The 121,268-nt window shown below is 39.5% G+C and overlaps 4 protein-coding genes across 13 annotated transcripts; 1 reads left to right on the top strand and 3 right to left on the bottom strand.

Moving 5' to 3' along the window:
- Positions 1-11,486: 11,486 nt before the first annotated feature.
- Positions 11,487-48,197, bottom strand: nutf2 (nuclear transport factor 2). 3 transcript variants are annotated; one of them, XM_052028014.1, is made up of 6 exons: positions 48,043-48,130; positions 47,274-47,457; positions 34,382-34,502; positions 32,757-32,828; positions 31,329-31,427; positions 11,487-15,572 (listed from the first exon to the last, which is right to left on the bottom strand). In XM_052028014.1, exons 3-6 carry the CDS (start codon positions 34,478-34,480, stop codon positions 15,459-15,461), a joined length of 384 nt encoding a protein of 127 aa, XP_051883974.1. In that variant the 5' UTR covers positions 34,481-34,502; positions 47,274-47,457; positions 48,043-48,130; the 3' UTR covers positions 11,487-15,458. The 3 variants fall into 3 exon arrangements, with proteins under 3 accessions (XP_051883974.1, XP_051883973.1, XP_051883975.1); XM_052028013.1 differs by lacking the exon at positions 47,274-47,457 and having other exon boundaries at positions 48,043-48,197; XM_052028015.1 differs by lacking the exons at positions 47,274-47,457; positions 48,043-48,130 and adding an exon at positions 40,097-40,115.
- Positions 48,198-49,737: 1,540 nt separating this feature from the next.
- LOC127577102 (uncharacterized) lies at positions 49,738-81,611 on the bottom strand. 8 transcript variants are annotated; one of them, XR_007957324.1, is made up of 5 exons: positions 81,113-81,611; positions 59,728-59,889; positions 58,611-58,692; positions 57,479-57,539; positions 49,738-50,083 (listed from the first exon to the last, which is right to left on the bottom strand). XR_007957324.1 is itself a non-coding variant. In XM_052027991.1 (5 exons), exon 5 carries the CDS (start codon positions 55,860-55,862, stop codon positions 54,252-54,254), a length of 1,611 nt encoding a protein of 536 aa, XP_051883951.1. In that variant the 5' UTR covers positions 55,863-57,291; positions 57,479-57,539; positions 58,611-58,692; positions 59,662-59,889; positions 81,113-81,611; the 3' UTR covers positions 51,634-54,251. The 8 variants fall into 8 exon arrangements, 6 of the variants coding, with proteins under 6 accessions (XP_051883951.1, XP_051883952.1, XP_051883949.1 ...); XR_007957325.1 differs by having other exon boundaries at positions 57,479-57,534; XM_052027991.1 differs by lacking the exon at positions 49,738-50,083 and adding an exon at positions 51,634-57,291 and having other exon boundaries at positions 59,662-59,889.
- Positions 73,096-76,112, bottom strand: thap11 (THAP domain containing 11). Its single transcript, XM_052028008.1, has one exon. It carries the CDS (start codon positions 75,858-75,860, stop codon positions 75,210-75,212), a length of 651 nt encoding a protein of 216 aa, XP_051883968.1. The 5' UTR covers positions 75,861-76,112; the 3' UTR covers positions 73,096-75,209.
- A 15,420-nt stretch (positions 81,612-97,031) lies between the features above and the next one.
- Positions 97,032-121,059, top strand: cenpt (centromere protein T). The gene is made up of 9 exons (XM_052027996.1): positions 97,032-97,054; positions 99,971-100,051; positions 102,348-102,475; positions 111,738-112,121; positions 114,416-114,958; positions 115,192-115,279; positions 118,613-118,768; positions 118,895-118,999; positions 119,706-121,059. Exons 2-9 carry the CDS (start codon positions 100,044-100,046, stop codon positions 119,827-119,829), a joined length of 1,536 nt encoding a protein of 511 aa, XP_051883956.1. The 5' UTR covers positions 97,032-97,054; positions 99,971-100,043; the 3' UTR covers positions 119,830-121,059.
- Positions 121,060-121,268: the final 209 nt, after the last annotated feature.

Below are 121,268 nucleotides of genomic sequence, written 5' to 3'. Positions count from 1 at the left end.
TGGGCTGACAGTTAAAACTAAGGGACATTTGAAATTGTTCTTGCATTGCGTTGGCCAAGTCCCACAGAAGTTTGTTTAGCAAAACAGAGGAAATGGAGATTGTGTATGTTCTGGTTATCATCCTCCAAAATTCTATAGATTCTGTGAATTAGAGGTTGCAAATGTGACCCTGCTATTTAAGAAAGGAGGAAGAGAGAAATGCTGGAATCTATAATGAAGGACATAGTAACTAAATACCTGGAAAAGGATAGGATTGAATAGATTTAACATGGATTTACGAAAGGCTGACCGACATATTGAAGTTCACTGAGGTTGTGACCAAAATAGACAAGAAGAAACCAGTTAATATGCTGTATTGGGATTTTTAGAAGGCTTTTGATGAGGTTCCACACAGGAGATTAGAGCACAGAGAGTTGGGGGTAATATACAAACATGGACTGAGAAGAGATAATCAGATAGAAAACAAAGAATGGGAATAAATAGAAAAAAAGTTTATTTCTTATAATAGTGAGAGATTGGGTACTGTTGATAACCTTGAGCACAATTCACTGAGAGCCAATATGCAGATGTATCAAGCAAATGGGACAGCAAATAACTTTGACCTTTATCACAAGAGGATTACTGCAACTATATAGATGCTAGGTGAGACCCAACTTGGAATTTCAGCCCACTTACAAAAAGGAGATACTTGTCATAGAGGAAGTGCAGCAAAGATTTACTGGACTGGTTCCAGGGATGGTGGGTTTACCTTAAGAGGAGGAATTACTCTAGGCTAGGCCTGTATTCTGTGGAGTTTAGAATTAACACAAAAAAAAAAGCAGGAATAGACCACCAGGTCCCTCAAGCCTGCCCCACCATTCAATATGATCATAGCTTATCTTTGCTGGCCTCAACTCATCTTCTGTGCAAGTTCCTCGATCTTTCAAATATTTATCTATGTCACTGTTAAATATATCTAATGATTGGGTAATTGATAATTGGTTTCTTATGTTACATGCACTGAGATACAGTAAAAAGCTTTTGTTTGCATGCCATCCAGACATATCATTTCCACACACAAGTACATTGAGGGAATACAAGGAGAAAAAAGAAACAGAACGTTGCAGAGAAAGTGCAGTGCAAGTCAACAAATAAAGTGAAAGGGCCATAATGAAGTAGATTGAGAGATCAAGAGTTCATCTTTATCATACAAGAGGTCTGTTAAAGACTCTTAAATCAGGGGATTATTCTGGCCTCTAACACCTCAACATCTACCCTGTCAAGCCCCCTTAGGTCTTTGTATGTTTGAATAAGGTCACCTCTCATTCTTCTGAACTCCAAGGAATACAGACTGAAACTGTCTCACCTCTCTTGATAGGACAACCCTATCATCCGGAATTAGCCTGGTGAATTTCCTTTGGACTGTCTCCAATGTTACTATATCCTTTTTTTTAAAAAAAGGTAAAGGGACCAAAACTGTGCACAGTATTCCAGGTGTAGCCTCACCAACACTCTGTATAATTGCAACACCACCTCCCTATTCTTAAACTACAAGCTCTTTACAATAAAAGCCAACATTCTGTTTGTCTTCTTAATTTCTTGTTAGACCTGCCTAATTTTTTTTAATATAAACATCTGGATCCCTCTAAACTTTACTCATTTGCAGCCTTTCTCCATTTAGATAACAATCTGCCTTTTGATTCTTCTTACCAAAGTGTATGATCTCACAGAGATCACATTAAAACTTACAACATAATTACAGGGATTTACAGGCTGGATGCAAGGAAAATGTTTCTCCTGATCAAGGAGTCTAGAACCAAGGATCAGTCTCCAAATAAAGGGCAAGTCATTTAAGACTGAGACAAATTTCTGGAATTCTTTACGTTGGAGGCTTGGTCATTGAGTTCATTCAAAACAATTTGATAAATTACTGGATGTTAAAGGAATCAAGGGATATAGGGATAGTGCAGGAAAATGGCATTGCAGTAGGAGATGAGTTGTGAACTTGATGAATGGTTGAGCAGACTCAGTGCCAAATGGCATACTCCAACTCCTGTTTCTTGTGTTCCTATAAAAAAAACTTTCTACTCAGATTCAGGATCTGGAATTCATTGCCCCTCAAGATGGTGGAAATGGAATCAAATTGAGGGGAAATAGGGCTATAGAGAAAAATAGCAGGGGAATAGGACTGGAAGGATTGTTTATTGGGAGTCAGTATAGACTTAAGGGGCCAAATGATCTCCTGTGTTGTATGATTCAATCATTGCATTTATCCTCTGCATAACCAAGTCCAGGTCTTGTATTAAGAACAGTCATCCCAATACTAACCCCTGGGAAACATGGGAATATACATCCCGCCAATCTGAAAATAATTTGCCATCTATTCAGTTACCAATTTCGTCTTCATTTCCCAACGGGCCTCAGTTTTGCTCGAGTCCATTATGACTTTCTTTCAAAAGTTTTTGTTGAAATTCTACATTCTAACTTCTGACATACAAGGTCCGGAGTACCTTGTAGGAACAGTCAAGATAGTTTTTTTTTATTGTTTTTGATCATAAAGTTAATGTATCTAATAGTGAAAACTCTTGGCACAGCATTTACCACATCAGCACCTCTCATGGAATGTACCTTTAGAAGTTTTCCTCTGATCCTTCAGCTCAAATGTTTTATTCTGCAAGTTCCTGCATGGCCTGTCAACAGGAGGGACAATAGAGAAGGAAGCAGTGTGAATTAAAGTTAAATCTGGCACTGAAAGAGAAATAAAGTGGGGGAAAAGGAAGATTGGCTTAGCAGAGGGTAAAAAAAGACAAAAGATACGAAACAAGAAATTTTAAAGTTACTAAATTTAAATGCAAAACATTTCTAAGAATGATTTGTTTTGTAACTCAGTAATTTTTGTGTCTTATTCCATACACTGTACTGCTGCCACAAAACAAATTTCACAACATCAGTGATAATAAACCTGATTCCAAATACATCAATTGCCAAGCACATCAAGAAAGAATTGTAAATGGAAATTTGTATCAAGTGACATTCTCAGATTTCCAGGGGTTCACATATTGAAATTGGGTCTGTGTTAGTTCCTGCAGTTATAGTGTTAGGATACAGATGAGATTTCACTTCTCTCTGAATTCATCCAGATCGAAAAGGAATGAAATAGATTGGTGAGGTTTGCCTCTACAAAAGTTGGGTTCTGTGGCAACAGAGGTGAGGGTAGGGGAAGCCACAACCATCAAGGCAGGAGGAGAGAGGTTCATTATTTCCTGCCCCTTACATTATTTTCAGCTTTCAGCATCAGTCAGAACAATCTGATGTCAGTGGGCAAGCACACACCCTCAAGGCCTGTAATACATTTTTCTTGTCGGGGGCAGAGTGCCCCAAGAGGCTGCAGGACAATGGAAGTTGTCCAAGCCAGGAAAATTAAATTCCCCACTTGTATAAGAAAATCTCCATTTCATTATGACTCCCTAGCTCGTAGCTGAGATCCTGAACAGAAAATTCATCAGTAGTCTCCATCTTAAAAATACTTAAGCAGATTCCTGTTTAGCTCTTGAGCATAATCTTGCTTAACAATTCAAGTAATAGATGATGAAAATAGATTTTTAAAAAAGCTGCAGTTGCCAGAAATCGGAAATAAAAAAATGGAAATGTTGCAAACACTGCAGGTCAGGCAGCATCTGTGGAAGTAGAAAGAGTTAACATTTCAAGTCTGGTATCTTTTATCAGAGTAAAAAAATCAGATTTATTAACATGCTGCAACCTTACTGCTGACACAATAGTGTCTACAGGACAGATGGACTGTCACCAAATTCTATTTACAATGAGTATCAATGCACTGTTACCTATACTTCCCTCCCCAAACCTACACTCATGGAGAGAGCTGCCTTTATTCACCACATTTTCATCTTGGATTGTATTTTCTCTTACTGTCCCAGATGGCATTCAAGCTGCAGCCTGGAACTCTGGTCTGCCATTGTCTATTTTCTGGAGACTTCCTGTCACTTCTCTAGCTCACCTGACCTGTGCTCCCAATGCATGAGGGACTCCTGGATCTCCTTGCTGCCCAGCACCATGACCCTTTCTAAAACAGAGTCCTTCAGTCAATGTCCATGATCACTGGTCCACAGCAATAATCTGTAACTATGGACCCAGTCTCAGGGTGAACATTTTTTTTTGCTGTCCAAATAGAAATTTGGACAGGTCTTTAAGTAAATCCAAAATTTTTGGTTGTGATATAATTTTAGCTCTATATTAATTGGTGTGCCAAATTTGGTGCAGCTGAATTACTTCCAAAGAGCAGGCCAATAAAACAACTCGTGTGACAGGGTGGCTAAAACAGGCATTCAAATCTGTTAATTTACTCACTGGGAAGTCTCAAATTCTTTGGATCTCAATTGTGTACTTGGTGCATTAGCTTTTCACAATTTGAAGAACTGTACAATTATGCATCTGATGTATTTGGTACACAGAGCTTGAAGAAAACCATTTTGCTATTACTACTGTGGGAAAGTCTAATGGGACAAGTACAACTGAGATTGTACAATGTTGTTTTCCATTGTACACAAGTTCACCATATTGGTATTAATGAGGAAAATTGAGTAATGATTGAAATGGTTATACAACCTTCTATACAGTCAAAAGGTTTCAATTACCTAGTGCAAGTTGACTACAGGCAACCCTTGCATTAAGGGGTGGGTTTGCATTCCCAGAAAATGGTCTGTATCATGATTTTCTGTAATGCAAAGCCATGTCACCTCCACATGCATCAAGAAACGCAAGGTGAAAAAAGTTTGAGATGATTATTTTTTGTCCCCCACATAAATTCCATGAAAGAATTTTATTCAATATTTAACATTTTTTGAATAGTGTTTTGTGAATTCTAAGGGCAAAGGTTCCATAACCTGAAGAGCTGTAAGGCAGGGGTTACTTGAATAGTTTTTTTTGGAATCTCCTGCAGTGGAAATCTGGTCCTTACACATCTGGTCCATACATACCCTCCACTCAGATGGTATCTATAAAATAATTCATAAGATAATCATCATCTGCATTGATAGCAGTTCATGAATACAAACGAAGAAAGCAACTAACATGCTTACTTTATGTAAATGGAAAAACATGATTTCTTTTAAATGAGTGCTCTCTAAAAACAAAATTACAATGCCATTTTTCAACAATCACAACTGTATAGTCTAAAATGCTAAATATTTTATAGATTATTCCAATTCTTCCCCCTGCCAGTGTTTGTCAGTAATTGAATAAACTAATGAAGACTAAAAATTTAAATACTTAATTTTAAAATTTAACTTAAAAATTAAAGACTAGATCCTTTATTAATTGGGAAGCTTAGATTATTTTTGCAGTACATAACCATTCCAAACTAAAGATCTGCCTTTGACTAACTAGGTCAATTCTATTTGTTTCTGTTTTGTCTGTGGTTTGCAACCTGTCCATGTAGTGTTTTGGTGTAGCTTATCCAAATGTGTCTACTTTTTATTGCTTGTTCTTGATCCAATATAATTTTTGTTTCTGAGAAGTGATCTTGGAAGAAAGGAATCCTATCCTCAGTATGCCATCTAGTGAGAAAAGATGAGCCATTGAAAAATAAAATCCATGCACTCTATATTAAAATTCAATTGAATGGTAGCACACAAATCCAATCACCCATTCCACCTATCAAATTATTATGATTAATTTGTACTATTAGTAAGGAAATTGGGCACTAGTGACTTTCATCAAGATGGTAATAAAAAATTGAAGAAATTGCTGATTTCTCTCCCCTCACTTTTCTTTCTTTTGTGGATTAATTGAGCCCTGATCATCACCATTGTATTCTCAAGATGCTGCCACTTCTGGTAAACCGGGTTCCGTTAACAACCTTGTGTGCAGTATTGGGAAGCGATCCCTAACAGATGATGTGGACTAACTGTTTGATGGACTGGGTTGCAAATTCTTTTTGCTTAAACCTGACAGCAGCCTTGAATTTCCAGGGCTGGGGAAGAGTTTAAAATCAGGATGTGTAATTTGGCCAAGATGTTAAATGCAACTTGTATCAGACCGCAGAACTGCCCCAGTAGTTGGACATAACTTCCGTTCTCAGGGTAGGCAGAAGATGCAATTCAGATGTTATCCATTCCTAAATCCAGTAACTTCTGAAAACTCTACTGGCAAACTTATCCCACATCAGATTCCACTTCCCATCATTTTTCTCACTAATCAAAGTTCCAACTTTTATTCCTGTGTTAACCATACCTTTCCTTTTGATTCATGATTGTACTCTTGCACAGTGCTTGCTTCTGACAGTTATTAAAGCTTGCCTGGATTGATATATCACACAATGTAATTATATTCAGTTCTTTAACAGGGAGCCTACTGAAGCAAAGTATCATACACACTTCTGCCTACAACCTCTGGAATTCCCACATCTAGGAAATGTTTATGCTCTCCAAATAAATGAAATAAGTTTTTCAATGTTGTTATTCCTGGTAAAGATCTCAAACTTTAATAGAGCCTGAACCACAATCAGGATGTGAGGCAATTTGACAGAGTGTGATAGATGGTTGCTCAGTTGGAGGAGTCCATTTAAAAAAATGTTTGAGGGGATTTCCAACCGTCTGCATTATCCCAAATACTCAAGCTAAATGGATAGCCACATCACTTGGAGGTTGTTAGAGGGTAAGAATGCAAATTTCTTTCCCTAAAATGATATTATTGAGCCAATTTTTAAAATTACTATCATTGTTACCAGCTCTTTGTTCCACATTTATTTGATTTAAACTTCTGGACTGCTGTGGTAGGATTTGAACTCGTCTCCCCATGATTAGGCCAATTGGATCACTAATTCAGTGACATAACCACAATGACCAAGTGCATTCCATTGTTTTAAATTGCAATGATGAATTTCCTATATATGGTAAAGGACTAAACCTTAATACACGAGATCATCAAGAGGAGATGCAGCAGACCTACCATCAAGAGATTTAAGAACATTTTGTGTTTGTTATAGTAAAACTTCACGAAAAAATTCTAGGGGTACCTTGTCAGAATATTCATTACTCTCAAAAAGTTGGATTTTAAGAAAAAGATTCTCTGCACATCCTATGTTACATGAGCCATAACCAAGGTCCAGACTATGGCTATTGACCAGCCTACAAACACCTCTTCTAAATGACTGTTCTTCATGAAAATGCTTTATGTTGGCAAGCTTATCAATTGTAAAGGGCCTCACACTGAAACCTGGTTTTAAAACTAATAGCTGCCACCTGTTTATTAATGTAGATGGCACCAAAGAGGAACCTTATCTGAATTTTCTAATTCCAAACCTGCGGACAATTGCTGCTAATTGTAGATTCATTACCACACTTCCAAATAATCATCCAGTTCATGTTGGGCTGGGGAAATCAAACCCCACATCTTCTTGATCCAAATGATAGAATTATCAACTCTATGCTTTGTTCAAAAAAAATAATTGCTGCAAGTAGGCAAATGCACTCAGTAGCCTTTTTTCTATGCTGTATGATTGTGGTTAATATATTAGAAAATTGAGATTGAAATACACAACTACAGTGCAAAAATGTATGCATTTCAATTTGATACCGTGACAGAATTGTAGACCCTTAGTTTTAAAAGGATTGACAATAGAGTCAATTTTCAAATAATCTCTTTTCAAAATGGCAATCAAATGAAATCACATTTGAAGCCACAAATGACCTCTTGTGCAACACTGCTTTGACTCCAATGGTATCATTTGAGGTCTGAACTCCAGTCAATCCTCTATATTTCCTGTTGCTTGGTGGAGGTATTATTCCTCCCCAGCACTTTAAGGTGATTGATTACCCGAATACTAGATGCTGATTTTTTTCGTACAAAATAAAAAACAGAAAATGCTTGAAATACTCTCAGGCTGCATCAGTGGGAAAAGAAACAGAGTTAAAGTATCAGATCAAAGACCCTTTATCTGTACCAGGAAGGATAGAAAAGCTTGTAAAGCTGCAGGAAGAAGGTAATGTCTCTGATAGGGTAAAACCAGGGTGACCCTGGAGTCACCCGTTTTCTTACCCTAGCTGTTGCTATGTTTTACATTATACTACCGTTCAATTGTACAGTAAAGACCTTTTCCCAGAATAAAACAGCTTTGCAAAATTACAAAGTTAAATTTTTAGTGAGTTCCAAAATTTTTAAAAGCAATTTAGCACATCTGAAACTGTGATTGTGCTTGACATTGTAAGAATGAGTTTAGGCCACAAAATAGTGTCAAAAGGAGAACCAAGCCAAAGCACATAAAATGGGCCATCCCTGCATGCCAAGAATACAGAGGCATGACACTCACATGTACAGCTACTATTCTCAGGCAACACAAGTAGTGCTGGGGGAACTCAGTGGGTCAGGGAACACCTGTGGAGGGAAATGGACAGTCAACATTTCAGGTCAAGACCAATCATCTGGACTGGGGAGATAGCCAGTATAAAAAGATTGGGGGGGGGGGGGTGGAGAAGAGGACAGAAGGGACGAAGCAAGACCGAGCAGGTGATAGGTAGATCCGGGGGGGGGGGGGGGGGGGGGGGGGGTCATAGGCAGGAATGATGTCAGAAGTTGGGATGTGATAGGCAGAAGTGACAAAGGGCTTAAGATGATGGAATCTGATAGGAGAAGATGGTTGAACATGGAATAAAGGGAGGGAGGTGGGGATGGAAACCAGTGGGAGGAGTGCGTGGGTGACTGGCAGATGGATCAGGAGAACAAGGAAAAAAATAGTTTGAGAAGTTTGAAAATTAGAGGAACACCACCTCATATTCCACCTAGGCAGTCTCCAACCTAGCAGCATCAACACAGAATTCTCAAACTTCCAGTAACTGGTCCCCTCTGTCCCTTTACCCCCATTTTTTTTGTTTAAAAGCCAAGCCCATAGCCAAAGCACACAAGCACAATCTTCTTTTCCTTCAGCTAACCCACACTCCCCCTCACTAGCACGACTCATATTTTAGCTGTGTACCTCCAATTGATGTCTGGATGTGAAGCCTTCGCTTCAAAAATGAATTATATTCAGTGGCACAGTTAATAGAGCCACCGCCTCAGTGCCAGCAACCCAGGTTCAATCCTGACTCCAGCTGTATTACAGCACAGAAACAGGACCTTCAGCACATCTAGTCCACGCCAACCTGATCTTCTGCCTAGTCCCATCTACCTGCACCCGGACCACATCCGTACAAACCCTCCTATCCATGTACCTATCCAAACATCTCTTGAATGTTACTATTGAACCCCTATCTACCACTTCTGCTGGCAGCTCGTTCCACACTTGCACCACCCTACAAGTGAAGTTGCACCTCAGATTCCCCTTATATATTTCACCTTTCACCCTAAACCCATGTCCTCTAGTTCTAGTCTCACCCGACCCCAGGGGAAAAGGCCTGCATGCATTCACCCTACCTATAACCCCTCAATTTTGTATACCTCTAAGATCTCCCCTCAGTCTCCTGCACTCCAGGGAATAAAGTCCTAACCTATCCAACCTTTCCCTATAACTCAGGTCCTCAAGTCCCAGCAACATCCTTGTAAATTTTCTCTGCACTCTTTCAAGCTTGATATCTTTCCTGTAGGTGACCAGAACTGCACACAATACTCTAAATTTGGCCTCACCAACTGTAATCTGTACTTAATGCCCTGATTTATGAAGGCTGAAGTGCCAAAAGCTCTCTTTACAAGCCTATCTACCTGTGATGCCACTTTCAAGGAACTATGGACCTGTAATCCCAGGTCCCTCTGTTCTACCGCACACCTCATAGCCCTACCATTCACTGTGCAAGTCCTACCCTGGTTTGTCCTCCCAAAGTGCAACATCTCACACTTGTCTGCATTAAATTCCATCTGCCATTTTTCAGTCCGTTTTGCTAGCTGGTCAAGATCACCCTGCAAGCTTTGATAGCCTTCCTTGCTGTCCACAACAACCCCAATCTTGGTATCATCCACAAATTTGCTGATCCAGTTTACCATATTATCCAAATCATTGATATAGATGATAAACAACAGCAGACCCAGGACTGATCCCTGCAGCACACCACTGGTCACAGGCCTCCAGTCAGAGAGAACCATCTACCACCACTCTGGCTTCTCCCGCTAAGCCAATGTTGTGTGGTCCATTTGAATTTTAGATATTCGCCCTTTTATCATGTAGGTTTCCTCCCATGGGGGAGGAGTCAAGGGAATGCAAGATTAATGCAGGATTAGTGTAAATGGGTGGTTGATAGTCAGCACAGACTCGCAGAGCTAAAGGGTCAGTTTCTGTGCTACACGCTTCTACTGCTCCATATTGGTAAAGGAATGCAACAGTTTTCTCAATAATTGATTATGGATTATAACCACAAAAGCACAAGATGTATACAATGAAAAGAAAAATTTGACTTACTCAGTAGTCCTGACAACATGGCGAAGATGGTGCAAGTATACTTCCTCATTCCCAGTAATGTCCCAACTATGTGTTTTCGCTAATACAATGAACGTTTCAGTACTTTAACTCGCTACATGCCACAAATTGTTCCAAAAGGCAAAGATTACAAACTTAAAGGCACCTGAACATCACAACCAAATTTTAAATATCATGACCATACTTTAGCTGTTGAACAGCTGAACATATAATACAGCCAAGTCAGACTCCTGCAACTCAGTTATAATAATTCAATCCACTTCACTTCTGGAATAAGCTTCAAGCTCCACAATCAACATTCAACAAACTTCATAGGAGGGTGTCAAGTCAAAGGACAAGATTTTCAGCATTTTCACAAGCAGCTTAATATTTATGCAATACTTAATACACACATTTACTGAGCAGGATCCTTATAGTGGGAAAGAAGTCATTAGAATTACTTGTGGGATGTCAGAAAGAGGTCCCCTTAATTGTCATCTTGTTTAAAAGGTAGAACCACTTCCTTTCTTATACAAGCATCCTACCCTATACAAAAATATTACAATTTTCATTTTTGTGTGAAGACAAAATAATTTTTTTTTGCTCTTGCGATTTTTCCTTTGTTAGTTTTCATAGACTCCATTCTAAAAGCATTGGGCACTGCCAGGCACTGTGATATATGGCTTGCCAGCAAGTTTTAAGAAGTTGTTTAAACAGTGAGCAGGGACCATTTCAGAAATTTAATCATGGTGCATCACAAATGTATTTTTGAGAGCACAAGACAAATCACATTACAATTCAAAGATTTTTAGTTGCCTGATGAATATTCCAAAAACCTCCATCTCAAAATTAAAACCATTAAAAGCTATTCTATGATTAAAACCTTGGTTATGGAATACTTTCATTATTTCCACATTTCAATTTATCCAAATGGGGCAAATAACCTTTTCCAAGACCAAGTGTGGATTATTTTAATATTTTCTTTAAAGCATAATGACTAAATGAGATATCTTCAAATACTGTGAACGTGCCTAAACAAACTGTAAATTACCTGCTACAATGCACTTGTTCCTTCTGGCTAATACAATAACATTAAGTACAATAGAAAGCTGTTTGATAAAGTTTATTGTAGGAATAAAATAATGGTATTACACCGCAAAGAAATGAACGTGTATCAGTTATTACCAAAAGCAGAGATTTCTTTCCTAAAATAGATCAAAAATCAGTTTCTGCATACACAAGTCCAATCAAGCATCACAGCTTCAGCAGCTTTAGGTGGCCCAAGATTTTGTTATATCTGGGACTGAAAGACCTTCAAGGTCTTGCATTTTTGTTGACATGGATGACCTATAAAAAGTCACACAACTAAGGAATAATGTCTCAATGGGGATCTAGAAGATTTAAAAATCAAGAATAGTATTTTCAAACAGCAAAATCTCTAAGGCAAACATAACATACCCTTAGTATGGCACAAAATAACAAATAAATATTGAACATACGTCCTTTGACACAAATTCACAGTACAGTAGTGTAAGCTGCACAATGGTGCTTTACACAGTTGCCAAGAATTCTGAAGGCAGCTTTGAGTTACATCCATGTGAAAGGCAATGTCAACTAATTATCCAAGTATCCATTCTTTCATATGTCTGCTTTTAATGTACCTATTACGATATTTCATACTTCTACTTTTTTCAGCAACTATAAAACATTCTAAGATACACTTTCAATGTATATAAATGTTATGATTGATAGTTTGCATTTTGTTAAACTTTATTCTATAGGTTATAATTACATAAATGCATCTTCAATTCATCATTCTGATTGGCAACTGGTTGGATCACATTTCAGTCAGTCATTTCATGCTTGCACATTGATTTCCAGCTGTTTTGCGCATAACTGCAACAGCATTTCCAAAAATTCAAGTAATCAGAAGTTACTTGTTCCATCATGATGGAGCACTCATCTTAATGTACAAATAGTACTTCAAATTCATAGGCCATATTCCAAATACTGATAATAGAAGCACTGAGGGTTGAGTCACCCGCAATCTTGTAATTGAGGCCTGCAGTAACACTCCAAAGTTTTTAAGTGAGACACTCGAATGTCAGCCTCAATTGTTGAAAAATTCTCAGCCAAATTGGAATGCACAATGTCAATGTCACATTGCAACAAGGAATTGGTCCTGCTTATTTCAACAATAATGTGAATGAACTTTCCATCAGCCTATCATGGAGTCATTTGAGTTCTGATCATAATGAAACAATGATCTTCATACCCTCTGGATTGAAGTAGACTGTGTGAACGTGGAAAAGATAATGCACAGAAAGCCAAGCAGATCCTTCCTTTTCATCACTGAGAATAAACGTCCTACAAACTAAATAAACGTCCTACAAACTAAAGAACTGTTCATAAAGACTGTTCTGAGTCAATTGCTAGAAATACTAGAAGACCAAATTATTTTAAGTGGTGATGCAGTGGTATTGCTTTATAACAGAATTTATATCCATAAAATATTCTTGCTAGTGTGAATATTTAAAAATAAAAGCAATGCCATGTTACATGTACAATGTGAAGTTCAACCACAAAAGAAGGTCTTGCATCAAAAATGTAAAAAGACACAAATATGCAAAACAAATTTCTCCTTTGGTAAATTAGTAACAATTATACAACTGCAACTGCCTTACAACAATAGGCAGCTTTTAAAATACTGCTTGGTGAAGTTCTGAGTTTGCTGCCCTCCAAACTCCCCTCAGCATGGGAACTTTATTATGCACATTCGTTCAAGGTAGAACTGAACTGGTTCAATTTAAAGCAAGGCAGAGAGACAAGTTTAAATTGCAACAGCCATAATACTTGATTGGAATAAAACATGTAGAAGATATCAAATTGGAATTAACTGACTTTATTTTGTTATATTTTAGAAGCTTTACATGCAATTAGAAAAAAGGGATGCTAAAGAATAATTTGTCCGGAAAATTTGATACCTTGAGAATTCTAGGTTCCGAATTACATTTGGGATAGTCTCTATATAATATTTCATTATGTAACACATCAAACCAAAATTAGGAAATCCTAACTTATAGCACATTTACTCTACATACATATTTGGATACTCTAACAGCATTTTCCAATCTATATTGTCTAGTTTCAAACAGATGCCTGCAAGTTCAGAAATCACCCCAAGTTTCACTGCTTACTGCTACAAACAAGAGGCTTCATACTTTGCAATACAACCGTCAGTATCACCATCAAATTGCACAAAGATTGAAGCTGTGAAAATTGTGCATGTTTACTATTTCTTCATTACTGGCAAGACTCAAAATTTAACTCTCCGATCACTTCTCAGCATTTAGCTACTAAAATTGCGCATTGCATCAAGTTTTGGAATAACCATACTGAAAAGGAATGGTGTTCACTTAACATCAGGGAATTAATTGTTGAAGTTGAAAGAAAAAGAAAATTGAGTCCGACACGAACCAGCATTCCCAAGACGAATAAATTCTCAGAGAAACCCCATTTTAACATCAATGAGAATTTTTTTTCCAAGTTGGTGAGATTACATATTTATGCAAGTAGCCTGACATTGATGAAGTTGAAATGCTTGTAATCCATGAGGACTGTATTTGCCTGGATTGCAATAACCCTCAACGCCCGTGTGGCCACTTTGGTGAGACACCTGTGGTAATCGTGGAACTGTATACCCAACATGCATCACTATGCCAAAAGTGAATCCGAAACCTAGTTTATGCAGATTAAACACATTAGGAGGAAAATCAGCATTCTTAATAAAAATGGCTGCACCAGCAAACATAATTCTTGAAGATAAATGTTAATTTTTAATTTTGTTCACAAATGCTTAGTGCATTTCCGTATCTCCAGTACCAACAGATATTGGCCTTCATGAATGGATCGATTCCATTTTCTTTTTACATTGTGATAAGTTTGCCCCAATCATCAATTTCAAAAAGGAAATGGATGATGCAGTAGCCTAATAGATACAGCACTATTTTTCCAGCTCTGTGGTCAGGAGGTTAAGTGTTAGGGTAGCATGGCATTTAAATTCATAACTGCGATGCATTCAGATGAAAAGCTGACATTCTCTATCCACTTCTAGCTCAACTGTCAAATAATCATAATGCAACAAACAGTTTACATGACGCAGCTCTTCAAACTGAAGGAAGTCACACCATTAGGATGAATGGAGAAAGGATCATTAAAATATAACCCCATGAGTGTCCACTGCAAGTCCAGTTAATGCTCCAAGCATTGGCTTGCTTTACTGAAACCAAAATTTGAAAAGTTAAGCAATGTGAATTTCAAGTTTAACTATAAACATTAGATAAAATTATAGATTGAAATCAATTTAAAGTTTACACATCATGCTGAATCTTGTGCGTTGCAGTTTTAAAATGTAATCTAAAACTTTTCTTATGACCTCAATTTGTCAAGGCAGCAGCTGAAACAAAGTTCAATCATGATAAAGAGTTTGAATAACAATGGTCACATTACTTTGTATTATAGCTTCCTCTTTTTAGACATGTGGCCTAAACCTTTACACCAGCACAAGTAATACCTAAAAATTTATTTTCTGATTGAATTAAATGGTCAAATACATTTTTTTTTAAAAAGAATGACAAACATTTTAAACCTGCCAGGAACCAAATGAAACCATTTCCAACTTAAGAAAAGTACATGGTTTATTGTATCACAAGTTAACAAAAGGTACGAACAAATCAAAAGGTTGGATAAGAAGTTGCTGTTACTTATTTTGATTCTTTGGATTGCTATAGCAACTTACCAGTACATAGGAAAGAAAAAAAATGAAGTGTGGTATGACTTATCTTCTAAGGCATGCTGGTACAACACACACTGGGGTACTGTCTTGTCCATGTTAGCTAAACCAACATCTTTCCAAACATCATGCACAAATAATTTAATTCAAACAAACTGTGATTAGAGACTACTCAGGTTGCAGATTTTACTGTTGTGTACACATTTGTGCATGATATTTAGAATCCAGTTATTGCAATAAATAGCAGACTAGAAGAGTGGATATAAGGACGTGCAGAAAGCAGAACTCTCAGCCAAAGTTATGCAGTGATAGCCTGAAGACATCGTTGGTGCAGACCCAAGCGTCATCAACGTTTTTCAGTAGAAATATCTGGTGGAATCCCATGACAGGATCATCATCAACCTAGAAGGGAACAAAACAAATTTAGATTCTGAAAATGAAAGCATTTTCTTTTGTTTTTTTTTCTGCATACAGAAAACATGGACAGCTGAAATGGTTAACGATAAAACCCCATATCTGCTTTAAAGTTCCTGGAAACTACCAGAAAACTTCAGAACATAGTTACCACCAATTCTAGGTGTTGATGCAAGGAAACAAAAAGTCTACTATTTATCTACGGGCCAAGCAATCTCTTAGTTACTATTCTCAAAGCTGGCACAAATGGGTTACTTGAGGAGGGGCTACTGACAGGACCAACTGGAAAAATCTGTTCTAAGCTCAACTCTTGCTTCAGCTGCACAGCATGAAAAAGCATGGTCGCTATGATTACAAAACCACAGCCCTCCACAATTGGCAGGCACCAGAAATATTATAGTGCTGTGGAAGATTAAAGCTCCATATAAACCTCGAACATTCCTGTCACCCACTACAGTTAAAACATGGAGATTTTGTAGCCAGAGAGTCTATTTTATCAGTGTTTAGTTTTAATTATTAATTTCATATTATTTAATTCTATATTATGGAATCCGCATGCAGCAGGGGACATCAAAATTGATATTAGGTCAAAGGGTTGCAGAATAGTTCTTTGACAAGAACGTAAATTTGCTCAACAGCTATTACCAGGACTGTAATCAAAGTTGGAGTTTATTAATAATTAGACTCATAAATACAAACAATTAAATCATTATTTTGGACGTGTGTTGAGGAAGCCTCAACATATTGTCTCCCAGTACTCAAAATGTCAGGCCAATGTTCAGTCAGCTTTTGATATATTGAAGCATCAACCCAGCAAAAGATCTCAGCATGAAAGCACTTAAATCAACCTTTCTTGCAGCTGGCTTTTACTACATGGCACTTAACCAAATGATTAGAACCGAGAATCACCAAAATACATTCAGACAGTACAAGCTTCTGTTCTTTTCAGTGTTGCTTACACTCCAATGGAGATTCCCTAGTTAACTGGCCGAGAGATACAATAGTGAACTGAAATGCAACTCACCTTACAGGGACATGACTTTCAAAAACAATATTGACAATATTAGAAATTATTCTTAGAATGCCAAAAGGGTATAATTTAAAAATATGGTGTCAATTTTCAAAACACATGAAAGTTATAGAAACTGTTGTTATGTTGCTGAAATCCAAGATTACACTAAAAATTACACATTTACAGATATATGATATAATCAGTACTGTATCCTCTAGTAGACCCCGAAATCTGTAGTGATGCTCTGTTAATGCTCTATGTCTTGTTCCAACTCATAACTGAATAAAATATTTTGTATATGTTCAGTTTCCAAAAATGCATTACAGCAAATGAATGATTCATGTATTCATTGCTGCAAACACAGCAGCCATTTTGCACACAGAATAATGCAATAAGGCAAGTGACCAGATGCAATGTTGGTTTAGGATCAATGTTGGCCAGAACAATGGGAAAAAACTGTACTGGCCAAAAACCTCAGAGCCATAATCTCTTGTGGTTCATGAGAACAGACAACCTCAATATCTCAGCAATGCTATTGAAGTGTATCACCAAAACAATAAAGAGAGAATTAAAGGCAGCAACCACATGACAAACACACTAAACTTAAAATAACCTGGTGGTGGCTGCTCTACATTTGATGTACAGTGGCATGCAAAAGTTTGGGCACCCCTGGTCAAAATTTCTGTTACTGTGAATAGCTGAGTAAAAGATGACCTGATTTCCAAAAGGCATAAAGTTAAAGATGACACATTTCTTTAATACTTAAAGCAAGATTACTTTTTTTATTTTCATCTTTTACAGTTTCAAAATAACAAAAAAAAGGAAAAGGGCCCGAAGCAAAAGTTTGGGCACCCTGCATGGTCAGTACTTTAGTAACACCTCCTTTGGCAAGTATCACAGCTTGTAAAACACTTTCTGTAGCCAGCTAAGAGTCTTTCAATTCTTGTTTGGGGGATTTTCGCCCATTCTTCCTTGCAAAAGGCTTCTAGTTCTGTGAGATTTTTGGGCCGTCTTGAATGCACTGCTCTTGAGGTCTATCCACAGATTTTCCATGATATTTAGGTCGGGGAACTGAGAGGGCCATGGCAAAACCTTCAGCTTGTGCCTCTTGAGGTAGTCCATTGTGGATTTTGAGGTCCGTTTAGGATCGTTATCCTGTTGTAGAAGCCATCCTCTTATCATCTTCAGCTTTTTTTTTTACAGACGGTGTGGTGTTTGCTTCTAGAATTTGCTGTATTTAATTGAATTCATTCTTCCCTCTACCAGTGAAATGTTCCCCGTGCCACTGGCTGCAACACAAGCCCAAAGCATGATCGATCCACCCCCATGCTTACCAGTTGGAGAGGTGTTCTTTTCATGAAATTCTGCACCCTTTTTTCTCCAAACATACCTTTGCTCATTGTGGTCAAAAAGTTCTATTTTAACTTCATCAGTCCACAGGACTTGTTTCCAAAATGCATCAGGCTCGTTTAGATGTTACTTTGCAAACTTCTGACACTGAATTTTGTGGTGAGGACACAGGAAAGGTTTTCTTCTGATGACTCTTCCATGAAGGTCATATTTGTGCAGGTGTCGCTGCACAGTAGAACAGTGCACCACCACTCCAGAGTCTGCTAAATCTTCCGAGGGTCTTTTGCAGTCAACCGGGGGTTTCGATTTGCCTTTCTAGCACTCCTACGAGCAGTTCTCTCGGAAAGTTTTCTTGGTCTTCCAGACCTCAACTTGACCTGTTAACTGCCATTTCTTAATTACATTATGAACTGAGGAAATGGCTAACTGAAAATGCTTTGCTACCTTCTTATAGCCTTCTCCTGCTTTGTGGACATCATTTATTTTAATTTTCAGAGTGCTAGGCAGCTGATTAGAGGAGCCCATGGTTGCTGATTGTTGGGACAAGGTTTGAGGAGTCAGGGTATTTATAAAGCTTTGAAATTTGCATCACCTGGCCTTTCCTAACGATGACTGTGAACAAGCCATAGCCCTAACAAGCTAATGAAGGTCTGAGACCTTGGTAAAAGTTATCTGAGAGGTCAAATCTCCTGGGGTGCTCGAACTTTTGCATGGTGCTCCTTTCCTTTTTTCACTCTAAAATTGTACAAAACAAAAATAATACACTGATCTTGCTTAAAGTGTTGAAAAGAATGTTTCATCTTTAACTTTATGACTTTTGGAGATCAGTTCACCTTCTACTCACTTAACTAGTCACAGTAACAGAAATTTTGACCGGGGTGCCCTAACTTTTGCATGCCACTGTATAATTTGAAGCCATAACAAAGCATTTAGATTCCAGAGGCAGTGCAAAAGACAAAGATAATCACTAGTATTTTCCAAACAGGATGAGCTGTCAGCAGCTTGTCCTACCTTATTTTATTGGTGTATGATGGGACATTTTTTTTTAATTCATCTGGACATACAGATCGCTGGCAAGGCAAGCATTTATCATCTGTTCCTAACTGTCTTTCTGATGAGACATGACTCCCAAAAAGCTGTTGGGTCAAGGGTTCCAGTTACAATGAAGTTTCAGTGACACATTTCTGAGTGAAGACAGTGTGCAACTTGGCTGGGAACCTGCGGATGGCAATGTTCCCATGCGCCTGCTGCTCTTGTCCTTCTAGATAGTGGAGGTTGCTGGCTTGGAGATGCTGACAGGGGCAGGCAAGTAATTGCAGTGCATTTTGCAGATCGTATACATTGCAGTCACGATAAAACAGCAGTGGAGGGAAAAAAAAGTGTTCAGGATGATGGAAGGGATGCCAGTTAAGTGGCGAGAATTCCATCACACTCCTAACTTGGAGTCAGGACTTGAGACTGCTAAACTTTGGGGGTGAAGATCTTCAGCCACAATGATTGTGACCATCTTCAAGAAAGGAGACAAGTCCGACTGATAACTACCGAGGGGTACCCCTGCTGTCTGTGACGTGGAAAGTCATTGCCAGGGTCCTTTGCAACCATCTCCTCCCAGTGGCCTAAAAATTGCTTCCTGAATTGTAATGTGGTACTTTTCCATCCATCTAGGAAGCATAGTGGATATGATTCTCACCACACACAACTCTAAGAAAAATGCAGGGAGCAGTACTCTACATGGTCTTTTTCCAACTTCAGAGCCTTTGACTTCATCAATTGGAAGAGACTGTGTGATGCCCTCCTAAAGTTCAGGTGCCCACAGGAATCAGTCTCCATTTTACATTTGCTCCATGATGACATATAAGCCATCATGGAGCAATGAGACTGCAACAGAGCCAATCCCAGTGAAGACTGGCTGTGTCACTGCCCCAAATCTTTACACAACCTTTCCTGCTGCAATGTTGTATCTCAGGTTCAAAATGTTTCCTGTAGGAATGGAGCTAAATAAGAAACTGTTGAACCTACAGTAACTACAGTCCAGAACAAGATGACCAGAACCTCAGTAGTCAAGTTGCAGTACACAGATGATACCCGTGTTTGCGCACACTTGGAGGTCAAGCTCCAGAGTATTGTCAACTGGATACCAAATCATCCACAAGACACAAGGTCTTTCATAACCATGCTCCTAGTGCACTACATTGCCCTCTGATAAAAAGGTTCACGATGGCACCCTGAAAAATACAAACCAACTCTATGAAGGCAGAAATCAATAATAAAATTCATCATTGCCTTCAATGCACCAGCACAGCCTTTAGTCAATTCAGAAGGTTATTTGAAGATCAAGACCTCTGAGATGGCACAGGACATACATGGTCTCACATTAATCTATCTCCTCTTACGTTTGAGACCTAACTACCTCTCACAAACACTCAAAGCACTGGAAAGATACCAAAGCATCTGCAAAATCCTCCAAAATCACTAGAAAAATAAGCAAATCAATGTGTCATCCCCCAGTACTAAAGCCCTAGTTACACTCAGTCAGCTACATTGGGAAGGCCATGTTATTTGCATGCCCACCTGACTCCTGAAACAGACCTTTTATTCAGAGCTCCATCAGGAGAAACGATAACTAGATGGAGAGAGCAAAAAAAATCTCAGATGTGCTCAATGACTTCTTGAAGAAATGCAACATTGCCACCAACTCCTCAGAATCTCTGGCCCATGATCAGTCTAAATGGAAGAACATTTAGGATATTATTGAGAATCAAGATGTATACCACCTCACAAACTATTCACCCATCTGCCTACCCCAAAAAGCACATCCTGGAAGAGTCAGCAGTCTATATTAGCCTCAGACACCTCAGAACCCACAAAACCAGAGTAGAAGCAAGTCATCTTCAATCCAGTGGCACAGTTCAAGGAGCCTTGCATAAGAATACCCAGTCCCTGGCCTGCTCTCGTGGTCACAGTATTGATGTGGCTGCTCTAGTCGAGTTTCTAATCCATGATAACCCTCAGAATGGTATGGAAATCAACAATGGTATTGCAAGGGTTGGTGGTTAGATTCTTTATTGTTGAAAATGGTCATTGCCTGTGTGGCACAAATGTTGGCTACATCTTTCTATATGTAGGTATTGGCTGCTTCATTTGCAGAGGAGCTGCAAATAGAAATTATCCAATCAGCAAACATCTTCACTTCTGACATGGAAGGAAGGTTGTAGATGAAGCAGCCATCGACTGTTCAGCCTACAACACTGCCCAGAAGAACTCCTGCAATGTTCTGGAACCACAATGATTGACCACCACAACCACCTTCCTTTCTCTGAGGAGTGACTCCATCAATGGAGTGCATTCTCCTGCTGACTTGAGTTTCACAAGGTTCTCTGATGCTACACTTAGTCAAAGGCTGCCTTGATGTCAAGGGCAGTCACTCTCACCTCATCTCTGGAATTCAGCTTGGATTAAGACCGTGATGGGGTCCGAACCCAAGTGATTCGGGTGAAACCTAAAGTGGTTATTGGTACACAAGTGCCACTTAATAATCCTAATGGCAACAGCCTCCAAGTCTTTGCTGATAATCAAGGGGAGACTGTTGGTTATTGGTCAAATTGAACTTGCCCTGCATTTGTGAACAGGACATGCTGGGCAATTTATCGCTACCATCAGGAAGATGCCAGTGTTTAAACCATACTGGGACAGCCAGGCAAGAGATTCACCATATTCTGGAGTGCCAGGATTTGTCTGGTCCCATAACTCTTGCTGTATCCAGTACTCTCAGTCATTTCCTTATGTCACACAAAGCAAATGAAACTAGTGAAGACTGCTTTCTGTGATGGTGGGGATCTTGGGTAAAGGCCGTTTACTAAAATGTGGCAGGTGTGCAGAGCACTGATCCAATTTGCTACTTCATGCAGTTTAGAATACATCTGGTCCTGTGCTATAAGCTTTAGCTTGGCTTCTCATTTTTAGACAAACCTAGAGCTGCTCCCAGCACACCCTTCTGCACTCTTCAATATAGTGCAGCTTACCATGTGCCATGCCATTTTTCTCTGACTGGAAGCACTGTAGTTATTAGATCTATTAATATCCATAAACTAAACCCAACTTAAGATGTGCTTACATTTATTGTACACTAACAAAATGGACAAACTCTGAAGTTCCTTTCTGCATTAATATGTAATCTGTCTCATATATGACACTTTTGCAAATACCTTTGAAATACTGTCTCGTCATATCAGATGGCATTTTCTATAAGCGTCATTTTATTTTACAACAAAATATGCAGTTTTAAAAGTTTCTGTTCCTTAAAAGCTGGACCAAATATTAATTTTGCAATTAGTGATCATGTACCTACTGCTCCTGCTTAACCCCCTTTAAGTTATATTAACCTGCTAATTTAAATCTAGTGTTTTTACCAAAATGTCTAAAATCTAACACACTTCACCCCTGCCTTGGTTAAATTCTTAAACCCAGTAAACACACCCGCTTACATTTTACCCCTTCCTCATCAGTACAATTGTCTACCTTGGATCAGCAATCCATTGGTTCAGACTAAAAGTGGACTGTAAACACAAGCAGAAATATAATCAATCAGCAATACTTGAATTTAATCATCCCAAATTCTTCTCTCCTCAATTGAAAATAAATAGTACTAAACGTGGTTGTATATCGTTAAGATGGCTTAAAGCACATCTCATGAACTACATTTAAAGACTACCACTAAATGTAAACAAATGCAACAATATTCCAAAAGCAAGAAAGAAATATTACCAGCTAGCAGTTCTTTGAATTACCAATTTAAAGATCAATATCTTCCTGACTGTGGTAGAATTACCTGCTCCTGAAGAGGAATAGCATATTTCTAGCCACTTTAACTATAAGGCAGGAACACAAAATAGCTCATAATATTAAGTGATACAACTTCTTAGCATTGTAATGAAGTATTAGCTAAGAATCATGCTCAAACTGAGACTTGTATTGGCAAATTTTGACACTTACTGGCCATACCCATCAATTAAGTGAACCTGACATCCAATCTCCATATTGCTGCAATTTCCACAGACCAGATGCGCACATATAGAGTATCTGAACTTTGAGGAAAATATACCCTCAATCTGGTGACCCTGAAGTGCAAGGACCAACAATTTTACTGAAACACCAACTCAACTAAACTTACCAATGTTTCATTCATTCTTCTAAAAGAAATTGATTTTATTAGTACAAACATCCCACATATTTTTAATACTTTCATCAATTCAGGTGGAAGTCAGATTTTTGAAATAAAAACAGTAAAGAGAGACAAAGCCTGTGGGGAAAGAGAAACAGGTTTAACATTTCAGATCAATGATCCTTCATCAGAAGTGAGACAACAAGTGTGTCCTAAGTTGCAAGAAAGATAAGATTGGAGGGAACCAAGAGAATGTCTTGCAATAAAGGTGAAGACCAAGATTGTCCAGGTGACAATCGCTTTCAGAGCCATAATGTTAAGAAGAGCTGATTTGCAGGAGGTAAATGAGGGCAATTGGAAAGAAACACAACAACTTTCTAGAATTGCAAGGTACAGAACAGGGCAGTTAATGGAATTTGAAATAAAAGAATGCTGGAAGTATTCAGCAGATCAGGCAGCATCTGCAGAATGTGTTAAACAGAGTTGATATTACAGGACCTTAGAAATGGCCAAACAGAAACAGAAAACAGACATCATGAGCAACAAATACAATACATTGGACTGGAAGAAATGCAAGTGACCTCGCCCCTCTCTTCCCACACTGAAGGAGCAGGTTGCCCTCTTCCTCACCTTTGACACCACCAGCCTCCACAATCAACAGATCATCCTCTAATTTCCACTACCTTCACCCAAGACAGATCTTCTCTTCCTCTTTCAGCATTCTGAAAGGATACAAGGTCACCTACTTCGAACATTAACTCAGTTTTCTCTCTTCACATATGCCTCTTGATCGAATGAGCATTTCCAGGATTTTCTTTTATTTCATATTTTTAAGTAACTGTTTTGTTCTGCATCTCACAATACCACAATATTTTTTTCTGTAACCGTCCTCGTTCGCGTCCCTTTAGTTACACTCCTCCAGATGGATCAGCTCTGAATAACACGAAAAGCAATACCTAGACAACCTTGGTCTCCAGCTTATCAAAGACATTCCCGTGGTTGTCTCCACCTCTCTCACTCTCTGCAACTTACAACATGCTTGTTTTCCCACCTGTTAATTAACTCTATTTTACGTGCTCTGCAGATGCTAGCTGATGAGTGTTTCAAGCATTCCTTTTTATTTCAAATTTCCATCAACTGCTTTGTTCTGTATCCAGCAGGTTGTGTGTTTCTCCAATTGCCCTGTCATCTCCTCCAGTTCTGATGAAAGGTCATTGATCCGACACATTAACGCTGTTCTTCTCTCCAGACACTACCCGACCTGATCAGCACTGGTATTGGTACTGGTTTATTATTGTCACTTGTACCGAGGTACAGTGAAAAACGTGTCTTGCATACTGATTGTACAGGTCAACTCATTACACAGTGCAGTTACATTGGGTTAGTACAGAGTGCATTGATGTAGTACCGTAAAAACAACAGCAGTAAAGTGTCACAGCTACAGAGAAAGTGCAGTGCAATAAGGTGCAAGGTCACAACAAGGTAGATCGTGAGGTCATAGTCCATCTCGTCGTATAAGGGAACTGTTCAATAGTCTTATCGCAGTGGGGTAGAAGCTGTCCTTAAGTCTGGTGGCATCTCCAGCATTTTCTATTTTGAAATCAAATTTCCAGCACCTGCAACTTACTGTTTTTCCACAGTCAGGTGTTTTTTCCCCTCTGGTCACAAATGATTTGAGTGTACTTCCTGTCACATACAACTAAAATCCCAAATTATAGCTTTTGCTTTAGCAACAAGAGACTTAACCTTGTACAATATCTTTCATTCTCACATTCAGCATCCACCACCTCCAAAAACACAGGCATACATTTATAACTTAAACATTTGCAATATCTCAAAAATTTAGACAGTGTAAATAGAGCAAAACTATGGCATCTAGAGAATAGGTTAATAATAAGTGGTCATAGATTTTAAAAGAAAATGTCTGGACAGATTATTTCTTCCTACTCACTGCCCTTCCCTCTCCCCAAAGAGCAGCAATTTTACACATGGACAGCTTCATGTGGTTGAAGAAATTACACAGCTAAGGACAAAAACACGACTGGTCTTTGAAAGACTCAACAAGCTGCAGTCCAAATGACCTCCTTTCGTGCTTTGATTATGGATAACTTAAATTCAAATTTGCAGCTTCTCAAAAAAAATTCAAAAATCTTGTCATGACTAAGGTATTACCCTGCCACAGAGGCATTTGTTCCAGTCCAGACAATATAGGTTACATCACGTCTACTGGAACATCTGTCCTGAAGGCCTGGCCAATATTTGGATTTCAAACAACATCACTAAGAGGAGATTATCTTAAAATTCCCAGTGATGCTTGTGGGAGTTTGTGTTCAAATTGCCAAAAACTATTCTACATTTGGCTACAAGGTACCTTGGAAGGCCCTAGGCTCGTGAAAGGCAAACTGCAAGTTCCCTCTTATCAGCCATTCTTAGTCTGAGACCACCAAAAGAAATTACAAACTCTCTTCTCTAACCAAAAAGTTATTTAAAAACTACAATCATTACTTAATGCATGTCCTGGATGAACCATCTCCAAATCAATCTTGTCAATTGCCATTCTTAAAGTAGACCACATGATAATACAATTTCTTGCCCACTGAAAGAAGATTCAAAGAGGGAGAAAGGGGCACCACTTACACCTTCCATACACAAAGAATTTTAATGCAAGCTGACAGTATATTTGAATTCCCATATACCATAAATTAACTTGCACTGCAAGCTACGAAATGACAGGTTATGAATGTCAATAAAAGATGAAACCTCGTCCACAACCACCACAACAAAGCCCATTCACTAACATAATAGATTTTCATGCAACTCTACAGAATTGCAAATCATCAACTGCTAACTGAGCTTTTAAGTAACGTGAACAGAGGAACGCAAGACCCACTGATAAACCAAAGCTCACTTATCTTGTGCATCCCCTCTTTTGGTTTCCAAGCATTGCTCACCCTGCTGTTGGTGAACTCGGTGCCAAATGGCTGCTGAGTTAATCAGAATGCTCAGTTCTGGGATTTTTTTTTCCCCCAGACCCAGAGTATACAGTTAACACACCACATATCAAATCACCCAATTCCAGAAACATGAGAACGCCCAGCTTAAAATGATAATTTTATTAATAAAATTACATCTTAAAATCAAGTGTGACATTTGTTGTGGGTCAGCTGGTAACTATCAGACTCAGATGGTTCAGGTTTCAAGTTCAACACCCGTAAGGTGGACTCAAAAATCTGGACTGATGCTCCAATGAAGTGTGGATGGAATGCTATGCTTGGGGTTGCCGCCTTCTGTGGAAACTATACCCTGAGTAATTTGACAGGAATGGCAAAAAAAAGTCAAGTCTGACCAAAAGGGGGGGCCTGAAATACATGACCATTTGATTATGAACCCAATACTATTATACCTGCATTGATATTCTCTCAAATGGACACGAAACATTCCACAGCACACTTTGCAGTATTATCCCTGGCGTTCTGGCCAATTTTCTCCCTCAAATATTAAAAAACGATTAGCTGGTCAATATCATACTGCTGTCTATGGGTGATTGTCTGCCATGTTTCCTATATTATAATCATGACGACAAAGCAATTTGGGATGTCTGGAAAGACATAAAGGCACTGTACAAACACGTATTTCGTTTTTCAATGATTATATAACAGATTTTTTTCTCATTTCTGATAGGAATTCACAGGGATACATCAGCTTGATGAGAAAACACAGATCTAGTCAGCTTGTCCACAGCCCCTTAAGGTCAAAGCAAATGCATCAGGTTGCTCAGCAAAATTGCTGAGCAGCTGGTAGGAATACAGGTTGACACTGAATTGGTTGATTTGAGACAGGAGTTCCATAAAGTGGCTTCTAATCACCTGGTACTGATCAGACAATCATGTTCTGCTCTAACAGGCTCCTTGATAAAAGGATCAACTGTGACAGTTTTAAAGCCATTAGCTTGAGGAGGGATGAGTGACAATCTAATTGGAACAATTATGAATATTGGGTTAGATCTAAAAGGTACACAACCATTTTGTCATATACATGACATTTACAAGGCCTTTGCTTTGTATATATATATTTTTAAAAACTGGCATCCATTCATTCAAAATAGAACTAATGTTGACACTAAATGGCTGTTTGATACATTTGCCATTCATATTTAATACTTCAGTGTTTCCACAGTAATAGTTCCTATGGACAAAAAAAAGTCTAGGTTGTTAAGCCAGTTATAGAAAGCATCAACAAACTATTTACATGCCTTAAAAGGTCAAAGGAAATTTTGGTCATGAGCAAATTGCAGTGTTAACTACAATATGCTCAAGTCTTCTTGGGCTTACATATATATATATACACACACATACACACACCCTTCAACCTTGCATACAAAAAATAGCTCCATTCACAAAATGACTGTCACTGACTCAAATGCAAAACTCCTTCATCTGCATTCATGCAATGTAACTGGATTTTCAAGCACAACAAATTAAGTTGATCTGAGCCAAATATTTTCTTGTCACAATTCTATAAATGTAATCTCACCAAGATCTATATATTATTTTATTATATTCTTATAGCAAATGCTTTAACTGGTGGAAATGAATGAAATTTCAGTGTGGAAACTCCTAAAGTTCAGAGGAAAATTGCCTATGATTATAATCATTTACATACATTTTAAGTTGAATAAAATACTACTGCAGATTGGGAAATTACATGGATGCAACTTTATCATCAAAATATGCACAACATTTCTAGTTATATCCAAGAAAGAAGTTGTTAGTATTATCTGATAATAAATAGTAGTAAATCTTTCACACTGGTTAGTAATACTTGTGGTCAGTTTTTTATCAAAACAGTACATGCCTGCAAAGTCTTCTCATATTCCATAAAATCCTGCTGTAGTGCACCCATAATAGTTTATTCAAGGATCAATTTAGTTCAATTTAACATAACCCCATGTAGTTAGCAACAAACAACTAACAGTCAGCAATCATACAAACAAGCACTACATAAATGGAACATGAATTTTTTCTTGTTGCAATGATATTATGTTGGCACAAAGTTTACAAATTCAAAGATTTATGTTCAGCTCTCTGTAGATTTGAATTATATTCAGTTTTATTAACACTGGGGCAAGCTAAATTTTTAGAAATCAGTTCAACATTTAACAGCAAAATACACACGAACATGCTGAAATTTCCTGCAAGTGCCACAAACGTGCAAAACTGCAAAAATTAATGCTTACTGGGAGAGAGGAAAGACTGACTGAGGAAAAAGAGCTTCTCATTTACTAAAAGTTGTGAAGTGCTAGCCTGAAGACCTCATTCGTACACACCCAGGTATTACTAAGACATTTCAATAAAAATGTTTGTTGAAAGCCTATAACTTGGTCGTCATCTGCCTGAGCAAAAAATGAAATAATAAATGGTTACCAAGTTTGATTTCAGATTCCTACGTTTTCAAATCTCATTATCAATATCAACATTTCATTTAGCCTTCTATAAACAAGTATTTTAAATCTGTTAATAGATACAAGAGCAAAACCTTCACAGCAGCTTTACAAGACCAAAGTTTATATCTAACTCCATAGATCAGGTGCTCACTGAACTGCAACAAATTATCCAAATTACAATATGAACACAAAACTGACAAGTTAAAAATGAATGTTCTCCTCCTGTGTTTTGCACCTTGGCGTGTGAATATGAAAAAGATATTAAATTTCTCCAAATCATTAGTTAGCTCACAGCTGCAGAAGTGTACAACTTATGGAAATTCAGTCATAAGACATATTACTGGCATGAAAAAGCAGTGATCATTCACTGGAATTATAAAAAGAGTGGGAAAGTTTGATTATGAAGAAAAGCTTGAAACATTGAGATTTGTTTTCCAAGCAGAGATAGATTAGGAGTTCCAGGTTTCAAATGATGTATGCTATCAAATCTTTGACCATGAACAATTCTTTCAACTAATTAGGAAGTCAAAAACAAGGACATGGTACTATTAAAATAAATTTACATTTTATACTTGGATGGTTTACTATGAACTTCTACTGGGACAGTTTGGAACTTGGTTTGAAGGATAGAACTGTTCAATATCCCTTTGGTTACTAGGGGAAATCAAGGCAAATGGGATACACAGATGCTGGAGCTAAAGATCAGCTGTGATCTCGCTGAATAGAAAAGAGAGTACAAGCTAAATGGCTACTCCTACTCCCATTTATGTTCTTTTATAATAGAAAATGCAAAAGAATACAGAAAGCTCAGGAAAAGGATTAATGCAGAACATACCAGTTAGAATGGTAGAGGAGTCACCAAATATTCTGTACAGTTTTTGTTCTGAAAGGTTATGTCCAGATATAGCTTTGATCTCAGAAGACCATGGCATAAAACTTGACAGCACATCAAATACAGTGTAAAAATAAACCAAAATTCTCACTATAAAAAGGTGACGCCAAAAAAAATCTGTTCAAACTTCAAGCGCAATTTTCCTTAACTCAAGAAAATTACAAAATATTTCAGAAACTTTGTAGGACAAGGCCTGTTGTCTTTGCAACCTTCTGGGTGACAGACTGTCAATTACCTTTACAGAAAATATGCAATGATGTTTTAAGGGATCAAACGTTATTGCAGGGTTGACGTGACGGAAATACTTATAAGTGGCATGGCAATGGTAAAATAACCAAGTAGAAGTGCAAGAGGAAATGGGACAAAATGCAAAAAGGTGTGTGCAATCACAAGAAAGTGAAGGTTTCAATGAAATAATTAATTTAAAATCTGAACTAGTTTTGAGTTATGAACATTAAAAGTTGCACAATTCGACACTACCCTTTGTTAAAAAAAATTACAAAAATACCTGACCTTGCTGACCACTAAAAAAAACTGAAGCAAGGAAAAACCAAAAAGGTCATAGTCACTTTAATTTGTGACAGGTACTTACTCCAATCCAATAGGCTTTGGAATGATCCCTTCTTACAGTAACCCAATTAATTCATTTGTTTCTTTTTCCAAATTAGCCTATTCTAGGACCTTGCCTTCAGTTACATGCCAACATTCGATCTACATATTTCATTTCTAAGCCTTTTGTAAGGTACATTTTTCAGCACTAACTTTCATATTTTGAAAATAGCAAACAAACTATTCAATGTCTTGCCACTAGTATAATACTAATGAAACAGAGAACACGGACCACAAAAGTCCAAAGCAATCCAAGTTGCAAACCTAGAATAAACAACTTCAAAGCTCAGGCTAGCATATTTTTTTCCTAACCTTCTAATTTGGATAATTAAGCCAAATAGAATCTCACAAAAGCTGATTCTACTACATTCATGCTATATTATATGTATAGGTCTCAGTGTTCACTGTTATCAGGTTTGTTTTAAAATTTCACAAAGCTATTAGCTCCTTCAGGCTTTACTTTTCTGAAAATTCATATTCAATTATGAAGAAAAACTTCTTAAACACTTCATTTCCTTTACTTCTGCATGGCACCTTCCTTGCTTGTGCAGAATTACAGAGGGCGTCACATGTGTAAGTGCTGCAATTTGAGTTGTGTTCTTACACCAGACATCAGAACAGATTGTTGAAATCTGCAGGTGTACTAAATACTAGACTGGTGTCAATTTCTGAGATCACATTTCCTCAAAGTAAAAGTTCTAAATTTGCAGTATTAGAAGCTGAAACTGGTTGCCCACTAGGAACAGCACTCAAAATAAAGAAAAAAGAAAATTAAATTTGTTTAAAAAATTACTAACATTTAACAACAGCAACTTACCAATAGCTATTTATGGATTTAGGCAGATAATTTGGATGTAAAACACAGCCTAGCTAGGTTTCCCTGTCCCTGTGTTTTAAACAAACTTTAAAAATTGCTTTTGTATCTCCCTGCTATTTTTGGACAGTTTCAGAAACACTAACTGTGCACATGTACAAATGTGTAACATATTATTACAAAACATTTCATCCATCAAGTCCATGCCAGTTCCAAGCAAAGCAATCCCATTAGTCCCATTCTCCCTAGTCTCATTTCCCTTTGCCCCTGCAACTTATTTTCTCTTCCATACCCACCAACTTCCCCTTTTGATTCTTTTGCTACTGAAGGCCAATTTACAGTAGCTAATTAACCTACCAGAACACCTTTGAGATGTGAAAGGAAACCAGAACATAAAAGGACTATCAAGTTAAACAATGTATTCTCATCAGAAACAATGTGCAATGTACAGAAAGACTCTTACCTTAAGTTGTCCGACTACCATACTGAGGATACAACTATCAGGGGTGGGTTGATGGTCTTGTGCTGTTATGATATGCTGTATTTTCCCAAATGGAAGGCTCTGTGTTTGAAAAAAAGATTACCATTTTAGCTGAGAAAACTGTGGTACAGTGAACACCTTATGTAGATTCAGTCTGCATATTATGATCAGCAAGTAAACCAATGGGCTTCACTACTGACCATGATGAAAGTAGCCCATACAGAATGAAATTGCTAAATCTAAACTTTTTATTTCTCTATCAATAGAAATTAAACTCTCCAAAGTTTCCCTCAGTTTTAAATTGTTGCAGATTTTAAAAATTGTTAAATTTATAAGTAAAAACATTTCCTTTCTGTACATCTTCCACACACATTCAGTGCCTTACTCTAAACTTAACTTCTCTTTCTGCAACCTATTCACCCACGATAATTCAAACTTATTTCACAATCTTTTAATCAGATTGTTAAGAAACATCTACTTGCCCTTACTGTGCTATCAGCTTGCACTTACAGCAATTTGCAAAGTAATCTTTTGTTACAACTAAACCAGAAAATAGAAGTACGACTGACACACACAATCCATTCAATGTCATAAGGCAAACCATAACCCACTGTATTTCTTAGGATACACATTTGCTCATCAATGCACTGATTCCCAAGATAGAAGTGTTGCACAAGTACTACACCAAGTACTTAACTATTCAGGTGAATGCCAACAGTGGGAATCACCAGGCTATTATATAATTGGGTAATCATTGACAACTTTGATATCATTCATCGTTGTTGTCAATTATTGGCAACAAGTAGCGAAAATCCAGCTAGGTTTTCTTGTCCCTGGATCAGTATATTGTGGGGAAAGCTATGTTTTCCCTGGAGGAACAAAGATCTATGGTGCTGATGTACAGATGTAACTTTGAACCAGGACAGGCAGGAAAAGCCAATAACAGGGGACTTGTTTTTGGATACTACATTTATAAGTTTACAGATCATGGCAACTTATGGTAGAGAGCACCAACTGACCCCCTTCTCCCCCTGTATGCATGCAAACACATTTTCTAGGAGGAATTAAACCAATAACCTTGTAGTCTATGAAGGCAGGAATCATCTGTACCTGGTAGTCATAGATTGTTAAAATGTATTCTCCTTCAGTACAAACTTGATTAAAATTCAACAGGAAGAGATTAAAAACTGGCCACTTTTCCAAAAGCTATAAACCACATTGCTACCTCATCAATAAATCAGTTCGGAGATTAAAGCAACCATTTAAAAATTAGGCTCAAGAAAACTTAAAACTTTTAAATGTTTGGTTTAGCACTGATCAATCCAAAGATAAATGGAGTGCCAAGATAGTCCCATTCAAACCTTCAGATTCCATGTCCAAACCATGAAGTAATTTTAAAAACATACTTACAGTTATTCTTTCCACAATAGCGTCTTTACCTTGGAACTGCTGTCCTTCCCAAGAAAGGCAAGAAGTTTCAGTCTAAAACAAAAACACATTTACAAATATGTCTAGAAAATTTCTGAAAGATGTTTCAGAGTCGACAATATGGGGGCCAGATCTTTCATCATGCCACTTCTCACTTATGCTTCCCTGCAAAGGTCATTTTTATTACTGCTGCACTGATGGAATCCAACAGAACAGTGCAAACATCAAGTCTTTCCAGCTAGGATACCTGTCTACTGAACCTACACCAGGTTAAATCTGGCATATCAATAGCTGCCCTCCTCAAATTGAAAAATCAACTACCAGGAGGAGCAAGTTAATAAAGTTTATGTCCTCAATTAAATTAGCTTCAAAGTTGTTACTTGGCTTTGACTGTAAGAGTGTGGGTTTTTTTCTTAAAAAGTTTTGTTAATTATTTTCTGATACCTTTTCAAAAAAACTCACCAGCATTACTAAATGTTTGTACAGAAGTTTTAAAGGCAAGCAAGCCAGGACGTGGGGACTCACAGGCAATCAAAGCTGTATGGGAAGTTCGGGTATGAGACAATCCCCATGTCGTATCTTGCTACACTGAAATACTGGATGCCAGGCTCCCACTGGAGGACCACACCAATAACCTTACTGCAAAAACACCAATAACTGGGCAAATATTCAGCAAAATCTATCTGCTTATTTAAGCAGTATGATAATTGGGCACCAATCAATTTAAGCACATTCAGTAATCAACAAGAAAGAAAGTTGAGCTCAGAATCATGAGCTGAAAATCTCTGGATGTGGAAGTTCAATATTTGTCCCAATCATGCCACACTGACAAGGTCTCAAGTTTTAAAGCTCTCCAACAACCATTACAATTAACCCATAATTCATTCTGCAAATCAGGTAATTCAAATATCCAAGGCTTTCGTGGTTTAATTAGAAATGAATCTGCAAAGCAACTCATTCCCAATGCAATGAAACCCCAACTTTGAATTAAAGTCTCCAATGGTATCTTCACCCAAGACCTTTCATGTTTAACAAATAGATCAACTTTTTTTTGGGAGAACACACCATGCTTTAGATTAGTATCAAAAAAAAATCCATTTCATTGTCACAAACATTCACAGAATGGCCTTAAAATGGAAGTTTATTTTTCTGTATTGTATGCCAAAACGCACTTTAGGCTAAATCTGTCCAATAATATTTCCTCTTCATGATGCAAGCGAAAAAATCCCCACTTCTCCTTACAAAACAGACTAGTCAATTAAAATTTCTTAATTTTACTTCTGATAACTTAAGGAAATCATTGCTAAAATTATGTTACATTATATAAAATTCAAAGCATTTTATTGAAAGAACTAGCTTTCATCTATCATAAATACTATTAACAATGAAGAGCCAGATGCCCAAAAGTACAATGATTGTAGAAAAAACTATGAAATGATTGTCTTTGAAAAATCAATTATTTTTTTTATTGTGACACTTTGGAACTTTGAAAATCTCACTCATTGTGCAAACATCTATGCAAGTGTCATTTGTAAAAGTTGATTTTTTCCTAATCATACCAGTGAAGAAAAATTACAAAAGGTAGACAGCACCAAGATCATACTTACATATAATGATGCTAGTTGACTCCTATCTACATCAAAATGTTGATAGTAATGTTGCACAAAGCCATTTCCAATCTGCTCCCAAATAGGCTTGTCACCCATTCCGATCAGTCAGCCTCAGGCACTAAAACAGATCAAAACAAAAATATTCCAGTTTAAAATTACTCATTTTGCTTCATTTACATTTCCTTAAAGACTTAAGAACACTAGACCACAAATATTTCATTGCTACCATTTTTCTACAATAATCAACTGATAACATGGACCAGGGAACCAATCCCAACTACTTTTCCTCTAAACATGCATAATTTTTCCAACCACAGAACACAAGGAGAGGCATCCAAATAGATGAAATCTCCACCATGGGATACCAAAGATTAATCTTTGGTGTCATGTACAACTCCAAATCTAACATTCCATTATAGAACAAATTAAGATTTATACATGGAAAAGCAAAATATTTCTCTGCCTGGGACAAAAAAGAAAACCACAATGAATAATGAACACAACCTAGAGAGAACATTTAAGATTTATTGACAGACGCCTTAGGAAAATGAGCAGTTACAAGAAATTTCACCTCTTCATCTACCATTCTGGCATGTGCATGGTACAAAGATAAAAACAGCTGCTGAGTAATCATAGGAATTTCCATTAGTCCATTATGTACTCAAACACATGAGAAAGCCCCTACTGCTGAAAAAATTTAGCTTCTCCAGGTTCCAATGCCTGCTTTTACATAGCACCTATAAACACACAAACATCCCAAGCACTTTACAGAAGCATTATCAAACAAACAAAAAATTCCAAAATCTGTACAAGGAGATATTTGGGGTGATGATCAAATGGTTAGCCAAAAAAGAACATTTTAAAGAATATGCAGAGAGCAATAGAAAGAGCTAAAGAACCTCTTAAGCTTGGGTCTACATAGCCAGAGGTCAAATTGCCAATTGTGGGTCACTGGAACTATAGACATGCTAGTAGCCAGAATCGGTGCACAGTGATCTCAGAGGATTTTAAGAGGTCACAGATGGGGAAGGGAGTGGTTATGAAGGGATTTGAAAACAAGCTTAAGTATTTTAAACTTGTGGCAGACCAAGGATCAATGTAATTCAGCAAACACAGGAGCAACTGGCAAATCAGACTTTGTACATTTGAATGTGGGCAGCAGAATTCCAATGAGAAACTAAGACTTGCCCCTTTAAATCACACCTTCATGACCTAAGGATGCCCCCCAACCACATGCAGTTTAAATAAGTACTTCTGAGGTGTCTTCTCAGTCACTGTTGTAATGCACAAAACATGGCAGATAATTCATGGAGAGGAATCTGATAGTGACCGGATAATATGTTTTAGTAACGATGAAATGGGTCAAGTAACAAGGATTCCTTGAACGAGCAATGCAAGCATTTTTCAAATTTATTCCAGATACACTGCAGCTTTGGAAAAGATTCAATTAAATACCATAAGATATGGAGGAACAGTTAAAAGCCTTGAAATATTCGGGCTATATTCACAAGTCCAGCAGTGACCATTACAGAAGGGCTTGAGAAAATAAATATTTGTACCATTTGATGAATTTATAACAAGGTGCACTGATTAGAATTTCAGATTTTAATGAATCATTACCACATGGGAAGCATTACCAACAAGTGATAATTAAAGCTGGTGTTAAAAGATATTGAAGTGAAAATAAAGATTACAGGTAAAGAGCAAGGAAATGAGATTAAAGTATACCGAATATGATGGCTTTGAGTTGGAATTTCTATAACTCTGCCACTGTAATTAGCGAACTACTCAAACTAATATAATCACAATATGCAGGCATATGTATACCTGTAATAATGTAGAAATCTCATTCTGTACCTGAACCTTTTAACCATGGGGTCCACAGTAATATTCTCACCAGGTAATAATCTGATATGTGAAGACAATTATACCACATTTTTGATCTTGATAAATAGCTGTATATAAATTGTACCAATCAATAAAATATTTGCTATCACCTTTTACAGTTCAAAGATAATTGGAAGGGTTAATCAAAAGGCAGAGATGGACAGGACCAAGGATTATCTATAATGTTGATTTGTACAACATCACAACTGACTGGACTGTGCACAAAACTTGCATGAATAATACTCCAAAGTATATTCCAGAATAAACTTCACTATACCATAGGGGCCACGACTATCACAACTTTTGGTTTTATGAATACCAAGGTTTCTTATAATAAGTAGGTTGTATAGCAGCTTCACACAGAAACTGAATTTTAATAGCAGCACATCATAGTCATAGAGCAATACAGCATGGAGACAGGCCCTTCAGTCCAACAAATCCATGCCGACCATGGTGCCCACTTATGAAGTCCCAATTTCCTGCGTTCCGCCCATATCCCTCTAAGCCCCAACCCTCCATGTACCTATCCAAGTGCTTCTTAAATACTACTGTACCTGTCTCAACCACTTCCTCTGCCAGCTCGTTCCATATACTCACCACCCTTTGCATGAAGAAGCTGACCCTCTTTAAATCTTTCCCCTCTCATCTTAAATCTATGCTCCCTGGTTTTGAACTCCCCTACCCTGGGGAAAAGACTATTACCCTCCACTTTATCTATGCCCATCATAATTTTAAACATTTCTGTAAGGTCATCCCTCATTCTCCTACGTTCCAAGGAATAAAGACCTAGCCTGGCCAACCTCTCCCTATAACTCAGGTCCTCTAATCCTGGCAACATCTTTTCTGCACTCCTTCCAGTTTAACCATGTCTTTCCTATAACAGGGTGACCAAACCTACACAGCACTCACCAACGACTTGTACAACTGCAACATCATGTCCCAACTCCTATATTCAATGCCCTGACTGAAGGCCAGCATGCCAAACACCTGTTTCACCACCCTATCTACCCCATGATGCCACTTTCAATGAACTATGGCACTTGCACTCCTTAGTCCCTCTGTTCCATTACACTCCCTAGTGCCCTACCATTCATAGTACAAGTCCTATGCATTGGTATTGGTTTATTATTGTCACTTGTACCGAGGTACAGTGAAAAACTTGTCTTGCATACCGATCATACAGGTCAGTTCATTACACAGTGCAGTTACATTGAGTTAGTACAGAGTGCATTGATGTAGTACAGGTAAAAACAATAACAGTACAGATAAAAACAATAACAGTACAGAGTAAAGTGTCACAGCTACAGAGAAAATGCAGTGCAATAAGGTGCAAGGTCACAACAAAGTAGATCGTGAAGTCATTGTCCATCTCATTGTATAAGAGAACTGTTCAATAGTCTTATCACAGTGGGGTAGAAGCTGTCCTTAAGTCTGGTGGTACGTGCCCTCAGGCTCCTGTATCTTCTACCCGATGGAAGAGGAGAGAAAGAATGACCTGGGTGGGTGGGGTCTTTGATTATGCTGGCTGCTTCGCCAAGACAATGAGGAGGTAAAGACAGAGGCCAAGGAGGGGAGGCTGGTGTCCGTGATGTGCTGGGCTGTGCCCAGAACTCTCTGCAGTTTCTTGTGGTCCTGGGCAGAGCAGTTGCCGTACCAAGCCGTGATACATCCAGATAGGATGCTTTCTACGGTGCATCGGTAAAAGTTGGTGAGAGTCAAAGGGGACAATCCAAATTTCTTTAACCTCTTGAGGAAGTAGAGGCACTGGTGAGCTTTCTTGGCAGTGGCATCTAGATGATTTGACCAGGACAGGCTGTTGGTGATGTTCACTCCCAGGAACTTGAAGTTGACTTTCCAAAATGCATCACCTCACACTTTTCCATATTGAAATCCATTTGCCAATCCTTGGCCCACTTCCCTAACTGATCAAGATCCCCCTGTAATTTACAATAACCTTCTTCACTATCAACAACACCTCCCAATTTTGCATCATCCGCAAACTTACTGATCAGGCCTTGAGCATTCGCATCCAAATCATTTATATAAATAACGAATAACAAGGGTTCCAACACCGACCCCTGCGGCACACCACTAGTCACCAATCTCCATTCTGAGAAACAACCTCTGCTTCCTACCTCTGAGCCAATTTTGAATCTATCTAACCAGCTTTCCTTGGATTCCACGGGACCCAACCTTCCAGACCAGCCTACTTACCAGGTTTACCCTAACAGGAACATGCTGCTCCTAGACTCTTGATATCACACTCTTAAAAGCCTCCCACTTGCTATTCATTCCTTTCCCTTCAAACGGGCTCACCCAATCTACCTCTGTAAGAGTCTGCTTAATTCCCCCAAAATTAACCCTGATCCAGTTTAGGACCCTAACCTGTGGACCTGTCCTATCCTTTTCCATTACAGTCTTAAAAATAATAGAATTATGGTCACTAGAGCCAAAGTGCTCCCTGACTGCCACGTCTGTTACTTGCCTTACGTTTAGGACTCTGGGTTCATTTCTGTTCCATTAGAAAGATGATTTGGTTCTACAAAGAGGGTACAATACCCAAATATTTGGGCACACAGGCCACAAAGCAAATTATTCTTAAGATCAAAAGGAATCTGTAGGAATGATAAATTTTCAAGTGGCAGACAGAATGCAATGTCAATAAGTGAAGTAGCCCTTTTTATTAAGTAAATTTTTCAAGATTAATGATGTGTGATGTGAAAGAGTTGCGAACTGAGGGTCTGGGTTCACAGTTTATTCAAAATAGCATCTTCAATACACATGACCGTAAAAAGCTAAGAGAATACATATAAAGTTAAGTGCAGAGGTTTAGAGCTGGAATAATGTATGAAATGTAATGTCAGCGCTAACAACTGAAGCAAAATTTGTGTAAAGATTAGGCAGATGGTTTAAGGAAAGATATGATCATGCAAGTTTGTGATCTGAGAACTACTAAAAGGAATGCACAAAGAAAAAGGCCAACTCAGAATCTATCTGAAACGCTGACATTTAAACAACAAACTGTGGGAGAAAACTTGCTCCATGGCAACCCACAGATAAGGAAACATTTTCACAAACCAGCCAGCCACAAAAATCTAACTTTACAGTACCAGTGAATATGAAATCAGGATAATAGTCAAAACATTAACTGATGGCTCTGATGGGAAAGACCTGATTTCCACTTCTTAGCTTATTTCAAGGTAACATTTACAGTTAAATCATAGCTTCTTGGTACCTAGGAACCAAAGAGCAATAGGATTAATTTGAGAGCAATTGATACAGGCTGGAATCCAAGCTCTCTTTTGTACAGGTTCAGCCAAGATACATTTAAGATCTCAATCCAGTGTCCTTATTCTCTGCCTAGTTCTCAATATTGATAACTAATTATGTTTATACTGATGTGCATTAACTTTGCAGGAATAAAAAAACTGCTTATAACCAGGCTGGCAGTCTGAATCATTGATCCTCACACAAAATCAAATATTACTAAACATAAAAGGAATAAAGTAAAAAAGGCGGGTGTGGGATTAGGGGAACAGATCATGTGGAAGATTAAATGGCAATGGGATGCTTTGAGCCATACAGCCTGCTTCCACATTGTGATTTCCATCTGATTCTTCCCACTTCTGGGTGCAATTAGGATTCTAAAATAGCTTGTTAAACCTCCAAGATTACCAAGGGTCTCAGAATGCAAGACTATTTTCTTGCGCACTGCTGTTAATGAACCAGGAAATTCCACAGTGTACAGCTGTATGCTTGCATACATCTTATTCATGAGCCGCCAACAACAGTTAAAACATTACTTGCCCTAATCTTGGAAATTACCTCTGCAGCATGAGATCCAGCAGTTTACCTTTGGCTGCCAGATTTTCTGGAAGCCACTCATGCTCTTCTTTGGAAAGTCCATCATTCATGTGGTCCACTCAAATTTTCAATGAAGTTACCATGACATACTGTGGAAAACTAGTTAGCCAGGAGAAAAAAAAACAGCAATTCCAATTTAAGGTATTTTTAGATTTCACAATACTTTTAGAAAAGATTTGTTTTTATGATCAAATTTGTACAAGGTGCCAACGTTCCCATAATATCTGACAATACAATAAACAATCATACTTAACCACAGAGATTCAAAAAAATGTTAAGGTCACTGTAAAAATATTTACAGAATTACCTGAATAACATCTGGCTTACCAACCCTAGCTGTTATACAGAATTGTTTCACTATCAAAGCAGTTCCTTTTCTGAAGATTTCAAAATGCCAAGTTCTTTCAATGTAGATGAGACATCATTAAAATAAAGGATGCTGAAAATATGACCACTTATCTACTTAAATGCAAATCAATCGTTAATGGAAAAGACTGAACTGAATACTGCAGAAATACACTTTCATCGTTCCATTTGATTAGTAATGAAATAAAGGCATCAAGAAATCAGATTTTCATTTGGCACTTCAAACAAATAGGTGGCACCCTACAACTCTATCCAAGTCCACAACTAACTTTTGTTCATCTCTTTACTGAACATTTTCCACTAATCTGGTTACCTGGCCATATAAACTATACATTAATTAATGGTAATATGGAATTTTTTTAACATTGATCAAAAATGGAGTGGTTGCTTCCTGCCTTTGCAAGAAAAAAATGAAAAACTGCAAGAGAGAAAAGCAGTAAGAGCTGCAGATAAGAGAAAATAAATAGAAAGGAAAAGTAGATGATTGACAGGAGGGGGGATAAAAGAAATCTACAAGGAACAGAATACTCCTTAGCAAGGATTCATTTTTTCACTACCTAATACCCACAGGTTGCTCACATCCTCATCAACAATTAGGCAATGAAAATTTTTAAAAAAACAAGTACAACAAAAGCAATAGACTAAAATACCACCATGTGTGATGTCTGAATAAATTTTCAAAGAATCTTCAAAGAAATTTCAACTGTAGATCCACAGCAGGAGCATGAAGCTTATTACTCAAGTTAGAAAATGAGTGGATCATGCAGATATATGCAAAGAAAAATACATCTGATCCATTGACAAAATATCCTGGGCTTTGGGTCTTTTTTTCATTCCCTTGCAAAGAATTTGAAGTACAGCCTAAGAACCACACGAACCATTGTGTACAGGATGGCAAAGCATTTAATAAAACAAATGACCCAATGTAGCAGTTGAGCTCTGACTACTACCACCATCTGGTGATGCCCCCACTATACCTAAACTGGAACTTTAAATGAAATGGAAATATATTAAATAGTATCAGCCTGATTACACTGGTCACATCCAATTCACATAACAGCATCAAAGGTGTGCATGTACACATCTATATGTAAACAAACTCAGAGGGCCCACCATTCGCCACTCAACTGCTATCCTCAAGAACCAACCTCACACCTTTGGAAAGGCATGCAGTGGGATGCACAGTACAAGAAGCAGGATTGCAAAGTATCACAAACAATATATTGTTCATATCAGAGACACTCCAGTTTCAACAGTTATGGAATTTTCATCTTAAGAACACTGCAGACATAAACACCATGAAAAAGTATTACAGGGCATTACTTGACAGTCTGTCTAAAAGTTCAGTGCTACTTAAAAATTTCATTCCGAAAACTTCGGAGATATAGGAACCAAGCTAATTCAGTAACTACATTCAGGAAATTGGACAAATCTAACCCAGGCTATTCCAAATCCTGACCAACTTTAATATCTTAAAACAAAATTACCTGGAGCAAACTAATCAATGCCTGCCCTGCTTGACATTGAAGTGATGTGATTTGCACTTTCACGCAAAGTGTTCGTGAAACTGAAAGCAATGGGAAATCTTTGCATTAAGAACTTGAGTGAACACAGTTACAACTTTCTTTGGGGCAGGACGAGGAAGGTTGCACACATGCACTTGGGTGGTGAGGAGTAATAAAGAGGAGTAAGCTGCCCAGAATGCTATATGGAGACACTAACCATTTCTAATTTCAGTTGCAACCTCGATCTTACACTGCAAACTCTGAACAATCTAAAGCACCTCCACTTCAAAAGTAATTCTTCGCAATAAAGTCAGACTCACAGAAATAAATTTTCTGCACCAAGCAGCTACACAAAATAATATTTCAATGTGATTCTCTCTCATTTCCATCTTTTCTCATCGGCAACAGTCTAACCATGGGAATCAATTCCATTGTGGCGGCCCGCACACGCGGGACTTGAACCGCCATCAGGAGCCGCAGGCAGACACGCGGTAGCACATTTGGAACTACCCACTCGGGGCGGACCCTCCGGGGACAGTCAGACGTCACGTCCGCCCCGCAGGTCGCAGGGGCCCATGGGATGGGAGATTTAAGCGCGCAATTTTGAATCGGTAAAGGGCTTTTTTTTGAGTTCAGCACTCTCTGCCTCCGTGTGTTCCTTTAGTAGTGCGTTGCGTGTGGCTACATTGGTGACCCCGACGTTCCAGATGGCATCTGGAGCCAGTGACTCAGCGACCAGCCATGAGTTCGAGCAACTTGCACAGCGCGGTCTCTCTGAAGCTCCCGACTTTCTGGGCCACTCAGCCCCACGTTTGGTTCGAGCAGGCTGAGGCCCAGTTCAATATCAGAGACATTACAGCCAACGCCACGTGGTACTACTACGTGGTCAGCACGCTCGACCAGGACATGGCAGGCCGGATCATCGACTTCCTACGCCAGCCACCAACGGAGGACAGGTACACTAAGCTTAAGGCATTCCTGATCCATACCTTTGGACTCTCTCGCCACAAACGAGCTGCACGGCTCCTACAAATGGACAGTCTGGGTGACTGCACGCCATCCAAGCTCATGAATGATATGCTGGCGCTCATGGACGGCCATAAGCCGTGCCTTTTATTTGAACGGTTGTTCCTCGAGCAAATGCCAGAGGATATTCGCCTCCTCCTCGCGAGTGAGGATTTCAGCGACCCACGCAGGGTCGCGGCTAAAGCAGACATCCTTTGGCAGAGTAAGCAACGTGGAGAAGCCTCCATTGGCCTAGCCACGAGTGCACGCTCCAAAGCCCAAGACAGCCCTCATCACCCCATTCGGCTTGTTTGAATTCCTGAGGATGCCTTTCGGTCTCAAGAATGCAGCCCAAACTTTCCAAAGGCTCATGGACTCAGTGGGACACGGCCTGGATTTTGTTTTCGTTTACCTGGACGATATCCCGGTGGCCAGACGTTCGCACCAAGAGCACGTGGCACATTTGCGCCAGCTCTGCCAATACCTGAGCAACCAGGAACTGGCAATCAATCTGGCAAAGTGCCAGTTCGGGCTGACGGAGATCGACTTCTTGGGCCACAGAGTCAATCGATACGGCACAGTTCCCCTACCGGACAAGGTCCAGGCCTTCCGCCAGTTCCCCAAGCCCAGCAAGGTCAAGGGCCTGCAGGAGTTCGTAGGGATGGTCAACTTTTATCATCGGTTTGTGCCGGCGGCAGGACACATCATGAGACCCTTGTTCAGCCTGATGGCCGGCAGGGCCAAAGAGGTGGCATGGGACGCAGAGTCCACGGAGGCGTTCGAGCAGGCCAAGGAGGTGCTGGCAAAGGCAGCCCTCCTAGTGCACCCGAGAGTCGCTGTACCTACAGCACTCACAGGCAATGCTTTCAATACAGCAGTCGGCGGAGTCCTGGAGCAGCTCATCGAGGGCCAGTGGCGACCACTCGTTTTCTTCAGTAGGCACCTACGGCCACCAGAGGTGAAGTACAGCGCTTTCGACAGAGTTGCTAGCACTCTACCTGGCTGTCCGGCATTTCCGGTACTTCCTCGAGGGAAGGGAGTTCACCGTGTATACAGACCACAAGCCCCTCACCTTCGCACTGGCCAAGGTATCGGATCCACGGTCGGCTTGGCAGCAGAGGCATCTGTCCTTTATTTCAGAATTCACCATGGACGTCGGTAACATCGCAGGGAAGAACAACGTCATCATCGACACACTGTCTCGCCCCTGCCTCCACTCAGCAGGCATATCGTCCTCAGGAATAGACTATGCAGCACTGGCGGAAGTACAACGGTCAGACACCGAGATCCCAGCTTACCGCACCACCGTTTTGGGGCTCCAGTTGGAGGACGTCCCCATTGGCCCGGCAGCAGATCAACTCCTGTGCGACGTGTCTACCGGCAAACCGTAACCCGTGGTACCAGCAGCATGGAGGCGCTGGGTGTTCGACACCCAGCACGACCGGGCCCACCCGTCCATCTGGGCGTCCATCAAGCTGGTAGCAGACAGATTCATCTGGCATGGTTTGCCCAAACAGGTCGGACACTGGGCCAGGACCTGTGTACACTGCCAGACCGCCAAAGTCCAGCGGCACATGAAAGCTCCCCTCCAGCAGTTCCAGCCGAGGCACAGGAGGTTCCAACACATTCACGTTGATATCGTCGACCCCCCGCCAGTCTCCCGGGACACCAGGTATATCTTTACCATGGTAGACAGGTTCACCAGATGGCCGGAAGCTGTACCACTCGCAGACACGTCCAATGAGTCCTGCGCCAGGACGCTCATTGCAAACTGGATCGCCAGGTTCAGCCTCCCAAAGGACATCACCTCCAACAGAGGAGCGCAGTTCACATCTGGTTTGTGGACAGCACTGGCGCAGCTCCTGGACATCCAACTGCATCACACCACAGCGTATCATCCCCAGTCCAACAGTTTGGTAGAACGATTCCACTGGCATCTCAAGTCGACCTTGATGGTGCGCCTCGGGCCCCAACTGGACAGATGAGCTTCCCTGGGTACAACTGGGCATCCGCACAGCGCCTGAGGACCTGGGCACCTCCTCAGCGGAATTGGTCTACGGTGCCCCCGATGGTCCCAGGCGAGTTCGTACCAGAGGACCGAGGTTCAGAAGAAACTCCAGCAGCGGTGCTAACAAGGCTGCAGAACAAGGTAGGGACCCTGGCACTGGTCCCGACTTCCAGGCATGGTCCCATGCTATCCTTCACCCCTAAAGACCTCTGAGTCTGTGAGTATGTTTTTATTCGCAGGGGCATGCTCAGGTCACCTCTACAGCAGCTGTACAAGAGACCCTTCCAGGTGATCCGGCACAACGGATCCACGTGTGTCGTGTAGGTGAGTGGCCAGGAAGAGACTTTTACAGTGGACTGCCTCAAACCGGTGCACTTGGACATTGAGCAACCAGTGAGGGTACCTGCACCAGGCCGGCAAGGCCGGCCACCCAGCAAAGCCACACAGACTCGGGGGTCCACTCCCCCAATGGACGTTTCGGGGGGGGGGGGGGGGGGGGCGGCGTGGCTGCAGCCTGCACACACTGGACTCGAACCGCCATCAGGAGCCACGGGCAGCCACGCAGTAGCATGTTTGGAACTACCCACTCGGGGCAGACCCTCCGGGGACAGTCGGGCATCACGTCCACCCTGCGGGTCGCAGGGGCCCATGGGATGGGAGATTTAAGCACGTGATTTTGAATCAGTAAAGGGTTTTTTTTAGTTCAGCACTCTCTGCCTCCATGTGTTCCTTTAGTAGTGCGTCGCATGTGGCTACACCATTAAGATTTACTATATCACTTCCAAAGCAAGTATATCCTCCATTACACAAGTCCAAAATTCCATACAGTACACCAAGCGTGATCACACCAACTGCATAATTATAGCTAGGTTTTACTTGTTCCTTTTTTTGCAACAAAGGTCTTGTTTACGGTACTCAAGCTAAACTTTTTAAAAGACTTGCAAAGTACTGCAGTTCTTGCATCCATGCTGTAGCTCTTTTTGGATAACCAGAAGTAAAACTCAACACTAGATAGAAGAATGAAAACTTCCTCATCTTTATATTTGTTCCTTCAGTCAATACTATCATGCAATCTTTTATCACCTCCCTGATTTTTCTGACTCGTCAACAATACATACCCAATTCTTCACTTGAGACATCTCATTATATCATGCCTGCAAATCACTGACATGTAACATACCCCATGCTTTTACACATATACATTTCAAACTTATCCTGCTTCATATCCGTCCCTTGTCCAATCCATCCTAATTATTAAGTATTCTTTTCTTCTGTATCATTTGCGTCTCTGTCCTGTGCTCTTCATTTTTTTGAGAAAATTTCATCCTCTTTATTGAATCTGCTGGCAGACTGGTGTAAACCCTTGTACAGTACTAAAACTAAGATTACAGAGAGAAAATTAAAACCAACCAGATACCAGGACAAGGTCAGCAAAGCATTAAAAGTGGTGAAAGGGAAATATACAACATCTGTTAAAAAGAACTAGAAATGCCATATCTGTAGCAACCTTTCAGCGCTAGACAAATCCTTGAGAACCATTTTATTTTTCAGTTGTGTCTGCATTAAAAAACTTTTGGCGTTTATTTCCATACTAACATACAACTGTATTACTTAATAAAGAAACACGAGAAACAGGCTTTAATTTCCCAAGAAACTGAAGCGCAATTGAAACTTGTCAAGTTTAAAGTACAAAATTCAACGGTCAGTGAAGACGAGGGGTTGTGGAGCTGTAGCTAAAACGGCCATCGTTTAAGCACTAACAAAATGAAACCTTTCAGTAGGATCAAAAACTGCACAGTTGGATAGCGATAAGTAAAGCCCTCTCTCCAATGAGTTACATGTCTGAACAAATTTTTTTAATTCTTAAAAGGTCGCTTCAGAATAAGGAAACTAATGCAGTGATTGCTGATTACTGGGCGAACTGGGGTCGATTGGCGGCTCGGAGGGGTATGTCCTTATGCGTTATGACAGACATCGAACCCAACCTTCAAACTGCAACATTGATTTTACGCTGAGTGACACAAGGCTCCCAAATAAGATCAAGGGTAGGTACAAATACAGAAATTCGAAAACACCGTTTAATCCAACTCCACTGCAGGCCGCCGAGGTGGAACCAACAGGGAAATAGAAAAAAAGCCCGCAAAAAAACTTAAACCAATGACTACAGTAGCAATGATTTTTTAAAAAAATCTAAGGCGCGATGTGATATCTCAGGGTTGAAAACAGTGGCGGCCGCCATGGAATGAATGACTACTTCTCGCTGTTGCAGTGACGGGAACAGAGTCACAGAGAAAAGCAAAGCTCCAGCTGGCTGCGAAGGGATTTGCGTTAAATCATCTCTGAAGTCCTCAGTGCTTTTTAAGCACAGTGCCGTCCCGCTCTGGAGCGCAACGTGAGTGTTCACGGGCTCCCCAAAATCCAGCAGACACACACAGACACTAGAGGAAAACAAAACAAATTGCCTTCTGCACAAAACAAAAAGGAAAAGCTGGTACAGGTGTTGGGGGTGGGGATTGAAATTCAGGGCTGAACGCCCTGGAGTTTTCGGCAGGAGAGTGAATCCGCCCGCGGCTGCTCACTCGCCTTCGCCCGTTTATTTTTAAAAATAGTTGAGAGTTAACGTTTAAAAGCGCAGCGTCATTTACCGCCAGCAAAGCGACGCCCCGGAGGCACCCGGCACGTTACCGCTTCCCCCCCCCCCCCCCCACCAGGCCGGGCACAGGGACGGGCTGCCCAGCCTGACCGACGAGAACGAGGAGGCAGATGGACGCCCGTGCAGGCAGCCCGCTCGCCACCGAGAGCAGGGGCGCCATCATCCAGCTCGAACACACCTCCCCGCAATCCCGCCACTCGCCCGAGCCAGGCCCGACCCCTCAAACCGAGAGGCAGGTCGGCCAACCTCATCGCAATGTCTCATGCGCACAGGGCGGCCGATAAGGCGCCCGCTCCACTCTCACACACGCGTCCGTGAGTCGAGGCTCGACTACCACACGGCCGACGGACTGCTGAGAAAAAAGGCTTACCCAGTGCCCCAACTCCGGCGGACGGCAGTATGGCGACAGTCGGCGCCAGGCCCCTCCCAGCCCCTGCGTGGGGGAAGCAGAAGGCGCTCGCAACCTCCTCAGCACGGCGCATGCTCGTTAGTGGGTGAAACCGCCGAGTGCACCCTGGGACTTGTAGTTTCAGGTAAAACCCAGCGTTTAAAGTGGAAGAGGGAAGCAACTACACTTCCCGCAATGCAATTGAGCCGATGCGAGGCCATGAGGCTGGGCTTGGTAGCTGTAAAGTTCAGTCAGATTGGTTGTTTAACGTGTTGAAATAAAAAAAGTGGTTTTCTAGAAGGTGCTAGATATTTGCAGTGAACTATTACTCAACTCTTTTAATAGTTTCAGCTCTGATTCGCCCTTTGAATTTCACTTTGCCCATCTATTCCGAATCCAGCCTTATAAATGGGGATAGTGTTTTATATTTAATAGTGATTGGCCTCTCTGGTATGTCATCTGGACATGCATTCTTGCTGAGTAATTATTGTGTGCAGAGGACGTTTTGTTTTAAACTTACTGTACGTTTTTTTCAGTAAAAATGTTACAATTGGTCGGCTACGTTAAACCACAATTAGCATTTGAGAGATTTAAAACAAAATCCCACTGTAATTTAGTTTTAATTCGGAACTACTAATCGCGATTATGCCAAGATAACCTGACTATATGAGTTGAATTCTCATGATGCCTTTGCTCATCCTTTTAGCAAAGAAAACTTCCCATCTAGTTTTGCATCCGATGGATTTTTATTACTTGCGTAGATGGTCATTGCTGACTAATGCACTAAAAAGTATAGATCAGGGAGATTGAAAGGTTCATACCTGATTTCTACTGGCTTATTGAAAATAAATCAATTTCCCTTGTAGAATACCATTGATAGTTATTGTTGAATGGCTTCTTGTTTAAAGTGTGAGAACCTTTAACACTCTGTCGCAAAGCACTTTAGAAGTGTAATCATATTTTCTTATATGACAAAGGAGGAGGCCATTCGGCCTACTGACTCTAGACCGGGTTTCAGGGCATTCCCATTAGTCTTTCGGATATCAAGAAGTGAGTCACTTGTCATAGGATACACAATCTCTGTCATGCACTTGTAACTACTGTATTTAATTGACTGATCCAATTGAAATTCTGATTAATAATGACCCCCGGGGGATTGATACTGAGAAGATGTTGCAGCTCTATAAAACTCTCATTAGACCACACTTAGAGTATTGTGTTCGGTTCTGGTTGCCTCATTATAGGAAGGATGTGGAAGCTTTAGAGAGGGTGCAGAGGAGATTTACCTGGATGCTGACTGGATGAGGAAAGGCTGAGCGAGTTAGGGCTTTTTTCTTTGGAGCGATGGAGGATGAGAGGCAACTTGATAGAGATGTATAAGATTGAGATGCATCGATTGAGTGGACAGCCAGCACCTTTTTCCCAGGGTGGCAATGGCCAATATCAGAGGACATCTGTTTAAAGTGAGTGGAGGAACGTTTAGGGGAGATGTCAGAGGTAAGTTTTTTAAAAAAACACAGAGTGGTGGGTGCCTGGAATGCACTGCTGGGTGTGCTGGTAGAGGCTGATACAATAGGGACATTTAAAAGACCTTTAGATAGGCACGTGGATTACGAAAAATGGAGGGTTATGGGTTGTGTAGGAGGGAAGGGTTAGATTGATCGTGGAGTAGGTTTATATAGGTCAGCACAAGATTACGGGCCGAAGACCTGTGCTGTACTGTTCTATGTTCATGAGCTTGACGATAGTGATGTCATTGAATGACAAGGGAAGGTGGGCAGTCTGTTTTTAGACACGTCATTGCTTGTGCTTGTGTGGCACTCATGTTTCCTGCCACTGACCAGCCCATATCTGAATGTTGTCTAGGTCTTGCTGCATACTGGTATGAGCTACTTTATTTTCTGAGCAGAAGAAATGCAATTGAACATTGTGCAGTCAACATTGAATCGCTCTGTTTCTGTCATTTTGATGGAAAGGAGGTCGTTGATGAAGCATCTGAAGATGGTTGAGGCTCGGACATTGCCTATAAGATACACAAAGATAGTAAAGAGTTCTTCAGCTTAAAATACAATTTCATTTTACAATACTAGCAAATTTCATTACACAATCGTGATATTGAACCCATATTTGTCTCTGCCTCAGACAACAGAAAATTAGTCCTTATACTGTATATATTGTGAGAGAGAGAGAGAGAGAGAGAGAGGGAGAGAGACTGGACAACAAGACCTCTTTTTATGAATTGTGAGTTGCAAGGATGGTGTTATGCAGTTAGTGAGCTGCCTTCAGCGTTACAGACCAGGTTTGATCCTGACTTTAGATGCTGTCTTTGTTGAGTTTGCATATTCTTTCTGCATCTATGTAGGTTTCTGACAGGTGCTCCAGTTCCCCCCTACACCACAAAGACATACAGGCAGTTTAATAAACTACTGTAAATTGCCCCCTTGTGTGTAATTGGCAAAAGAATCAAAGGGGAGTTGACGGGCATATGAGAGAGAATAATTTGCAAGAGTACAAGTAAATAGAGCTTTGGAGCTGATAGAATTGCTCTGCCAGGAGCTGTCATGGATGCAATGGGCCAAATGACCTCTTTCTGTATTATTATAAATAAACAAATATTCAGGGAAATTTAGACAATTGAAACAAGATTATGACAGATGAAGCACAAGATGGATAAATGTGAAGTCAGTTGAATAACCATTTTAATAATAGAATAAGGGTACAGAAACAAAGATATTTTTATTTGAAAGATAATATTTCAGGCTAGAATAATAACATCTGCAGGTTAAAAGATTACCTAAATATGAACCAAGGCAGAATGAAATTGAGCGATAGACATTCTTTATAACTATGTACTTTCTTATCCTGATATTACATGACTTTGACTTTCCATAACAAGGCGAAGACAGGTTAAATTTAAACTTTTCAATTGTATTGCTACTTCTATTCATAATACAGAAGACATAGTTATTGAGGCAGAATAGATGTCACTTATTTTTATTCCTGACACCAAAGGAATGTTAATGTATCACAAGGCATTTTATTTATGTGATACTCGAGAATAAATATTTAGTCATCAAAGTTTTGTTTGAGTCCTTCGGATGGAATTTATAAAATTCTTCTGCTGGGACTAATGTGGTACTTTATGAAAGTTAATTAATAACCATTTATTTCTGTTTATTTCTTGCTAAGATTGCAATTTCTGTCTGTTTAGAAGACAGTGAACGTTTTGAACTTTAATTAAGGCTTAAATAAAAATAAAATGCTGGAAACATTCAGCAGGTGAGGCAGCATATATAGAGAGAGAAATGGGGGAAACATTTCAGATCAATGTATGTGACTGTCACAGCTAACACTATCACAACAAAGATTTATACAGTGTGACTCAGTCCTTCCTCTTTAATTACCTTAAATCCCAGATTTAAAAAAATAGTGAATGCACAAAACCCCAAGTGCTTTGTCACAAACCAGCAACAAAAGAAACACACTGTGCATGATTCAGTGTTAAAAACTATTTTATTAATCACTACTTATGATAATACGTAAAATAAAAGTAAAAATGTTAGTATGTTAGAATTCAAAAATGTTAAACCTCGAACGTTAACCCCAAAACTAAACTCTTCGTGTGTGTGTGTGACAAAGTCCAAAACTCCCAGTTCCGGAATGGTTCTTAAAGTTCAGTTCCGCAAGCCATAAGGTGAAACATGAGCAAGGGCTTCTTCAACAACCACCGTTGTCTGAAGATAAGATGTAGATGTAGAAAAACATAGAGAGAGTACATACAAAATCCAAATGTTCCATGATGGAACCCAAACGACACTTCAGTGTTTACTCGGTAGTGACTTCCTCACCCCGAAAAGCATCCGAACCGTGGTCGTCCACACACAAATACCTGTTTCCTTCTACAGGTCAGCAACAAAGTGAACTCCACTGGATTACTTCCAACTTCCATACATGGATTTCAGTGGCAAACACAGTTATTGTTTCTCATCCATCGATAGAGAAAACAAGCAGGCTGGTGTCTCTCTCCCTTCTCTCTCTCTCTCCTTCTTCTTCTTCTTACTTCTTCAACAACGTCATTACGTCCTTTATCTTCTATTGATGTAAGCACGCCCCACACACACATACACACACACTCTCTATCTTAAAGGGACTTTCACTGAGTCCGTAACACCTCCCACCTAAAAAAAAATTTTCCCAAGAAAAATTTTAACCGCGCATAGTTAGTAATGTTAATAATTATCATGCTACACAACTACAGAATATCAGATTAGTACAGATACATGTTTCCCATTTAACATCGGGAAAGACAATCAGCAATCACATTATCTTTGCCTTTAATGTGAGTTATCCTGAGATCAAACTCTTGCAAAATTAAACTCCAGTTTAACAGCCTTCTGTTCTTGTTTTTGACTCAGCTCAGAAACACCAATGGGTTATGATCTGTATACACAGTCAGTGGTTTCTGAGCGGTGCAAACATATACACTGAAATGTTGCAATGCTAAAACAAGCGACAGTAATTCTTTCTCTATGGTGCAATCATTCTTTTGATGCTCATTAAATTTCTTTGAAAAGTAAGCTACAGGATGGTCAATATCATCAAGGTCACCCTTCTGCAACAACACAGCTCCTGCAGCTTCATCACTGGCATCTACTGCTAATGAAAATGGCTTTTCAAAGTCAGGTGTTTTGAGCACCGGATGGTAGCATAAAATGGCTTTCAGCTTCTCAAATGCTTCTTGACAAGAATCTGTCCAAACAAACTTTACTCCCTTCTTCAGAAGATTAGTTAGGGGAAGAGCAATATCAGCAAAATTTTTACAAAATTTTCGATAATATCCAACCATTCCCAAAAATCTTTTAACAGTCCTCGTACCTGTGGGAATAGGGAACTCAGATATTGCTTGAACTTTTGCCTGAACAGGAGCTTGCTTGCCTTGATCTACAACATACCCAAGATACGTCACAGTGGCATGGCCAAATTCACTTTTAGCCAAGTTAACTGTAAGGTTAGCCTTGGAAAGTCTTTCAAACAACCTTTCTAACGCAGAGATGTGATCCTCCCAAGTATCATTCCCAGTCACTAAGTCGTCAATGTAGGCATCTGTATGTTTTAACCCATGAATCACTGAATTAATCATTCTTTGAAATGTTGCCGGAGCATTTTTCATTCCAAATGGCAAAACATTGTATTCATACAATCCAGAAGGGGTTACAAAGGCAGAAATCTCCCTTCCTCTATCTGTTAATGGAACACACCAGTACCCTTTTAATAGGTCAATCTTTGTAAGAAATTTTGCCTTTCCCACTCTGTCTATGCAATAGACACCCTAGGAATAGGGTAAGCATCTGACTTTGTTACAGCATTCACTTTCCTGTAATCTGTGCAAAATCTAACAGTTCCATCAGGTTTAGGTACAATAACACAGGGCGAACTCCAATTTGAAGTAGAATGTCTAATAATATCATTTTCCAACATGTACTTTATTTCCTGATCAACAAGTTTACTTTTTTCCACATTCATTCGATATGGGTGTTGTTTGATTGGTTTTGCATCCCCAACATCAACATCATGGGTAATTATCGATGTTCTGTTTGGAACATCTGGGAACAGATTTTTAAATTTTGAAATTAATTCTCTCATCTGTTGTTTTTGTGAAACTTGTAAATGGTCCAACTTCGTTTCAAGGTTCTCCAGGATATTTTGGTTTTTTAGTTTTGATGGAATAATATTTGGTCTAAATTGGCCTTCCTCAACATCAACATCAGGCATTCTAGAAACAACCTTTACATCATCCACCAAGGCCACAACTGAATCCCTCTCATAATAAGGTTTTAGCATATTTACATGACAGAGTTGTGTTTTCTTGCGTCTATCTGGTGTTTTGATTATATATATTAAATCAGTCACTCGAGATTCAATAACATAGGGTCCAGAAAAACGAGCTTGCAATGGATTACTTTGGCTAGGGAAAAATACCAACACCTTTTGCCCCACTGCAAATGTCCTAGGCCGAGCACGTCTATCAAAATATGTCTTCATTCTTATCTGGCTGGTTTTCAAATTCTCTCTTGCTAGCTGGCAGACTCTTTCCAACCAAGTTTTAAATTTTTTGGACATGGGGAGGTCTCCATTTCCTCATTAACACTCCATTTTTGACATAATATCCACTTGGCACTTTCTCAATCTCCTCACGAGAGTGCTTTTTCTTTCAATTCTGTCAACTCAGGGTCCTTTGTCTGTTCCACCATAAAATCCTTCCTCGACAAAGACAAATCTTTAAATTCAGGCTCACTATAAGGATGTTGATCCTCCAGTGAAGACAGAAAAGTCTCAGATAAGGCATCATAATTTTCTTCCTGTTTAGGACTGTCACAAGGAACCACATCAGACTGCACCGGACTGTCTGTCTCGGCTAATTCCTTAGCTCTAGCTCGAGTCACCGCACATGATGGGTAAACATCTGGATCATTCTCAGACTCATCAATCCTTGGTTTGGTTGTTAACCGTACCACAGGAACAATTTCTCCATCTGCAAGGTCATTTCCCAATAACAAAGAAACTCCTTCCACTGGCAAACTAGGTCTTATCCCTATCTCGACTGGTCCTTCTACGAACTTTGACTTTAAAATCACCCTGTGTAAAGGGACAGACATGGTGTCATCTGTAACGCCTCGTATTAGATTTACCTCACCAGTGTCACTTTCTTCACCAAAATTTAAAACACTGTCCAGCAAGAGAGATTGACTAGCCCCAGTATCTCTAAGAATTTTCACTGGCACCTGGGGTGACTCATCATTCAGTGAAACAAAACCCTCTGATACATACGAACGGAATTCTTTTCTCACCTCCTCCAACTTTTCCGCTTTTCCCTCTTGCAAGGACTGATCTTTAACAGCATCTCCTAAACCTTTTTGATTTTTAATTGCCTGAAAGCAAGCATTGGGCACAGCTTCCTTCCTTTTTTTCAAAAGGGCACAATTAGCTATCACATGGCCAGGTTTCTTACAGTAATAACAAGTACGCTCAACAGGTTTCTCCAGCACTGGCTTCTTTTCATCCTTTCCTTTTTGATTACCTCCCAATTTAATCTCCGGTTTACCTGGATTGTCTTTGTAACTCTTTTGAAAGGTTTTAGGTTGTCCCCATTTGGATTTATGGGTTAAAGCATAATCATCTGCCAACCTAGCAGTTTCTTGTAAAGTTTCCACTGCCTTTTCATTTAAATATGTTGTTAATTCAGCTGGAACACATCTTTTAAAGTCTTCCACTAATATCAATTCTTTCAATTTATCAAAATCCCCATCTACATTTTTAGCCAGGCACCACCGTTCAAAACATATTCTCTTTCCATTGGCAAATTCCATATAAGTCTGATCTGCAGATTTCCTCAAGTCTCTAAATTTTTGTCTATAAGCTTCAGGTACCAATTCATAGGCCTTCAATATAGCTTGTTTTACCTTGGTATAATCAGCTGCATCCTCAGCAGACAAAGCAGAATAAGCTTTTTGAGCTTTACCTTTAATCACACTCTGTACCATAAGAGCCCATCCTTTCCTTGGCCAGTTTGAACTCACAGCAACCTTTTCAAAATGTTGGAAATACTGATCAACCTGATCTTCCTCAAAAGGAGGGACTAATCGAACCTCCCTGCTGGCTGAAAAACCATCTTCAGAATCAGATTCCACACTCTTTTGCATCATTTGTAAATCATGCTGCCTCTGTTTCTCCTTCTCCTCACTATCCAGCTCCATCCTCTTCAATTCCATCTGCTTCATTGCTAGATCAGCCTCTATCTTCATCTGAGTTATCTTTTGTTCGGCCTCTAATTTCTCTCATTCGGCCTCTATCTTTAACTGGGTTTGCTCTCGTTCGGCCTCTAATCTCTTTTCCTCTTGTTCGGCCTCTAATTTCTTTTGTTCCAACTCGAACTTCAGTCGTGTTTGTTCTAACTCCATCTTTGCTATCTGCACCTGTGCCTCAGAAATTGCTATTTCACTGCCAGGAAACTGTTTTAACATTTCCTCCTCAAACACCTTCTTTTCCACATAATGGCCAGCTATCAGTCTCTGAATATCTGCCTTTCTCATAGACTGCTTTACTTCTGTAAGGTTTAGCCTTGTAGCAATCTTTATCAAATCATCCTTTTTCGCCACCTCCAATCCTTTTTGGGTTGGTGACTCCAAAAATGCCTTAATATCCATTGCTGCTGGTTTCCACACACACAAGCCAATTAAAAAGAATTTATCAGACCTCCCTCAAAAATCTTTGGATTGAATCCCGAACGAATCTCGTCAATCTGGGGAACGATCCCAGATGACACTCGTTAATCTTTGGATTGGATCCCGGACGAATCTCGTTAACCTTGGGAACTATCCCGGACGAGCCCCCAATTTTGTCACAAACCAGCAACAAAAGAAACACACTGTGCATGATTCAGTGTTAAAAACTATTTTATTAATCACTACTTATGATAATACGTAAAATAAAAGTAAAAATGTTAGTATGTTAGAATTCAAAAATGTTAAACCTCGAACGTTAACCCCAAAACTAAACTCTTCGTGTGTGTGTGTGACAAAGTCCAAAACTCCCAGTTCCGGAATGGTTCTTAAAGTTCAGTTCCGCAAGCCATAAGGTGAAACATGAGCAAGGGCTTCTTCAACAACCACCGTTGTCTGAAGATAAGATGTAGATGTAGAAAAACATAGAGAGAGTACATACGAAATCCAAATGTTCCATGATGGAACCCAAACGACACTTCAGTGTTTACTCGGTAGTGACTTCCTCACCCCGAAAAGCATCCGAACCGTGGTCGTCCACACACAAATACCTGTTTCCTTCTACAGGTCAGCAACAAAGTGAACTCCACCGGATTACTTCCAACTTCCATACATGGATTTCAGTGGCAAACACAGTTATTGTTTCTCATCCATCGATAGAGAAAACAAGCAGGCTGGTGTCTCTCTCCCTTCTCTCTCTCTCTCCTTCTTCTTCTTCTTCTTACTTCTTCAACAACGTCATTACGTCCTTTATCTTCTATTGACGTAAGCACGCCCCACACACACATACACACACACTCTCTATCTTAAAGGGACTTTCACTGAGTCCGTAACAGCTTCAATGCACTTTGTGTAGGGATATAATTTGATAATGTATGTATTGAGCATATGCTTTTAAACATTTAAACATTTCAGCTTCAGATTTCTAGGATCAATAGTGGCCACTTTTTCCCTAGAAAACATTTGGAGAGAAATGTTATTTCCAATGTTGGGATTTTAAAGCAACATATTTTTATTCATTTTTTTAAAGAAGGCACCAAAATGTAAAATAGTTTATAAACTAATATATCTTTGTTCCCAAAGATCAAATATAAATATAATTAAATATTTTGTATCAGTAATCAATAACTATCACATACCTATTGTGTTGCAGAGTTGCTGATGCCAGGAAGTCAATGGAAAAAGTGTAGGAGACCTGAACTGAGAAAAATAAAACAAGCAATCAGTCCAGTTAAAGCCGAGTTGGCTTTCGGTCAGAGATAAGCTGGGCAAAAACACCAGAGCTAAACAGAAATGAAGGAGAACAATTAGAAGCCATTTCTTTCAATCAAATTAAATAACGCAACATTATGTTGAAGCATGATATGACATGATTTTTATTTTGTATGAGAAGGTAAATTCCATCAAATGAATTAAGAACATTATAATTCCTTTTTTGTATGCTTGCCTTACCATGAAATAAAGTTTATCGCTTCTTATCTCACCAAATATCTTCTTAATCTGTCTTTGAAAAGATTAAATAAGTATGTAACCAAAACACTGATATCTGCTTTGGTTCACAAGGGATTCAAATGTTCAATCTTGAGTGATGCTTTCATACAAATAAGTAAAAAGCAACAGGAGCCCTCCTATTAAATGAGATGTTCTGAGCCTTACAGAAACAACTAAAACCACTAATCCCGAGAAACTCTAATCTGTGTATCAATAACTTATTGCAGAATATTAACTATTTTACTTATTATTTTAATTCTAATGTTCCTGTTAACTTTACATTTGAGTTAATTAAAAATAGAATTGATGGTGTCATAAATGATGTATTCAGATCAAACAATGAATCATAATTCAGCAATTCAAGTCCACAAGTTAATGATTTGTATTATTTATAGAATGGAATTGCTGCAACAACACATAATTCTGTGATAACAGTTTTTTTATCAATTTGTTTGACTTATTTCCAATTTTCATCTGTGTTCATTTCAGCTTATTGTAATATGTCAAATAGCCCCGTGCTGCAACCTGATAAACACTTTTATGATGATGTGTATTCATTTGTTTGAGAATCAATCCATTATACAGCCACATTCTCATTAGTTTGACAGTATAGATAATTTCACATGTACAATCCTTCCCAACTGCATAGAAGGAGGTGACAATAAAATGCTGGAGGGAACAGCATTTCCTTTGGTGTGCAAAGATTCATACATGCTGGGAAACAGTTACAACAAGTTAACAGTTACAACCCAGCTGCTGAGTCAGACCCAACATGCTTACCTTCCAGGAGTTTCCATTGGATATTCTAGGCCCATGAATGCCAAAGAGATAATTCTCTCTTGTTTGCTGATCATGCATCCAACTGAAAATATATAAATAAGTCAGTACTACAATCTGAATGATCCAGAACTAAATGCTGCAAAAAAGCTGCAAAGTCTGAAACATCAATTTGAAAAATGAATCTCAGGATTTTTTCAGGAAAGCCAGTTGAAGTGCTTTATAACCTCAACAAATCTGAACAAAATTGTCAGCAGCTGACAACTGTTGAGAATGAGTTTTCGCAATTTTTATATAAAAGTTGTTCAAATTACTGTATCATTTTGGGTTTGCACTTTGAACAAGCTTGCTTTACTTGGGGGAGAAAAAAGGTTACTTATAAACCTAAAAAGTCATACACAAAAAAACTAAAAACTGATTCCAGATTGTATGTAACCACCTTAAATATCCAAACTGTTGTCATTATTTTTAAAAATAATTTTTGCCTCCTCAAATTTTAATTTCTTTTTATTGTTGTAAAATAAAACAAAACTAATTTGTTAATAAAAGCCATTAGCAAATGTAGGTCTTTGGAAATAAAGATAAATTCTTGGTGAGGCAATGAAAGCAAGGAGCAAGTCTCGTCATAGTAAATCAAACTAAAATGCAAATTGCTACAGTGCCGGAGATCTGAAACAAAACAGAAAATCCTGAAAACATTCAAGAGGTCAGCAAGCAACTGCGTTGCGAGGGAACTAGAAGCTTAAATTGCAATGGTGTACATTATGACATCAAAATTAATGGCAATAAAGGAACATTCTCTGCTCCTTTATTCACCTTGCATTTGTGTGTCATTAGTCTGCACCACTGTAAGGAGGTATTCTAGACCAGTCACTTCTGTGGGATTCTGTACAAATAACTGGAAATTAAGCCAGGACGCGGAAACGCAAAATCATATCCTTGAACTCCAGTTTCATTTGAAGAAGCAAGTGAAATGAGGGGTTCCTGGGATGTCGGTGGCTCTGATATATTCTTTCTGAAATATCATACATTGCCACAATTAATGTTATATTACCTGCTTATTTGCCTGCTTTATGATACTTTGTTCTCATATGTTTACTCTAACCATGGCATTCCTCACCCTGTCCTGGGGAAGACTATAGGACAGTAATTAGGACAGTGATGTATATTGTCTCGATCCAGTGTAGATAAGTCCCAGCATGGCGAATCCAGATAAAATCAACTTATTAACAATTGATTACTATTGGAGGTTCCATTTGTTCCAAGGGTAGGCAGTAGTTTACTGAAACAACAAAAGAACACCACAGAAATACATTGTGAACATAATGTTTTGCAGAGTGCTTTACATATTGTCAAGTGACTTGATGTCAACCATATTTTGTACCCAAGACCTGGGTGGACCAATCTAGGACCTCGTCATCTGAGGAGAATGAGAATTTGATTTGCAGCAACATTTACTACAACTCACTCTTAACTGTACCACGTTTCATTCAACGTTTCTGCTGAAGCTGTGAAATAATTAATGATTTAATAAATTGTTCATGAAATTATTAATATACTTCAAAGTATCACTGAAGCTGGGATCTCACCGATAAACAGGGAGCTTTTAATCAAAGAATCACACAAGATCTGAAATTTACTTTCTTATAAATAGACATTTCAGCTTCAGTCAATCTTGATTGGCTCGTGCATTATATTTGGGGCTAAACCATATGGATCAGAAAAGTCTCAGGTATTGATCTGTGATTAATTACTTGATTTCAGCTATTGCACCATCGAATGTGTGGTCATTTTACTGGGCTTTCACTGCTTTACCCCTTTCCGGTTTGGAGAATGACATCAGTTGAAATTGGCTAGGTAATGATATCAAGACATACAGAACAAAGGCAAGCACATGAAATTGAGAGTTGAACAGAATAGTGAGCTGAATAGATTAATTCTGTTCTTATGCTTTTTGTGGAATCATAGAGTTTAAGATGGCATTTACATGTTTTGGGTTTGTTTATTTTAAATGCATCCATAATAAGTTCTTAATTGGCTATAAAGCTTATTGGAGATCTCAAGAACTGCATTATAATTCTTTTTAATCAAGCAACACATTGTCACAACAATGTGCCATGTTTGGCCATAACAATTTAAGCAAGTTAAGGTAAAATATATTACTATCTGTACTTTTCTGAAATTAAACAAGTCACTCACAAGCTAAATCGTGGACTAAGGTGCCACACATTTGTTATAGCTCCATCCTTTTGATTGTTCTGGAACATCAAAAATGATGGATAAAATTTGTTTGTTTCTTGACAAGCATTAAGTAAATCATATTGTTCCCAAGCCTTCAGATTTAAAGCATCGTAAATTGGTTTGTTTACCCTGCATTGTTCACATTAGTAAAAAAGGTGCAATGATGGGCCTATGGTTTTGTCCACATATAGGGCAACTTCACAGAACATACTGTATTTAAAGAAGACAGCAGGGTGAGTCACCTCCCACTTTTGCCTCTCAGGCAATACACTTGCCTGTGATTCACAGTTCTTTGATTTGTTCTGTGTAGCAGGACAAGAGCTTCTTGTGACCCGTCAAGGACATCTAAACGGACTCTAAGAGAAAGGGAGAGTCTTCCAGCAGCCAGACTGCAGCTGCCCAGGGGAAATTGTGGAGTAGTGGCAGAACATACGAGGTTGTCAAATCAGAAAGGCACTAGGATGCTTTATTTCACTGAAATATGTTACTATTTCCATTAATGCAACATTTGATTTATCACTGTTATAAAGCATTATCAAGAAAATAGCATTAATAATAAGCTTAATAGATAAAGGTAAGTTACACCAGTGTGGCAGCTACTGGCTTTGTGCATACCTTGGTCGCTAATGGAGTGCTGCCAATGGTATCACCACTGAGAAACACATTGAATATGTCAGCAGCCAAATGCTGAAAGAAGCACTCCCAGTTAGCTTAAGCACACTCTGCAAATCTTAGAAAACATTCGAACAGCCTGCAGTTAGTTCTGACGTTGCTGAGTCATGTCTCCCAATGTCAGAACAGTGTCCCTTTAAATAGTCACAATGCAACAAGATAACATGAAGTATCCCTGGTTGTATTCAGGTTCTTCAGCAAAGGTCATAGGTTACACATAAAAAAGCTCATACTTCTGCTGGTGAGGGAGGAAACATGTGGTGGGCATCCAGTAACAATTAAACACGTACGTATGATGCCAGAAAAAGTCAGATATCTACCATGAATTTACACCCAGAAGTACTTAGTTCAATTCAATGTGTACTGTTTCACCCCGAAATGATCACTGATGAGGATTAATTCATGAAATGTGTAATACCTCCTGTCATCCTGAGTCACATGCAACCAAATCAATTTGTGAGTTACCAAGTTTCCTGGAAGTGTTTATAACAAATAAGAAAATTCCATCAAACCAAGATCAGGCAGCCAGATCCTACCAATAAACCCCACTACAGTACAAATTTAGTTATCCAGCACATGGTGGACTTGATGGGTGCTGGTTAAACAAATATGCTGAGTTAAACTGATGTCAACCCGAATTGCCCCATGTACTCCCTTAGTGCTGCCCTGATATCAGCTGGTGTACTCCCACTGAAATGCTGACTACTGCACCAAGCCAGTTAATGAAGTGCTGGATAACTGAGCTTTTGTTGTACACTGAAATATAGAGAAAAGACCAATGCCATCTTGGCAACCTTAATGAGACACAGTCTGACTACATACACTAACCTACCCCTAGCAACATACCGGCCAAGAGGAGGAAGATTATAAACAAATGCAGTCGTTAGGAAAATTTCTCTGTAACTTCCTATGGTAATCAGGCACAATGTCAAGAAAATGCTATTTCCCCATAATTAGAGTAATGCCACAGTTTGCTGAAAGTCTTCACTCAGGAACTTGTCAAGTTTCTTTCATGGGCTGCAATAAAAGCTTACAAAATAATATTAAAATTTAATGTAATTATATTGTTAATTGTGTAATTAATTTTAATATAATCATTTAATATAAATTGTGAAATATTAATATCAATTCATTTATATTGTACAACAAAACATAAAAAGCAAAATAAACACCGTGGGGTAGGTTTCTGCATTCACTGCTTGACTGATAATCTAAAAGAGTGGATGACCCATCTTTTCTAAAACTCACATTTTTCATTCTATTTAATGGCAGTAAATGAGGGAGATTTATATAAAAAGCAGAACACTGACTCCATGGGATTTAAGACTGCTGCTGCTGGAAGTCTAAAATAAAAACAGAAAATACCAGAAATGCTCAACAGACTAGGCAATGACTGTGGAGATAAAAAACAGACTTGGCTGTGTGTTTGAAGCACTGTCACCTATGGGGCAATGGACTGGTGCTGGAAGATGGGATTAGGCTGGAAAGGTCTTTTTGACAAGCACCAATATGATGGGTCAAATGATCTCCTTTTGTGTCATACATTCTCTGTAATTTTATCATTCTATAATAAATGTTTCAGCTCAGTAATCTTTTAAACACTGACTGCACACAAGCTTGACAAACAGCACCTCATCTTCTATCTGGTCACATTGCAGCCTCTGGATCCAGTATTGAATTCTCCAACACCAGGTAACATGTCTCAGATTTCCAGCATCTGCAGTTTTTTATTTTTCTTTCCCCCTTATCCAGAACTTTCTGATGAAAGATAATCAACCTGAAATGCTAACTTTGTTTTTCTCTCACCTTAAATGTTGCCTGACCTGGCTCAAATGCAAACAAAAATCACCCTGAATTATTTTTGTCCTCTATTCCAGCAAAGAATAGGTCTGGAAATAATAAACTTTTTGGCATTGAATCTTTCTATTCGAATACAATTTTTGTGTGTGTGGGCCTTCTGATCCTTCTATGTTAATCTCACATCCAATCTAACTGAATCCTATCTAGTCCCTTAATGGGTTTGAAAATTTCAGCCTGACTCAGTGGTAAAATTCTCACTTCTCATTGCTTTTGTGGAACCATAACATGCATACATTGAGTGTCACATAATCCTAAAGAAAATAGTGACTGCATCTCGAAACTACTTATTAAATGCAATGCTCTGTGGGAGACTCTGAGTTCAGGTCTCAGCTATATTTTATTTGGTAGCACTCTCAGATTAAGAAGATTGGCGGGTTCAGTTCTACTTCAGAGCTTGACCTCAGCAACTAGACTGATATTTCGATGGTGTACTGTGTCTTTCAAATGAGCTGACATGTCATGTATTCCCTCCTGCCTTGGGTCAATACAAAATGATCCCACACTATTATTTAAAAGGATAACAAGGCAGTTATCCTTGGTGTCCTGGCTAATATTTGTCCCTCAATCAAAAAACTTGACAGTATAAAAGGAAGGGAAACTGTTGAAAACAATAGAAGTACAATAGATAGAATAAAATTAGGGAAATACGGCAGTAAGTCAAAATTAATGGCTGTTTATGTGAATGCACAAAACATTTGAACAAAGTGGGTTAATTAGTCGCATATATAGAGACAGATGACTTTCACCTCACAGACACTGCAGAGGCTTGGCTGCATTTTGGGCAAGGCTGGGAACCAAATATTCCAGGGTCCTTGACATTTCAGAAGATAGGCACAGTTAGGAAAAAGTGGTGTGAAGGAGGGGGCTCTGCTCATGAAGGATGACATAGGGATATAAAGATCTTGGCTCAGAGATGTAGAGAGGTGAAGTGAGTGAACAAAAGGATAGCAGATAAAGTATAACACAGTCAAATTTGAAGTTATCCACTTTGATGGGAAGAAAAGGTGAAATATTACTTAATATTGAAATTCAATTTTTAACAAGAGCTGTGGATGCTCTGGCAGTTGGGTACATTCAAGACTGAGATGGACAGATTATTGGACAACAGGGGAGTCAGGGGTTAAGGGGAATAGGCCAGAAAGTGGAATCGAGGCCCAGCTGTAATCTCATTGAATGGCTGAGGCACGCTTGAGGGGCTGCTTAGCCGACAACTGCTCTTACATTTTGTGAACTTACGTTCACATTCTTCACTGCCAAAACTACTCTGGTGTTCTTGGGGCATAGGTACCTTGCTGATTCTTTTATATACAACCAACTGCCTACATCAACCCATCTCTGCTGTTGCTTTCACCCTTGCCTTGTGTGAGGTGCTCTTGGGTTCTTTCGCCAATAAGCAAGAGACCATCCATTCAGCCATGTCGTCTTAGCTCTTACTCCCTCCAAGTGCAATCTTCCTCCCACTCCAGTGCTGAATCTTCTTTTCCATGTCGTTCCTCTCTCAAACATCTCCAACTCTCTCCAGACTTGGCTCATCCATTAAAATTCCTCCCTTGATCCCAATGAGCAATTTTTCCTCCTCACACTTACGCTAACGATAAATTAACCTATATGACAAGTATCCTAGTGGGCATGCATGGTAGTGTAGCGGTTAGTGTAACGTTTTACAGTGCGAGCGACCCAGGTTCAATTCCGGCCACTGTGAGGTGTTTGTATGTTCTCCCCGTGTCTGCATGGGATTCCTCCGGGTGCTCCGATTTCCTCCCACATTCCAAAGACGTACGGGTTAGGAAGTTTTGGGCATGTTAAGTTGGCGCCGAAGCGTGGCGACACTTGCGGGCTGCCCCAGAACACCACGCAAAAAGATGCATTTCACTGTGTGTTTCGATGTACATGTGACTAATAAAGATACCTCATCTCATAAAGTAAGAGAGAAAGAACTTTGTATTTATACGTCTTCAAAACTGGCTCTAAGTTGGTACATTGTACAATATTTAGGTGCCACACAATCACAGAATCATAGATAGATACGGTACCGAACAAAGTCATTCAGCATCTGTTCCCTAACTTTGTCAGAGCTATCCACTCGATCCCAGTCTCTTACTCCTTTCCCATACATCCGTAATTTTTACTCGTTCAAGTATTTATTCAATTTTCGTTCAAAAGTTACCATTAAATCTAGACAAGAAAACCAGGAAACTTGAAGAACTCAGTGGGTCAGTCAGCATCTGTGGAGCCAAAAGGTGTAAGTGAACGTTTCAGGTCGAGACCCCTGCATCGGGATTAAAAGGGAAGAGGAAAGATTGCCAGCGTCTAGCAGTACAGGTGGGGGGTGAGACAGTGGCCGGGGGGGTGAGACAGTGGCCGGTAGGTGAGAGGTGGGACCAGGTGAAGAGGGGATGATGGGCAGATGGAACCATGTGGGAGGCCGGGAGGGGAAAGGTGAACAAAGGGAGAAGGAAATTAGGTGGACAGCTGAGTGGTGTGTCGGAGGAGAATGCTGGAGGTGCAAGTTACCTGGTATCTAGTTCCACTGCCTCTTTGTGCAGTGCATTTCACATCTCCCTAGATAAAGAAATGTTTTCTCATCAAAAGAAAAAAATCTGCAAGTTCTGGAAACCTGAAAGAAAAACAGAAAGTGCTGGAAATTCTCATAGATACTGCCTAATCTGCTGAGTAAGAAATGGAGTTAATGTTTCAGGTCAATGATCTTTCATCAGAGCTCAAAAAAATGAGAGTTCATTGGACTGTACCACCAACCCTTCAGCCAGGCTATCAAAACCTTTTGAAACACCTCTATCAAATTTCTGCTCAAGTCTCTCTGTTCTAAGAAAAAAAAGTGTAATGCAAATCATGCTCATTGTGGTCTTCTGGATTAGATTGCCCACTAAAGGATTTGAGAAGGATTTGCAGGTTTCTCTCCCAAGGGATCGCATTACTCATGATGGTAGAAGTGTCTGAAACATATGACTGCATGGCATAAGACAGATGGATCAGCTGCTCTTTTCCTGTGCAATATTTTCATGTGGCACTTGTCAGAGCAGAAAGCAGTTTGCAGTACAGCCATTTGGTGACCAGGGAGTGGGAGCTGCAACCTGACTCAAACTGGCATTTTAAAGGGGAAAAATGCAGGAATCAAGTAGAAGTTTCCGCATTTGCAGAGTACAGACAAGCTGACATTTTGAGTATAAAACTTCTCTCTTCATTACACAGATGCTGTTCTGTTCTCACAATATCTTCTATTCGTGGCAATGTTTTTAAATTTAATTTCAGTTTCAATAATACTTTGTCATCAGGAATCACACAATAGGACAGCCTTTTGTGACAGAGAAAAGCATGATAAGGGAAGATGTAAAACAGTCTTATTGGAGGACCACCCACATATACCTGATAATTACACTTTGAATGGGAGAGTGGGCACAATTAACATTGATGTCTACTTAAGTATTATTATCAGGTGACAGAAATTCCAAAATTAAACATCATGCCATTGTTCAGTTTTGTTGAGATTCTAAATTGATAAGTAAGAAATAATTATCACCATAATGTAACCCTAGAAGGAGAAATCATTGCAAAAGTGTAAATGTTAAGTAGAAACAGAGCCATGAGGTAGTAGTACGACAGAGGGGATTTGTAGAGGAGAGGAGGAGGGCAACATTGTTCCTGTCAAAGACCGCAAAGAGGTCCAGAAGGTCAATAAAAAGATAACACAGAATGACCTCAGTGACTTTAATCAGTAATCTCAGTGCTGTGACAGATGCAAGTCAGACTGTAGGGATTCAATTGAGATGGTAGGAGGAATGTGTATGGAGCTGCATTGGGAACCAAAGGTTAAATAATCTTGGAGAAGAAAGGATTTTACAAATGGGACAATATTTAGAGAGAACAATAGGATCAAGGGTTGGCTCTTGAAGGAGTGGGATACAACTTGTGCGTTTAATGTTGTAGGGGAATAATACCCAAGGAAAAATAAGCAATTGATAACATTGATGATTTATGAAAACTGATTGGAGAAGTTTCTGGCAGTTGCATTACATGGTCTCATACCTCTCCACTCAGCCAAACAGCTTTATTCCATGCCCAATAATTTTATCACTTGTCAAACAAAAGTGTTCAAATGGCTTGCTTGCAATAGTATCCAGCAGTTTAATGTTGAATTCCTGATGATTCCATGACAATCCTGGAGGACTGGCCTGTACAGAAGCACAAATTCTTTCTTTGATTTTAGCATGAATTGATGGTGTTGAACCAATCGCCAGCTTTAGTCGTCTTTGTTAACATTTCTGCTTCGTCCCAGGAGAAGGAATTGGTTGTCAAATATTAGAATGAAGGGACAATCCAGGGACAAAAAAAAAGCACAGTAAGTCAGCCAGCAATACACATCAGTTTGAGGTGCAATCAGAAACATTTGTTCTTTAGGTGGATTTCTATAGGCAATCACAAAACTGGTTTTCTCTTCTGACCTCACAGAGGAAGATTGTGTGTCTGGTTTTCTAAATTGAGTGCGTAGAACATAACAGCACTTAAGACATTTTGGAGACTTGCATTACCAGCAAATGTAATGTCCCTAACACTTGAAAATAAAAACCCTATGACTCCACTTTGGATGTTCTTTCTGCTTCTGAAACTCTGCCTGCAGTATTAATCCTGCTATTAAGTTTGGCATAGCTGAGTTTCTCAGATTTCAGTAATTCCAGAAAGCTACTTAAAAGAAGTGGTTGTCAAAATTATGGGTATATTGAAAGTGATCTTTCAAAGTTTCCACAATTCTGGACTCGACACCAGATTTGAAAGCTCACCAAACATGATGAGACTATTGAAGTCAGAAGGGAGAGAGAAAATGAGGAAATGCAAAGCAGTAAATCAGACTACAATAGTTAGGAAGATGTTGGAATCTATTCTTAATCAGTCCATTGAGATCAAGGATGACTTACTTCCATGCTGGCTTTTGGGTTGTGAGCTGGGTAATGAGGCTAATGTGAGAACCGCAGACTCTCCTATACACGGCAGCTGATGGCTGGCAGGACAGAGGGTGGGTAGTTTGTGAGGTGGTGCACTCCTTCCGCCACTTAAGTGTGAGCTCCCAATGCATGACCTCCAGCTTCTCAATGCCATCCCAAATGCGCCTTCTCCACTTTGAGTAGTCATGGGTGAAATATTCCCAGATATTCCCCAGATCGGTCCATCCAGAGACATGATCTTCACTGGGCAACAACTCCAAGTAAAACGTGGGGTGCAGCACTAGTCACTATACATGGCCTTTCTCAACCTACCCAAAGTCTCTGACTCGATTAAGTGCTGTTTAACACCACCCCCCCCTCAAACTTGGCTGCCCACAGAAATTGGTTTCCATCTTATGATTGCTCCACTAGTCTGCAAGTGATGATATTAGCCAATGAGCCTACAATAGAACTATTCTCAGTGAAGACTGGTGTCAAGCAAGGCTGCGACATTGTCCCACTTCTCAATCTTTCTTGCCATAACGAAGCATCTCACTTCCAGCAAAACCTCCTGTGGAGTTTGCTATTCTTCAGAACTAATGAGAAAGCTGTTCAAACTGGAGCAACTGAACTCCAAACCCAAGGTCACCCAATTGCCAATAATCGAGCTGCAGTATGGAGATGATGCTTGCATTTATGCTCAGAGGTGGAGCTATCAGCCATCAGCGACACTTTTACCGATACTTATCAGAGGATGGCCCGTACAATCAATCCTTGCAAGACAAAGGTCCTGTACCAACCTGCCCCTGCTGCAGCACACTTTGGGGCTTCTGTAAGCTGGGAGTTGACTGGTTGTCTGTGAGGTGCTGCCTGGGAGGAGCTAAGGTTATCTGGTCAACATGGACAAACAAATGTAGGACTTGTGAAATGCAGAGTCGGCTGGCACGTCCTCCACTCCCAGAGAAAAAAAAAGGGAGGGGGAAACGACTCTGCATTTTGCAACTCCCAAGATTAGTTTATTCATGTTCTCACCCTCTAACTGCTTCCATTTACTCACTGACCAGATAACCTTGTTTACAGCTTATCCCTATGGTCACCTTGGTTTTACCCCATCAGAGACATCCCCTCCCCTACCCTCCCTGCAGCTGTATAAGCTTCTTTTGCCTCCTTCACGGTTCTGATAAAGGGTCTTCAACCTGAAACATTAACCTTGTTTCTCTTCCCACAGATGCGACTGGACCTGCTGAGTATTTCCAGCATTTTCTGCTTTTATTTTAGATTTCCAGCAGCTGCAGTTTTTTTTATTTTCTGGTGGGATGGTGCCTGGAATACTGTGTGCACTTTTGGTCATTTTCACAGTGTGAGTAATTTGTACTTTTTTGGAGTTGGTAAACTTCATTCACAAAACAGTCTCCGCGACTTTGAGAATTGGGGGCTTGCTCGGGAGTAGGTGAAAGGTGGGGTTGAGGGTCCCGAGCAGGGCCGTAGCCCCCCTCCCCACCACCACTTTCCCAATAAGGATGTGGGCGTACGCCTGCCTATTTGACTATTCAACAGTTTATGGTGCCCTGCCAAACGCGGTCAGATTTGCGTTTGCCCCTATGGAGGAAACAATCGCTGGTGGGAGACCACCTTGTGTATCACCACCTCTCTGTGCACAAACATGGCCTGAAACCATGGGACTACTGATACTTTAATCTTCGTTGGAACTGTCAGATATGAAGAGGTGTGAACGGCAGGACATACATCGTCACTAACGTTTCACTAAATTATACTTGCTCCTATCCACAATTATGATGCTGCATTTTTAATGTACAGATAAAACATTATTTAAAATACTTTTTAAAACAATAAAATATTATAGATTTTCTTTCAGACTTTTCGGATTTATTTAAACCACTTCTTGTGAAGCGAATGTTGTTTCCATATTGCCAATCGAAAATGATTGACGTTACTGGGCTCAGAATGATACATATCTAATGCAGAGCGCAGCGACACATTTCAATTACACTCTGCGCTGAGGTTAGCTACAACTGACCTCTGCAATTGCCGATACAAAGCGAGCTTTTCAGTTGCAATTTATTAATTTACGAACCAGGGCGGTAACATTGACTTTCTGTGTACGTTTAAACCTCAGAGCAGACGGGAAATTGAAATGGTGGTTGACATGCTTTTCCAATACAATGTCACACAGGTTTACAGTTAAACTTTTGTCTCGATAAACAGGAATAACTGGAGAATAACAGCAAATAGTGACAATACATTCCTTATTATAATACATTTGGAAATTAGGCAATTGGCCTGATGCTTATTAAAACATTCATGAACACTACCGGCCTGGAAGTACATTATAATTACAAACTGTAGTGTCAAAACAAAGATTAGTGGGTTTTAGAAGCACTTGAGAACAAACGCTTTAGAATTCGAATTAGTGAAGTTTTCTATTAGTCTAGTTCCGATATCTTGCGGAACGGAATTCAGCAAGGTATGTTAAACATAGAACAGTGCAGCGCAGGAACAGGCCCTTCGGCCCACCATGTCCGTGCCAACCAAGTTGCCAAATTAAACTAATCCCATCGAGCGGGACATGGTCCATATCCCTCCATTCCCTGAATGGAGGGTGCCTGTCTAAATACCTCTTGAACTTCACTGTTGTATCTGCTTCCAAACCCACCTATGGCAGCGCACTCCAGGCACCTACCTTGCAAATTTCCTTTAAACACCCCAATTTCATCTGTATTTTTTGTCACATTGCAGGTTGCAAGGCACTACACCTGATATATGTTGGTCAGTTGTGTACATTTTTGTCAGCAGTGGGCATAGAGGACTTGCAGAATGGCGTTATTCCGTGGAGAGGAAAAGGTTAAAAGACTGTGTAGGACCAGTGGGGAAAATTCACTGGATGTGAGGTTTGGGTTGGGTACCAGTTCTGTAGATATTTAGGCAGGCAATCTACACTGTGCATCAAAGATTAGACCATACAAGTCCGAAGATGCTCCTGGAAATCCTTCTGTTTTGAGGACAGCTGTATTGCCTCATTGTATTTTTGCCCAAATTGGCAGATTAAGCTTTAAAGCAAGAACCAAATAATTTAATGATCTAAACAAAATGAAAGGCCTTTTTTCATTCTCATATTCTGATATCATCAATGAAAATAACATTTCATAATGTATTGAATTAACCATAATAATGAAAGTAGATTTAATGAAATGAGCCACAATTTTGCCACTAATCAACTAAAACCAAACTCAAATTTCCACCTCTGCAAATGTGATACCATTGAAAAGCTGAGCATCAGTTGGAAGGACACCCACGTCACTCACTGCATACATCTAGCTGGCCTTGGAGCAAATCTGGACTGAACACTGTCTTATAACAGCCATATTAACAAAATTAAGAAGCCTGTGTCTGAAATAACATCATTTGCAAGCTTGTAAATTCAAAATGGGGAGGTCACACCCACCTACATTAAAACCTCAGTGCTCGCCCCTTGTTACTTCGGTGCTAAGTTTGTGAACATTCTGTTCATGCAATAAAAACCAACCCAGCGCTGAATCACTAGCTGCCTTTAGACAAGATATGTCAACAGCTTATATATTCTCACTGAAATAGCACTACCAGACATCTGGAGAGCCAAGGAGAAAAGAAACAGTAACCAGACACCCCCTGCATGGTCATACCACTACAGAAAATTGCTCATTATACAGAAGGTGAGGATACAGTTGGCCAGCATTACTGCTACAAGAGATTTGACAGGTGCAATTTGCAGATTTTGACAGTGGGGTCAGTAAGGGCATTAAGGCAACTGAGCAGCCTCACATAGGGGCAGAAGAGAAATCGACCATTTGGAAAGTCCTAAACCTCCCTTGTACCCAAGTCAGCCTGTCACAAGCAAACTTAGTGAAATGTGCTGTCTGCAGTCACCAAGACCCATGATTGCAACAAGAGGTCAACTATGCAAGTTTCTTTGGTTTGCCCACTGCATGAGAACAAGCCATGCATGATTAAAGATCTTGCTCCGTCCAACTTGTGAATTTTGCAGCATGTCCTCCAATAGAGAGAGAGATCTATGTCTTGGTGGGATAAACATAGAAAGAAAGTGGTAATCTTAAGAGAAATATATATCTGAATGATACAGTAATATAGCAGTTACAAGATTGCAATTGGATATGAGAGAATTTTCATTGCTAATTTGATTTCTGAATTAGATCCAGAATTCTAATCACTGTGTAAATTCTGTGGACTCTCTTTAAGAAATTTTGAGCAACTTTAAATTTACCATGATGTGTTTATATCTACTGAAATGAATGTTGAAGCATGATCAAACAACCCCTTTTTGTTCTAATCACAAAAAATGCAAAAATACATCTTTAAAAAAGTTCCTCACCTGCTCAGGTTCACCAGAATTCTTTGAACCATTGAAATGCAATGTTTAATGCATGAAAAAATGGATTAGTGAACTTGCAATTATCAATGTTTCCTGTAGTTGATACTTTGAGCTTAACATTTGCAGCAATATTGCTGCAAACATCATGTTACTTTATGGGATATTCTAGAGCCAGTGTACTCATCATCAGTATTATTTTGCCATTATCACACCCTATTAATACACTTCTGCACTTTTTATCAGCATATAGTGAAGACTGTCATTTATCATCACCAAAACGTGTATCCAAACAATTTGCATTTACGAGTGTGTTTCTTGCTTTTGTATTAACTTTCATTTATGTAGCACCTCATTGTGCAATCAGGTCAACCCAAGGCAGTCTGCAAAGTGGAAGAGCTTACAATTTTTTTTAATTATAAATAGAAACAAAGTGAATTGACAGTGACTTAACAGACTTTATTTCATTTGTAATGTATTTAATTAGACCAATGCTTGAGTGTTTTAATATTTGAGGCACTGGCAGTTTGAATTCAATGAACTGGAAGCAATGATTATTTTTCTAACATGCCAGCAACAACATGAAATCAATTTGATTTATTGGTATTGATTAAATAGCAGGAAAAACTTATGGAGCACTTTAATATGCGCAAATGATATTCTCAAGCAATTTGCAATCAATGACCAGTATGTCGAGTATGAGGGAGTACAGTATCAATATAACAAATAGCCTACTGTAATAGTTATGCTGAAAGCATATGGCACTATGCAAACAATTACAACTTAATTCATACCAAACTTGCAGTATTTTGAGTCACAACCATTAACCCTTCAGTCTGACTTCCATAACAATGGCTTCAATTTGCATCAATGTTAAATCATAAAAATAAAAACAGAACATTCTAGAAATACAAAACAGTTCATCGTGCATCTGTAAAGGCAGATTTCCTTTTCCTGGACAGCAATAACCCAACTTGTGAGCAAGTCAGCAACCAAGATGAATAAGAGGAAACTGACCAACACAATTTCGTGAACAAAAACCTCAAAACTGACATTATCAGTTACTACCTCCAGCATTGCATTAAAAAGAAAGACATTTCTTTGTACTGAAAACTGCTGGCAACATAAATTCAAACATAAAATTCATAATTCAAAAACCCTCTCTCCTCAGTAACTCATATCCAATATGGACTGTTTGAAATTTGTTTCGAGTTTATTTTCTGAATCATTATTAAGAATATTTTGTAGCACCAGCAGGCATCTAATTACTCCATATATTCAGAAGGCCTATTGAGAAATTGCTTACAAACTTCAAGTACAAATATATTTTAATTATATAATACAACACACTCTCAAACCAGATTATGTACTATAAAAATATTTGGTGATCATTTGCCAGACTTAAGTATTTTAATTGTTATCGTTTCCAGAACAGGCTTTGATGTTCATCTCATTGTGTCAAACAGACACTAATATAAAGGTGCCATTAATGAATTATTTTAATAAACTTGCTACTTGTGAATTCCATAACTTCCTGTAGAGACTAGATTGAAAATGATTCTTTACTTTCAGTTAAAACTTAAATATTTTAATTATTGGCATTCAAATGGCAGGTGAGGATTTGTGCTTTGTAAAATCATGCCCAGAACAAAATATGGTACAGAAATATTAGTCAACAGACTGTCAAGAAGCTCTCAACAGAGGCTCTAATGAAAAAAAAAGTCAAGGAAAAAGATATTAGGAAGGAGGAGCAAAATTTTTGTCAGTGGTTGGTTTTGAGGGCCCTGACAGATTGAGAGGTTTGCAAAGAGAATACCTACACCCATCTAATACCTGCTGTTTGTGAATACTGAAGTTATATTTTGTTAGCTCATTGTTTTATATTTGATAGTTCATATTTATATTCTTACAGTTGTATTAAAACACTAAAAATTCAAAAAGTCAATCTTATTAAACCAATTTACAAAGTATAACCAATGAGTAATTTATTATATTTTCGTATGGTTATTGTTGTACAGTAACTTCACGGAGAGGGCAATATACAAACTATGTGGAGCTACTAAATTTATAGCATCATTATAATGAAACAAAAGCATTGATTCACAACATATACTCAATAGTAAATTATCTTGTCAGTGTCTTAATACACTTGGCTTTCTTATGCGAGAGCCTATCTGACAAATACTTGTGTCGAAAATGAATCTTTTTCGGTTTCCTGTTGCTTCATTACTTCTAATGTTAAATTATTATTACTGCTACAAGCAGAATGCACCTCAAGTCTGTACTGTCGTGTGAAATAACCACGGATGCAGTCTGTCGGGGACAAACACAGAAATTATGCAAGTGGTGTCAATATCATGTATAAAAATGCGTTATACCGGATCTCAAACATCACACTCAGAAAAACGTCTTGACATCCCGTGCAAGCACGGGTCGTGATCCGATGTATTTGTTGTTTCTCTCCTGCTGCTCAGGTCGAGTCGTTGCAAACTGTCAGTGCAAATCCAGTCACATGCCGTGTTTCTTTCTGATCACCGACATGGACAGCAACTTCTCCTTGTTCCTCAGCTCCTCCCGCAGGATCGCCTCGCTGACCTTCAGCTGCCGGATGGTGCCTTTCATCTCCTTGATCTTCACCTCCATCAGCGCGATAATGTCCTTCTGCTCGTTGAGTTTCCTCAGCAGCTCCTCGGAGGTGGTGGTGGAGGACAGCGAGTAGGAGTGATCCAGGCACTCGGGAGCCTCGGGTCGAGCGGAGGCGGCGGCGGGCGCCGCGGGCAGAGACGGCGAGGAGGACGAGGAGGAGGAAGAGAAGAAGAAGGAGCCGGACAGGTCGATGGGCTTGACGTCGTCGGGCCCGGCTTGCGGCAGCTTCTTGCGGTACCTCCGGATCTTCCTCTCGTTGACCCCTCTCAGCGGGAAGATGGTGGGCACGTTGATGGAGTAGGTCTTCCTGCCGCCCGGGAAGTGCGCGCTGCACACCCGGTGCCCGGTGGTGGGGTAGAAGGTGCTGAAGCAGCCCGTCACCCCGGTGCGGGAGATGTTCTGCAGCCACACCCGGCGCTGCTCCTCGTCCTTGGGGAAGGTGTAGAAGCGCAGGTCGCGGTCCCGGTGCGAGTTGTTGTAGCAGCCGGGCACGCAGCAGGTGAAGCCCGGCATCTTCCCGCCGCGATCCCGGGGGCCCGCGCCGCCGCCGCCGCTCGGATGCGCCCCTTCCCCCGCCTCGGCTTTCCCGCCTCACTTATTCCACCGTGTTTGTTTCTCTCCCCCCCGCAACTTTCCACTTTATTTATTTTTTCCCCCAAACGCCGAGTTCGCCGCAAAGCCCGGGCCGCGCGGCGGAACTACATCCCCCACAATGCCGCGCGCCCTGCACTGCTACTTCCGGTCAAACAACTCCCTTTTCTGCTCCAAACTTGTGAGACTATTTGCAATAAACTTATTTTCTTAAAAATAAATATAGTGTTATAAGTGCAACCTAATTATAGCTGGCCCAAAATCTCACGTTGTATCTTCTGTAAAGTCTGCACTAATTTCTGTTGGAATTTTTGCAGTTTTATGATTCAATTTCACCGCAGTGGACGCACAAAGTATTAGTTCAGTGGTTTCACCAACACCTCCAAAGCGTACGTTTAAAAGTACTTACTAGTTGAGAATATGCTGAAAGTTTCCTACAAAACAAAGTTCACTGAAATCACTATTAAGCCTGGGTTTAAAATTAAAACGAGATTCTATTTACATTTTTACAACATATTCATGACCAGACTAGTGTTGCAAAAAGACCATTAAAAGTACTTCTACAAAATTTAAAATTTTAAATAAAATTTCTGGTCACATTTTAAAAGCAGTATCATTTCAATAAAAAGTTACCAATATTTGAAATCCCCATAAAGTTATAAAAAGTGCCTCTATCAGCAGTTACAAAAATAATATTAATTGTAGATCTTAAATGCACAAGGAGGAAAGCATTGATGAATTGCCACCTAAAATGTAATCTGGAAACAAATTATTAGATTGATATAGTTTGAAATTAAAAAAACACAACACATTACTGTTTCACCACAACAACATTCATTCTTGTTCATATTCCACAATATTTTGTAATTCAAATAAACAACACTTTACAGCTAATTTGGAAAATTAAATGGAGTGGTTAGAGAACAGATGCTGGATTGCTGTGAAAACCCAGGAAATACTCTACCCTGTTCTTAATGCTCGGTGGCTTCAAGATAATAATGAGTAGGTTAAAAAAATCTCTCTGGGTAACAATAAATGAATAAAGTAAAAGTGGTTTTGCAAGCATTGCCTAATATCCTGAGAACATATATAATGTATATAAATGTTACACTCCAAAAGATGTTTGTTTATTGCAATTATTACAAGCACAAAGGGGGTTTGATGCCATTAATAGCTATTGATCAACAATTTTACTACAAAATTTTGCACTTAAGATTTCATGGGCACGTCAGTTCTATCCCATATTCTTTAAGTATTAGGGTAAAATATATCAATGAGATTATTACACAATAGCAAATCTGTTTGCACTTGCCTGGGGATGTCTTATGGACCAATATAGATAATCAGCAATTCTCATCTTAAAATAAAACAAAATAGAGTCTTCTGCAGAATCTTTTAACAAAGACATTATGAGAGTCTTTCTGGAGACCACAGAATTCTGTCTTATTGCCACAATGTAGAAACAAACAGTTGAAGCAAGGGAATTTAAGGATTCCAAACAGCATTTATAAAAATCTAAGGCTTCTTTGAAACAGATCCCAGCAGTACTTTCCCACTTCATGTTTCCATGTAATTGACCAAGATACTTTCTCCACAAGAGTTTGACAGACCAGAATCTATCGTAGTTTTTATCCAGTGTAACTCCCTTCATGGTTGCAATAACCACAGTGAGAAGTTCTGTCTCCACTGTGACCAGCCTATGTACATTGTTAATTTAACAACCTGAGGTTCTCACCAAGCAAACTCACTGTGATTAGATACTGCCTGTAAACTGCTCATTAACTGAGACGGGGTATCATTCCTTGAAACCTGCAGTTATTGGCAGACATTATTTGTGAATTTGTGCAGTTTTCTCAACATGAAGACAAAATATTTTTTTCCACCAATCAAACATAATGACAATAACCTGGCTCCAGCTTTCAACCACCTTCATCAATCCCCCCATTACTACCACTTTGTCAGCCCAGATGAGCTGCAAGTTCTTTCAGTCACTGGGAACAGCACTTTGCAAGTAGATAAGTTCTCAGAATAATTTCTACCTGAATGACACCAACACCCCCGAATAACATAGATTATGTATTCAAGATCCCAAGATTTCTGCTAAATGTAGCTCCCACAAAACACATGGATAGGCATGCAAAAACAAATGTTCTTTCATACCTCTTTTTGCTCAACCCTGCTAAGAGAGGTTTGTTTTTTCACCTCTCCCCATTCTGTGCTCCAATTGTAAATATCAAATAAAAGCTACCAATTTTTTATAATTGTGTTCCCTTTCCAGCCTTAGCTCACCAAGCACCTACCCTAAGGCTCCACAACACCACTGTACATCCTTTTACATTCACAATAATGTAATACAGGAAATACTTGAAAATTATACACAGATGTAACCCGAGAAATGAAGATAAAAACAGAAGTGCTGAACACCTTTTTAAATGTGGACTTTGTTTCTCTTCCCACAAATGCTGCCTGACCTGCTGTTTATTTCAGATTTCCAGCATCTGTAGTTTTTTTGATTTACTGAAAATGACGATTTTGGACTGAAGTTAATACCATGGCAAAACTGGTGATGCATTTCTAAACTTTAACCTTTGCAATGCCATTGTGGGAAGAAAAATCAGCACTGAACCACGATTAAAGCATCCACAGACCAGATAGGCTGGCATGTTGCAGCTGGCATGCACTATGCCACATGCTATGTGGAAAATAACTTATTTTGGCCGTGCCAGGTTCTAGATTAGTTAACTGGAAGGGTACCTTTGCCAGGTCAGGTTTAGTGGACTGGAGGAAGAAGAAATTTAGATTAATGATCTGCACCAAATATGGTTTAAATAAATTTGATTAAATCCATGTTGAATTAAGTTCTTCCTTTTTCACAAACTTAAGTATTAATTGTTAACAAAATGTAGTATAAAAATAAAAAGGTGTATAATCACCAGATCAGACTGCATTTGTGGAGAGAGAAATAGAACTAATGTTCTGGGTCAATCCCTTTCATGGGAATTCTGTTTAGGGAGGCAGCAGGGTAGGATTGGCAACCCTTCAGGAATTAATAATTAATCTCCTTGAGACTGCTGCAAACAACATAGAAAAAGAAAATCATAGCCAATTAGGTATTTTTCATTTGCTGTGATATTTTCACTTATTAATTATAAAATATTGAAGATGAAGGAAAAAGTTGACTGAGCGGGGCAGATGGAGATAGCGAATGAAGCCTCCAGGAATGCTTCCAAATAGAGCTGACAATCCTCAAATTGTGTACTTCGAGTATTCTGTACTTTTGTAACTAATGTATAATGTTGAAAACTGATCTGACAGGAGATTTCTTTTTCTAAAATAATAAAGGGTTATGAAGAAGTATTCAGAAAGAGAAAAGTTATCCTCTCGTCTCTGTATAACTCATTGTTAAAATGGAGCCTATGAACCATAGAAATACATAATTGTTACAGGACAGAAATAGGCCTGTCCTTCTGTTGAATTTGTGTCCGTCTTTTGTACACCAATCCAGTCATTCCCTGTCCTTTTCTCATAGCTCTGAAAAATTCTTATCTTCAAATAATTATCCAAACCCTTTGAGAACTGCAATTGAATCTGCATCCATCACACTTTCAAGGTGTACATACTAAATTATAGCCACTCACATCAACCAGAATCACAGAAAGTTTGCAGAATGGAAAAAAGGCCTCGTGGCCCAACAAGTCTTTGTCATCAATGTGCAAGAGCAATCAAGCTTGTCCCATTCCCCTGCCTTCCCCACATTAATCTGCATCCTTTTTCCCTATCAAGTACACATTTTGTTTCCTTTAGAATACTATGATTAAATTTGTTGCCACTATTGCCCAAGCAGGGCATTCTAGATTCTAACCAATCACTGCATCATACAATGTTCATGTTGCTTTTGATTATTTTGATTATCATTTTACGTCCATTAGTCTTTTATCTTTCCACCAATTTCTAGACATTTATGACATTAAATACCTCTAGTAGATCCTCTTTTACACCACTAGCCTTGCCAGTCTACCCATGTAAATGAAGTCCTTCCTACCTAGAATCATTCTAGTAAAGCAGAGACACAAAAAATTCTGCAGATGCTGGAATCTGGTGCAATACACAGAAAGTGCTGGAGGAACTCAGTAAATCTCTTACTCAATCTCTCTAAGGTCTTCATGTCTTTTCTGAATTGTGGTGCCCAGAACCAGATGCAATACTCCAATCATGGCTGAATGAGTTCTATAAAGGTTCTTCATAACTTAATTGCTTTGTGTGCATTCATTTATTTAGGCCATGGACCCATTTTACTTTAAATAATTTTCTCCACCTGCTCAACTGCTTTCAATAATTCATGCATATGTACCTCAAATATTCTCTTTTATCCCTTTTTAAATTGTAACAATCTGTCCATTCATGGTCATTATTATTGAAACTTTATTTATTTAATTTTTGTTTTGATTACAAATTATTTAGTGAACTCAATTTCAATTCCGTAACTCAAGTGAACTTGAACTCACATCCCTGGACCACCAATCCTGGACCTCATCGAGTAACTTAACCATTAACCACCGACTGGATTTCTTGTCTATCACTTAAGTCTGTCTCTTCTGGGCCTCTAATATAAACAGTTTTTATTTCTCTATTAATTCTATCCAAACCAGCACTATTTTATACATCTCCATCAATCTCTCTATTCAAGGAGATCAACTCCAGTTTCTCTCCTTGTTAGTAAAATCCTTAATTCCGATTAATTATTATGTAAATCTCAAGTTGATTTAGATAATTGAACGTTAAAGCGGGTAAATAAGATTTAAAAAGTGGTTCATATGGCGATAAACAATAGTCTTGACTAATGCGGCGGACAAATACCAGTTCCTTTTCTGCACTATCCTCAATAAAGCTTCAACCCATACGTCTGTTCTGACACAGAACACTGCCACCTAAGTCAACCTGGCAATCACACGTCTCGAACACAAAATGCACGGCTGACACAACATCCATCTCAGTATGTTTAAACTGAGTTTGCTCAGCTAGTTGGCTCCCTCCTCCTTTCCCGCCGCCTCTACGTCTTTAGCCCAAGAGATTGTTTTCATTCTTTCGGTTCGGGTGTGGTGCTGTATCCTAACAGAAGGGAAAATGAGTCCGAAAGCGAAAAAGAACAAAACCAAGTGAAGTTGTCTCCCTACCGTCAGCAAACCATTAAATACTTGCACCCGAACACGCTGGAGGTGCTCGGGCCGGGCAGCGTCTGTGGAGGGAGAGACACAGGATTCCCGCAGCTGCAGAATCCCTTGTGTCACAGGCGACGCTTCATCGGAAAACCGATGATACGTCAAGGGACTTAACCGTCAGCTGTTTCCCTCCCCGCAGATCGGGCCTGATTTTTTACAGTGGATTTTGATTTTATTTCAGATTTCCAACAACCACCCCGCTTAGCTTTACAAACCCCCTGTGAGGTGCTCCGTCAACAAGGACCCGCCGCCGGCGAACTACATGTCCCAGCGGCCACTGCGAGGTAGAGACCCGCACTTCCGCCGCCAGGTTATCGCGACGTTTGGTTGAATCGTGAAGCGGGAGAGGTCGGGAGCGGCTGCTCGGTGCCGGGACCGCGAGTGGGTCCGGGCGCGTAGTCGGGCTGTGAGTCCGTTGGAGAGGTCGTCGTTGTCGCCTCATCAGTCGACGTTTCCCAAGGTGAATGCACCGTTAAAATGATAGACAGGAGCGGCTGCTGGTTAGGAGCCCAACCGTCGCGCATCGGATACTGGCCTCGGCACCAAACCTCCTCGACACCGACGCTGACACCCCCCCCCCCCACACCCGCGGCGACGCCGCCTGTGGGGCACCGCGTACCCCTCCCTCCCCCTCTTCCCCCCCTCTCCCCCTCTTCCCCCCCTCTCCCCCCCTCCCTCCCCCTCCTCCCCCCTCCCTCCCCCCCTCCCTCCCCCCTCCTCCCCCCCCTCCCTCCCCCCTCCTCCCCCCCCTCCCTCCCCCCTCCTCCCCCCCTCCCTCCCCCCTCCTCCCCCCCCTCCCTCCCCCCTCCTCCCCCCCCTCCTCCCCCCCCTCCCTCCCCCCTCCTCCCTCCCCCCTCCTCCCCCCCCTCCCTCTCCCCTCCTCCCCCCCCCTCCCTCTCCCCTCCTCCCTCTCCCCTCCTCCCCCCCCCTCTCCCCTCCTCCCCCCCTCTCCCCTCCTCCCCCCTCTCCCCTCCTCCCCCCTCTCCCCCCCTCCCTCAACCCTCAGCTCTCCCTCCACCCTCCCTCTCCCTCCCTCAACCCTCAGCTCTCCCCCACCCTCCCTCTCCCCCCCTCCCTCCCCCCTCCCTCCCCCCTCCCTCCTCCCTCCCTCCCCCCTCCCTCCCTCCCCCCTCCCTCCCTCCCCCCTCCCTCCCTCCACAACCCTAGAAAAAGAGAGACCTGTCTTTGTCTAGTGTCTTCTCAGATCCCTCTCAATTTGTCCCAGTTTTGTCCAATATTGTTAAGGAAGCAATCTTTGCCAAAATTTACATCTTGGTGGCAATAGTAAACAAAGTATTTTATATCTGAAATTAGTAAATATTCGGTTATTGCTGTTGTGTTTGATTTACTTTATTAGGTTTTTTTCCATATATTAACAGGTCTATTATTAAATGGTACACTTCCAATGTTCAACTTTTCAGCATTTCATGAATAATATTATCATCTGTGCTTCACTTTATGATTCATTCCTCATTTCTGTGAAGGATCGATGAGTAATCACAAATTTCCAACCATGAAGGCATTGCAACTGATGTGCTTTAACCCAGTATTTATCAAATGGTGGTCTTAGTATAGTCAAAAGAACTGGAAGTATCAGGTATTTTTTAAATCCTGGGCTTCTGCATCTTTACTTTTTTGTTAATATTATTGGATATATTTGTGCAGTATAAACTTACTGGAGAAAGTAAGTATTTTTGAGGGAAGAATCATGGCATTTCAGCTTTATTTTGCAGGTTGTTAAGACAAACTGAACAACATGAGAATGCAACAAAATATAACACTAATAGAGATATATACATGAATTTCATTTGTGTTTTGTTACAGAACTATCCAGAAAATCTCTACATCAGTGTACACAATAATGGCAGAATTGAAAATGTGAATTTTCCATACCTGTGAATGAAACAATTGGTCTGAAAAGCAGAGCTGATACATAGTATTCAGTGAGTTTTCAATATACTTTTAAATTACAACAAAATTTTCTCATATTTTTGTGGTTAGTAACTGATGACTGGCCAGAGAAAAGTACTTGTACTAAATGTTTTAAACAGACGGATTTTTCTGGTCAAGACGATGGATTCTTTACCTGAAGATGTTACAGTGCGCACTCTAATTAAGCGTATGATTGCTGAAGAGGCTCCACAGAGCATAGTACGTCCAGGTAAACAGAGGTTAGTATGTCACTTCAGTTCTCTCTTCTTACCAATTACTATTCTCAGGATTGTAATAGTTATAATATTAAATATAGTAATAGTACCGCTTTTGAAGTAAGTTGAAAAATGACACTCAGAAGGACTGAGCGTTCTAAAGTGTTTGATTAAAGTATTCAGTATCTCAGAACTATGATTTTTGAATATGTGTTTTGCAGCTACAGAAACTGACTGAGCAACTTGCTCTTGAGCCTCGTTAATGCTGCTATGAATCAGAATCAAGTTTATCATCACTGTCTTATATGATGTGAAATTTGTTGTTTTGCAGCAGCAGTATAGTGCAAAGACATAAACAGCTATAAATTACAAAAAAAAGTGCAGAAAAAAAAAACAATGAGGTATTGTTCATGGGTTCCTGGACTGATCAGAAATCTGATGGAGAGGAAGAAGCTGCTCCTGAATCTTTGAGTGTGGGTCTTCAGGGTCCTGTACCTCTACCTTGATGGTAATAATGAGGACATGTCCTGGATGGTGAGGGTCCTTAATGAGGGATACCACCTTCTTAAGGCACCGCCTCTTGAAGGTATCCTCGGAGGTGGGGAGGGTTGTGCCCCGATGGAGCTGGCTGAGTCTACAACCTTCTGCAGCCTCTTGCGATCCTGTGCATTGGAGCCTCCATACCAGGCTGTGATGCAACCAGTCAAAATGCTCTCCACTGTACATCGGTAGAAATTTGCAAGAGTCTTTGAGGCATACCAAATCTCCTCAAACTCCTAATGAAGTAGAGTTGCTGGCATGCCTTCTTTGTGATTGCATTAATGTGACAGATCCTTGGAGATGTTGACACCCAGGAACTTAAAGCTGCTCACCTTTTCCACTGCTGACCCCTCATGAGGACTTGGTGTGTGTTCTCCTGGTTTCCCCTTCCTGAAGTCCACAATCAATTCCTTAGTCTTCTGATGTTGAGTGTGAGGTTGTTGCTGTGACACCGCTCAACCAGCTGATCTATCTCTCTCCTGTAAGCCTCCTCGTTACCATCTGGGATTTTACCATCAACAGTGGAATTTACAAATGGCGTTTGAGCTGTGCCTAGCCACACAGTCATGAGTGCAGAGAGTGTAGTGGGCTAAGCACATATCCTTGAGGTGCACCTGTGTTGATTATCAGCGAGACGTTATTATCACCGATTCGTACTGACTGTGGTCTCCCGATGAGGAAGTTGAGGATCCAGTTGCAGAGTGGGGTTCAGAGGCCCAGGTTTAGAAGCTTGGTGATTAATACTGAGGGGATGATGGTGTTGAACGCCGAGCTGTGATCGATAAACAGCAGACTGATGTATGTTTTGCTGTTGTCCAGGTGCTCCAAAGCAGAGTGGAGAGCCAGTGAGATTGCATCCGCTGTAGACCTGTTGTGGCAGTAGGCAAGTTGCAGCAGGTCCGGGTCCTATGGCTGTCCAAGTTGGCCCATCAGTTTCCTTCAGATTGTGAAAGTCCTTGATGAGTTGCTGATACACAAATATTTTACTGTACCGATCTGACTCATCTTTGCTTGTAGGTGATTCAGGAACCACCGTAACTACATGCATGGATATTCATGACATGTCCTGTGGCAAGCTCTTGTTTCAGCAAGACTTTGCAACTATCTTAACCAGTTACAGCCTGATTAACAGATGTGACACGTATACAATACTTTTAGCTGGATTGTGTTAATTCTTTTTCTCTTTAAAATGTAGATTACGAAAAAGCATTGGTAATCCAAAGAAGCTCACTGATGTCTCAATGCCACAGTCTCCGCATATGATTCTCCGTAGCCAAATGAAAGCAAGAGTCCAACAATCTCGGAAACAAATTGCAGTATGTAACAAGTCACTTTCTTTCTATTCAATCCTAACACATCAGTGTTATTTTACTGCTGTGTGGTGGTTAGCTGCTAATCCTTAAAAAAAGCATTTTGTAAGCTTTGATAGTGTCTCCCCATGGGACAGCTGATGCTGTGCATTAATACACCAGGATACAGGTGAGTTCTGCGTTCTGGCTTTTTGGGTTATGGAAATTCTTACTTGCAGAATTCACAAATCATTGCCCAAAAATTTGAGATAGGAAAAAAATTAATGCTCTAAAAATTTATTAACACAATTTTTTTCTAACTGGCATTTTTTGATGCATGCACAGATGACACAGCTTTGTGTTACAGAAAATCATGAATTAGACCATTTTCTAAGAATGGTAACCCTGCCCCCATAATGGCGGGGTTGCCTGTACTGAACTCTTGGTCAGTGAGTACACTCTTCCTTCTTGAGAGAGAAATTGGAAGCAGTTAATCTAGTTAGCTGCTTGGGTGAAGGAGAGCAGCAGTTCTGAAGGCCTCATTTACTTAATCAACTGGAGATGAAAATTCACATGGCACTAGTTTATTCATAGTACATAGTCCTGACCATCACAGTCTTGGTCCTAACCTTGGTCAGAATCGAGATCTTGAAGCTAACTGCCTGTGATTTTAAGACAATATTTGACCAGTGGTGATTATCAGGGCATCCTGGTAATGCCCTTAAGTCAATGGGCATTACGGGAAAAGCATTCCAATGGCTGGAATCATATCTCCCTCAAAGGAAGATGGTTGTGGTTAAAAGAAGTTAATCATCCCAGCCCCAGCAAAACCACTTCAGAATTTCCCCATAACAGTATTCTAGGCCCAATCATTTTCAGTTCCCTCATTAATGACTACCCTTCCAACATAAGGTCAGAAGTGGGAATGTTTGCTGATGACTGCAAATTCCATTTATGAACCTCCATAAACAAAATGGCCCATGTCTGCAAGCAGCAAGACCAAGGCAATATCCAGGCATGAGCTGATAGCATTCGTAAAACAGAAGTGCCAGATAAAGACCATCTCCAACAACAAAGAATCTAACCACCCAGCTCTAATATTCTACAGCATTTCATCACCAATTTCTCCCACTATCAATATTCAAGGGGGTCATCTTTAACTAGAAATGCAACTGGAGTTTCTCAGCTGGCAACATTCATAAATGCTGTCAGAGGCTGGATGTCCTGCAGTAAGTAACTCGCTTCTGACATTCCTGGGCCTTTCCATGTGGATTGTGATGGAGTACTCTGCCTGGATGAGTGCTGTGCCAACAACTCTCAAAAATCTTGACTTCATTCAAGGCAAAGCAGCCCACTTGATCACTCCAACCACCCTAAAATTTCATTCTCTCCACTAGTGATGCAGAGCAACTGCAGAGGGTACTATCTAGAAAATGCATTCTTTCTAGAAGATTCATTCACTCTGGCTACTCTAACAACATATTGCAAACTTGCAACCTCAACAGCCGAGAAGGACAAGGTGGAATTGGTTTGTTGTTGTCACTTGTACCGAGGTACAGTGAAAAACTTGTCTTGCATACTGTTCATACAGATCAATTCATTACACAGTGCATTGAGGTAGGACAAAGTAAAACAATACAGAATGCAGAGTAAAGTGTCACAGCTACCAAGAAAGTGCAGTGCAGGTAGACAATGAGGTGCAAGGTCATAATGAGGTATATTATGAGGTCAAGGTGAACAGGGGCATTGGAACATCACTGCCCACAGATTCACCTTCAAGTCACACACCACCCTGACTTGCAATACGTCGTTGGTACATCATCGTCACTGACCCTGAATCCTGGAACTCCCTATGCAACAGCATCAGAAGTACATTTTACCAGAGAACTGCAGGGGTTTAAGAACGTGGCTTAAAGGCAATTGGGAATGGGGAATAAATGCTGGCCTTGCTGACAATGTTCAGATCCTGACAATGAATAACAAAAAAAAGACACAAGTTATATCCAGCGATTATACTAGTTTATTCCAGTGACGTTCTGAACCTTTTGGATTTATTGTTGGGGAATTGGGTGGGTTTCTTTCATGTGGTGTATACTCTTTTATAAATGTCCAAATTGGATTGTTTGCATCCACACCAGTGATCAGCTGATAGCTGTCTGTTAGAATGCCAACAAAAGAATGAGGGAGATATTTGCCGTTATTGTGCTGGGCGACCATAGTCATACCCAGTTATTTGCTTCACTTTCTCTTTGAAGTGGATATGGTTAAATCCTTGAGATGCAGATGAACCTGCAGCAGTCTTTCCAACATGTCAAAACCTGGTAGTTCCTCAATAGGATCAATGATTAGTTTACAATGTTCAAGGTACTCCAAAAGACGCTCCATAGAGCCTTGGCATCAAAAATCCATAAAAGCATTGGAGATTCTGTTGTTCAATGGCTTGGCAAACTCCTGAAGATGAGATTAAAATCCTGCAAGCCTTTGTGGAATTGGAAAGGTGTTAAACAAGTACCTAAATAAGTTTTTATGGTCATCTTCTGTCCTTTTTCCACTGTATTGCAGTGTCCGTAGAAGTTAATGTGTGAATATGCTGGTGAAGTTCTAAGATCTGAGACAATTGATGAAGTCTGAAACAGGTTCTACAATCTATATTCCTTAATAACACTAACTTTTTTGGTCAAAGGCAACAGCTGGATCATCTGCAGAGCATTCAACCAGAAAGAATATGTCTGCATTGAGGAAAACAAAGTGTTTAGAAGCAGTCCCTCAGGAGAACCTAGATGATTACACACCAAGACAACTGCTGAAGAAATTCATACAGACTGGTGGGTAGCAATAGAATCTTTATAGTTGTAGACTATAAAATGGCTGTGGTACAATTATCAAGTTACCAGACTGTAACCCAGAGGCCTGGACTTAAATTTAATACGACTCATTTCTTTTGGAGGTCATCTTTGTCAGTTCACTCTTTATAAATGTCATGCAATCTCTGTAGAGAGGAATCTGTGAATAGGCTGGCAAAGTTCTAAGAGTAAAACACAAACCAGAGTGCTGAATTCCAGAAATGAAGTGAGAATATCTGTCTTTGACATCAGCATTTGATCAAATCCAGCATCAAGGAGCCCTTGTAAAACTGGTTAATGGTCATCAAAGGGGAAAGAAATCCAGTGGTTGTATACAGGAACCTTTCACGAGAGAAGATGGTTGTTGGAGGTCAATCATTCTTGCCATAGGAGTTCCTCAGGGAGTGTCCTAAGCACAACTATCTTGGAGCTGTTTGATTAATGACCTTCCTGTCATCATTAGGTCGGAAATGGGTCTGTTTGATTGCACTATGTTCAATTCTATTAAAGTTATGCTGGTAGGGCAGCAGTTAAATTACTGATAATCATATTATAAATGTGCCAATTAGTGACCATCTCTGGCCACTTACCATTGATATTCCGTGGCATTACCATTGCCTAGTCCCCCACTATCAGTATCTGAGGTGTCACCATTTACCAGCACCACAACTGGACCAGCCACAGCCAGATAAATACTACAGCCCAAGAGCAGGCCAGAGGTTGAGTGTCCTTAGGTGAGTGATTTACCATTGACACCCCAAAACTTTTCTACCATCCACATGGTGCAAGTCAGGTGTGTGATGGAATTCTTGCCTCTTCTGGATTAGTGGAGCTCCAGCAACACTCAAGAAGGTCAACCCGTTTCAGGACAAAGTAGCTCACTCAATTGGAGCCCCATCCACCTTTCCAAATGCTTGTTTTCCTCTACTGGTATCGCACCACATCTGCAGTACTACCTACCAAATGCAATGCAGCCACTTGACTTGTTGACTTGTTCATCTCTCAATGACCTCTACCACCAAGAACAAGCGCAGCAGGTACATGGGAACACCACTGTCTGCAGTTCCTCTCCAAATCTTGCACCATCCTTACTGGAAATATATCATCGTTGTAATCGGGTTTAAATCTTGAAACACCTGAAGGAATTCATTGGATCAAAAAGATAGTTCATCACCGCCTTTTCAAGGACAAGTAGGGAAGGGCAATGAATGTTAGCCTTCCCAGTGACACATACTGAAAAATGAATTTGGGGGAAAAAAAAGACAGCACAGGAATTTTTAATGCAGGGATTTTGCATTTAAATAGTTGAAAAAGCGGAGACTATCAATATAATCGTATCAGAGTGTCCTGATTTATGGAAGTTGTATTGTGGCTCAAATGAAAATGGGTGCAATTTCCTGGGCACCTGTCTTGATTAAGTGGCAATTATTGTGTGATCTGAAATGATTAGACTCATATTAGTCATATTGTTTATTTTTATTGATCTCTGTCTTCATTGATTTGAAATTGAAGGTGAATCCAAAGGTTCTATCCTTTTCGATAGCCTCTAGCCCTTACTAAAGCAAGTTCAGTTCCACTCTAAGTTTAAATATCTCAGCTCTAAGGAAATTTGATTACTTGGTAAGGATCTTTACCCCCAATGAGACTTTGGCATGGGTTGAGAAGTGAGATTAATTTTTTTTAAGCCTACCCAGGCAGTTTAAGGTAATGAGATATTATTTATACCGAAACACACAGTGAAATGTTTTTTTTTTGTATTACTGAGTATGTGCTGGGGGGCAGCCAGCAAGTGTCACCACTCCGGTGCCAACATAGCATGCCCACAACTCCTAACCTGTACATCTTTTGTTTTTTTGGAATGTGGGAGGAAACCAGAGCACCCAGAGGAAACCTACGCAGACACAGGGAGAACGTACAAACTCCTTACAGACAGCGGCCGGAATTGAACCCAGGTCGTTGGCACTGTAATAGCGTTGTGCTAACTGCTCACAACTGTGCAGTTTGCTCATAGTGTGTGACTCACAGGAGTTCACTGGATGTAGTGAGGCTTTGTTCAGTGGAGGTGAATATCAATGTTGAAGAGGCTGCTTAGGGTAGTTTCAGCTAAGATATAAAGTTCTTGGATTGGCAGCTGGTCAATGGAACATGGGGAACAATGTTGATGAATACTTGAAATCAATTTATTTTGTTTTTTTTTAAATAGTGATCTTGACATCTTTTAAATACTGGCTGTATCTAAAAGGTGCCCGGATTACCATTTTAAAAAAAGACAAAATGAGTGTATTACACAATGCTGCATTTCTACTAAGCCTGTTGAAATTAACAATTTCTAATGCATAGACAGTTACTAGTAAGTTAAGGGGAAAATGTTATCAATATATGTTGTCAATTTCAGTGGTCATCAAGATGCTTTTCAAATGTTGCCTTGCTCACTCCTGTTTGAAGTTCAATGACCCAATGTGTTAAATTACAGCTAAGACCTGAATTAATATCCATAGTGATTCCCCTTCCAACCAAGGCTATCAGATAGTACAATATTAGGAGCAACATGTTTTAGTAACTTCTCCAATGCACTGGCTTGGGCCAATAATAATTCTGCAATTAACTGACTTTCTGTTGGACCAGCCACCGTGGCCAGTCATCCTTAGTTATCTACTAGTTACATCAACTGAACTGTCATTCAAAGATCAGATAACTACTACTATTATTGTGTACTGATCTTTTCATTGCATTAGTAGGATTAAGAGTGCACATTTTTAAAGTGTACTGCTTTCTTAAATAGAGCTGGAATCCTCTTTGGTTAAGGTTACGACTTCTGAAATGAAAAAGTCTGTGGAAAAGACATCTCAACTCAAGACAAAATTGCAGTCTGACAGGTATACAAATTATTTATTATACAGAACTCCTGACATTGATTTTGACAGAACTCCTCTTTAAAACTCCTCTCTTTGATGCAGGATATGATGCTCCTACAAGGAAAGATTTTGTATCAGTGAAGTGTTATGGAAGCAAAAGGGTCTATTAGATCCATTGAGACGCATAGGCTCTTCATGGGCTAATCCCTCCAGTTTCAATCTTCCGTTCTTTCCCTGAAGCTATGTAAAGTATTTTCTCCCAACTGCCTATCCAATTCTCTTTGTTTTAATCACTTCCAAATTTATGTTCTTGGTCCTTGAATCATCCGTAATGGGAATTGTTCTCTACTTACCCCATCTGAATCTATTATAATTTTGTACACCTATATCAAATTTCCTCTGACTTTTATTGACGAGGATTCTAGTTTCTGATGAAATTACTCTTTCTTGGAACTATTTAAGTAAATCTCTGAACATCTCCCTGTAGGATTTAGACCTAAAGTGTGGTCTCCCTTTAGACCTAAAGTGTGGCGACTAGAATTTGAAACAGTACTTCAGTTGTGACCCAGTCTGCACTTTATAAAGGTTCAACATAACAGGCCTTGTTTTGTGCTCTATGCCTCTATCCTACGTGCTTTACTACCTGCTCACTCAACATGTCCTGCCACTTTCAAAGATTTTTGCACATATGTACCCTACACACCCTTTAAAACTATGGTTTAGTCAATATCATCTTGTTTTGTTCTTTCTGCCAAAATGTATTACTTATCTAGATTTCACCTGAAGTGTATCTAACCATTCTGCCAGCTTATGTTTGTTTGGTTTGTTATTATTCACCATAGCTCTTAAGTTTTATTTCATCTGTAAATTAAGAGATTCTCTCTTGCACACCCATATGAGTACTGATCGCTGGAGATCACCATCCTCCGATCTGAAAAAGAACTTTTTGCTGCAACTCTACCATCTATCCTTTTGCCAAAGTTTTATCAGTGTTGCTACTGACCCTTGCATTCCGGCCTTTCATGTTGGTCTTGTCAAATGCCTTTTGAAAATCCATGTAGGTGGTATCTACTCCCTTCCTTTCATCAATCTTCTAATCAAAAAAATTTCACTCAGATTAACTGAACACAATTTGCCTTTAATAAATCTGTGCCGGCCCTCTTTTATCAAGTGCTTATTATTGCTTTCCTCTTGATTATTGTTTCTAAAAGCTTCCCCACCACTGGGGTTGAACTGATTGGCCTTTGTTTCCAGAGTTGTCCTTGCACCCCTTTTTGATTGTGGGTGTTTTCCGGTCAGTTCTTTGGCACCTCCCCTGCATCCAGAATGGATCAGAAGATAATGATATTTATCCAATCAGTAGCCATGCCTGCCTCAGCAACCTAAAATGCATCCTATCCATACCGTGACATGTTTACTTTAAGCACACCAGCTTTTATAGCACCTTTTCAATCTTCACCTCGAATAGTTTCTTTATTATCTCTGCTACTGAGATTTTTGGCAACATCCTCTTTGTAAAGATATAAGACAACAGTATTCCAGTCATCTCATGAGTCTTCCCTTAGACCACTTCCTTGGTATTGACTTGACCCTAATCTTCTTGCTGTAGATTTCATATTTATATGCCTTTTCTTTCAAATAAAATCTTCTGGGTTCAATTTCACTTCAACTATTTTCTCATATTCTCTTTACGCACTTTATTTTCTGAATTACTTCTCAGCTTTTTTTTTCAGCCTAATTTGAATTTTCAATGTGAAATCTGTCATACCCATTTTTTTGTCATCTAGGGAGCTCTCGATTTGGTTTCCCCTAACTTTCTCCCTTTGGGAATGTACCTATCCTATACCTGAAATATTTCTACTTCTCTATCATTCATTGTGTATATCCTACCCTTATTAGTCCTCCCAAAGTGTATCACCTCACACTTACCAGGATTAAATTCCATCTGCCATTGCTTTGCCCATCCTGCCAACAGATCAATATCATCCTGTAGCCTATGGCTATCCTCCTTGCTATCAACAACGTTACTGATTTTCATGTCATCTGAAAACTTACTAATCATACATCCTATATTCATATCCAAATTGTTGATATATAAAACAAAAGGGAAGGGTCCCTGCACTAACCCCTATTACACACCACTAGTCACAACCATAAAAACAATTCTCTATCATCGTCCTTAGCCTGCTATTACCTATCATGTGCCAATTTGCCCTCAATTCCATGGGCTCTAACCTTTTGGACCAATTTCCCATGTGGGACCTTGTCAAAGGCTTTACTGAAATTCATGTAGACTATTATAAATCACAGCCCTCATCAGTACATTTTGTTACCTCTGAAAATTTGAATCAAATTGGTCAGACAGAATCTGCCCCCTGGCAAATCCTCTCTCATCTCATTGAAGTTAGTCCTTCACTTAAGAAGTTCTACTTTTGAGTCCAACTTGTCCCTCTTCATTAGAGTTAAAACTTGTTGAACAATGATCTTCTCCTGAGGACATGACCTACCACATACCCTAGAACCACATTCAGTGATGCCTCATTTCTCATTGGGTCGAGGTGTTTAAGTGATCCTTATTTATATGTGAACCAAGGCATTGAATGTAAGTAGGTTGTCTAACTTTGTGAGGTACTTCCTGCTCCTATCTGCACGTGCAATCAATCGAGTAAGGGTCATTAGATCAGGTCTGCTAGAAACCCTAAGGAGTTCCTACTAATCACCCTGGATGAGTGCAGACCAAGATCATGGGGAATACTACCTAGTCTTGCACACTCAAACTGAGCTATTAAATGAATTTCAGACCAACTTGTGTTGTAAGCAAGTTAAATGTGTATACAATTGATTGTCAAAACATATTGTTTTAAATGATTCCATTGTTTCATTAATAGTGACAGGTTTGATTTAAGTTTGCCAGCAGAGGATACTGAAGAACAGAATTTGCCCGCAGACCATAAGATCCATAAGCGGAAGAAAGTAAGTGTTTCAGAGTTTGAAAAGGCGATGCAACAGAGGCTCGACTATACAACAGGTATTTGTGGACTTATTGAGATGGCCTACATTTCTCAAATATTTTATTTACAAAAGGTTTTGTTTCTCTCATGCATGTTAATATTCTTGGACAATGTTGATATCCTTTTGGTTTGTTGTATTCTGATCCTGGATTTTACAACTAACCATAAAGCCTATGACCTAGTACAGCCTAAGCATAAACCCAGATGGCTTAAATTATGTTGTTGCCTAAATTTTAAGTGTCAGTGATATTTTGCATTATAAGCCTATTCCACACCCCTTGTGCATTATAGCTAGTATAGATTATAAGGATATTTGTTGAACGTGAATCTTCTGGTTGAATGAACAATGGTTACGGATGAACAAGGGTTACTGTTGAATTTCAGTATCCGTACCCTCTTTCTTTAACAAAAAAGGACAATTGCAGATTAGCTATGTGGCTTTTTTTTTTAAAAACTAGGCATTGCCAGGCAGGAAATGACCAATATCCATGTAGTTTGTCTTTTACCATTCTGGTATCCCTGAAAGGAAGTTGAATTGTAATCATACTTCATCAGGGCAACACTGTCTTTGGGATAATGATTGCAAAAAAACAATGAAGTGAATAGAAATAATCTTCACATTTTATGTGATGAAGTGTCTATTTTGATTCTAGAACCTCAAGAAAGTGAGCAAGTTGAACTGTGTGAAAAAAGCATAAGACCACCAGACATCTCAACAATAGTTGGGTAAGCCACACAATCGGATCAAATTGATGCTGATTTTACATGATAGTCCTAGAAATTATTTTAAGGAATTTTTATGCATTTACTACAAATGTTGAAAACCTATCCACACAAGTCAGGAAAACTGCCTATTGACTTAAATTATAGGATCTTAGAGTTTTGACTTGGCCTTGAAACATGGAATGTAATGATTAAAGTAACTGTTTTTAACTGGGCTTTGAACGTATCTTGTTCCATGATGACAGTTAAATCTTTCCAAGGCTTGCTTGTGACTTGAAAACTAAATTAAGCGTAAACTTTGCATTCTTTTGAATTTTTGGGTTCCATTTGTTTGCGATTATTGGCCATTTCCAGTTGCCTTGTGGTAACAGAGGAACTGTTTATTTGTACTCCTAAAATCTGATGCAATTGGGTTTCTTGATGCCCACTTCAGGTGGAGAATGGACAAGCTTCAAGGTTTCTTTCTCATTAAAAGAAAAAGTTTCTTTCATTTTGGAAACAGGTTTTCATGACAGTATGACAGCTTCATGCTCGTACTGATATTAGGTATTCATTTTAAGATTTTTAAAACTGAATTCAAATTCTCAAACTGTCTTGTTAGGAATTGAACCAGATTAATGGTCCAGCCCTCTGAGTTACTGGTCCAACAGACTAGTAACTGGTACTGCACACCATACCATGTTTTAGTTCGAGGTATAATGTACTGTGTTGAAAAACATATTTGTGAATGTAATTAGAGAATAGCTGCATTCTAGGAAGATGCTTGCAGTAGCTAATTAGAGTGAAAGTTTTCTGCTGTATTTCATTAGCTGAGTTTACCAAGCAATAATATGTTTACCGAGCAATAGGATGGGCTTTGGTTGTGGTTTCTTCCATGCTTACGAGACAAGGGTGATCGTTAGTATCAAAGTGAAAAATTGTGCTTCAGTTCAGTTAGCAAGAAAGAGACATGACCCATCAATACATGCCTTAGTGAAGGAAGTGGGAGGGAGGGTTTGTGTGTTCTAATATGGGCTCTGTGGCAGGATTAGGTCTTCAGCCAGGGCACCTTCTAAACCAAACGGGCTCCTGAAGAAGATGAATGGACCCAAAGGCAGAAGTGTTTAGAATAAGTACATCATGTTACACACCTTAGAACAATAAGCTTGTTATGTTGGCTACAAAGGGCTATACGTAAGTAGATGATCAACGTTAGCAATATAGAGCGGAGAAAAAAAAGATATACCTGGCTAGGAAAGAAAGAATAAGACATTTCTGGATGTGAAAGAGACAATAGGACATACGTACGTGTGAAGGATATTGAAAGAAAGAATAAGAAAAGTCCACTTTTTTCTTCATTTTACTGAGACGTATGAAGAACCAGAGTTGTAGTGGCTAAATAAAGTTGTAGAATTTAGTTGGAAATATTTATTTCTCATAACTTCCAGTAGTAGAGAAGGGAAATTGGTGTAATGTTAAGAATCTAATTAGCACTATCAAATTCTACTGATTATGCCCTGATGGAGTTCGTTTGAATTTATTAGGAACTAAAAGGAAAGGATCTTTAATTTCAGTGGGAGGAAAAAAAGTTGTAAATCTTTTAGAATTCTGCAGCAGAAATAGTATTCTGACTCAGAATAATTATAACTTTTTTAACTGGGATAGACTCGGATAAGGGTGATTTAGAATACATCCAGGATGGATTATTAGAATATCCAGGACATTACTTTCATTATAATGTTCCACAAGCAGCAAACAAGGATCCATTATATTTGTTATGGTAACAATAAGGCAAATATGTAATTTGAAGGTGGAGAGTGAAAATGGCACATGAGGGTGCAGTTGTGCAAGTTATCAGAATTATGAGGGAATATCAGTGGAGGGTATGCACTAAACAGAATGTTATAATAGATTGAGAAGAGTTTACTTTCATAGTCATTCTCCTTTAGGAAAAAAAACTTGGGAGATGGATTATTTTAATAATAGATTCCTGAGGGAAGGGGGTTATTTTGTTGGGATTATAATTTATGGTTAATCGCAGATCACTTCTGCTTTACTAAAACATCTCAAGACTAGGAAATAAAATGTACTGCCTTCCTAAAGTCCCCATACTTTGATTCTTACGAGAAATTGCATGTTTAAATGTATCAGTTGTGTACAAGGAGGCACTTTGTGTTGTGGATGACATTAACAAATCCAATAATTGGGGCCTTGTTCTTTCAGGCACACATTCATCCATCTTCTGTAAGATGAGTTCAAATGCATTTGGAGAATGTATGGCCCAGACTGTAATATGCACCCAACCAAATGAACTGTAACTGATGGTATCTTGAACAAAGAAATATTTTAAAAATAATCCAGATAGCTATGTGTTTATTACAGTTTAATCAATCCTGATTTTGAAGAATCCACAACAAAACCAATTCTTTGTAGAAGACCTGTAAAGCGCAAAGTCATAAATGAGGATGAATTTGAAAAGGGAGTGCACAACTATTTGGAACAAAATAAAGGTAATTTGTCTTGGGCTTTTTTTTTAAAGCATTATTGAATTTTTATACTTCAGAGCTTGGAGGGAATCAATAAATGTTGACATGTTGCATTGCACAGAGGATATTAATTGGAAAGTTTAACATGAGCAAAGCACACCCTGCTGTTTTGCTTTTTTTGTCTAATGTGAACAACAGCTACATATAACAACAAACATTTTGAGTTGGATTTAAATCTGTTTTAATTGTCAGATTTAGAAAATTGGGAAAAGCTGTGCAAGCTATTGTTGGAAATGTGATCAGTTTCAAGATAGTATACTGAATTTAGGGCTGAGAATTAAATTGTCTCTACACATGCAATTTGCTTTAATTTTAAATGCATTCAGCGGTGTTACATTAAGTTCTTAAATAACATTTTCTGGACTAGATTAAAATTTTGAATGACATGTTTGAGTGGGCCTTGTAAATATTTAGGAACAGCTGGATTTTTGGGATCTGTCCTTTTGGCAATGCCAGCAGTTATTGCCCATCCCTAAGTGTCCTTGGGAAGTAGTAAGCCACTACCTTGAGTCACTGCAGTCCTTCTGGTGAAGCTACACTTGCACTGCTGTTAAGTAAGGAGTTCCAGGAATTTAGATCCAGCAGCGATGAAGGATTGGTAATATATTCCCAAGTCTCGATGTTGTGTGACTTGGAGGGGTACCTGCAGGTTGTAGTGCACCCATGCACCTGTTGTCCTTGTCTTTGATAGAGATCTGTGATTTGAAATGTGTTATCAGAGTAGCCTATGCAAGTACCTGTAGTGTGGTTTATAGATGGTACAGATTGCAGCTATTGTAATCTGGTGGTGGAGAGAATGAATGTTTTGGGAGGTGGATGTGATGCCAATGAAATGGACTGGTTTGTGTGCATAGTGTCACGCTTTTAGATAGTTGTTGGCACTGCACTCATCCAGGCAAGTGGTTTGTAATTGATCATGCTCCTGACTTGTGTGTTTTAGATGTTGGAAAGATTTTAGGATGTCAAAGGATTATCCGTGATGCAGGACCCAGCCTGCTTTTGCAACTATGGCTTCGCATGGCTGCTCCAGTTGAGTTTATGGCCAACAGTGACAGCCAGGATTTTGGAATTGGACTTGGTTTATTATTGTCACTTGTACCAAGGTACAGTGAAAAACATGTCTTGCATACCATTCATACAGATCAATTCATTACGTAGTGCATTGAGGTAGTACAAGGTAAAACAATACAGAATGCAGAATAAAGTGTCACAGCTACTGAGAAAGTGCAGTGTGGGTAGACAATAAGATGCAAGGTCATAAAAAGGTAGATTGTGAGGTCAAGAGTCCATCTTATCGTACTAGGGAGCCATTCAATAGTCTTTTAACAGTGGGATAGAAGCTGTACTTGAACCTGCTGGTACGTGCTTTCAGGCTTTTGTATCTTCTGCCCGATAGGAGAGGGTGAGGGACACAGCGAAACCATACAAACATTGCTGTTTTGTTGCGTGGTTATTGCTGCCAGGACAAGCATTTATTTTCATATTCCCATTTGTTATTGATAAGATGTTGGTGGGCTGGCACCTTGAACTGTTGTAATCTCTGTGGTATAAGAACATCCACAGTGCAGTTGACTTGGGAATTACAGGATTTGGATTTCACAGTAATATAGGGAACAATGACATATTTGTAGGTCAATTAGTGTTCACATTTAAGGGAGAACATAATTTGCTTTGGAAAATGTGCTGAGAAGGTTCACTAGATTATGTAGTTGGGACCTGAACTCTGAGTTTAGAAGAATGAAAAGTGATGAAAAGTCTTATTGAAGAAGATTCTTGGTGGTGATTGATAAGGTGGATGAAGAGAGAGTATTTCCCCTAAAGGAGATATCTGGATATGGAAGAATTTATTCTGAGGGTTCAGAGACTTTTGAAATTCTGTATCCCTGAGAGGTATACAGGTGGAATCATTGAGCATAATCAAGGTGGAGATTGACAAACATTGAATTGCAAGGAAGTCGAGTATGGGGAGACTGAAGGAAATTAGTGTTGAGGGCAAGATCGGATGAGCCGTGATCATATTAAATGGTGAAGCAGGCTAGAGGACCAATTGGCTTATTCCTATTTCTTATGTTTTTAAGTCAGGAAGGTGTGTGATTTAGACTGGAACTGCAGTTAACGGTTTCCACTGCACCCTGTTCACCAAGGAGGTGGGACTTGGATAAGTCTGGAGAAGAACTGCAGTGCATTTTGTAGATGGTACACACTGCAATTGCTGTAGCACTGCCTAAATGATAGAATGAGATAATATCTTGGATGTTCAATTGGATGCTAGTCAAGCAAACCACTTTATCCTGGTGCTTCCGAAGCAGTACTCGTCCAGGTAAATGGAAAGCTTTCTATCAGAATCTTCTGCCGTGCAGAGGATGGAAAAAGTTTTCTGGAGTTGGGAGATGGTCACTTGCCTCATGATTTGCAGCCTCTGACCCGCCCTTACAGGTAGACTAGTTAAGTCCCTGGTCCAATTATGATTTTGGTTCATGGTGAGAGATTTGGTGATGATACTGTTAATTGATTCTAAATGAGGTAAAGGAAGGACAATTGGCTGTTACTTTCTTTAACTGGGAATTTGTAAGTCTGTCAATGCGTTTAGTTCAGTATATAGTGTTCTGGAATAGAAAATGCATTTTTAAAGAGAATGAGAATGTGTCCCTGGATGATGGTGAGCAGGAGCTTTGTTTTTTCTTTCATAGCATAGATAAGCCAATCATCCTCCATGTGGCATATTTGAAATATATCTGGCAAATCCAATATTCACTACTTGACTGAATGCTATCACAAGAGCCTATGTAAACAGAAATGGTTGATCTACTACTTATGGCTAACATGTACTCTGTTCTTTTCTTGCTAAAGTGCTGACTTGATTTTTTTCCCCCCTCTAAGAACCTGAAGAAACTGAAAACTGAGAGATCTGGGACCATTTGAGAAGACTGCAGGATTGACTGATATTTCAGGAATGGTTGGGTAATAAATGAACAATTAATTGTAGCTATTAATTTTTATGAATTTAATTTCATTTCTTGCAAATTGTTCCTTTGCATTGTGCATATTTTAAAAATAATTTTGTCATTTTCTATCATTGTATCCATTTTGCTATGAAAACCATAAACTGGTGGGATCGATTATGTCTAAATACAAGGCGAGATTGCTATAAGAAGATGCTGGTTTGGTGGAATCCTGTGACTTTTCATTGTTTTTGACATGTAATTGTTTGAACCTGATCACAGATAATTACCACATTTTTAAGCTCTTTATGGCAGATCTTAGAGAATGAAGCTTTCATTTTGCTCTATCAGTTTCCTTTTTCTTTTAGTCCTTTTAGAAGACTAAATATTGAGTGTTTGAAATTATTTAACAATGTGGGCATCATAGCTTATCCAAATCCTGAATTCAATAAATGTATTGCTATTCATGGCATAAAATGTAGTAGTGGAGGTGCTCGGGATATGCACTTAACTCAGAGATGCAATCCAATTATAATGCCTTATAAACAAACAAAAACTCTACCTTTTCACTTTCATTGGTGGTGAAACAGTATTAACTTCAAATCAGAACAAATTTCTGAAGTAATAAGGTTCCTAGATTCTTAAGTAAATACACTTCTTGGGTTGAGTTAAGTCATTCACACTAGAAAGATGCATGAGTCAAGGTGATCATAACATGACTGTAGGAGTATCATAATAAACCTAAGTACCTGGATTAGGAAAAAAGACAGCTCAGAGTTCTTGCTCTTGCTTGCAATTCACTGCTGCTAGCCAGTGTCTCAGATAAGAGAACAAATTACAAAATGGTTAAGTCACAATCCAGTTAAGGATATGCAATTTTGAAATAGTCCTTTCCTTCCAGAATAAGACACACAGGTTTTCATGGGAAAATTTCCAGGCCTGTCAGCTCTGCATAGAGAGACCCCTGCATCAAGAAACATACAGCTCTGACCCATAAATGATGCGCTCTTGGATCTTTGCTCATTCAAAACTATACTTCCCACATATTGTCAAATGGAATTATTATCATTTAATCCTGTGGATTACTGGTTGATGCATAGATAAACCCAAATTTAGTGGGAAGAGGAGAAGCTCTTAAATCAGAAGACCATGTGTATACAAGTTTCCTCAGGAGCACTTGGTGTGAAAACCTGATAAACTGTGAACACTATTTATATAATTTGAAAATGCTGCTTTTTATCCCCCCATAGAACATACAACAAAGGAACAGGCTATTTGACCCATTTTCTTTCCTGTGTTTATGCTTCATGTGAGCCTCCGACATCCCTCTTCTCTAATCCTACCAGCATAGCTTTCTATTCATTTTTCCCCTGTATGTTTATTCAACTTCCTCTAAAATGTATCTGTGCTGGTCACCTTACTTGCATCAGGATTCAAATTCTTTCCTCATTCTTAAGAGTAATGAAGTTTCTTCTGAATTAGGTTAGTGGATGATCTTATTTATAGCTCCTAGTTAGTTTTTGTCTTGGATTATAAGTAGAAATTACTTCTCTGTCATTAGTCCATTATACATCTTTATATTTTTAAAACCTCTAATGAGCTGAAGTTTGGTTTAATATTTTCCAGAGAAAAGAGCCCTTACCAGTTCAGGATTTACTGTGGGGGCTTACCTTTCAAAGATGTATCTTTGTGGATCTTTTATACACATTCGCCAGTACTTTGAACATATGCTTTGTAATTGGTTTATTATTGTCACACATACTGAGATACAGTGAGAAACTTTGTTTTGCATGTCATCCATACAGATCATTTAAAAAAAACACATTGAGGTAGAACAAAGGGAAAAGCAATAACAGAATATAGTGTTACAGTTACAGAAAGTGTAGAGCAGGCAGACAATAACATGCAAGGGCCATGACGAGATAAGATTGTGACATCAAGATTTCATCTTTATCGTACAAGAGGTCCGTTCAAGAGTCTTATAACAGCGGGATAGAGCCTTGTGGTGGATGCTATTGTATAATATGTGCACCATACTGTGACTTTAATGTTGGCATTTTAATAGAGAAAATATGCCTGAATATTAATAATCTAATGCTTGATAATTCTGTACTATGTGTTGCTTTTGCAAACTCAAGCATGGATTGGTCATTCTGATGATTTGTGTCAGGTCCACCGAATAATGCATTCTGGATTTACCTTAAGTGAAAAGAGCTAATGATGGGTGTCTTGCCTCATGAACCTGTATTTCAGGACCATATCAAGATAGTTTATGGCATATGGAGAACATATTGATCATATTCTGTTTGTTACAGATCAATTAATTTTGGTACTGATGAATCTGTGTCAAAACCAGTTCTGAGCAGAAGATCGAGAAGACTCAAACTCATTAGTGAAGATGATTTTGAACAGAGAGTGCTTTTCGACCTGCAGCAAACTAAAGGTACAGCAGGTGTTTTGTTAAGGTTGCTTCCTCTCCAGTTTTATTTGGGCTTTTCAATTCTCTTGCTTTAAATGTGTTCAAATATTAGTGGCTTCTTCAGTGTCTAGAATTGGATCTAGAAGGTAGGTGACCATTGCCAGGAGTAACATTTTAATCTCATTTTGCAAAAGTGGGTAGTTCGGGAATTTGAGGTTGACTTGTATATGTCACGATTCTCAGAAATTTTCAAGTTGTGTGAAATGTTGCTAGGTACAAGTCGATGGCCTGAATGGAGTTTACTGCCTAATCTAGCCGCTCAAATACCGGTTGTCCTGCACTTAATATGATTCGGGTCCCGATAGCTAAAGTTGCTCGCCAGAAGTGTCCTGGACTGAATTGGCAAGTCCCTGTGAAATATCAAGGCTTTGTGCAATATAATTGCATTGCATTGTTAGGCCAGTAAAAGCCCTGTCCATAAAGCTGCTGAGAAAACCTTTAAAACAGATGGAAAAGTGGACAATTAGATATGTTGCCTGTCAAAGCAATCCAGCTTTTGGAATGCTTGTGTGTGTGTCTGAAGTTCAGAATTCAAAAGCTATTAAAAATGAAATAAACAATTATGATGATAATAGGACCTTTCTCCGATATATCTTTAATGGTTTGTCTGGAAGTGCACTGTGCTCATTGAAGGCAGGGACATTCCACATTTTTAAACTTGGTTCCTGGTCTTTGGCAGGAAATTTCTTGATGTTTAGGTGGTTTGTGAGTGAGAATGGGATTATCCCACTTCTGGCTTTTTAGAATGTATTTGTTGTTCTTTGGAGCACCTTAACTTTGACTTTCAATGAATTTTCCTTCTCTGCTTATTGAAGTGGATTTTACCCTTACTTTAAGTAACTTTTACTGGCACCTAAGGTTTAAAGAGTCCAATATACTTACGTGGTTATCTCCAAAGAGATTTGACTTCCATACCTAATTACTTCACCAGCAGATAATTCTACTGGTGATATCATAGAGGATCAGAGTTCATACAGCAGTTTGTTTTTCACTCTAGATTCCAGCTTCTGCAGTCTCTTGTGTCATCATAGAGGATTAGGATGATTTTGCCTCTGATTATCAAAGTTACTACTGCTCCAAACTTCAATATAGTTGATTTATTTTAAACTAGCCCAATTAATTCCTGCCACAGGACCAATGATTTCATGGTATGTAAATTATTGGTGACCCTTAATGATCATTTTAATCTTTTGACTCATGACAGCACTCTATAATGAGGCATTGGAGCAGGATATAAGCATTATATACCACAAGCATGCTGAAAGCAAGATTCTGCTACTTCAGTAGATCTCATAGTAGAAGATTTGCTGACATTATCAGAAGAAAATTTATCATAGAGAAGGTAGAAGCATTGACCAGAGTTGGTAGTTGTCTCGTATGTTCTCGGAGTTGGACCCAAGCCCATCCAGGTGAGGTAAAATTGAGACTGCCTTCAAAAGTTTAAAAGTCAGTAAATGTTTTAAATAATGTAAATTCAGGTACTATAAATAAGTAATTTTCTGAAACATTACATTATATAAAATGCTACAAAATGCCACGCACTAATATCTCTGTACTCTGATGATCTTAGAGCAATACAGCAAGGATATAGGCCCTTTGGCCCGAGTCCATGCTGACCACAGTGCCCACCCAGCTAGTCCCAATTTCCTGCATTTGGCCTATATGCCTCTAAGCCCCACCCCTCCATGTACCCATCTTAAATGATATTATTATACCTGCCTCAACCACTTCTGCAGCTCTTTCCGTACACTCACCACCCTCTGCGTGGCTAAAGTTGCCCCTCGGGTCCCTTTTAAATCTTTCCCCTCTCACCCTAAATCTAAGCCCTCTAGGTTTGGACACCCCTACCTGGGAAAAAGACTGTTACTGTCCACCTTATCTATGCCTTTCATAATTTTAAACATTTCTATGAGGTTACCCCTCATTCTCCTATGTTCCAAGGAATAAAGACCTAGCCTGCCCAACCTCTAACTCAGGCCTTCTAGTCCTGACAACATCCTTGTAAATCTCTGCACTCTTTCCAGTTTAACCACCTATTTTCTATAATAAGGCGACCAAAACTGTACACAGTACTCCAATTGCGGCCTCACCAATGACTTGTACAACTACAATGTAGTCCCAGTTCCTATACTCCATGCCCTGACTAATGAAGGCCAGCATGCTAAATGCCTTTTTCACCACCCTGTCTACCTGTGATGCTGCTTTCAACAAATTATGCACCTGTACTCCTAGGTCCCTCTGTTCCATTACACTCCCTAGTGCCCTACAGAGCTTTAACTCTGAACCATTATAATAACTTTAAGTCGTAAATACTTCTCTGTAAATCTGACTGAACGCAGCTCTCTCTGATCACTTGTTCGTTCCCATGTGTTCATGCAAGCATCCCTGTCCCCAATATTTTGTGTTGCCTGCTGCCCTTTTATATTTCAGCATTACATGTACGGTTCTGTTTAACTTCAGACATGACTGAACAACTCATCCCGGCAATCACTTAGAAGAACCTATTCCCATGTCTACAGAGGATCAGTTCTGTCTGCAACTTCCTTGCTAGTTTCTTCTTTCTACTGACCCCTCCTTGCAATACAAAAGACAGACTCAGGACAATTTGATTGAGTCGCTCACTGGACTGTACAATCTTTATCTTAATCTTAGAAGCACTTATCAGATCAAGCAGCTTCAATGCAAATATAAACAGAGTCAGAGAAGCAGAATTCCATTTGAGAGAGTTGTGGATAATGTGGAGGGTAGTCTTAGGCTACAAGATGATATTGATATGTTGGTGAAATGGGCTGAGAAATGGCAGATGGATTTCAATCCAGATAAATGTGAGGTGATGCATTTTAGAAGTTCTAATGAGGCTAGTTCATACATCATGAATGGTAGAGTCTTGGAGAGCATGGATGAACAGCATGACCTTGGAGTACAAGTCCAGAGATCTTTGAAGGTGTCAGTGCAAGTAGATAACATGGTTAGGAAGGCATATGGGATACTGACCTTCATTAGTTGGGGTATTGAATACAAAAGCAGGGAGGGTTATGCTCCAGTTTTACAAAACTTTAGCTAGAACTCAACTGGAGTACTGCATGCAGTTCTGGGTGCCACACTATAGGAAGGATGTGATAGAAAGGTTGCAGAGGAGATTCATCAGGATGATGCCTGGGATGGAGCATTTCAGTTGTAAAGAGAGACTGTTTTCTCTAGAGTGGAGGAGTTGAGAGGGGATGTGATTGAGTTCTATAAAATTATGAGGGCTATAGATATGATAGACTGCAGGAAGCTTTTCTCCATTATCAGAAGTAGAATGAGCAAGAGAATATAGATTTCAGACAAGGGGGAAGAGATTCAGAGGGGATATGAGGTAAACCTTTTTCACCTAGATAGTGACGAGTACCTGAAATGCACTGCCTGAGAGAGTGGTTGAAGTGGGGTCAGTGACAACATTTGTGTATGGTATGACTCAAACCATTGAAGGAGCGCTTAGGTGAACACTTGAATCCCTTGGGCATAAAAGGGTATGGGCCAAGTGCTGGGAGCCGGGATTAGTGCAGTTGGATGCTCACTGGTTGGTGTAGATGTTGGTGGGTTGAATGACCTGTTTCCATGCTGTACGTCTCTGACGCTATGACTTGGCGACGGTAATGCCGTTAAGTGTCAAAGGCAGGGTGGTTAGAATTTTTGAATTTGGTCATTGCCTGGCACTTCAGTGATGCTAATGGCCCAGTTGCCTAGGTCTTGCTGCGTGCATGCATGAGCTGTTTTATTTTCTGAGGAGTTGTAAATGGATTTGAATGTATGAGAGAAACAAAGGACTGCAGATGCTGGAATCTAGATGGAAAAACACGATGATGCTGGAGGAACTCAGCAGGCCAGGCAGCATCTGTGAGAAAAGCAGGTGGTCAATATTTCAGGTCAGGACCCTTCTTCAGGACCTGAAGAAGGGTCCTGACCCAAAATGTTGAGCGCCTGCTTTTCTCCACGGATGCTGCCTGGCCTGCTGAGTTCCTCCAGCATCATCAGATCTGAATGTATAATCTGAAATGAATATCCCTACTTCTGATCTTACAATGGAAGGAAGCAGCTGAAGATGTTGGGCCAAGGACACTGCTCTGAGGAACTCCAGTGACATCCTGGGTCTGGGATGATTGACTTCCAACAATCACAGCCATGTTTCTTAGTGTGTGGTATGACTCCAACCAATGAAGTGTTTTCCCTTGGTGCCCATTGAGTGTAGGTGATAGAACTGCAATCTGATGTGTCAGCTGTGAGATCACTTCACTGTGTCTGTTAGCATGCATGTAGTTCTGTGTCACAGCTTCACCAGACCGGCATCACGATTTTAGGTATACCTGTTCTCGTGTCGTGGTCTTCTGCACTCCTTGTTGAACCAGGGTTAATCCCCTGACTTAATAGCATTGGTAAGATGAGGAATATGCCAGCACATTACCAATTACGGTGATGTACATTTCTGCTGCTGTGTCTCATGGATGCCCAGTTTCAAACTGCCAGATCTGTTCTGAATCTATCTCATTTAGCACGTCTCGTAGTGACACACAACACAGTAGTGGGTTTCCTCGGTGTGAAAATAGGACTTTGTCTCCACAAGGCCTATGCGGTGTTCACTTTTACCAGTGTTGTAATGGACAGGTGCATCACAGTAGAATCATGAAGACAAGATCAGATCAGTTGATCTCTTGTCTTGGTTCATTTGTGACCTTAGATTCAGCTGGTTCAGTTAGTCATGGTGCTACCAATCCACATTTGGTGATTGATATTGAAGTCCCCCACTCGGACAACATTCTGTGCCCTTGCTACTTCCAGTGCTATTTCCAATATGTTGTTCAGCATGGAGAAGCTTTGATTCATCAGCTGAGGGAAGATGGTAGGTGCCCAGCAGAAAGAGGTTTATTTGTTCACATTTGATGCCATGAGATTTTGTGGGGTCTGGAGTCCATGTTGAGGATAAAAAAGGCTACTCCCTCCTTTATTTTAATCCTTGTTTTATTCTACACAGAAATGGTCCTTCCTGAGTGCATAACTTATCAGAATAGTTGCAACTTGGATATATTTATCCAAGTCTTACTGAATGTTAAAATTCAGGACGAGTCAATCGTTTGTTTTTGTTTTCCCCCATTGCAGGAAATGACCCTAGATTCCCTTACAATCATTTCCACATTTTCTGTATACCATTATTGTCAGTACCTCTGGTGGGTCTGACCTGCCAACAAGACATACTAGGTAGGATTGTGGTGGATGAGTCTTGCACATCTGTAAGGTGTTATTCTGAGTATAGCCACACCAGGCTGTTGCTTTACCAGTCTGTGCGATAGCTATCCCAATTAGATGTTGGTTCCCAGATGTTTGTGAGAAGGACTTTGCAAGGTTAGTGGGGGTGGGAGCAACTTGGCCCTATCTGAATTCAGTGCCTAGGTCAATGTCAGGTAACCTGTCCAATTTTAGTTTTTTTTGTTTGAGTGTTATGGTTGGCCACTTCAGACATTTAAGAATATACCACATGGGTGGGTCTTGGACTCTCATGTAGACCTGTCTGAAGGAACAAATGGGTTTTTATAACAAGCTGCTAATTTTCATGGTTTTCATAACTGAGACTTTTTAAATTCATGATTGCAAACTGAATTTAAATTCCACAGCTGCTGTGGGATTTGAACTCTGGTCTCTGGATTGTTAGTCTAGATTTCTGGATTACTGATCTGTAATTAAGCCACTGCATCACATTATATATTGCTTTATAAATAAAAAGCTAAAAGTTGTACATCGGTTTTCATTTTTGTTATGGTACTGGTGTATTCTCTCAAGGCAGTTAAGAGGGTGTAAGGATAGAATTTTGGGGATCTAGCTAACAGGTTTGTAGGAGTTAAAGGCAGCAGAGTCAAATAGCTGGGCACTAGGGGCATACCATGTGTTCTTTCTACTCCACACCATACACGTGTGTATTTTGGCTGAAATAATAGGTACCATTTGTGTTTGGCTGTTATATCTAGAACTTGGTGAGTCAGTGGATTTTTTTTTAAAGTTTAAGGCAAGCTGATTCATGAGTTTTTTTTAAGAAACCCATGTAAGCTAGTCCTGACAGTGTGCAGAAAATTGGGACTGGATCATTCAACCTGATCTCTTCCACAGTATGTTTTGGGCAAAGATAATCTCACTGAAAAGTCATCCACCTTACACTGTTTTGCTGGGGGGATGCAGTTTGTTTGGTTTACCAGATTGCACTGATTGAATCAGACATTTGTTTTAACATTAAAGACTGAATTAACATTATTTTAAATTAAGTGCAGAAAATTGAATTCCCAGAATTTTTTTTATCCTTATTTTCGACACAAGTGATCATTCCTGGAAGTATAACTATCATTATGCTTATAATTTAAATATCTTTATCCAAGTCTTACCAGATGCCAAAATTGAGGGACAAACAATAGTTTATAATTTTCCCTGCTGCCAATTACAGTTTCTTCTACAATGGTTTCCAGATTTTCTGTCCTTATTCACTCAAAAGCTACAAATAACTGAATTGTTTTCTTTTTAGGAACCAAGAGTCCTTGTACTGAATCTCAATTACAAAAAGGAGCTTTTCTGAACTTAAATCAAAATTTCAGCAGATACAAACATATGCAAGTCAGCACTTGAAAAAGCAGGCTCATATTCAAGACAGACATTTTATTACAACTTGAACAGAATTATGTGGGAAATTGATTTCCTATAATGTTGATCCATCTTGTCTCATTTGTATGCTAAAAATTTTTATTTTTACTTCTGTTCTAATGTCCAGCATTTGCATGTTTATATCTAAATTATCTAAGATGATATCCATGTTGCCAAATTAAACTAATCCCATCTGCCTGCACATGGTCTGTATCCTTCTATTCCTGCTTGTACATGTGTCTATCTAAATACCTTTTAATTGTTGCTGTCGGCATAGACATTATGGACCAAAGGGCCCATTCCTGTGCTGTACTGTTCTGTGTTCTATGTATCTGCTTCCATTACCTCCCCTGGCAGGGCATTCCAGGTACCTACTACCTTCTACCTTAAACTACCCTCTACTTTAAACACAAATGTATTTAAAATTTCCCTCTCTTGCCTTAAACCTATGTCCTCAAATTTGACATTTCCACCCTGGGGGAACAAGACTTAATATCTATGATGTCTATGCCTCTCATTTTATATACTTGTACAAGGTCACCTCTCAGCTTCTGACACTCCAGGGAAAACAATGCAAGTTTGTCCAACCCCTCCTTATAGCTGATACACTCCAATCCAGGTAACATCCTGGCGAGCTTGAGTAAATATAAGAATCTTCTCCAATAACTTTCCCTCCCACTGATGTAAGGCTCAATGGCCTATAATTTTCTGATTTCAGCTTCCTAAACCTTGCATGTGCTGCTTTTTTTTACTACATTTACAATATCTCTTATCATTCTAAGGTTCCTGAATCTTGCCATCTTTATTTTTCATCCTCACTGGAACATGCTGGTCCTGAACTCTCATCAACTGGCCCTTAAAAGATTCCCAGATGTCAGATGTAGGTTTACCTCAAACAGCTACCCCCAATCTACTTTCCCCAGTTCCTGCCTAATAGTGTTGTCATTAGCTTTTTTCCCCCCATGTAACACCATTATTCAGGGATTAGTCTTATCTGTAACTATCTTAAAACTTATGGAATTATGGTCATTGTTCCCAAAATGCTCCCTCACTGAAACTTTGATCACCTGGCCAGACTCATTCACTATTATATGATCTAGTATGACCCCATCCCTAGTTGGACTATTTATGTATTGTTTCAAGAAACCATCCAGGATGCATCTAACGAATTCTGCCCCATCTGGGGGAGGGGGTGTGGGCTATAGTATAACCTCATCATAGAGATTGCACCTTTCTCTCCCTGAGTTCTACCAATATAGCCTCACTGCATGAGCCCTTCAAGATGTCCTCACTTAGTGCAGCCATGACATTCTCCCTAATCAGTAATGAAACTCCCTCGCCTCTTTTATATACCTCTCTGTCATGTCTACTACACACATCACTTTGCCTCCATTCGACATTAGTATTTCAAACAAAATTATTGTAATTAAGCTCAATTCATGAAATGTGTCTTCTCCCCAACCAGTTTTCTATCTTTTATTTTAAAGATAGCAGAAACCCTTTTAATCCCAGTTACAAAAGAACTTAGAAAGCCTAGCAGAGGAATACGTTTCAGTTTAGAAAAGGGTTAAAAGGAGCTGCAAGCACAGGAACATCACACTTTTCCTTTTTGCTTAATATCCACATGGAATGCCAGTAGATAAATTGTGGAAACCTTGGCTAGTTCTGTTCCCATACTAGAAAAAAAAATCAAGCATTTGTTCTTTTATCAGAAAACAGTCTAGGAATTGAATCTGCAGAATTCTGGTATAAATATAGATACAAGACTGCAAATGCCGTAATGCAGATAGTGATGCAGGGCCTCAACCCAAAATGTCAACTATCCTTTGCCTCCGCAGATGCTGTCTGACCTGTTGAGTTCCTTGAGTAATTTGTTTTTTGCACTGGTATAAACAGGTCAGCTCCGTGCTTTCCTTGTCAATTGCTCCATCAGGAATGTTGCATACCAATTGCAATTTTTAGAACATAGAACAATTACAGCACAATTCAGGCCCTTCGGCCCACAAAGCTGTGTGAGTAAAGGTTTTGTAAAAGAATAATTGGTGACCTATCTAAGTATTCATTCTTCTCTGCAGAAAATGGACCTTGTCTTATCAGAGTATTGTTGAGAGCCAGGAACTCTCAGATGAAAATATGATATATTGGAAACTTTCCCCTGGATTATTGTACCACTTTTCCAGTTGATATTTACACAGTAAATTCGGCTAATTAATGACAGTTTCTGTTGAATATGCTAAGTTTGGGTGTAATTTTAGAAAGATTTTGACCATCAAAGGGAATTTATGAAATAGAAAATTCAGGAGATACTTGGGTGGTCAGGCAGCATCCATGAAGAAAGAAATACATTGATGTTTCGGGTGAAAGATGATCAACCTGAAACATTTAACTGTCTTTCCACAGATGCTGCCTAACCTGCTGAGTAATATACAGTGATTTCAGTTTTCAGATTCCCAGTATTTATTTTAGCTTTTGATGAGGGAAATTTATATTGTCTTAATATACTTAGTCAGTAGAATGGCTTGCAATCAAAAAGATAATGAAAAAAACATTTTCTTTAATAATCCAGGAAAATCATTTCCAGAAGTACAAGAAGCAGCCAGTGACAATACAGAGAAAGAGAAATCTATTACAAATGCACAGCAAAATGAACTTGGTGTTAATGAACCGTACACTTCACCCCAGCAAACACCAAGTGATGGGATGGAGGCTGTTTCAGCCAGGAATGAAGAAACGAGAAATGAATTTGGCCTGAACACTGGGCTTGACCTGGAAAAACAAAGGGAGTTTGTAGTATCAGATAAAGAAGAATCTGTAAAGACTCCACACACAGGAAAAGACCAGACTCATCTCACTGAACAAAAGACCTTGGCAGATACAGACCCTGAGCTCGAGTATAGAGCAGAAAAGTTCACTGAAGATCCACACGGGGGTGACAGGTCTATGGATCACGGTATTGTATTTCAAACTGCTTTGATAATGTTGCTGAATCCACTAGATTCTATAGAAATGAATGTGTTTGTATTATTTACGGGCTATCAGGCTTTTTCTTGGGTTACAAACTGTACTGAATTATATAATTCCTAATTACTTTACCTTTGGTTCAATTATAGCCTGAAAAGCAGTTGTTACTTGCACTGGACGCATTCTCACTGTCAAATTTCAAGTTTCCTTTCTTAAAAGTAGGTTCCTTTTTACTGCCCAAGTGGGTTGAGCTGGGCTCTCGGACTTCCTTACTAATGGCATTAAAATCTAAACATGGTATTTTTACAATTTTTTTCTCTTATACACAAAGAAATTAAAGAAATTTACATTTTTCATTTTTCTGAGGCTTTAATGTAAAATCCCAACAGACATAAAAATGATCCAAAAGGTAGGTGTAATTACTTTTCCCTCATAGAAATTGTTGCCATTTCACACATTCAGGAAAGTGATGCCGACTCAAGGGATGAGTTACGCATGAATAACCTTGGTTGTGATAAAGTTAGAAATAGTATTTGGTTACAGATTGTTCTTATTATTTGAGTGTAGAGCAAGGAAATCTTGTGACATTATAAAACAATAATTTGCATTAATCTTTTTGGATAGATCACAAAATTTTCTTTGCATGAAAATTTTAATTCTTGGAATTGAGCAAATTTGCAGACACAAGGAAATAGAAAGCAAATGATCAAATCTTTTCCTTTTGCATAAGGGTAATGTAAAATGAAGTGGAAGAGATATGGAAATAAGAGCAAAACTATTATTGAAGGGGATCTTTCACTAATAGTATCTGACCTTGGAACGTACTCTTTCTTGGAATTCACCCCTAGCGATTGGCTTTCACTTGGAAGCCAGTTCCCAGTTGATTAGAGAGGCCCTGGTGTGACGTAGGCCTCCTTTAAGCTTAACTGGCAGGCACTACCTTTGCTGTGACAGCTGCTGAAGTCCTGTCTGCAGGCATCCAGTTAAATTGACTGTTGTGCCTTTAACGTTACTTAGGAGCACCAGTGTGATTGATGGGGATCAGAACAAGTAGCTGTCGTGCAGCTTTTGGAAAGAGCCAATCCAGAATAAAAATCAGAAAATGAGTGTGAATATGTAACTGTTTCTGATGATGAGAGGGGCGAACTAAGATGCCAAATCCTCACGTGAATTGAATCTAAGCAAAATCTAATGATCTAAAATAAACCAATGTAATCAACTTTTAATCTTTGCTAATTACATTGTGTAGTTTGAGTCCTGTTGAAGAAAAGTAACAGCTGATTTAAGTTCCTCCCAATACTTTGTTTATATTTTGATGTTCATTCTATTTGTTGGACCTGAGACAAAATTTAAAATGATTAGTTTGTAAGAGAATCTGAAAGCCCAGCACAATCGTCAGAACAAGATAAAGTGGTAAGAAGCTGATGTGTTTTATAAAACTGCATACAGCACATTAAATCCTGTTTTGGGTAAAAACAAAATAAGGTCCTGGGGAACCTTATTTGGTTCAGCCCCAAAGTTCAAAGAATAACTTTAACTGACTCTGCCTTTAACTGGAAATCGGTATCAGATAAGACGTAACGGTGATGTTCTCCATTGTCAATAACTGACCTGTATACACTGCTTAGGATTACAAATGGATGCTTGATTCAGTTGCCAATAAGTGCCTAATCCCAGTAAAATGTAATTGAAAAGGCAAAAGAGAAGCAGGGAAAATTAGTGAGAAAAATACTTAAAATTTCTTTGAATTTACTCCATAGAATGGGTTCATACTTGTTCCTGAAGTCTGCGGCTTCTTTGCCTTTGTAACTCTTCCATCATCAAGAACCTTTTTTGCCTAGTGCCCTTGTTTGAAATGCTTGTTGACTATCTTCAAAGCCCTTGTTTCTTTCAAAGTTAAATTCACTTGTATAGTGTTGTGGAGTCTTGCACGTCTTAAATTTTTTAGATCAATAAATTATCAAGGCCTTTAGAGTTGGAGATTACAACCATGGGTCTTAGCCTGGCAGTATGCTGAAAACACCATGCAAGTGACTTTTGCACATGGAGACAGCACATGTGTTCCAGTTACCAGCAGCAGTGCAGTCTTGCTCTCAGCAAATGACCATGTGATAATATCCTGATTGATAATTAAAGGAATTATTTGAAACAAAGATGTCAGAGTTTTAGAATAGACTTTTTGATTTCGGTATTGATCTGAAAATTTATCATGGCAATAAAAAGGATAATGTTTTGGTGACACTTGAAGGAATTTATTGTGATAATACCTCTGTTCATCTGCAGAATTGGAAATGCCGAAGGATACTGAACAGAACTTATCAATGCAAGTTAGCCAGGAGTCAACCATGGTGCGGTACTCAGAGGGGATAGTAGTTGGTGACGAGAATGATAAAACAGGGGAAGGGCATGAAGTGAATGATGGAAGAGCTGAAGATGGTGAAACTGGGGGTATTTTAGCAAACACTGGAAGAATGGAATATGCTGAAGAGGGTGGAGAGAAAGCAGAGGGTGCTCAGGTGGATAATGGAAGTGTGGAAGCTGAAGATGGTGAAAACATAAAGGATGCTGAAGCAGTCAGTGAAAGAATGCAAGGTGCTAAAGTGAAAGGAACGGAAAGTTCCAGATTGGATGGTGAAGGATCAGCCCTGGCCGGATTGGATGGTGAAGGATCAGCCCTGGCCGGATTGGACGGCGAAGACATGGCCGGTGGTGATACAGATGATGAAAGAATGGAAGAAACTGAATCTGATGGAGACATAGAATCTGATGAAATGGATGAAGAAGAATTGATGCACAATGATGGATATGAGGGAGATGACAGTGAAGGTAAAACTCAAAGATGCACAAAATTGCTAAAATTGCAATGCAGTCATAACAGCACCTGGAAAAAAAGTGATGGGTAATGCAAGTGGTAGCTTTAAATCCTGATTTTTGTGTGTCTTTAGTTAATACACAAAATTAATTATTTAAATAAAAGACCTTTTTATCATGTAAAAGATTATACATGCAATCTAATCCATATCTTCTTTCTTTTATGATCTGGAAACTTGTAATAAAAGTGAGACAGACTTTCCAGCTAAGTGAGAAGGCATTGAAATCCTCCCCATTACTGACCACACCACACTTTCTCAAAATACTGGGTAGACAGTAAGTAACATGGTTACGTAATGCATTATTTCACTTATGTATTTGCATTGTGTGTGGATGGCAGGAAGAAAAAAGGAATGAGCATTAGCAATGCAGTGTTGGTCTCCCACGAAAGACTGTCTATTTCTCAGATTTTGCATGCTTTTAGAACATAGAACTGTACAGCACAGAACAGGCCTTTCAGCCCATGATGTTGTGCTGACCTATATAAAGCTTATCCCCCTTCAGTTTATCCCCTTCTCTACTTCATCCCCTATAGTCCTTTCTTTCGTCATGTGCCTATCTAATAGTCTCTTAAATTACCCTATTGTATCGGCCCCTGCCACCACCCCCAGCAGTGCATTCCAGCACCCACCACTCTGTGTTTCTAAAAAAAAACTTCTTTGACATCTCCCCTGAACTTTCCTCCACGTGCCTAAACAAGTGACCTCTAGTATTGGCCATTACCACCCTGGGGAAAAGCTGCTGGCTGTCTACGCCTCTGATAATCTTGTATACCTCCAAGTCTCCTCTCATCCGCCGTTGCTCCAAAGAGAAACACCCTAACTCGCTCAACCTCTCCTCATAAGACATGCTCTCCAAACTGGGTAGTATCCTTGTGAATCTCCTCTGCACCCTCTCCAGTGCTTCCACACCCTTCCTGTAATGTGGTGACCAGAACTGAGCACAATATTTCAAGTGTGGTCCAACCAGAGTCTTATAGAGTTGCAACATTACCTCTCAGCTCTTGAACTCAATCCCCTGGCTAATGAAGGCCAGCACACCATATGCCTTCCTAACCACCCTATCAACTTGTGTGGCAACTTTGAGGGATATATGAACTTGGACCCCAAGATCGCTCTGTTCTTCCACATTGCTAAGAATCCTGTCATTAACCTTGTACTCTGCCTTCAAGTTTGTTCCTCCAAAGTGTATCACTTCACACTTCTCCGGATTGAACTCCATCTGCCACTTCTCCGCCCAGCTCTGCATCTTGTCTAAATCCCGCTGCGACCTACAACAAACTTCTTCACTATCCCCTACACCACCAGCCTTCATGTCATCTGCAAACATACCAACCCATCCTTCCACTTCCTCATCCAAATCATTTATAAAAATCACAAAGAGCCTGTGGAACACCACTAGTCACCGACCTCCATGTCGAATACTCCCCTTCTACAACCACTCTTTGCCTTCTGTGGGCAAGCCAATTTCGAATCCACACAGCCAGTTTTCCATGGATCCCATACCTCATGACTTTCTGAATGAGCCTACTATGAGGAACCTTGTCAAGCACCTTGCTAAAATCCATATGTACCACATCCACTGCACTACCTTCATCAATTTGTCTCATCACTTCCTCAAAAGACTTTTAGGCTTGTGAGGCATGACCTACCCTTTACAAAGCCATGTTGATTATCCCTAATAAGATTACGCTTCTCCAAATGCTGTTATCTTGTCCCTAAGAATCTTCTCCAATAGTTTGCCCACCACTGATAAAGACTCACTGGTCTATAAATCCCGGGATTATCCCTTTACCTTTCTTAAACAATGGAACAACGTTTGCTATCCTCCAATCCTCCAGCACCACTCCTGTGGCCAGGGAGGACTCAAAGGTCATCATTAATGCTCCAGCAATCTCTTCCTTTGCTTCCCATAGTAACCTGGAATATATCCTGTCCAACCTCGGAATTATCTACCCTAATGTTTTTTTTGTAGCTCCAACACTGCTTTCTTATCCTCAACATGGTCCAACACATTTGCCTGTTCTACGCTAACCTCCCCTTTGTCTAAGTCCCTCTCCTCAGTGAACACTGAAGCAAAGTATTCATTTAGGACCTCCCCTACTACCTCCGCCTCCAGACACATTTTCCCCCCCTTATCCCTGAGCAGTCCTACCCTCACCCTAGTGATCCTCTTGTTCCTCACAGACATGTAGAATCCCTTAGGGTTTTCCTTAACCCTACTTGCCAAGGCCTTCTTATGTCCCCTTCTAGCTCTCCTAAATCCCTTAAGCTCCTTCCTGGCTACCTTATAACTCTCAGGAGGCCTATTTGGCTTTTGCTTCCTGAACCTTAAATATGCTTCATCCTTCCTCTTGACTAAACCAGCCACCTCTCTTGTTAACCATGGTTCCTTCACCCTACCATCCTTTCCTTGTTTCAGCAGGACAAACCTAGCTAGAACCCCATGTAAGTGGTCCCTAAACAACCTCCACATTTCTGTGGTGCATTTACCAGAGAACATCTGTTCCTATTTTACGCTCCCAAGATATTGCCTAAATACTATTGTAATTTGCCCTCCCCCAATGTAATACTTTCCCACAATGTCTGCTCCTATCTTTGACCCACAATCCCTAGCTTAGGAAGTACCTTAGGAAAAACCTTAATGGTTTTTTACAGTTCCAGTGGAACACTTGGCATAACGCAGCTTGGCCTACAATAGCTCGAGACTATTATAGTGATGACAGCAGTGCCCTGGTCTGTCCTGATCTTCAGAAATCCACACTTCACAAAGTTTAGCTTTTAAAATAAAATGTCTCAAACATGGAAATAAATCAAATACTGTAAATTTTAAATGTTTTTATGGTGTTTCAAGTTAAAAAGCTGAAAATATAATTTTGCCCATCAAATTGGTATGGATTTACCAGCTGCTGTGGGGCTGCAGGCATCTCTGACGGGTGGACCTTGGTTTGTGGCCGCATTTCTAACTTGCGGGTTCAGGTTCTGAACAGTTTACAGGGACGGGAACCTGCCCTAACTTGGGGAGGACTTGGGGTAGTAGCAAAATGAATCAAATATCAATGCCCAAGTCACATATCCAGACCAGAGCTTCGGGTGGAATGAAGGATATTTTGTATGCTGCCTGTTAACTTTCAATAGGGGTCAGTGTTCAATGCCCTCTGCCCCATAAGGAGCTTCACAGATTCGTGATGAGAATCTTCTATGGCAGAAGTTGAGGTTCAGAATTGTTTTGGTCAGTTTAGCCCTCTAACAGGGATGTTTTCTTATTTTCTATATTAGAAGGGGCATTATGAACTAAATTCAAGTTGATAACCAACATACTAGTGCCCTATGATTTGGACTTGGGAGAATTAGATGAAATGGTTGTGGGGAAGATTGAGATTATATACAGTAATCTGGTTTATGATGGTTAGAACCCCTGTGTTATGGCTATAGCGACTGGAGATCAGGCTGTAAACTACTGATATAAGGAAATGTTGAAATTTACAAAGGTGAAATTGAACTGGGAAAAATCTTTGATTTTGAAATCTGCTTCCCAGGTATCAGGTCCCATCATAACATTAAATCAATTGCTTGTGTCATTATTAACTATTGTATGCCTTTTCAACAGGGCACGAAAACCACTCGCAAAAGTAAGAGGGAATCCAAAGAAGCCAACGCAAAAACGAAAGAAGACCATTTTGCCAAGCAGCTTTGTAAAGTCTGTATTTACCCACTATGCTAAAATGAGAGTGAAGAAAGAGGTGTTTAGAGCAGTTGACCAATGGCAAGTTGGAACTTCATGCACTAAATAATGCAAATCATTCAAACATTAATCCTTCAAATTATTTATCATTATTGCAGTAATGTCTGGATATGTTGCAGATATTAGAAATGTCACTTTTTATTGCAGCTTGGAGTTGTATTTCAAACAGCTCTGTGATGATATGGATGTTTACAGCAAACATGCTAAAAGAAGAACCATTGAAAAAGAAGACTTGGAACTGCTAATGAAAAGGTGAGGGTTTGAATGAACAGTCAATAAGCAGCTAGTTAACAAATATCAATTTATTTTGAATATTTGAGGAGTGACCAGCTTTGTTTTTTTTTGCTGGGTATATCCTGATTTTGTTAGATTTATTAGTTCAGTTATTAGTTGTTAGGATTAGTTCAGGGAAGAGGCTATATTGTTTACTGTAAAATAATCCAAGACAGAAAATAGGAGCAGAAACAGTCAAACTGCAATAATCCACTATCCGACTATTCAGAGATCCTGATGGTTTGGCATGTTTCTCACCGCACTCCCTTTCATTCACCGAGGCCCCGCTTCCTATGCTCTTTTGAAAATTGCCATGTTCATTGAAAAATTTGTCATTCTTCTGTTTAACATTTTTTTTCACAAAAAGTGAATTAAAAGTGTCTTGCAATAAGAATAGGAATAACATTCAATAGTCTGAAAAATCTGCTAGTCCAGCACTACCAAAGCTGCTGGACTTGACTGGGAGTCCAGTGCTCCACATATTGTCATATAGTGTTAACTGTTGTAAGTTTGGATCTTCTGCAGTTGATTTCACATGTGCAAAAAAAACCCAGATTTACTGGCATTTACTAGCAAATCCCAGGCCATGATTTTTTGTGTGAGAATTCTAATCTGATCTGGGAGAATCTAATTAGGATCCATATATTGAATTTGTGCTAAATTATGTTTTTATTTTGTTTCTTAGACAGGGTTTTATTACCGCCAAGACGCCCTTGAATGTACTTATTGAAAACCATCTACCTATGGAATGCAGAGAAAAACTAATTCCAATGGCTGTCAGTGGGAGTAAGATAATTCCTAAAAAGTAGCCTACGTGTATAAAAGTGATTATCTCAGCAAATTTCTTGCTTTTGGTTGCTAATTCAGAAACTATAAATCTATGCAAGCAAGTGGAAATGTTTCTCTTTTGTGAAGATCTAATGCATAAATCGAAAGCTATTTTACAAACTCGCAGGAGCTCGGAGACCTTTCCTCTGATGGGAACAATCACACCAGAGGTGTGATCAAATTTAAAGCTGTTACCCGATTACCATTTCCAATTTTATAACATCCCTATCTTTGTGCACAAGTTTTTAAGACTTACATTTTTAATCTTAAAGTGCCAGAAGAAAAAGCACAAGGCTCTGATGGAGACCCTGCTAAGATATTCCAGACAAGTTGATGGATGCTAGTAATCAGCACCTTTGACATTAACTGTTGACATTCAGAATTTTCAAATGAGTTTCAGCATCATTTGCTGATTTGTCCCTTCCCCAACTCGGCCCAAATAACATGTCTTAGCCCCAACTCCATACTTTACCCGTGAATGTATTCCCTTCCTGCACCAGCTGCTTGAAGAATAATTGCTCATTTAAAATGATGTACTATTATATTTTGGCCTTGTTTACAGGGAAGTCGGTTAAAGATATCCAATTAAGCTGCCCACATGAAGAGAATAGCTAAACTTTAAATATCAGTGTTAAATGTTCATAAAATTACGCAGAAGCAATTTTTATGATATTATAGTGGTATTGGGTTCATTATTTTCTTAAAAAATAAGACACAAAATCTCCAATTCCATTCAGGGGTTTTGTATTCTTAACTTGCTGTGACCTCTTTGACTGATATCCATGAGGATACTAGCAGATTATGTTGTATATTTTAAATTATGTTAAATATTTAGGAAAGCATGTGTCTCATTAAGTAAATTTTACCCTAACTGAAATTTCCCTCCAATTTGAATAATGTCCCATAGATGGTGTGATAACCCTAATAATTTTATTTAACTTCATATAGTTTAAATCACTTCATATTTTGGCTTAAAAGGGTAAATGAGGATGTTAATTAGAATTTTTGAAGTGTATAATAGTGGCAAGTTGTTATCCTATTCCTGAAAAGATCTTTTATAATTCAATAGCCTGTTTATTGAATTTCATTTTATCTTGTATATATTAATAATCTGTATTTCTAATAAAATCAGTTATTTTTCTGTTTGGCTTGCTAAGGAATTTAGTAACTCTTGTAGTTATTTTGGTGCAATGTTAATTCTGTAGAATACAATAAAGGTAATTTAGTTGTAAAGTTGAATCTCAACCTAAGTCTGGTTGCATGAAGTTCTGTTGCCTGCTGTGAAACCTCTATAAATATTTATTTTTGTTGTCAGGTTCTATTAATTCTCACAAAGTTGCAATGCAGCTGATTTTAATCTATTCAAAGTGAGGGCAGAATTTCCTTCAGCCAAACTTTGTGTTCAGTTCACATATGTCTT

Source organism: Pristis pectinata, chromosome 13 (genome assembly GCF_009764475.1).
Source record: "Pristis pectinata isolate sPriPec2 chromosome 13, sPriPec2.1.pri, whole genome shotgun sequence".
Taxonomy (NCBI): Eukaryota; Metazoa; Chordata; class Chondrichthyes; order Rhinopristiformes; family Pristidae; genus Pristis; species Pristis pectinata.
The sequence above is the reverse complement of the archived record's forward strand: the minus strand, read 5'-3'. Positions and strand labels throughout refer to the sequence as shown.

What these genes read in the sequence shown, in the direction of transcription:
- nutf2 (XM_052028013.1), bottom strand. Translation starts at nt 34,480, where the DNA reads ATGGGTGACAAGCCTATTTGGGAGCAGATTGGAAATGGCTTTGTGCAA. An exon ending in CTATTGTGGAAAGAATAACT is followed by an intron (nt 31,428 to 32,756) that starts GTAAGTATGTTT and finishes TTTCAAACACAG; the next exon opens with AGCCTTCCATTTGGGAAAAT. An exon ending in TGGTAGTCGGACAACTTAAG is followed by an intron (nt 15,573 to 31,328) that starts GTAAGAGTCTTT and finishes GTTCCCTTCTAG; the next exon opens with GTTGATGATGATCCTGTCAT.
- thap11 (XM_052028008.1), bottom strand. Translation starts at nt 75,860, where the DNA reads ATGCCGGGCTTCACCTGCTGCGTGCCCGGCTGCTACAACAACTCGCAC.
- LOC127577102 (XM_052027991.1), bottom strand. Translation starts at nt 55,862, where the DNA reads ATGAAGATAGAGGCTGATCTAGCAATGAAGCAGATGGAATTGAAGAGG.
- cenpt (XM_052027996.1), top strand. An exon ending in CGACCTGCAGCAAACTAAAG is followed by an intron (nt 102,476 to 111,737) that starts GTACAGCAGGTG and finishes TTAATAATCCAG; the next exon opens with GAAAATCATTTCCAGAAGTA. An exon ending in TTTAGAGCAGTTGACCAATG is followed by an intron (nt 118,769 to 118,894) that starts GCAAGTTGGAAC and finishes TTTTTATTGCAG; the next exon opens with CTTGGAGTTGTATTTCAAAC.